General features: G+C 37.3%; 3 protein-coding genes and 2 long non-coding RNA genes across 15 annotated transcripts in view; 2 read left to right on the forward strand and 3 right to left on the reverse strand.

The window, feature by feature from the left end:
- Nucleotides 1-10,200, reverse strand: part of LOC144288957 (uncharacterized) — a 24,924-nt gene extending 14,724 nt beyond the window's left edge. The window contains exon 1 of the long non-coding RNA XR_013357019.1: nucleotides 9,939-10,200. This is a non-coding gene — a long non-coding RNA (uncharacterized LOC144288957). The remainder of the gene's footprint in view (nucleotides 1-9,938) is intronic.
- FAM237B (family with sequence similarity 237 member B) overlaps nucleotides 1-15,247 on the forward strand; it is a 30,832-nt gene extending 15,585 nt beyond the window's left edge. The window contains exons 6-11 of one of the 2 annotated variants that reach the window (XM_077857046.1): nucleotides 4,241-4,396; nucleotides 7,175-7,273; nucleotides 10,567-11,047; nucleotides 11,695-11,923; nucleotides 11,997-12,074; nucleotides 13,614-14,024. In XM_077857046.1, coding sequence (XP_077713172.1) covers nucleotides 13,617-14,024 — 408 coding nt within the window. In that variant the 5' untranslated portion in view covers nucleotides 4,241-4,396; nucleotides 7,175-7,273; nucleotides 10,567-11,047; ... (1 more) ...; nucleotides 11,997-12,074; nucleotides 13,614-13,616. Of the gene's footprint in view, nucleotides 1-4,240; nucleotides 4,397-7,174; nucleotides 7,274-10,566; nucleotides 11,048-11,694; nucleotides 11,924-11,996; nucleotides 12,075-13,613; nucleotides 14,025-14,621 lie in introns of those variants that run through there. The other variant, XM_077857047.1, reaches the window with a different exon arrangement.
- Nucleotides 15,248-20,725: 5,478 nt separating this feature from the next.
- On the forward strand, nucleotides 20,726-69,463 carry LOC144288956 (uncharacterized). The gene is made up of 5 exons (XR_013357018.1): nucleotides 20,726-22,439; nucleotides 32,448-32,497; nucleotides 33,817-36,359; nucleotides 61,567-61,640; nucleotides 68,627-69,463. It is a non-coding gene; the product is annotated as an uncharacterized LOC144288956 (long non-coding RNA).
- Nucleotides 21,265-76,826, reverse strand: CFAP69 (cilia and flagella associated protein 69). 8 transcript variants are annotated; one of them, XR_013357016.1, is made up of 24 exons: nucleotides 76,467-76,825; nucleotides 65,553-65,612; nucleotides 63,918-63,983; nucleotides 61,211-61,320; nucleotides 58,404-58,480; nucleotides 55,938-56,036; nucleotides 50,931-51,080; nucleotides 50,651-50,828; nucleotides 48,774-48,897; nucleotides 46,150-46,198; nucleotides 45,937-46,058; nucleotides 43,966-44,182; nucleotides 40,356-40,520; nucleotides 37,403-37,521; nucleotides 35,649-35,767; nucleotides 32,639-32,720; nucleotides 29,643-29,835; nucleotides 28,199-28,336; nucleotides 27,506-27,582; nucleotides 25,978-26,175; nucleotides 24,157-24,243; nucleotides 22,753-22,857; nucleotides 22,526-22,633; nucleotides 22,200-22,424 (listed from the first exon to the last, which is right to left on the reverse strand). XR_013357016.1 is itself a non-coding variant. In XM_077857037.1 (23 exons), the coding sequence occupies exons 1-23, from the start codon at nucleotides 76,584-76,586 to the stop codon at nucleotides 22,254-22,256; spliced, it is 2,826 nt and encodes a 941-aa protein (XP_077713163.1). In that variant the 5' UTR covers nucleotides 76,587-76,825; the 3' UTR covers nucleotides 21,265-22,253. The 8 variants fall into 8 exon arrangements, 6 of the variants coding, with proteins under 6 accessions (XP_077713163.1, XP_077713165.1, XP_077713166.1 ...); XR_013357017.1 differs by having other exon boundaries at nucleotides 22,216-22,447; XM_077857037.1 differs by lacking the exon at nucleotides 22,526-22,633 and having other exon boundaries at nucleotides 21,265-22,424.
- A 15,385-nt stretch (nucleotides 76,827-92,211) lies between these two features.
- On the reverse strand, nucleotides 92,212-112,799 carry STEAP2 (STEAP2 metalloreductase). 3 transcript variants are annotated; one of them, XM_077857050.1, is made up of 6 exons: nucleotides 111,454-111,689; nucleotides 107,699-107,889; nucleotides 104,497-105,021; nucleotides 100,869-101,396; nucleotides 98,384-98,548; nucleotides 92,212-96,242 (listed from the first exon to the last, which is right to left on the reverse strand). In XM_077857050.1, exons 3-6 carry the CDS (start codon nucleotides 104,986-104,988, stop codon nucleotides 95,955-95,957), a joined length of 1,473 nt encoding a protein of 490 aa, XP_077713176.1. In that variant the 5' UTR covers nucleotides 104,989-105,021; nucleotides 107,699-107,889; nucleotides 111,454-111,689; the 3' UTR covers nucleotides 92,212-95,954. The 3 variants fall into 3 exon arrangements, with proteins under 3 accessions (XP_077713176.1, XP_077713174.1, XP_077713175.1); XM_077857048.1 differs by lacking the exons at nucleotides 107,699-107,889; nucleotides 111,454-111,689 and adding an exon at nucleotides 112,425-112,799; XM_077857049.1 differs by lacking the exon at nucleotides 107,699-107,889.
- Nucleotides 112,800-144,179: the final 31,380 nt, after the last annotated feature.

Below are 144,179 nucleotides of genomic sequence, written 5' to 3' on the forward strand. Positions count from 1 at the left end.
TAATAATATTTTTTAAATTACAATGTTTTAGTATGAATAAAATACCTTTAGAATGCATTCCATTTGAAAATAACTCTTTTTTCTTATTACAAAGCAATATAGCTCAAAATATTTAAACAAAAGAAAAAAAACACCCTAAATTCTATGATCCAGAAAAGTAATAATTGTTTTTGTAGATGTTATTTTTTTTTTAAGATTTTTTTTATTAGGGGCAGCCCTGGTGGCTCAAGTGGTTTAGCGCCGCCTTCGGCCCAGGGCCTGATCCTGGAGACCTGGGATCGAGTCCCATGTCAGGTTCCTTGCATGGCGCCTGCTTCTCCCTCTGCCTGTGTCTCTGCTTCTCTCTCCCTTCTCTGTGTATTCTCAGAAATAAATAAATAAAATCTTTAAAAAAAAAGATTTTTTTTTTATTAGAGAAAGAGAACATGAACAGAGGGAGGAGCTGAGGGAGAGGGAGAAGCAGACTGACTGCTGAGGAGGTAGCCCATTGTGGGGGCTCTATCCCAGGGATCATGACCTGAGCTGAAGGCTTAGTGCTTAACCAACTGAGCCATCCAGGCTCCCCTGTATACATTATTTTAACTTTTGAAATAAACATTCATATTAGATATCTGTTTGCATATAAATGTGAATGCTAATTTCAGTTTTATTTTTAGTTTTTATTTTAAAAGATTTTATTTATCCATTCATGAGAGACACAGACAGAGAGAGAATGAGAGGCAGAGACACAGGCAGAGGGAGAAGCAGGCTCCATGCAGGGAGCCCGACGGCGGGATCCCGTCTCCAGGATCAGGCCCTGGGCTGAAGGCGGCGCTAAACCGCTGAGCCACTCAGGCTGCCCTAATTTCAGTTTTAATATACTTAATAAAACACATCTTTTAGGAACGTCCATGTTTAGCATTTTGCTAGCAAACTCCTTAAAATGTAATGAAAAATTTTAACATTTATTTTATAATATTTTATAGTATAGAATTTTGACTAACATTGGGTATCACTCCAATGAATTCAAACTAGTGATATTTACTATGCTTATGGAAATTGCACTATAACCTCTATCTTGCCACAACCCAACTCTCATAGTGGCAAACCTCAATTCCAATAGACAAGGAAACACCTCTGTTTCTGTTTTCTTAACCTACAAAGTAAGGGCCATAGGGAGTGCTGGCATGAGTTGTTCTTGTCAGACTGATGCTCCTACATGTAACAAAGATAATCTCTAACTGAATGATAAAGAACAACTATCTGAAGACATTGGAGAATGACCAAAAGTAAGTGGAATATGGAGACAATTGATATTTGTAAGAAAAGAGGTACTCAGAATTCTGTTTTTAGTTTCTGGCATGAGGGCAAGCTTTAGTCTGCTCCCTGCAACTTGGCAAAAGTCTGACACAAAACAGGTTTTTTGGTTTGAAGTTTTCCTGGCTTGAAGAGTAAGAGAACAGAGTTTGGGATAAGTACAGTTGCTAGAAATTAAAAGGGAAATCAAAGGAAAGAGGGACCCAGAGAAAGGAATCTTTAAATTCTTTTTATAAATCTCTTGTTACTCTTGAATAGTGCCTAAACGGGACAAACTTTAAGAGGCCAAGCCCTATCTAAAATAACTAACCTGATTCTTGAGCCCAGTTAATTCAGTTGCAAGCTAACCAAACAAAACCAAAAAATCTAACATTCCTTAGCTATTGAAAGTATAAAAATGTAACACATTTTTGAGAGAAAAAACAATCAATAGAGATGAACTCAGAGATACCCCAGATGTTGAAATTAGCAGACAAATATTGAAAGTGATTATTATAAATGTATTCAAGGACATAAAAGAAAATATATGCATCATGAATGAAATATATGAAATTTAGGAGAGAAATAGAAACTAAAAAAAAGAAACAAATGGAAATTCCAGATCTAAAAAAAAAAAAAATGTATTACCTAAAATAAAAATTCACCAGATAAACCTAATAGCAGAACACAGATGACAAAACAGAGTTAGCAATCTTGAAGGTAAATCAATAGAACTTGAATCTAATCTGAAGAACACAAATAATGTTGAAGTGAACATAAGTGAGGCCTCAAGGACCAAAGTCTTAGATATATGTAATTAGAGTTCCAGAAGAAGAATGGGAGAGAGGAATAATGGGTAGAAACTATCTAAGGAAAACATGGCTGAATATTTTCCAAATTTAGTGAAAGATATAAATTTATACATTCAAGAAGCAGAACAAACCCAAAGAGGATAAATACAAAGAAAACCATACTGTTCTGAAGAATGTCTGGCCTTTGTTTCTGGTTCCTAACCTCTAAATCTTTGGAATTTATTGGAATGACAGGAATACTTTTGTTATTTATGATGGGGGCCTAGGACCACATGTGAGTTTAAACTAATGAGATGACTGAGGATAGGGCTGGCCATACTGAATGACTAACCATGTAATTTATAGGGTTGGGGCTTTGAATTAGGTGATGTGAACCCAACATCTGGTGAGGGCAAGGTAGACTGTAGATTGAACTCAATCATGTGGCCAGTGATTTAATTACTCATGCTTATGTAATGAAACTCCAGTAAAACTCTGAGGACTAAGGTGATATTCCCTGATTGGTAATTAGACCTAGTATACCTGGAAGGTGAGATGTTCAGAGGACACAAAAGCTTTGCTTTGGGGACTGTTTGAGATCTTACTTTTTGAGACTCTTTACTTAGTCCTAATTTATATCCTTTATAATAAAACCACAATTATTGACAGTGCTTTCCTGAGTTCTATGAGTCATTCTGGTGAATTATAGGATTTTAGGGGGTAATGGAAACCCTTAAATTTATAGCTAGTTGTTCAGAAGCATGGGTGGCCTGGAACCCTGTAGCTAATTTCTGAAGTGAGGTGAGGATTGTGCCTTTGACTTGTGAAATCTGACTTAAATCTGGGTAATTAGCATCCGAGCTGCATTATATACACCTAGACACATTATCATCAAATTATTTTTTATTTTTAAAGATTTTATTTATTTATTCATGAGAGAGACACAGAGAGAGGCAGAGACATAGGCAGAGGGAGAGGCAGGCTCCACACAGGAAGCTGGGTGTGGGACTCGATCCCGGGACTCTGGGATCATGCCCTGAGCCAAAGGCAGACACTTAACCGTTGAGCCACCCAGGCATCCCTGTTATATTTTAGAAAAGTAAAAATATTTTGAAATCTGTCAGAAAATAATGATGCATTGCATACAAGGAGACTGTGTTTTGAATGATTGGCAACTTCTCATCATAAAAATAATAGAGACTAAAAGAAAGTGGAATATCATCCTTAAAGTGCTGGAGGGAAGAAGGGAACAAAATCATATCATCTCAGAAACTCTACATCTAGTGAAAATGATCTTATAAGAATAAAGGTGAAATCAAATACATCTTCAGATAAAATTAAAAGAATATGTTGACAGTGGGCATGATCTACAAGAAATACTAAGTTCTTCAGGCTAAAGAGAAATAAAAACAAATGGAAATTCAGATCTTCACAGAAGGAGGAGAAATGAAGAGCACTGGAAATTATAACATTATATCATGAGGTTTATAATGTATGTAGATGTAATACATTTGACAACTTTAGCAAAAAAGATGCAAAGATGAGTAAATGAACTCATACTTTGCAAGATTTCTACATTTAATATGAATTGATTTAACATTAACCTTAACTTTGCTGTGAAAAGTTAAGAATATATATTGTGATCCTTAAAGCAACCACTACAAAATAATGCAAAGAGGTAAAATTAAGATCCTGGAATGCATGATATTTATACACTTTCTATGTTTCAGTTAAAATAAAGATAAAGTAAACCTAAGATACACTTTTATTTCGTATTCTTCTTAAACAATTTCAACAAAATATTTTCTACTAATTTTTTGGTAGGGGTAAGGATTAATGATTTTTTTTTCAACTTCTGTCCTGAACTTTTTCTTTTTCTCTTGCCTCTAGAGACAATATTTTGTTCATCTTTGTCTCTGTGTTCCTGAAAAAATTATGCCTTCTTTCCTTTCAATTAGTCACAGTCAAGTAGCGCTTGTTTTCTCTGCAGGGTACTTATTTGTTTCAACTTCATTTCCTGGTCTTTTTCCCCGAGGTCATTGAATCACATTTTGATAAATACGCTGTTATTAAGGTTTACTAGAGGCAATTGCAATTGTAGATGTTTAAAATTAATGTCTTTCATTATAATGAATCAGAAAATCAATGAATTGAAAAATTATTCTCTTTGTAAGTATTCAGCATTAGTCAACATGTCCCTGCTGTGTGTGGAGTGCTCTTCTAAATTCTGTGGGGTGTGATGATGGCAGTATTTCTTGGAGAAGAATGCTTTACAAAGGAGAAATGGGTTAAACACGTGTGTGACAGAACTGCAACTAAGTGACTGGAAGGTAGGAAGCATGGTGGGTTGGGGGGAATGACTAAACCAGGCAATACTAGAGTTCCAAAAGACTTCGGTGTGCCTTGTGGAAAGCTGACAAATCTTCCTACGTGGAGGGAATTATTATAGATAAGAAGGAGAAATCAGCTAAAAATATTTATTGAGTGCTCATTGTATTATATGCCAGTCACTAGAAAAACATGAAATAAAGATAGTACTTTTATAAACTAGTAGAGAAGATTACACATTTTCAGAAAAAAGACAACATAGGTAGTATAAGTGTCAAGGACAAATATGAATAGATGCCAAGCAACATAGTGAAAATGATCACCTAATTGCAGAATTGAATTAAATAGAAGGGACTTTGAAGTAGGTGAGGACCTGAAGTGACAGAAAGGGAGACATGCTTTACGATATCACTCAAAGATGCTCTACGATATCACTCAAAGATCGTCTAGGGACAATGGGGATGTGCTGGCAATAGGATCATCATGATAGGATGGTGATGAATAAACTGCAGGTAGTAATGATGATTTTAATTAAAATAATGCATGGCTTGGAAAACATATCTGCCTAGTTAGAGATTTTGTTTGGGTATGATGATAATTAGATAAATTAGATGGATTAGTTAACTTACAGACACTGTTAAAACTAAACTTCTACATGAATTTATCATAGCTATTTTAAAATGTATTGTGTGTTTTTTAGTTTTACCACTGCACCTTCTTTTTTGCCAGATGAAAAATCATATTTCAAGACCCAATTCTCCTAGCCTTCTCTAAAGTGTTTGACCAACTTCAGTCTTCTGGTTCTTGAATTATATTCTCTGTTTTAGTCTGTTTGGGCTGCCATAGCAAAATAGCAAAGACTGGGTAACTTGTAAACAACAGAAACTTATTTCTCACAGTTCTGAAGACTGGAAGTCCAAGATCAGGGTGCCAGCATAATGTGTGTGTTTTTTTTTTTGTTAATATTTTATTTATTTATTCATGAGAAACACACACACACACACACACACACACACACACACACACACAGAGGCAGACACACAGGCAGAGGGAGAAGCAAGCCCCATGCAGAGAGCCCAACATGGGACTTGATCCCAGGTCTCCAGGATCACGCCCTGGGCTGAAGGCAGGCATCAAACTGCTGAGCCACCCAGGGATCCCCCATAGTGTGGTTCTAATGAAGACTCTCTTCTGGCTTGCGGACTGCCTAATTCTTAACTGTGTCCTCACATGGCCAAAGGCAGTAGGGATCTTTCTAGATCCTGTTTTATAACACTAATCCCTTTCATAAGGATTCTGCCCTCATGACTTAAGCACTTCTTCAAAGCCCGACTACCTAATGCCTTCACCTTTGGGGGTTAGGCCTTCAACATTTGAATTTTGGGAGGGACACAGATGTTCAGACCATGCATCCTCCTTTTGGTTCTGTGACATTTTACTACTCTAGAGCTTGTGTAGACTGCATGTTCTTTGTCTTCCTTCATTGATTCCATTTGCAGTTCACAGACTCCTCCTATATTTGGGCATAGTTCTCCATCTTCATTTCAACTATATTTTATCAATGTGTATTCTCAAAGCAGTAATTAATTTTCTGTCAAAGTAGAGACCTCTAAGCTTATATTTCCAGCTAAATTTTAGATACTTCAGAAAATTCAAAACCAATTCTTATGCAGTAAATATAAATCAAATTTATCCTCCCCACTAATTGTCTTCCTTTCCATCTTTCATATTTGTTATGATCACCCCCACAAAGTAGGCAAGCTAAAAACATAATTCTCTTTTGTTTTCATCTCAAATCATTGTGACCACTCAGCAAGTTTTGTCTTTCTGTATTGAAATATATCACTGTCACTTTTGCAACACTTTTATTATCCATTATTAGATAGTAGAAAAGAATATACCTAACATATATATGTTAGAATCATAAATAACCAGTGAATCATTCACTGAAGCTCTTTATACATTCTTTCTAGATCTCATTCCCTTGTATATCCAAGCCCAACTATTCACCTGAATTTCTTGTTAACCACTTTCTTACTAGTAAAATTACTTTATCATATATATGTATTTGTGAAGAACATATGGTTTCATTTTGCTTGTCTTTAAAATTTATAAAATTGGTGTTCTATGCGCATTTTCTCATCTATAAAGAGTATAGCTGGAGTCTATTCACTTTCACTACTAAATAACATCCCAGTATGAGAACATATCATATGAGTTAGTTTATCCATTCTCCTGTTAATGGTTATTTTGATTGTTTCCATGTTTTCTGCTCTTATGAGCAGTGCTACTAAGAAAATTCCATTCTAGTGTATGTCTCTTGGTACCCACATGTAAGACTTTCTTCAAGATATATTCCTAGATTGAAAACACTTATTCTAGCCTATGTGCTTGTTCAAACTTAGAAGATAGTGCCAACGTGTGTTCTGAAATAATTGAACAAATTTATGCTTCTCTTAGCTGTATAAGAGTCTCTGTTACTTCATGTGATGGTTAACTATATGATTAAACTTGACTGGGACATTGGATACCCAGATATTTCGTTAAATGGAATTTCTGGGTGAGTATATTCTAGAGAGTTCTTAGATTAGCATTTGAATTGGTAAACAGCAAAGAAGGTTGCCTTCTTCAGAGCTGGTGGAGATCTCTTGGGGGCCTAAATAGAACAAAAAAGCCTAGTGAGGGAGAATTTGCTCTCTCTTCCTGACAGATTGAGATGACACATGTTTTTTTTTTTTTTTTCTTTCCCTTGGATTCAGACTAACCCCAACGATTCTCAGGGCTTTGGACTTGGACTGAAACTATACCACCAGATTTCCTGGGTCACCAGCTTGTAGGAGGCCGATCATAAGACTTACCAGCCTCCATAATCACATGAGGTAATTCTTTATAATAAATCTCTTTCAATATATAAAGTTACATGTATATATGTATTTTTTTCCAATGTGTTTCTGGAAGACTCTAATATACTTTATATGTTTACCAGTACTTGATTGATATTGTTAGACTTCTTTATTTTTACATCCTGGTTAGTATTAGTTCATATCTGATTGTGATCTTAATTTGCTCTTCCCTTATAGTGAGGTTATGAATATCTTATGCATTCATTCAATATGCTTTCTCATTTGTGAAATGCCTCTTTAAGGTTTTTGCTCATTTTTCTTTTTTTTTTTTCTAAAGATTTTTTTTATTTATTCATAGAGACACACACACACACAGAGAGAGAGAGAGAGAGAGGCAGAAACACAGGCAGAGACACAAGCAGAGAGAGAAACAGGCTCCATACAGGATGCCTGACGTGGGACTCGATCCCGGGTCTCCAGGATTGCACCCCAGGCTGCAGGCGGCGCTAAACCGCTGCGCCACCAGGGCTGCCCTTTGCTCATTTTTCTATTGTGGTATTTGTACTTGACACTGATGTGTGTTTTTATAAATCCTGCTAAATTTGGTTTGCTAATATTTTGTTTAGGATTTTTTTCTCTTTAAGATTTTAAAATCTGGCAGCCCGCGTGGCTCAGCGGTTTAGTGCCGCCTTCAGCCCAGGGCGTGATCCTGGAAACATGGGATCGAGTCCCATGTCGGGCTCCTTTCATGGAGCCTGCTTCTCCCTCTGCCTGTGTCTCTACCTTGCTCTCTCTCTCTGTGTCTCTTATGAATAAATAAATAAAATCTTAAAAAAAAAAAGATTTTAAAGTCATTTCTATACCCAATGTGGGGTTCAAACTTATAACCCAGGAGATCAAGAGTTCCATGTTCTACCAACTGAGGCAGCCAGGGGCCTCTGGGATGTTTTTTTAAATCTGTACTTATTGGTGAGATGGCTTGTGTCTTTAGTCTTGTTTACATTATCTTTTCACTTTGGTATAATAGAGTGAGTTTAGGGGCTTTATCTTTTTTTTTAATTTTCAGGAAATAGTTGATCCTTGAAAGTTGACTGTAAAATCATATGGGCTTGATTTTTTTTCCAATAGGAAGATTCAAGGTCTTTAAATGTCATTGACTATTCAGGTTTTGCATTCTTATATGAATTTTATAAGTATATTTTTCTACAGTTTATTAATTTCATTTAAGTTTTCAAATTTATTGTATATCATAGTTCTTCATAGCTTCATATCTTTTTAATCCTTTCTATATCTATAAGTAAAATATATGCCATTTCTCCTAATATTATTTGTACCTTCTTTCATTTTCTTTTCTTGATCATTCTTAACAGATGTCTATTTTATTATTCTTTCTAAAAAGAATCAACTTTTTTCCCCTAGCTCACTAATGTGTACTTTTATAACATTTCTTATCCTTTGGGGGCATTTATTCTGTTATTTCTCTTCAAACTATTAAATTTGGTTGCTTGTATCATTAATTCATAGCCTGTTTTCCTTTTTGCCACAAATATTTCAAGATGCTAACTTTCTTCTAATGATGATTTGAATGACTTCTCACAGGTTTTGGTATGCCATGTTTTTAATATCATACAGTTCTAAATATTTCATATTTGCCATTATAATTCATTTATTTTTAAAAAATATTTATTTATTTTAGAGAGAGAGAGAAAGCTTCCTCTTTCTTGTTATCTCTGTCGCTATCTTTGTGTGTGTGTGTCTCAAATAATACGTAGAATATTTAAAAAAAAAAAAAAAATATACAGGCTCTCTCCAGGACAAGGAGCAACCAGATGGAGAGGCCCTTCAAGGGCCTGTTAACAGTTCTGATAACACTGATGCTCTGAGCTGGGCTGCCCAGGAGCTTGATACCTGGCTGGACATGCTTAGGGCAGTGACCCAAGGTAATAGCTGGTGGAAGGAGATCTTATCCACACCCTTCTAGATGGATGATCTGGAACATGCTTGGGGGCTCTGTGCTAGGTAGTTGACCTTTGGTGGTCCAGGAGCTCCCAGGCAATGGGCTTTCCACTAAGCACCCCAGAGATTCTATTAGTCCAATAAAGACAGAGAGCAGAGTCAGCGCCACACCTAAGAAGAGGTACATGGGCAGCCTGGGTGGCTCAGTGGTTTAGTGTCGCCTTCAGCCCAGGGCATGATCCTAGAGGCTCCAGATAGAGTCCGTGCATCAGGTTCCCTGCATGGAGCCTGCTTCTCCCTCTGCCTCTCTCTTTCTGTGTCTCTCATGAATAAATAAAATCTAAAAAAAAAAAAAAAAAACGGTTCAACAATAAGCTTCATGGCTGAAAAGATCCACTCCTTTTTAGAGCAGTAGAGTAGCCTTCTGCTTCTGGAAGTTCTCTGGATCCTCCAGGAGGAAGGGCCTGGAATGGCCTGTTCACTGTAACAGTGGGTCATGTTAGAATCAGGAGAAAAGTCAGCCAACCCCGGATGACTCAGAAGACAAAAATGCAGCTTGCTGCAAAGCACAGAGCAATACCACCTACACTGCTCACATATCAATTTGTTTTTGTTTATTCAGTTTTTATTTTCTACCTGTTCAAAAGTTGTGTTCTTTACTTCTGTCATTTAGAAATTACCCAAGAAATTTTGCCATACATATTTAACAACTTTCCAAAGAGGAAATTCAATATCTGTATCTCACCTTTTACCATATGTATTTATCAATTAACAAATTCGAAATTTACTCTCCATATCTCTTTTTATCCTCCTTCTGTTTTTTCCTCTTCCTCCTTTTCCTTATTTTTTGATTCTTCTCCATTCCCTCTCTTCCCTTCTTCTTTCTTTGGAGGTGTCACTTTCTTGATTACCCAACAATGATATGTTTGTCATCATTTGTCATATGATGTCAAATATGTCACACATATTTATAATGTAGCAATGGACCCTGGAGAGAAATCAGTCACATAGTAGGTATTTTCTGTCATTGACTTGATGGTAGATACCAAGAATTTCTGGATCATTTTAAGATGGAAAAAATTATGTCAGTTTTCTTCCATGGTGATTATGCTTACTGGCTGACATTCTTCTCAAACTCACATGAAAGTGTTCATTTTCTCAAAAATTTGCATTGTATAATATCAAATTGTATAATTTATATTGTATAATTGCATAATTCACATTGTGGAATATCAAATCCTTCAATTTTTGTTAAACTTTAATTAGAAAAAACAATGTATTATTTGAGGATGAGCTTCTTGTCTTATATATACTAGATTTTAGTTATTACTCTCCTATGAATTGCTGATTTACGTCCTTTGCTTACTTTATAGCAGTGGAATGCCCAAGATCGAGTCAAATTGGACAACAGCTTTGGTAGAGGGAGGGGTTCAAGCTTCAGAAGGGATTCTGGACGTTGGATTAGGTCACCTTCAATGTCTCTGCTAACTCTGCTAAGAATCTGTGATTAATAGTGGACTGAAATGCCCAGAAACCTAGAGCTGAAGAAAACCTGGTGTGAGATGGATTTGTGTGCATTCTACTTTAACAGAGCAAAGGAATCACTTCTCAGTTCTGTTTTGTAGAGGAGCTGGTCCTAGAGTTGGAAGGGACATGGAAAGGAATTGTCAGGGCAGGGCTAATGATGATTATGACATATGTGGAGGAGGGCAGAGTGGAGCTTTGAAGAGTGATAGGGCTAGGAGAAGTGGACTTTAGGGAGGACAGCTACTGGGAAATTGGGCTGTTGAGTTTGGCCAGTAGTCTCAACATTCCAGCTCAAAAGACCATGAGGAAAGGGTGATCTGCCTAAGGGTAAGTGGGGATAGGGCAACTAGCTTTGGGTTGATTTTCCCATACAGTTCCATGTGATGATTGCTATTGGGATTTGGGCATAGAAGACAGACTTAAACATAAAGATAGTCCAAATGATGTGTCAAGGCTAAAACTGATGCGTAATATACAGATAGATATTTAAGAGACTTGCCCTGAATCTTCATTCTGCCAAATGCTAAAGAAACCTCTCAGAGTTAAACAGTGTGTATTTAGGTCGAAGGGAAGGTATGTTGCAGGTGTGTATGTGTTGGTATTAATAATTTAAATGGCACTTAGTTAGAGGTTAGAACTCATCAAGGAAGTTCATTTTCATAGGGTCCATAAGCTTTATGGAAGTTTTTCTCTGGATAGTAGAATAGGGCTGGGAGGATGGGGAGGAGATACCTTTGGTATATAGTAGACTGACTGCTTTGATGGATTTTCTGAGAAATAAAGTAAGTAAGGGAGAGAGTGAGGAAGACCTGAGCCGCTGTAATTTCGAGAAATTTAGAGAAGAGCAAGATAGCAGCGAGCCAGTGCAGGGCGTGGCGGGTCCAGTGGGTCTCGGGTCTGGGAAGGTGGGCAAGCAGAGGGCTGGGCCTCGGGAGAACGGCCACCCACTTTCTGCCCCCTCACTCTTTCTCTAGAAAAAGAGCGTGGTTCGGATTGCGGGGCTGACCGCGGCGCCACCCGCGAGGCCACCGCAGAGCCCGAAGCGCCGCCCTTGGCGAGCCGGAACCTCCCAGCCCCGGAGCCTCCCTGCCCCGGAGCGCCGCGCACTCAGCACACTTCAGCACACTTCAGCACAGGACGAGTTCCAAGCGCTCTGGACGCCCGTGGAGGATCGCCGCTCCCCACTTTCGCCTGCCTCCGGAGGTGGGTAGGGGGTGGGAGCCGGGAAGTCCGGGAGTCGTCGGGAGCCCTCGCCGAGACCTCTTGTCCCCCCCAGGTGGGAGCCGCCTGCGACCCCGAGCCAGCGCAGCGCACGCGGGACACCGCGCTGCACGCGCGCCTCGGCGCGGGAGAGGTACTGGGTCCGCGCTCGGGCTCCCTCTTCCCAACCCAGATGACCGCCCCCGGAGGGCGCGGCTCAGGACCGTAGCCCGAAACTCTTGTGGGAGACAATCTCAGGCCCCGCCCAATCCTTTTCTTTTAGGACTCTATCATAAATTGGCACTCGCAGCTCATTTTGGAGGGATCACAGTTTTTGACGATGCGAAACGACCCGAATAACAAGTTTAAATTGGTTTCTTTTGATTTGTCTCTTCATCCTAACTTATGTTAGGGAAGGTGTCAGACAGCCGTAGATTAGTAAGGAGGTGCTAAAGTCTTCTGGATCTGCGCCCTCTCCCCTCCACTCCTCTATCCAGGCTGTCAAGGTTTTGTCAGGGACATTTACAGGGCCATCCTGGAATAAGGTCTGTGGCAATTCAAAGCCAATTTAGTCCTTGACTTCCACTTATGTAGCCAGTGTGCTGAGTGATCAGTTAGTTGGCAGGGAAACTTGTACAAAGAAGCATTAGAGAATGCCAAGATTTTGCCGAATGCCTTTGGCCCTGCACTATGTCTTATTAGTTATATTACCTTTATTGTCTTCGTGCTCCTTCAGGTATGTATGTTAATCTTCTCCAAACAGGTCGGAACAACCTGAGAAAAGCCAGGGACCTACTAGGCATCAGTGCATAACAAATATTTTGCAATGAATAAATGTAAGAAGCATCAGTAACTTTGAAACTTAGTGCTTGAGCATTCAACACCATTTGGGCTAATAGATTGGTAACATCTAAGTTAAAAAAAAATGAGTGAACACCCTTGTCTCATGGTTACACATAGAATGGGCTCCATTCTGATCCTAGTTGGAATGCATTGTGGTAGGAGTCTTGGATAGGGAGAGAGAGGAGACCTGAGAACTTGCAGAGCCATATCATAAGAACTTTTCTAGTTTGTAAAGGGAGAAGGTTGGAGCACATGCTTTTAAAGATTTCTTTCAGCTCTAAAAGTCTGTTATGAAATGAATCCATCACATTGTTATAAATATGTTTTGGATTTCAATGGCTCCAGAAGACTTCATCAGAAGGTTGGTAAACAAGTTGTAACTATTTTTTCAAAGAAAGGTCTGAGAGTTGGCAACTTAGAGGAAAACCAACCAATACGTAGTAGGCAAATTTGGCTTGATCAAAACCAAATATATATGTATTTACAAATTTTTAGGCTTAAGCAGATCATTAAGCGATTGAATAATTTTCTTTTTTACTTAAAAATATATTCTTTTTAAAAGAAACAGATGAACACTGGAAAGGAAAGGAAAACTAAAATAAGATAAAAACAGGGAGGCAAACCATGAGACCCTTAAACATAGAGAACAAACTGAAAGTTGCTGGAAGGAAGGTGAAGTAAATGGGTGATAGACATTAAGGAGGGCACTTGGTGGGATGAGCACTGGTGATAAATCCCTGGTTTCTGCCCCTGAAACCATTGCAGCACTGTATATTAACTAACTTGAATTTAAATTAAAATGTAAAAACTTAAAAAATATATTCCTTGTTTTTTGTTTTTTCCTCTATAGAATATGGGTTTTGCCACAAGAAGATGGTTCTACCTACCACTGGGCTGCATGATGCTGATCAGTCTGATTAATGCTGATTTTGAATTTCAAAAGGGGGTGCTTGCTAGCATCAGCCCCGGCATCACGAAAGATATTGATTTCCGGTGCTGGAATGCTTGCTCTTTGACACTGATAGATCTCAAGGAACTCAAGATACAGCACAGTGTGGATGCTTTCTGGAATTTCATGTTGTTCTTGCAAAAATCCCAGCGGCCTAGACATTATAATGTCTTCTTAAGCATAGCTCAGGATTTCTGGGACATGTATGTAGACTGCTTGCTTTCACGATCTCATGGAATGGGCAGAAGACAGGTGATGCCTCCCAAGTATAATTTTCCACAGAAGATAACAGAAGGTAATTTAAATGTGTAAAGAGAACAGCAGTTTAGTTTTCTTAAAAATTCAATATTTAATCCTTATTTGCCAACAAGTGAGCAAATTTGCCATATTTTTTTCTTATATAATTGATTTTCATTATTATTTACCAACTGGAGGGGCTCTGATATAGAGATCTAAATGATTTTTTTTTTTAAGATTTTATTTATTCATGAGAGACACAGAGAGAGAGAGACAGGGACAGAGACACAGGCAGAGGGAGAAGCAGGCTCCATGCAGGGAGCCTGACCTGGTACTCCCTCCTGGGTCTGTCTCTAGGACCAGGCCCTAGGCTGAAGGTGGCGCTAAACAGCTGAGCCACCCGGGCTGCCCAAGATCTAAATGATCTTGAGATGTTATTACATATACATTTGGTAGATCATTAAAATTGTTACCGTATTTTCCCCATGAATAGTTCATAAGAAAGCTATTTAACACTATAATTATTCCTATTACATTTATTGAAGAAATTTTAAACATAGGACATATAGTTAGGCTTTAAAAAATTTTTTTCAGTAGGGTTATTTAAAAGGAAGAAATATTAAGAGTCACATTAGAGTAAGTATTAACAATTTCTCCTCTCTAATATTATAGGACTGGATTTTACAAAACATGAATATTACGTATAAGAGAGAGAACATGGGAAAATACCTCAAGCAAGGTGACATCAACCTGAAAGTTTCATTCTATCAGTATTTCTGAGGTCAAATATTTTCTGTAGTATTTATCAAAATTGTTATTTCTAATTCTTCAATATTTATGAAAGCTGTATTTTTTTGATGTGTAAAAGCTTTATGGCTATTGAATTAGCATTCCCATCTTTTCAGATAATTTGTCAATAATTTTTTATTTGGAAGGCATCTTTGTAAACCATCTTTAAAAAAGCATTTAAAATGCAAATGCAATATATTTTTAAATACAGTAGTCAATGGAGTAATGCTGTAACTAATTTTATAAGGTATCTTATACATAATGTTGACTTTAAAACAGTGCCAAAATTAATGCCAGTATTGTCCTAAAAAGTAATATTTAATCTTGATGTAGTGTACTGAGTGGCTTCTGAAATGTACATTTCATCACTGAGCCATCCTATGTATTAAAGTGTTTTTCTATACGTTAAGGACTAATTTTTTTTATGTTGTCACCTTTATTGTCTTCATATTTTAAAAAGAATAACAAAGGTAATAAACTTTGTTTTACTAAAGTGCAGTCTGGTAGAATTTTTGTCTTTAGTTTTTTAAATTATTATTTCCTATTTACATCTCACATCTTATTCCAAAGAGGATATGAAGCTTTAAAAATATATGCCAAGCAATAGGATAGCATGAAGTAGATGAGGAAACTAATATGATAGAAAATGAAGACAGGAAACTAATAATATACAGTTGTAGTTTAGATTAATACTTTCAAATGCATGTTGTAAAAACTTGTACCTTTGACAAAATAGTAGCTGTAAATTGGTCTAAATGTCCTACTTCTCAAGGTGAAGAAGGACTCATGAGCAGTTTCAAGATTCACATTGTTGATAAGAAAAACCAAACAATATGTTTAGGAGAAGCCCAGCAATTGCTAGGACTAAGAAACAATAAAAATCCTGGGTTTTCGGGGATCCCTGGGTGGCTCAGCGGTTTGGCGCCTGCCTTTGGCCCGGGGCTCGATCCTGGAGTCCCGGGATTGAGTTCCGCATCAGGCTCCCGGCGTGGAGCCTGCTTCTCCCTCTGCCTGTGTCTCTTCTTCTCTCTCTCTCTCTCTATCATAAATAAATAAATAAATCTTTAAAAAAAAATCATGGGTTTTCATAATGGCAACCATGGAATACAGCACTGTGTTTTCAAGTATCCTGGCAATGTCAGATTCCCTTCAATGAAAGCTGATGCCCGCACGCCCAAACTCAATTAAATATAAATAATTTTAAAAGCCCCAAAATAACACTGAACAAGTGTGCCACTGGTAGTTAGACTTGATTCAAGAATAAACTTTTTTTTTAAAGATTTTATTTATTTATTCATAAGAAACACAAAGGCAGAGACACAAGGCAGAGGGAGAAGCAGGCCCCCTGCAGAGAGCCCAATGCGGGACTCGATCCCAGGACCCCAGGATCATGCCCCGAGCCAAAGGCAGATGCTCAACCACTGAGCCACCCTGGCGTCCCAAGAATAAACTTTTAAGGGTGGAGGGGGTGTGACATCCTTTGAGTTATGGACCACTTTGAAATTCTGATGAAGTTATAGACACTTTAGTAGGAGTTACGTGTACACAGTGTAAATCATTTGTGTATGATTTGGGGGTTTGGGGTCGTGAACCCCAGGTTAAGAATATGTTTTTAGTTTTATATTTTTTTGAATTTTTAAAGAATTTCCAATACTGAAGAATGAATGGATTGCATAGCTTTCAAGTATTATTTTACAAGTATTTCATATACTTGAGTTTACATAATAATTGGTTGCAGATAAATATGAATTTGTAAGTCTAATGAATTCCCACATTGAAAATATTTTATCTTGACAATTAAGGACAGATCCCTAACCTCATCAAATCAATTGGCTGAGAATAGGTCCTGTGTTCTCTTATTCAAATGACTAGAAAGATACACAAGAAGTTGCCTAATTCATTTCCTACAGATGGAGGCAAAGGATTGATTTTCCTTAGAGAATCTCTTTTACAACCTGTGGGCAGATGATCAAAGCTCAAAAGTTCAATGGCATAAGGCAAAACCAGATAATTTTTGCCTACATTTTTTTTTTTTTTTTTTTGCCTAAAAACAAAACCAGTTGTCATCACCATAGTGGTTACAACTTCTATTGCAGCAATGATGAACTTTTTAGCGTTAATAAACTTGTTAGCCTTCCAAAATGGGTTAATTGCAAAATGGATTTCTAGACCTCTTAGTTGAATTTACAGGCTACACTGGATTATTAAAAATAGTAAAAATAAGGACATTTTGTTGTTCTAAAGCCAGAACAGTTGATTTAAGCCTTTTTGCTGGTACTTAGATATCATATTCTGTTTAAAATCCCCTCCCCAGGATCCCTGGGTGGCTCAGCGGTTTAGCTCCTGCCTTTGGCCCAGGGCATGATCCTGGAGTCCCAGGATTGAGTCCCACGTCAGGCCCCCTGCATGGAGCCAGCTTCTCCCTCTGTCTTGTGTCTCTGCCTCTGTGTGTGTGTGTGTATCTCTCATGAATAAATAAATAAAATCTTAAAAAATAAATAAATAAAATCCCCTCCCCACCTCACAATTTTTGGCACAAATCATGCCATTTGCATATGGAAAATTTATTCTTTTTTCATTATTCATTCATTCAACAAAAACTCACTGGGCTTGAAAGTACACTGCTAAATAATCCTTGACTCACAGAGCTGCCATTGCAGCGGAACAAAGGTACAGTAGGAAATAATAATTCAAAAGTAGTTTTATGATATCAAAATATAAGTTAAAAAATGGTGGTCATGATGTGGTTGAGTGGGGAACAATATATATTTCTCTTTTGCCCTATTCAAAATCATCTGACTAGCTGAGGCAAAAGATCATTTTTTAACTTTAAAATAAACTTTTTATTTTAGAATAGTTTTAAGTTTGCAGAAAAGTTGCAAGGATAGTGCAGAGCGATCTTGTATATTCTTCACCTATTTTTTCCTATAGTTAACATTTTACATTAGTATGGTATGTTTGTCATAACTAATGATCTAATAATGATAAATTATTAACCAAATTTCATATTTTATTTGGATTTCACTAGTTTTTCCCTGATGTCCTTTTTCTGTTCAGAATCTCATCCAGGACACTTTACATTGAGTTATCTTGTCTCCTTAGGCTCTAAGAAGATGACCTTGACAGTTTTGAGTACTGGTCAGGTATGTTGCAGAATATCCAATTTGGGTTTGCCTGATTATTTTTCTCATGGTTAGACTGAGTTTATAGGCTTTTTGAGATGAAGACCGCAAATGTAAAGTACTTTTCTCAATACTTCAGATCAAGGGATATGTCATCAACATGAGTTGTCACTGATGATGTTTAACCTTGGCTAAGGTAGTGTATACCAGGTTTCTCCACTGTAATGTTATTTTCTCTTCTCTGTGTTCTTTGGAAGCAAATCAATAAGCATAACCCACAGTTAAGGGTATGAGCAGTTATGTCCCACCTACTGAAGAGGGAATATCTACATAAAGTATCTGGAATTCTTCGTATGGGAGATTTGTCTACACTCCCTCCCTCCCCGTCGTCCACTTCCTTCATTCCTTTTCTTTCATCATTTATTTATATTAGGGACTTACAGACTTTTTAAATTTATACTTTGGATTATAATCCAGTACACTACATTATTTATTTTGTTTCTGAAATTGTTCCAGCTTTGGTCATCAGGAACTCTATAGGATGTTCTAGATTTATCTTGTGTTTTTCCACCCATCCCTGGAACCAGCCATTTCCTCAGGAGCCCTGGTTTCTTTTATTGGAGAATATTATTAGAAATTAAGATCTGAGCTGTACGTGTTTCTGTAGAATTTTGACCTGATAATACCAGGCCAATTCCTGAATGTCAGGGGCTGCCTTTTTCTTTCTCAAAAAGCATCCTTGACTGTAAATTTAATACAAACAATTATGAAACATAATTGCTAATTAAGCTTAAGTCTAAGTAAGCTTAGACTGTGTTGGCAGAAAGCGTACAAAAATAAGGAAAACTAGTTTCATTATGTCCTTCATGAGTCCTCCTACACTTGAAATCTTTGTTTAGTTTGTCTGGTCATAGTGTAGAGGAATATTAACAAGTTGTGGCACTTCAGAAGGGGCTGGCCAGATATAATGTCTGTAATAATTAAATAAGAATGGTTACAGAAAATGGATATTTGACCTGAAAAGACTTAGGCTGAACATGATAGTTTCCTGTGATATGAAACGTACTGTGTGCTCCAGAAGACAGACTGAGGATGAGATGAATGAGTTATTCACTTGATTATTCACTGGTTTTCATCCAATCTAAGCAAAAACTGGCTAACAGTTTAATCATGGAATGAGCTCCCTCATGTGGTAAAAATCTCACTACTGAAGTGTATGGAAAAACATTTCATTCATATTCCTTAAACTCCATTTTTATTCTTTTGAGTTTCTTTTCATTTACTTTATAAGCAGAAGTTTCAGTTTGAGGGCTTGAAATTTTGTCTCAGCTGACTTCTGGAAGGGAAATATATTCTCTGCTTTTCAGTCTGGATAGGCTAAGTGGGCTCAGGAATGGTGTGGGAGCACAGGGTGTGAGGAGAAACCTATTAGTGACATTATCAGCCTATTCACTTGCTCACTGCAAGGGTGGCTGTATTGTAATATACAAACTCCATGCATTGTCTGTCTACTAAGGGCAAGTATCTGGATTAAGCAACACTACCCTCCATCCACTCACATTTCTTCAACTGTTAAGTGGCTGCTAAGTAACAACCTGCCCTATTTTACCTTTTCTTTTCCTGATGGGTAAGATCTGCACAGCACAGGGGAAAGGGCCACAGATATCACTGATTATTTTAATTGTAGTCAGCCCTAATCAGTTTGGAGATATCAAGTTGTCACTGATTATTTTAATTGTAGTCAGCCCTAATCAGTTTGGAGATATCAAGTTGTACTACATATAAAAATTATATTCAGCCAAGTAATATCAATTCTATTTCTACATGTTGGTTATATAAAAGTATTAGTTGGGATCCCTGGATGGCTCAGTGGTTTAGTGCCTGCCTTTGGCTCAGGGTGCAATCCTGGAGTCCCGGGATCGAGTGCCGTGTTGGGTTCCCAGCATGGAGCCTGCTTCTTTCTCTATCATGAATAAATAAATAAATAAAATCTTTAAAAAAATAATAAAAGTATTAGTTAATGTAATAGTATTTATGTCTTGCCATTTTAGAGAGGGTCTATCACTGGATGGAATAAATACATTTCAACTACTTTAATATGTCTGTGTTTGGCATTATGTGTTTAATATTTGGATGAATCTTCCTTTTGAGCTCAGGGCTTTGCAGCATTTGCGGAGCTCAAGGGAAAGGCTGTCAGGAGCTGAGGCTGCCATCACACTTATTTAATAATTTATTTACTGATGTATTATTGGTTTCAATAATGAATGAAATGTGGTTTCTACCTTGTCCTTAGGGAGCTTAACAACTGAAAAAGGAGCTTATAGTCTACAAAATGATGCAAAGATTTATTGTTCTTAGCCATGGACACTTCATCTTGATTCTGTATCTGGTATACTTGAGGTATATCTGGTGCTTTTCCATATGGTCATTTCATCATTGCATGTCTCTATCCATGTCTGTTTTTGTCCCAGTAACTATTCTCTCATGGAATCTTTGTGCGTAGGGCTTCTTGTGAGGAAGAGGAACAAAATATACCTTCCAGTATCTTGGTGGTGGCAATGATAGAGAAAATGACTCAGGAGATGCAAAGTTCCCTGGTAAGCTGATATACATTTTCTACTCCTGTAGGCTGCAAGGACAATGGGCTGCTGGGCCAGGATGTGAAGCTGCTAGCTAATGGTGTACTGTCAACTCATTCTAATTAGAACATTAACAACAGTTGCAGTTTCTCCCCTCATTGCAGATTATGCTACCTTCACAGATGGGGATAATAGAAAATTCCTTGAGGAATGTGAGTTTGGGGAAAGGAAAGAGGAAGAGGAGGATGAAGAAGGAAGTAGGAAAAGGTGGGCTCAGTGGGGGGTGATGGAGCCCTCTTTTATTTGATAAAGTGGATTTTATGCATGTTTTCCCAACTTTGCATTCAGTAGCATCATACTGGTTGCTTGTAATTGGTCACAGTGGGAGTATTTATACCATCTAAATTGGCAAACACTACAAATGAGGGCATTTTCCCCTTGAAGAGCTTATTGTTACACATTTACCAGTACACTGTTGAGTGTGCCTATGTGCCTAGAATCTAGACTCAAATTCCAGTATATTTCCCTACTTAAGAAAACAAGATCTTGTCTCTCACAGTCCTGGACATGAACTCAACTTTGTGGCTTCCTGGGGTGGGGGGGGTTGATGGGAATGGAGACAGACTATGAAAATCTCTTAATGGCATACGGAGACACTCTGCTCTACATCCAGCATTAAGGCATCTATCTCCTATTTTTTGGTAAAATACCTCCAACACCAAAGGGGGGAAGATACTTCCTCACTGTCGCCTCCCCTTCCCCATTAAAGAAGAAAAATAGCATTAGAGTTTGTTTGCATATTTATGTATTAAGAGTAAAACCATCTGCATTTTTAAAAATTTTTATTGTTTAGCTCATGAATAACATTTGCTTTTTTTATTTTTATTTTTTTAAAGATTTATTTATTTATTTATTTATTCATTCATTCATTCATTCATTCAGTCAGTCAGTCAGAGAGAGCGAGAGAGAGGCAGAGACACAAGGCAGAGGGAGAAGCAGGCTCAACGCAGAAAGCCGGATGTGGGACTCCAACCCCGGGTCTCCAGGATCACACCCTGGGCTGCAGGTGGCGCTAAACCGCTGCGCCACCAGGGCTGCCCCAACATTTGCTTTTAATAACAGCGATGTTGTACTTTGACCAGCAAATTTGTTGCAAATGTTTTTGCTGCCCAGTATTTATATTCACATATGATAACAATATCTTGATTTCCCACCCCATCCATATATTTTGGTTGGAGTTAGCCTGCTTCTGGCTCTGGGAGTAGGCAGTACTGATCTGACCAAAGTCATGGTGAATGGCTCAGGAGTGGGCATGTGGCCAGTCAAGGGTCCCAAGACGCAGAGGCAGTTGCAGAGACTGTTGAAAGACAGGCACGTATTCTTCTCTGCTGGGTATCAACTCGGGAGAATACAATTCAGGGACTGTTAGGGAAGGAGAAGATACTCCTCACAGAGTTTCAGTCCCTAGATGCAGCAATGCCTGCAGTCTAAATGACCTCTAGTTTTGATAGCTATAGAGCCTGTAAAAGTTTTTATTGGCTTAAAACAGATGGAGTAGTTCACATGCAACCAAAGGAGTTTTAACTGACACAATATGTTTTACAATTTCAATTAAGAGAATTAGTAATCTTTCCAAAGAAATTGATGACAATTCTTCTGATGCTATATGTAGGTATTTTCAATACAAATAAATTATATGTGCTTACTTTTATTTTTTCATAGTATTTTACTAAAATATTTGCTTTCTGTTTATAAAGATATTTTTAACTAAAAAACTATAAGCAAAATTTATTTCAGAATGCCTGTAGATCATTTTATGTAGGAACACTCTTCTTTGACTCATTCACAGTTTTCACTGCTTTCACCTTTTGTAGGGCTCCTCCACGAATAGGGAGTTTTTTAAGAGCAATATCTGTATCAGCCAGAGGTCCTCCCAGTAATCGGGCAGGGGTGCTTTCCACTGTTACTACCCGACCAGAAGGCACCTGAAAAAGCAAAAGGTATATATCTAAGCATTCACTTACAAAATTTTTCAATGAAAGAAAAATCCATTCATCCTTAAGCTGACTTTGGAAAAGATACAAACTTATAACAGTTTCTTGGGAATCCTGGAGGGCTGATCAGGTCTAAACCAGTACTGGGTGACAGTGAAGGTATTCTTGAGATAAATATGCCTTAACTATGTAAAATTTGACTAAAGAAAAAGAGAATAAAAAAATATGAGAAAAAAACCTCATGGAAATAACATTCTAGGAGTCTAAATTCAGTATTTAGTAAAAAAATTATGAAGCAACAAAACAAAACAAAACTTACCGTTGTATTAAGGCCTTTAATATCTGTCCTGTGAAATACTGCATTTGGTGGGTGCTCACTGTATCTAGAGGATTCTATAGCTTTCTCCTGAAGTCTCTTTGCTTTCTGAAGATTTTTAAATTGGAAAGAAGGTAATATTGCTATTAAGACATTAAGTATCATATTTGCAATGAAGTATGTGAAGTACATTTAATTGTGCCTGACTTCTACTTGGACTGTTTATTAAGTAGCACTGTAACCTGAACTTACTCACTTAGGCTAAGAAGATAGTTATAGTCAGCTACATCTTTTATACATTGCAGAAGACACCAGTCACCTGAAAACATTACTGAGATTTCCAGAGTTATCAGTCATATATGCCCAAAGAATAAAGCAGGTCCTCTGGAAATCACATTCAATTTTTAGTACATAATTTAATAAACTACTAGCTTTACCTCAGGCGATGCAGGTTTTCAAAATATTTTGCATGGATACTAATTCAAGACACTTAACTATTTCACACAGTAATATAAATAGTATAATTTGTTAGACTCAGGTTCAACCTCAGTAGTTGAGGCACTAGAACAGGTGAAATTTGAGGTAACAAATGATCTGTATGGAATGGCTGGTTTTCATTAAGTATTTCTTTAAAGTACAGGCAGTTGTGAGTATATTTTATAAGTAAAGTTGGGAAGAATTTTTAGTGAGAAGGCAGAGACACAGTACCTCAAGTGAAGTTTTATTCTTTGGTTTTGCTACCTTAATGTGGTTTCACTATTTTCATGGACTAGCTTAACATTCAACAATTTCCTATCTAGTCAAAGAATTATAATATTACATGAAAACATATCCAAAGTATTAGTGGGAAAAGTATTGAGGTTTTGGAAATACATGGTGCTTCTCACATATTTCAAGTAAACAATCAACATTATAAACTTTTTAGATTAGTTTCTAGCTCATCCCTGAAGCAGCTTATCACATTTTCCCAAAGGATGTTTATCCTCAATTCTCATTTTAAGTTTTAATTTTCTTTTGGTGGTCATGGAAGAGAAATACCCTTGGGGGAGAGGGTCACACAGACAAGCTTTTTCTGTCCTTCACTCTGCTTCTTACAGAAATGATCAATGAATAGGAAGACTCAAAATGGAAAGTAGAAGCACATTTCTCCTCCTTATTCCTGGCTAACGATCACCTCCTTTATCATCACCCTTGCTTCCCACTGCTAGAGCAAATAAAACTCAAAGTAGCATCTTCTGTAACTATGAAAATGCACAATTATCATCCTACATTGTATGAGGATCTAACAGTGTTGGTATTCTACAGAAAAGTCATCAGAAAAGGTGAATGAATATTTATTCCTGAAAAAGTCTGCCTGTCAAGAATTGGCTCTTTTTTGTGGATATCACAATATTTTAAAAATCCTACCTTTAAAGCTTTAGCATTTGATGTTCTGGCCAAGAAATTTTCCCATGATTTAGTAGCCAATTCTCTTTGCTTATGTGTGGCTTGTATCTGAAATGAGAAAGATAATTAAGAGTTCTAGTTTCTATGAAAGGATACCAAAGGGCTTTTTAAAGCCCTTATTTTCAGGGAAGACCTAGATTTTACCAATGTAAATTTTAGGGCTGACTAGCAAAAGGATTAGAGTACTCATAGAGTTCAACAAGTCTTAAAATGGGGGGAGGGAAATCCTTTCTTCATTATATGGCTAAGATTTGAACTGCTTTCCATGAAATGTAATCTAAAACTGTTGTTATAAAAACAAAACATAAAAATAACAATAATTATTTTCAGCAGGACTGATTGTTTTATGTGACTATCACTTGTGAAGACAGATTATAATTCAGATAAAGGTATATATGACCCAACAGCAAATCCACAGGAGAAAATAAAGAGATTCCTGCTGCCGCTGATAATAGTTTACAGAAGGTTATATTTGTAAAACTACTAATCTATGACTGTAGCAGTTTAAGACAAGCAGTTTTGTGAGAGTGCTGAGTTGGTTGTGGTGATGCAGTCTCCCTAGTTACCTCTAGGGAGGTAACCACCAACAAACTGCAGAGACTATAGTTCTCAACAGGCTATTCACTAAATATATAATCAGAGAATATATGCCCTTGGTTAGTACTAACATGTTATTAAATATGGATTACGAACCTAAGATTATTTAAACAATAGCTTAAAAATAAGTGGAGTCAAACCCATGATAACAAATCAACAATAACTAACAAATCAAGAATAGCTGGTCCACACAGCAGATGTTCAGCCAGAACTGATAAGGCAGCAGAACTTCTAATAAGGCTCTCCCACTTGAGAGCACATAAATTACTTAAATGGCAACATCTATGCAATGAAAACTTTTTTTTTTTTTGCAATAAAAACTCAAGTAAAACTTTCAAGCAAGTTAGTGTCTCAGATGGAGCAGAATTCACAGATGGATGTAGACAGAATTCTTAGTAGGCTGTAGATATAAACATTTAATAGACTATGTGAAAGATCAGGCAAAAGAAAGCACTTTGGAAATCACTTTAAAGAGTTTTAAACATTTAATTGTAATTATAAAGGGTCACCAAGCAGCAGTGGGGAATCTGCAACATCTTTGTTATCTGCAGACAAGCTAGAGCCACTTAAAGACCTATTTGCTCAAAACATCTGTTGGGTTCAGTTTCTGACCAAACAGAAATCTTTAGGAACATGGCTTATATTTTCCTGGCAGGCTTTTCCTGATTAAAGTCTGAGACCAGTTTACCTCTGGATTTTTAGAGCATTCTCTGTAAGTTTTATGGTTCTGAAGTGAGGATGAAACTTCATCAATATGCCGATGGTTGGCATGGCAGTAAGAGCCTATCACAGAGTGAAGGACGAGGACCAGCTTTCACAGTGAGGTTATACATATAGGCACACAGATACACTGTCAGATCGAATTTGCTAAATGTATACACTCACATAGACCACAATTTTTGGAACTCTTGACATTTCAAAAAATGTGTCACAGGTATCTGTTTACTTTTTAAAATATAAGCCTGTAGAAATCAAATTACAATGCCATAATCCTGTACTGAATATAGTAATTGCATTTTAGCCTCTTAACTCCATGGTTTCTTTAAAAATTGCACAAAAACACTGAAAATAAGAGAAATCTACAAAATAACTCTAAGTGCTGAAACATTCAAAGTAAGGCATAAATATCCTATGGTCAGCTAGTTTACTGAAATTATTTCCTTCCTTAATGGTAATGTGACTTACTTTTGTATATACTTTTTGTTCACTTTGCACATCTTGGTGTGCTTGGCTTTCAATCATCTCGCTTTGAAGAGAAGCAACCATCTTGCCAATATTTTCTGATGCTGTTGTAATAGCTTCCAAAATTTTTTTATCTGTAGTGACTGGTCTTAACTTTTCTAATTTTATTTCTTCATATATTTCATTCCATATTTCTCCAATCTGTTACAACAAAGTTTAAAAAGTCACATTAGCCAAAAATAAATGATATAATTTTAGATAATCATTTATTTGGGTGTTTGTTCCAAAGTTAACACTTACTGAACTACCTTTCTCCATCTTCCTATTTAGGAGTAAGTACATTGGGAATGATTTGAGGCACCAGTTACAGTTGAATATTCAAAAGTAATTTCTCAAATGTTTTACAATGATGAGTATTTGTGGATGAGGCTCAACTACCTAGGTCTAATTCACTACCATCATCTCTGCCCTCTGGTTTATAGTTACACTGTTTTTACAGCTGCAGAAACTGCTGCTTTAGTCTCATCCTCTAGAACTACTCTTTTCCTCCCAAAAGCCCTGTATTAAAAGCTAGGTCAAGGGGCACCTGGCTGGCTTAGTCCATAAAGCATGGGACTCTTTATCTTGGGGTTGTGAATTCTAGCCCCACACTGAGAATGAAGCCTACTTTAAAACATTTTTTTTAAAAATAAAGAAAAGATTATGAACTGCTTTTAAAAAATAAATAAATAAAAGCTAGGTTAAGCTGAACTTGTAGGCCAATTAACATGGGGATAACTGGAAATCTAGAGCCCTGTCCCCTGCCCCTTATCTTCTCACTAAGATAGTAACTGAATCTCAAGCTCTTAATTCCATGGTATCATCATACTGACAGCTCCATCTCATATTCTAGGTTGTCTGGAAATTAATGTACTTGAGTATGTTTATATTTATAGAAAAATTTATATATCTAGGATTGGGATGAAGTTGAGCTTTGTTTTCATTTGACGTAAGAGGTGTATTAATTTACAACATTCGAATACATAGTACTAATATTAGTAGAAGAGAATGTACTTAAAAAGACTTTGCTGAAACTTAAAAAGTATTTATTTGTTAATAAAAATATAACCAATGGGGTGAGAAACCCAATATTCTTTAACATATTTGATCATCATATAAATTAGTGATAAAATAATCTTTAATAAATGTTAATAATTTTAAAAAATGTTATTTTAATAAGCAATAATTCATTTAAATATAGTTCCTAATGCTCTCTAAAGAGAAAAAATTATATTTTAAGAATTTTTTTAAGCTTCTGAATAGCTCTGTCAGTAACATACATCTTCTGTTATAAACTAATAGTTGGGTGAAATCATATCTTATGGAAAATACCAATCAGTTGTAGGTTTCTTGAACAGTAGCAGATGCAAAATGGAAAATAAAAACTATACAGTACATGGATGACTGCTTACAACTATGAATAGATCTTTTGTTTCCCAATTGATTTTGTCATATTAGAGTTTAATAACAAGATTATTAAGAAGGTACTCACTTTAAAATCAAGGTATCTATGTATGATACAAAGAGTGACAAAATCTTCAGCAGATAGGCCAGGTAAATTTTCAAAATCTAAAAGTTTATAAAGAAACAGTTACTGTAACAAAGTAAGTGATTCCAAAATGCATGTATCTATCATAAAAACTAAGGCCAACAGTTAGTTTTTATTACATCTTCATTATGAAAAACTTAGTTCTGTGAACTTCTGGCTTCCTCCTGTAAGAAACCTTTGCCAGGTCATCCTAATCAAGTCATTAGAAGAGGAATCTTTTCTGTGCTATGGTGAGACAATGATATTGTACTTTCAGAAGCTGAAGAGTGTTTGACTACTTTTTTCTTTAATAGGAAGCAAGGACAAAAAAAGGGCGGGGGGAGGAAGCAAGGTCTTTAAAAACTCAGGTATCAGAATTCTAGTGTCTAAGCCTAATCATCTAAACTAACCACCTTTAACCCTGGCTGCAACTCCTTGGGGGAGCTTTGAAAGATCTGATGCCTGGACCCCACCCCCAGAAATTCTGATTTTAATTGATCAAGGGCATAGCCTGGACATTGGTTAACTATGGAATGTGCACTTATTTGTATAAAGGGACTTTTGATTAACATGTTTGAAAATAGACTCCAAAGCAAAATCAACTTGCAAAACTCAGCAAAACAGAGGCTCTTGAGAATTTGACCAATACCTTCTTACCCAGTTTGCCTAGCACAGCATAAATTTTTGCTCTGATATTCTCAGCAACATCCATAACTGCAAGAGTTGGGCAGTTTGCAGGCAATGGCATGATTTTTTGCTCTTCTTGGAAACTAGTAAATAGAGGTTTCTTTGTATCTAATCATTGCATACCATGAAAACATAGAAAGGACAGATAAAAACATTAATAAATTAATATTTAATTTTGAAATTTTAGTCCATAGAAAATATAAAAATATTATAACAGAATAAAATAGTGCATTGTATATGATTATTCTTTTGAAAGCATTAGTAATCAGTTATTCCTCATTCTGTGGCAAAACTTAAAGCTTTCACTTTTATGATTTACATAAAATATGAAAATTTCACAAAATAACTTTTTAAAAAGTGAAACTCTTATGTAAATAAATTTTCTAATTTTGAGATCCAGTTTAACAATGATGTAATCTCCTTTGCTTTTGGGTTCCATATATTATGCTATAAATACAAAAACGATCTTACGATTTGCAGATCAAAACTCAAAAATTGGCTGAAATAGAAATCATCAGAAGTTAAAGGGGAAGTATTTTCACTTAAAAATTAACAATATTAGCAGTTGAAAAGAAACTTAAGAGGCTTAGAAAATATACTCTAGCATTGTAGATTGCTGGTAATTAAACTTTAGGAACATTTGATTTATTTTTATTTAGAAAACAGCTTCTTTTATATAAAAAGTAAACTGCATAAATATGAATCAACATAAATATACAAAATACTATAAAAATTGTTTTCAGGCACTTTATTTACATCCCAAACTGTATTGGTAAGTGAAATGTTACTGAATCTATTTATAAAAGCAAGTAGCTCAAGGGAACTTCTTTAGGACATGTTGTTAGGTTTTGTTTTGCTTTTTTTTTTTTTTTTTTTTGAGTTAAACAATAAATTAAACCACTTCCTGAAGATATTCTATAAAAGTATGAACCTGCTACTAATTTATTTTCTTCCATTCACTCAATTTATGATAGCAAGTTCCACAAATTCTTGTGAAAAGAACTTTAAACAAAAGAGTAAAAGTCCTTATATTTCCTTAATATCTTTTTAAACTTCTCTTTTTAAAAATATGGGTAAACGATGAATAAGTCCTGGGGATGTAAAAAAAAAAAAAATAAAAATAAAAGTCCTGGGGATGTTAATGAACAGAGTGGTAACTATAGTTAACAATACTTTATTGCATATTTGAAAGTTACTAAGAGAATAGATCTTAAAAGTTCAATTATGAGAGAAAACTTGTAACTATGTGTGGTAATGGATGCTACTAAACTTATTGTGGTAATCGTTTTGTAATATATACATTTATTAAATATTATGTTGTACACTTAAAACTAATGCAATGTAATATATCAATTATATCTCAATTAAAAATATGCAACTAACTGCTACTACTAACAGTTATAAGTACACTTACCAATGATCATCCCGTGTTTGTCACGTTTTACTCCCAGTTCTTTTTCTTCCTTTCTCCACAATTTAATTAAAAGACTAGCAGCTGTTTGGTCCTTCTTCCCTCGCCAAGCATTGACATGAGCCGTAGTTTTGGGATTATCACAAAATTCAACCATTATTCCAAGTATTAGATTACAGAATTTTTTTTGGTTCAACTTTTGCAAGGAAATAGGAAAAAAAAAAGAGTTGCAATAAATTTTAAGAATTATTATCTTCAAATAAGACCCCAAGAAACACTTGTATTAATCAGTAATTTTCTTCTAAATGGCTGCCTTATAAAATTAACACTCTACTTAAGTATGATTTGGGACAATCTCCTATTAAAAAGTATGTTTCAGACATTAAGAATTAGAATAAAAAGAAAAAGATTCAATATAATTCTGATATAGTCATAAATGTATGTAATGATCAAAAATGTAATTGATTTGTTTCAGTCCAGAAAAAAGAGAAATTGTAGAAATAAGTGAAGATGTTCATTTTAAGTGGAGTTAGTAATCAGTACTATACATAGTTTGCTGTAATTATAGGATCTTTCTAATTTACATGCTTTATTAAGGTTTGTAAAGACTCATAACTACAACCTTGTTGTGACTAAGAAAATAACTGATGGTAACTGCAAGTGGCAGTCACATATGAAAAAAAATCAAAATGAGATGGAACTTTGTATTTTGAAAAGTAAGCATTTAAGAGAAATTATCTAGCATATTTCCTTTGTTTTGCTACTAGTTTTCAGGAAACCAAAATTTAGGTATGGAAAAGTCCATCCAGAGTAGTAGTCTTCACACAGTAATTTGTGTCTGAAATATTTTTTGCTGATTAACTCCTAGTATACCACTAATAGAATACAGCAAAGGAAAAATGTAACCTGTTGTTTAAACTGCAAATATTATCACTTTCCTCTTTTATAAAATGACGGATAATATTACCTGCTTTAGTGAGTTATTTATAATAAATTATATGAGTGCCTGGCATATAGAAAGCTCTCAATAATATTTAACATTATTAGCAATTATTATCATTGCATACTGAATAAATATTTTAGCAGATTGTATTTTTTCCCCAAAGATTTTATTTATTTATTCATGATAGATATAGAAAGAGAGAGAGAGAGAGGCAGAGACAGAGGCAGAGGGAGAGGCAGGTTCCACACCAGGAGACCGATGCGGGACTCGATCCCGGGACTCCAGGATCACACCCTGGGCCAAAGGCAAGCGCCAAACCGCTGAGCCACCCAGGGATTCCCTTTTAGCAGACTGTATTAAGCAGAATCCTCAACTGAGTTTTTTATTCCCATACTTCACTTTCAGGAAAAAGAGACAAATGTCAAGGGTTGGAGTTGATATAAAAACTTCATTAAAGAATATTTGTAATCTGTAACTGGATTGGTTCAATCTTCATTAGGCACAATCTAAAAATTATATTCATAATAATATAAAACATTTACATGGCAAAAATATGTGTCAAGAACTATTCCAAATACTGTATGTGTGTGTGTGTGTGTGTGTATGTATGTGCATATGTGCACACATACACATAGTCACTCATAATTCTCCCAAGAGCGCATGGGATAGATACTGTTATCTCTGTTCTACAGATGAAGAAACATATAACAGAGATGTTAAATACTTGTCCAAGATACGCAGCTAACAAGTATTGGAAGCCTCAGTCAGACTATGCTCATAACCACTGTGTTATATGGCTTCTTCTACCAGTTTTATGTCTTTCCATCAGAGATCCTAGTGTTGAAGGAGAATCAACACAAGTGAGAAATGTCTTTATGTCTTTTATATAACCTTAAATATTCACAAAGAATTTAATTATTTAATATATACATGTTTAATATAAGTCCCACTTCCTAGTCTTTAAGTAAAAACAAGATTCTAGGAATTTGTGCCAAATTAATTCTGTAACTTTGGGAATCCCCTGACACATCACCATGCGCATACTCTCATCAGAGAAACATGGTGAGCTATATATCATTTAGTAAAGCCACACATATATCCTTCTGTATTATGTCCATTTTCCTGAACTTTCCAAGGGTTTCTGGTTATGATTAATTCCTGTTTATCAAAGTGGGCTATTATTATTCTATATTATTTTGTTTGTAATGTTTTCTATCTAATGAGTTTGCTCTCCTATCTGCCAACTAATTTTATTTCAGAGAGATAAAGGGACACAAATAACTTTAGCACCTTTGCTAAATCCATGTAGGTTATTCTGTTAATAAATAAAATCATTCTGTTAATAAAATCATGAATGGTGGCAATTATATGCAGTGACATAGGTAGAACTGTATGTGAGAATCTCTCTCAAAGTTTTATTGAAACCAAATTATACTTTTCCTCCCATAGTATCTTGACATGGATCTATGTAGAATTGAGGCCAGTAGGGAATTACTTTGAGGATAACTGAGGGTCTTTGCCATTCTTTGTTGGTGTTAGATGGCGACTGTCTTTTCTGACTGACTTAATGTATTCATTCCTGCTCATTCTGTAGAATGGTCTTTGACGCACTAGATTCTTAACATTGCCTACAAACTACTCAGTTCTTTAAAAATGCTGATTTTTACTCCTTTGTTTAATGTGGGCCTTAACTTTTAATACAAAGAGAAGAAGTTAGAAGTTATTAATAATGATTATGGGTTTTGATATTGTCTAGCATTTCACAAACTATTTCTTTGAAGATTGGTGGGAGAAATCCTATAAAACAAATTATCTGCTGTTATGTGTTTGGGAGTGCTGACCTAAGTAAACTGGTTTCTTCACAGGGGGAATTTCCAGAGCCTTTACCATACCAATGCAAAATATGAATCTCCAGGTGAGATTTTGTTTAATACAAACACTTTAATGTGATATGGGGGCATATTTAATTACAGAATAGTGTTCTGTGGCACTTAGTTTTGGAAATAGTTAATAAAAACATATTTAATTGTTTACAATTATTAACAATCATACTTACTGCCAGTAAGTCCAAAAGGAGAAAAATGCCTTCCTTTTCAAGAAAGTAATCCTCTGATGGATAACACCCTAAAATACAGCACCTTAAATAAAAAGGAAGTTATTCATTTAACAAGGATTCTGCTGTTTATATACTATTGTCTACGTCTATATTTTTTGACTGTTTTAGATGCCTCATATAGGAGAAATATGTATAAGCAATAGTCTTCTGTGACTGACATTTCACTTAGTATAGCGTCTTCTAGGTCCATCCATGTTGTTATAAATTGTAGGATTTTCTTCTTTTTTCAAGGATGAGTAATATTCTATTGCATGTATATGCCATATTTTCTTTCCTTATCCATTCATCTATTGATGGACATTTGGGTTGCTTCAATATCCTGGCTATTGTGAATAATGCTGCAATGAACATGGGAGTGCAGCTATTTCTTCAAGATCCTGATTTCAATTCTTTTGGATAAATACCCAGAAGTGGGATTGTTGGATCATACGATGGTTCTATTTAAAATTTTTTTCTTTTTGAGGAACTTCCATACTGTTTTCCATAGTGGCTGCACAATTTGCAGTCCCATCAATGTCAACAGATTCTCTTCCCCACATCCTCACCAACGCATATCTTTTTTTTCCTTTTTTTTTTTTTTTTGATAACCATCTCATCAGGTATAAGGTGATAACTCATTGTAGTTTTGGTTTGCATTTGATGACTAGTTGTTCTATATGAATCTTAGGGTTGTATTTTCTATTTATGTAAAAGTATATCTTTAGGCTTTAATAGGGATTGCATTAAGGTATATATCACTCTGGCTAGTTTGACATTTAAACAATATTAAATAGGGCAGCCCGGGTGGCTCAGCAGTTTAGCGCCGCCTTCAGTCCAGGGCACGATCCCGGAGACCCGGGATCGAGTCCCACGTCAGGTTCCTTGCATGGAGCCTGCTTCTCCCTCTGCCTGTGTCTCTGCCTCTCTCTGTCTCTGTCTCTGTCTCTATGAATAAATAAATAAAATCTTAAAAAAAACAATATTAAATATTAATTATTCCTGTTTTAATCTTTATTATTTCCTTTATTCTGCTAACTTTGGGCTTAGTTTGTTCTTCATTTACTAGTTACTTTAGATTTAAAGTTAGGTTGTTTATTTGAGTCATCTTTTTCTTTTTAGATTTATTTATTTATTTGCAGGGGAGGTGCAGAGGAAGAGGATCTTCAAGCAGACTCCCCACTAAACAAGAAGCCCTACACAGGGCTTGATCGGAGGACCTATGAGATCATGATCTGAGCTGAAACCAAGAGTCCAATGCTTAAGTGACTGAGCCACCCACGCACCCCCATTCTTCTTTTTTATGTAGATATTTATACCTATAAATTAACTTCATAGTACTGCTGTTGCTGTACCATATAAGTTTTGGTATTGTTGTGCTTTCACTTTATTTTTAATTTTCCTTTTGCTTTTGTCTGTGACCTAATGGTAGTTAAAGAGTATGTTAGTTCCCCTGTATTTCTGAGTTTTCCTAATTTCTATTTGTTATTGATTTCCAGTTTTCTTCCAGTGTGGTCAGAAAAGATATTTGGAATGATTTAAGTCTTAAATTTGTTAAGACTTATTTGTGACCTTGCATGTTGAACCAGCCCCCCATCCTGTGGTTATCTAGGTGCTCAAAAATTACCTCATTAGGGGCATCTGGGTGGCCCTTCTGGTTAAGCACCTGACTTTGGCTCACATCACGATCTCAGAATTTTGGGATGGAGCCCCACAGCAGGTTCCCTGCCCAGCAGGGAGTCTGCTTGTCCCTCTCCCCATTCATGCTCTGTCTCTTTAATAAATAAATGAAATCTTTTAAAAAATTACATCATTGACATAAACTCAGATGTGATTGAAAGGGGCTTGTTATGAGTAATAAAAAACACTGCCTTCATAGTTATTACTCTGAAGCTATTACAGGAACTGGGAATTAAAGACCAGATACTATAACAAAAGATGTTCCCATTGCTCTTATTGATTAGGAAATGACAAAAATTTTAGGAATTCTGTACTAGGAATGGACCAAATATATATTTCTTAATATAAATCACAATAACCACAGAGCTTAAAAAGAACATGTATTCTACTGCTACTGAGTGGAAATATTCTGCATATGCTTGTTAGGTCCATATAGGTCTATAGTCATTATTTCCCCCTCCAAATATGTTGCAGTGTGGCTCTCATGAATCCCACCCAAATAGGACAAAAGAAATGTGTTAAGTGTTAATGATACATGAAACTCAAGTAATTTTTTCCAAGACGAAATTTTGTAAATTAATGTTAGGAAAAGCGGTATGTGTGTACGTATATATGTATGATTTATTTTTTGCTCTTTAGGAATGCTAAAAAGTTTGGGAAAAAATATTGCTTAGGAAATACCTAATCAATTGGTTTTCAACTCTTTGAAGAGGAGATGAATGAATTTGACAGTTTTCAAGCATAAGAATACTAAATGAGTAAAAGTAGATGCTTGTGTTCTCCTAGACCAGGCCAAAATGGAATGGATTTAAATCATAAAATCAAAGATTTAAGTTTAGATACAAGAATGGTTTTATAAATGAGCTGTGAACAAGATTACTTTCCAAAGGACACTGGTAGGTGTCATTTCTAGACTATTGAAAAAGGTATTGGGAGAATTATCTTTCAGGTATGGTTTTGAGGGAAGAAATTTTTTTTTAATGAATTAAGCAAACTTTTACTGAAGCTTAAATTATGGTACAGAAATACATTCCAACTAATTTAAATCCAACACCATGAAGAAATTATAGCACTCAAATTTTCTCTTCTCTATCATACAGTCTAGGATTAATTTTTATTACTACTCAATCTACAGTTTTAATATTTCTAGGCTTTATTTCATACAAATTTGTGCAGTTTTAAAAAATTAGAAATCTTAAATCTATTAGAAACAAAAATCAGACTTTAAGCCAATAAAGAGCATAGAAGAAATTTCCTTGTTTTGTGGTTCTAACTTGGGGACAATAATACTCACCAAATGCTGTCCAATGTACTAAAAAGAAGTACGTTATAGCCTAATCCACTTTGTAACTTTGTGGGGTCTGTTTTCATTACACGGAGAATTATATCCACTCCTTCAGTTCCGAACATTTCCTAAGGGATTTAAAATTATTTTTGAAATAAATAATCTCACCCTTTCCTGTTTCATCCTGTCCCCTAAAACTTTTTCTACCAGGTAAATAGAACAACATTGCTAGTTTCATACAATTTTTTTTAATTTGCTTTCTTTCAGGAATTTAAGACGAAGTACTATAAAGCTAATCATTTTAAGATACAGCATCAATCAATATGCTAGCTTAATGTCCCTTTATATTTTTTGTTTATTCTCTTAAAAAAAAAATCCATAAGCTTACCCCATGATTTTCTTCTACATTATCAGTAAATGTAGTCCACTATCCTGTCAGGTGAATACTAGCTAGCAAAAGCGAAATGGAGGCTAAAATTCTATTGTGGAAGACTTTTAAAATATTACCAAGAGGAGAAATAAACACATAAATGGTGGTTAAAACCCCTAATAATTACTGGTTAATATTACTGGTTAATATTTGTCACTTACCAATTTCCTTCCTCACTGTTTTTTTCAGCTCTGGTACCCAGTAAAGCAGGACTATGACTATTCTTTCAGAAGAACATAGGCACAGGAGGACAGAATATAAGGAAAAGTTGCATCAAAGTTGAGAGCGAGGTATGCATTTACTGTTCTTGTTGCCTCTCGCTAAAATTCTCTATTGGAAACTTTGATTTAAAATGTTTATCTTTGCAGTTCTGCCTTTTGCTATTTAAATTAACAATCTTGGATGGAGATTCAGAGCTTGTTACAGAGTTTAAAAAGACCAAAGGGAATTAAGCCCTTTTTCTAACTTTTAGTTCTAGGTAGAACTTAGGTTGCCAGTTTCTTAAAAGCATATACCTACTTATTTAACATTAATTGCACTTCCAGGTATTTATCTAGGAGAAATGAAAGCATTATGTCCACAGAAACACTACTATAAATATGTTCACTGAAGGTTTATACATAATAGTCCCAAGTGGAAACAATCTGTGTTTATTAATAGGGAAATGGAGAAAAATTGTGGGTATATTAAATCAATGAAATACTACTTGGCAATAAAAAGGAATGAATTGCTGATTCATTCCTGCAAATATGTGGATATATTTCAGGAATATGATGATGACAGGACCAGATATAAAAGAATAAATCACATTTAGATATGATTCAAATAAAGTAAAAGAATAGGCAATACTAACTTATGGGGATAGAAATCAGGATAGTGGTTACCTGAAAGTAAGTAGGGGGATGGCTGCTAAGGGGCATGAAAGAATTTCATATGGAATAACAATAGTCTGATTGGTTGGTTGATTGATTGGTTTTTAAAGATTTATTTATTCATGAGAGACACAGAGAGAGAGAGGCAGAGACATAGGCAAAGGCAGAAGCAGTCCCATAGGCAGAGGGAGCCTGATGCAGGACTCAATCCCAGGACCCCGGGATCACGATCTGAGTCAAAGGCAGATGCTTAACCACTGAGCCACCCAGTTGCCCCACAATAGACTTTTAATTGAGATATTGGTTAAATGTGTGTATATATTTGTATATATTCATCTGAACCTATCATAATATATACTTAAGATATATATACTTTATATAATTATATTCTTCTTATAACAGTTCATCATGTTAGGTAATTGGGAGATCTGAAAAAAACTTTGATTCACGGGCATACATACCTTCCTAGGAATATGATGTTCACAAAGACTGGATAAAATAAGTAATATATCAGATTGAATTTCCAAAACAATGACTTCTTCTTTGTCATCAGACTGGCTTATTGTATTTTTAAAAACTCCTGGTGTGAAAAAAATTGAAAGAATGTAAACTTAGTGGACATTGTAATTTTTATTTTGATCAGTTACTGTTTTGAAATCCCTTCTTTACAAAAAAAAAAAAAAGAAAGCCCTTCTTATAAAATTTCAGTTAGAGAAACTATTTTAAAAGGGGCTATTTTAATTGCATAGTTATGTAGAGGATGTAGACAGAAGGTGATAAATGGATTCTTTGAGCTCTGAATACAATCAGTAGCCCCATATATTTATATAGCATTTCTAGTACAGAACTAATGGAGTGTTATTACAAGATGCCCTATAACCTGATACTCTGCCCAGCAAACAAAACTATTTATAGAAATATGCAGAGTGTCATGAGGCAGAGATGAGTGCCATTGCAAATATATGACTTAAATACCTGATCACAGCTTTCTCATCTCCTCATGGTTAATGGTCAATTTTAGGCAAAGGTGGAAGACCTCTCTAAGTATGTGTTCTCTTCCTGTTACTTCTTTCTGCATCCTCTCCTTATGTCTACCTGGAGGTGTCTTCAATAACTTTAGGTAGCAGTATTCCCATGTCCTTTGAAATCTCTCCCTAGCTTCTAATAAAAATTAGACTGGAAAAGAGCCAATTACACTGATGGAATGACAGTCACAATAAAATTTTGCTTCAAAAAGGAATTTTTCTTCAAGCTTTAAAACGAGGAACAAAAGTCATCGCTTCTCTGCTAAAGGGGTCATTGGCATTAGCAGGAAGGGGTGGATTTCTGTTCCAAAGTAAGAGAGTCATGGAAATCACAACTTATTTCCATAGCTGGCCCTAAAGGGATGATCCTTGGTCCTGTTAGGATGAATGACAGGGGCAACATCAGTCCCTAGTGGGACTAGTCGAGCACGGTGCAGGCATGTCACTTTCTCTGTTGTCTGTAACACGTTATGTTGATATTGAATTATTTCCTTCATATTTCATTATCCTTTAGCTGCCTTTACTCTACCCTTGTTCTATTCTAAGTCATCTGATAAATTTCTTTTGGATTCCTTTTTCTAAAAAAGCACTGTATACATGACTTCTTTGATCAAAACCGCTACTGGCTCTGCATGTCTAAAGAGCATGCTGTTCAAAACTTTCTAGCTTGGCTCCTGACTAGACATATTATATCTCATATTACTTGTTTTCATAAAACATTTTTCCAATTTCTATTTTTAACTATTTTTAAATTGAAGTATAGATGATACATGTCTTCGTAAACAGACTTCATTTAAGCTAGTTCTGAACACATTATTATACATATTTTAACACGATGTGTCTGCTTATGCTGTTCCCTTGCTTTAAAGACCATCTCCTCTTTTCCTCTCAAAACTAGCTTTACCCTCACATCCAAGCTCAATAAAGGTAATTGTCAAAATTACCTAGCCTTAAAAACTGCTGAAAACTCTTAGTTTCTGTAGTATTTACTCTCTGTATTACTCATTAGAGGCCTTACTAATGGTGTAGGGTAACACATGCTATCTTTCTTTGATATACATCTTTTTTTGTCCTCATCAAAGGCAAGGTCCACAGTGTCCTGTTGTATACATGTTTGTGATCCCAGTGCCCCCATGGCATGAAGGGTATTATAAACATTTGCATTTACAGTGCATTTACTATTTGTTGAGCAAACTATTTGTTAAGTCCTCTGTTAGATTGTGTAAGTGACAGGAGGCCACTGCCTCTAAGAACTCACATGATAAAGAGCAGATTCTTTCCAGTTAAAGGGAAAAAATCCCAAGAAGAAGAGAATCCTTCTGTATTTGTTTTCCCTTTTCTCTACCCCACCTCCTACCTGGACTCTTACCTGGACATATGAAATATTGTATTTTCTGGACTCCATCCAGTTAGGTTGGAACCTTAACACTGAATTCTGTACAATGGAGTGTGCATGGAAGTGATAAAATCTACAGGTTTGGTTATCCTGAGTAAACTCATCAAGAAAATGTTTTTGCTCAGTACCCTTTTCAATATCCTTATTTTAAAGGGAACCATTATTTTAATATTTTTAATTAAAAAAATTAAATATACTTTATTTAAATTCAGTGTCCCAACATATAGTATAACACCCAGTGCTCATCCTATTAAAGGGGAACACTCCACTCCATCAATGATGAAAAAGTACTTTAACATGTAGAAGAGCTTTTGAGTAGGTGTTTATAATTAATTGACATCCAGTAAATTATCTGTTACTCATGAGGCAATCACTGAATTTGATTATGACCAAAATAGATCTTTTCAAAGTCAGGAAGGTTAGGGCCAGAAGACTACTTATTTTTTAGTTAACAAAAACTATAAAGCTTTTGTTTAGGGCTTCTGAATTTTATTCCAAGCTCACATGTATATATTTTGGGGATAAGGTTATTCAATATAGTCAATTCTAAGTTGAAAATCAAGGATATCCTACTATAATATAACAGAAAAGAATCTTCTGTGTACATTTCTGTATATACCAGCACATACCATGTTCTGGTATGTCAGATGCATCAGAAAATGTGATGTTATCCTCTTTTAAATGACTTCAAAAGCCTGGCCAAAAAAGTGGTGATCTTATTATAAGAAAAATGAAGGTGATAGTAGCCCGTTTTAAAAAAAAGGTAATCCCAAATGAACTTGTATGTCAAGTGAGTAAAGAGATGTTTATAGAATGAGCGATCATGATGTTTTAGTAAAGACAAACTGATTTATAGCAATGATATGAAACAAAAATCAAGAGAATATTCAGGTGTTTCTGAGCTAAAAAGACAATAAATTTGTAAAAAACATTTAAAATAAAACCTCTAATTTATAAATATTCTACTTTCATAAGTACACAAACATGTTTTACCTATCAGTTGCTGAATTGTTCCTTTTTCACAAAGATCATTGTTTATAGTCTCATCCTCAAGGTAGACCATGGCTCTCAAGAGTCTTAAACTATAACGCATCTGGGCAAACTTGTTGCCACGGCCACCTGTACCATGAAAACTATTACCATGACTAAAGAAGGGATCTGTGGAGAAATATTAACAATTTAACAATTTACATTATGAAATTTAAAATATAAGGCATTTCAAATAAATCAGATACCTTATGTATCTACCCTTAAGTTTAAACAGATGCTAAAATTTTGTCATATTTGCTTTTTTTTTTTTTGAAGAGTAAATATTATCCTTTCCCCTTCTTCTATTCCCAGAATAGGAATATGCTTTAAAATTTTACTCAAATGTATCATAGTGTATCTTTTGTAACTTGCTACTGTTATTCAAGACTATGTTTTTTAAAGTATTTACATTGTCACAAGCAGATCTAAATCATTTAATTACTTTCAGCATTCATTTTGTTTGTTTTAGAGGGCAGGGAGCAGAGGGAGAGGGAGAGAGAGAGAGAGAATCTTAAGCAGGCTTCATGCCCAGCACAGAGCCTGATGTGAGGCTCAATTTTACAATCCTAAGATCATGACCTGAGCTGAAAGCAAGAGTCAGATGCTTAACAGACTGAGCCGCTAAGGTGCCCCTGAGTAATCGTTTTATAAATAAATCACAGTTTATCCATTCACTAGTACAAACTGCTACAGTGAACATTCTTTTTTTTTTTTTTTTTTTTTTACAGTGAACATTCTGGTACAATGAACATTCTGGTTTATATCTTCTTATTCCCACTGAGAAAGGTTTTGCCCATGTGATACCAGAATCATATAAGGTACACTCACATTGAATTTTTTTTTTTTAAGATTTTATTTATTTAACACCGTGAACAAGCACAAGCAGGGGGAGTGGCAGGAAAAGGGAGAGGGAGAAGCAGGTTCCCCCCTGAGTAGGGAGCCCGGATGCATGTCTTGATCCCAGGACCCCAGGATCATGACCTGAGCTTAAGGCAGACACTCAACTGGCTGAGTCACCCAAGTGCCCCTCTCACACTGAATTTTACTAAAGTTCTTAAATTGCTTCCCAAAATGGTTATATGGATAGAATGTACAAGACTAATAGATTTTTTTCCCAGTCTGTTAAATGGGAAATTACAATTCATTTCCCATTTAATATAGTCAATTCTAAGTTGAAAGTCAAGGATATCCTATTCAGTCTGTTACATGGGAAATGACAGTTGTTATCTTAATTTGCATTTCTCTGATTACCAATAAGGTTGAACATCTTTTAATTTTTTTTTTTAATTTGAGATTTTGTCTGTAACTTGACAGTCCCTATTCTTTGTCTTCTTATTTGTGGGGTTATTTTCTTTTAGAATTCTTTATGAGCCTGGATCCTAATCCTTTAGTCACAGGGACAGAAATGTATTCTCTTGATTTGTAGATTGCTATTTTATTCAGATTTAGTCATACAGGCATTTCTAAATTTTACATTATTAAATGTATTAATCTTCTGTATACCTTAAGCTCTTCTTGTCTTTATTAAAAGTCTTTTCCTGGGAACCCTAGGTGGCTCAGCGGTTGAGCATCTGCCTTAGGCTCAGGGTGTGCTCCAGGGTCCTGGGATTGAGTCCTGCTTTGGGCTCCTCACAGGGAACCTGCTTCTCCCTCTGCCTGTGTCTCTGCCTCTCTTTGTGTGTATCTCATGAATAAATAAATAAAATCTTTGTGTGTATCTCTTAATAAATAAATAAAATCTTAAAATCTTAAACTTAAAAAAAAGTTTTTTTCCCTACCCTGTTATCATAAAGATATTTTCCCATGTTTTCTTCTAAGATTTTTTTTTCTTCTTCTAAGATTTTTACAGCTTAACTTTTCATATTTAGAGATTTAATTCATTTTGCACTTGATTTTTTTTAACAAGGTGAAAGAACCTTATTTTTATTTTCATTGAAAGCAATATAATCAAAATTAGTGAAAGGGAATAAAGGGAAAGGAGAGAGGATGAGTGAAAATATCAGTGAGGGTGACATGAGAGACACCTAACTGGGAAACGAACAAGGGGTAGTGGAAAGGGAGGTGGGTGGAGGGTTGGGGTGACTGGGTGATGGGCACTGAGGGGGGCACTTGGCAGGATGAGCACTGGGTGTTATGCTAAATGTTGGGAAATTGAACTCCAATAAAAAAATTAAAAAAAAAACAGAAAGCAATATTATCTCCGTTAATGCCAACCTCCCACATGTTCTATTTCATTGGTCTATTCCTTGTCTTATACCATACAGTTTAAATTATTATAGCTTATGGTAGGTCTTGATAAACAGCATAGCGAGTTCTCCTTTCTTTACAATAATATGCCTTTTTTAAAAAGGTTCTTTTAAGAAGCCTTATATTTAAAGCTAAAAAAAAAAAAGTTACAAAAAATACTGTTCTGAGTATTGTGTATGAGTTAAAAATGTAGGTTCTGGGGCTAGGCTGCCTGTACTCAATCCTGGATCTGACACTTCCTGTGTGACCAAGAACATGTTATTTAACTTTTTTGATTGAGTTCTACCCATCTGAACAACAGAGACAGTAATAGTACCTTCGACCCCTGGATTTGTTATGAGGACTAAATGAGTTAATAATTTAAGATGTTTAAGGCCTATCATAGTAGGTACTCAATAACTGTTAGCTATCAGACTTCCTCATGTTAGGCAGCATTTTCCTCTTTTACTTTATAGTCTTTTGTAAACATAAATGATATTAAGGATAGATGGAAGAATTGTTTTATTTAATGCACAGCATTTTAATAAGAAAAATTTAGTTAACTCCACATATTAGAAACTAAACAATAAAAGAAATCAGCTATAATTTTTTTTCCTTCCCCATGGATATGATTTTCTTGATCTACTGAAAATGTATCGTACAAAATTATTTCCAAAGCAAAATTACTACCAGAAAAGATTGCAGTGTCTCCCTTATAAACATTAAAAAAAAAAAAACAACAAAAAACACCATCTTATTTCCTAAGAATGATGAGAATTGAAATAAAATATTTGTACAAATTGGTAGTCTGCTAATTTGGTAGACTACATGTGTAATCATTACTTCTGGCTGGGGATTTTAAGCTCCATGAAGGTAGGGATTTTATTTATTTTGAATATAAATGTATTAACACAATATCTAGTACCTACTACACATCAACAAATATCTGCTGAATGCATAGTTAAAAATATTTCCAGGACTTAGTATAATTGTTGGATAAGCCTAATGATACAAAAATTTAAATCAGGTTTTATGAATGAACTTTTTTTACTGAGAGGTATGCCTCAACTATAGTTATATTTACCAATGTATCTGCCTTTAAAGGAAATCTCAGATTTTTTTCCTGAAAAGCAACATGTAAATACTTGAAAATCATAGGAAACCAGATCTATAGTTTTATTATTTTTTGCTTAATTTTATTATTCTATACATATATTGAGAGTTCAGTTGAAATATATAAATTACAATTTTGATGGGCACCTGAGTGGTTCAGTGGTTGAGCCTCTGCCTTTGGGGGGATAGCTCAGTGGTAGAGCATTTGACTAGAATTTTGACAGGTGTGACTCACCTTCACTCTCACACCATTCTAGAAATGCAAGGACTCGAGCATTTCCCTGACACAGCATATATTCTTCTGTTAATAAAGGAGCCACTGATGACAAAGTGGCAATTGCATGCAGTTGTAATTCTTCATACTGTGCTGCAGACCATTCAATTATTTTGTGTTTCTCAGGCTTTTTAACATAGGTAAACAAAGCCAAAATAACTTTGCCATCAATTAATAGCTATGAGAAAGGGCAAAAAGTACTTTGTTAGAAACCCAATTAAAACAATTTTATTTAATCTAAGAATATTTAATGATTTCCAATGTAATGTTTTATTATGTTCATTTAAAAAATATTCCTTCCTAAAGATCTCTACATTAAGTACCAAAACTAAAACAAAACAAAAACAAAAAACAACCAGTTGGCTATGACCCCCTCTCTAGGATATGCACTTTCCAAATGACAATAATATAAATGAGTGTTAATTTTTTTGTCTATGCTGCTTATATATGTAATCTAGCTCCTGCTTATGATCAAACCACAAAAACAGAAAATTTGGAGCAAATAAACTGCTGGCATTTCTCTCTTCCCTTCATTTTTTGAAAAAAAATTCTTCACAGACTCTTGTATACTACAAAAAAAAAATCAATTTTATCCAAAATGACGACTATGGCTAATTTTTAAGCACTTGCAACAGAAATTATACAAATATTCTACAAGTAGTACACATATTATCACTACTATTATTGGGCAACAAACATATGACATAAAAAAAAATCAGTTGATTCTACTGCTTACATAGTGCTTTAAGAAGCTCACCATAGTCTTTATGCCATTTGACTCTGTTGTCAACTAAAATTGGTTTATAGACTGCAGTGTACATTTTGTTTCCATAGCTATCATTTTAATAGTTATATAATGCTCCACTGTTCTAATAAAAACATATTTCAAGGGGTGATATCTGGCATTTCAAGGAGTGATATCTGGCATAAAATACATTTAGGTTCTGTAGGTACATATTTTTAAAAAAATATTTATTCATGAGAAACAGAGAGAGAGAGGCAGAGACACAGGCAGAGGGAAAAGCAGGCTCCAAGCAGAGAGCCTGACGTGGGACTGGATCCCGGGTCTCCAGGATCACGCCCTGGGCTGAAAGTGGCGCTAAACCGCTGAGCCACCCGGGGCTGCCCAAGGTACATATTTTTGATGTAAATAATGTTATCATTGTAAAGACAATTTTTCTTTCTCTGAGAATGTTTTAACATGTATATATGTATGTGTACTCCTCAAAATGATATTTCCAAAAAATTCTGAGCTATTTTAACCCTCATAATTCCATGAGGTAGCTGTTACTCATTCTGAAACTAAGATATCTGCAATTTACAGAAATGAAACAGCAATTCTATTCAGAATCACAGTGCTGGAAAATGACATTTCATTTGGCCTGACTAAAGCCTTAACCACAACCTGGTCAGAGGTAGACTATTAGGCTGGATGGCCCTGTATGGATTTTCTTTCATTTTATATTTTCTTACTCAGGAGATCTAAACACATAAATCTCTAAGGCTCTCCTGCTTTTATTTGGTTTATGTGGTTTAAATTTCGGTAAATTCACTGTTAATTAACCAGATAAGCAAAAAAATTTTAGGGTGACATTCTGGCCAATAAGAGTTATATTCTCTGGTAAACATAGGAGTTGATGAAAGATTTGCAGTCATGACTTTTAAAGTTATATTACAAAGTGAGACACTTGGGCAACCCTGGTGGCTCAGCGGTTTAGCGCCTGCCTTCAGCCAGGGATGTGATCCTGGAGTTCCGGGATCGAGTCCCACATCAGGCTCCCGGCATGGAGCCTGCTTCTCCCTCTGCCTGTGTCTCTGCCTCTCTCTCTCTCTCTGTGTCTCTCATGAATAAATAAATTGAAATCTTAAAAAAAATAAAGTTAAAAACAAAACAAAGTGAGACTTTAGCTTTTATTTTGGTTATTTTTTTACCTGTATAGTAGGTAGATCTTTACATAAGATCACAATTATATTGAAAAGCAATTTCTTCAACTCAAAATCTTCATAGGAATTAGAAAACTTAAGACCTTTTACCAAAGGATTTTGACTTTTAACTGTGAGGGGGGGAAAAAAAGAAAATAAATGCTAAAATAATGTATAAAACTCATCAAGATAATCATAGGTTGAAAGTTTTATGGTTTTTACCTTCATTGAAGGTTGCAAATAGAATCAAATCCCTCGTAAAGCCACATTCCTAATATAAATACACAGAAAGATGATTTAATTAGATAGAAATTACAGATGCCTATATATACCTAATATTTACCTATCTTTTTCAGATTCTCCTTGTTATTCATTTGAATTCATAAAGTACTAATAATAGAAAGGGATGAAAGCAAGAAACATATAGCCAGATAAACTTGTTATTTATTTAATATAAACTTCTGTTGGTTCTAAGAAATATTTTTACATTATCTTATGAATATTTTATAAGATGCTGTTTAAAATTTGGTAAGAACCCAAAATGTATTAAGACTACAGATTACTTATGTAATTCATTATCCGTTCCTTTAAGTGGCAAAATAAGGGAGAAAGATACAGTTATTTTTGACAGCTTTTCTTCTTAAACACTCTTGCTTCTCACTTGACCCCAACCACTCTCATTAATGTGAAAGTTTTAGTCAAGAGGTAACAGTTCCTACTTAACACGAAAAGCCCTGAAGAATAACCAGAATTGCAAACATTTCAACATGAGGGAACTCATTCTTGACAGAAATATCCTATTTGAATTTATAGGGGCAAATGCCTAGGCTTTTGAGCTTACAGTGTTACATTCCTATGCTTTAGAATCCATATGGTTTCTTTAAATGTGAAGATGTTATTTGACTACTAAAATTCACCTGAATGTTTGCAAGGATGCTAATGAAAATTTATTAACTAATCAGGGGCTTCCAGAGAAACATACAGGTCTACCCACACATTGCAGCCTTAACTAGAAAGCTAGATAGGATTGTTGCCCTATTTACACATTATAAATTCTATGATTGTTCTTTGTTGGGATGATTTGATGACCACTGATATGGGGTTGAGGCCTTCATTCACAAATTTCCTTTAAATACAACTTAGAAAGTTTTTTGGCTGATATGTGAATATCATAGCCAAAGATCTCTCCTCGGAGATGTCAATCATTCAGTGATTTTTACATTATAAAATATGGGGAGGCTGAGCTTCTGGGATGACTGAGTAGCTCCTATAAGAAACCTGCCTGCAAGTAACAATTATAAACTCTGAGCAAAATATAAAAACAACTGTTTTTATGACTCAAACAAAGCAGATACTAGAAAGGAGTCAGAACTTTGAAGGAGATGGCACTGACTGAGTTTCCCTTTTTTAAAAATGGCTTTTAGACTGAGGCCAGGTCCTAGTCCGCACTTTGTGTGAATGCTACAACTCAGGGTAAAGCTGTTATCTTAGTGGTTTGAACACTCAGAGGGCAGAGGTAATCTCTGGGCAACTATTGCTACTGGAAAGTGAAGGGAGAAATCCCAGAAAGGAGAGAGCCACAGAAGGGGAACTTCAACTTCTGTGTATAAACTTCCAAGTCTCTGACTAGTGCCTGAATTATGCCAGGGCAGGGGACTCTCCAGCATCCCGGGTAAGGCTAAAAGAAATGAACTGGGATTTGACCTGCCATTCACCACAGGGATGAGTAGCCACACAAAATGCTATTAATACAAAAGAATATGTACTTTTCAGAGTACACCAAAACCCACAGTAAATATGTTCATAATAAACAGAAAGACAGGAACTTTCAGCAGAGAAATAGGAATGTTATAAAAAGGAAACAAAAATTCAAAAACTAAAAATGACAATATCTGAAATAAAAATGCACTGGATGAGATTAAGAACAGAATGAAGATGACGGGGAAAAAAAGTCAATGAATTTGGATACATAAACCAATACAAATGATCAACCTGGAGAATAGAGAGAAAAATGATTGAAAAAAGTGAACGGAGCCTCACGACAAGCATACATGTAATCTGAATTACAGAAGAGGAGAGAGAGAAAGAATGGGGCTGAAAAAATACTTGAAGAATAATGACCAAAAAGTCTCTAAATTTATCAATTTACGTACTCAGGAAGCTCTATGAATGAACCTCAAGCAGGATAAATACAAAGAAAAATCACATCTTGCCACATCATAGTAAACTGCTGAAAATCAAAAGTAGAGTGAGAATCTTGAAAACCAGTCAGAAAGAAAAGTGATACTTTGTCCATGGGGAAACAACTTGAAATAACAAATACTTCTTATCAGAAACACTGTAGGCAAGAAGACATTGGAACGATGCTAAAAGATCAAAATGCTAAAAGATCAACTTTTAATTCAACTCAGAATTCTGCATTCTGTGAACACAGATGTCAATAATTAATCTGCTTTAAAGATATTTTCAGATGAAAGAAACTAAGACAATTTGCTGCCAGTATATCTGCACCATAAGAAATAGTAAAGGAAAGTCTAAAAAAAAAAAAAAAAAAAAAAAGGAAATTCTTTAGGTGAAAGAGAAATGCCAGGTATAAACTCGTATCGTCAGGAAGGAAAGAAATGCATCATAAATGGTAAATATGTAGGTAAATCATAAACAATGATTAGAATCTCAAGTTTCCAAAAGGTTGCAAAGAACTGCCAGAACTACTGGTAACATAGAGACATTACACCATAACTTGGTATCACAATGAAGTTCAGAAATATTACAACATAGTTTAGGGCTCCTTCCCCCATACCAACTATTCCCACAATTAAAATTAATTCAATTTGACTCATACTTACAATCATTGGTGCTCCAGGATTTTGAGCTATGATTGTTGTGATTACTAGTATGTCATTTCTAAGCTGACGATCATAATGACTAAAACCTCTCATAAACAGATTTTTAAATACTTCCTTCAAAGCCCTAGAAAGTAAAATCAGATCTTTAAAATCATATTTCCATGCAAATGCTACTTAAATGTCTATCAACAAAATCTCCCTTTTTTATATTATACTATTCATTTCAAGTATTTCTAATCTTTACTGCATTTCCAAATCTGCCTCTACATAGGATTCAAATCTGCATCAGATAAGAATCCATCAATCCAAATCTATACATGGGGGGCATAGTGACTGCTCTAAAATAAAGTTCATTCATGTCATTTTCCATTTTTAATTACTTAAAAGCTTTTTTTTTTGTTCTTAGGATTAAAAAGTCCTACTTTCTTACCAAGGCTTATCAAGCTTTTCATGTTACGGTCCCTGCTAACATTGTTAGCTTCATCTCTCACTATTCTATTTTCTGCTGTTAATATATCAAATTTCTAACAGTTTTTTTTCTAAGTTCTGTTTTCACTTCTGTTCCCCTGTCTAGAATGCTCTCTGAATGCAAAACTCTTCTGTGTTGCCAGTTCATATTTATCATTCACATACCAAATTAGGGTTCATTAGGACATACATATTAACTCTCCAAGTCTGGGTCAGATTCCCTGTAAAATGGGCATTTGTTGCTTTGCCTCCTAGCACTCACTTGCCCTTCTTCTTTTTAAATATTTTATTTAAGTAATCTCTACATCCAGTGGGGGGAGGGGCTTGAACTCACAACCCCGAGATCAAAAGTCACATACTCTACCAACTGAGCCAGCAAGGTGCCCCTCACTTGCCCTTCTTATGATAACAGTACCCTTATTTTTATTTACGCATTTATTTTTTCCCTGCATTTGGTGTTGTGGAGACGCTTTTAGCTTCCTTTTAGCCAGAGCATTTCTCCGTCACTGGTAATTCATTCTGGAATGGCATATGGCCAACTCAGACCACTCAGGACCAACACGGACTCAATTCGAAGAATTTTCCTTGACCTTTCAGAAGAGCAAGTCTTCTCTTCAGCTTGATTTGGGATTGTGATGATTTGAACCTAAACTTCTGAGGTATTACCATGTGGAGCTTGAGAATAAAGCCAACATAGTAGAAGACTGACAGGGATAATGAAGACCCACATCCTGTTATTTGCTGTACCTTGAATACAACTGCACATGAAACCAGTTTTATCCTTGACTTTGTAGTTATATAAGCCCATAAGTGTCCTATATGGTTTAAATCAGTTGGGTTTTGTATGCTGAATCACTCTTCTAGAGAACATGTAGCACCTGTGATAGTCTTTCACAGCCTGTTTACTTGTCCATCTCCTAACATAATGCAAATTCCATGAAAGCAGAGACCATGTCTGCATTGTTTCATTTGTATTTCTAAGGCCTAGTTCTAAAGTTGGCATGGAGTAGACAATAATTATTTGATGAAAAATGAATAAGTAACCTAAAGGCTTGCTTATATTTTATTGGAATGCTTATTGCAATATCTGGAAGAGATTAAATACTTAAAAATAGGTTTATTGAATGGAAAAATGAAATAGTTCTTTTAAATGTCTAATTTATTTTATACTTATTCAAATACATAATTTAGTTTTGTTAACAAGCTACTTTAAAAGCTTTCCAAGTAGAAAAAAGATGGCTTGCTATTGCACAGATGCATTTATACTGCAGCATAAAAATTATGTCCTGAAATATAGTCATTACATGATTCAAAAGCCTAATTGAACACAAATTCAAACAAAGATGTTAGTTATGTTACTGGCTATCATTTTAAGGTTAAAAGACATTCCCATCTAACCACTTACTTACAGCAAACATTCCAAATTACTAAGCTGTTGTATGATTTCTTCTTTTGAAGATTTTTCCAATAAATTCCAAAGTATCTCTGATGAACGAAACAGAAGCTGTCCAGAGGGATCTGGGTCATTGAGGTGAGCACAGATTCCACTGGCTGCTTGTGCTTTCATCATTAACGTGCAATTAACTTCTGAAAATAAATTTAAAAGTTATTTATGTTGTATAGTCTTGACTGTTGGGTGGAAACAAAAATAGTTGAGAATGAAGTATTTAAATTTAATGATATACAAACCAGAAGTTGAGAGATGTTGCAGAGCTTTAAGTACCCAAAGTTTCTCAACAAGTTGATTTTCAAGTAAGCCCAACGACTGGACCATTGTTTTTGCCAATCCTCCAACCTCAGCCATCTTAATCTTGTATGATGAACTTGCTTGCTGGTAACCTAATAACAATTAGTTAATAAATATGTACAGTTATCTCACATAGTAATCATCTGTGTTCAGACAAAGGAATGAGTAATTTATTATTAAACAGCAATAGCAACTTTTAAAAAAGTGTATGGCATTTTAAAATGGTATAGCACAGGGAAAGGCAAAATTTTTCTATAAAAGGACAGGTAATGACTATATCAGGTTTTGCAGGTTATAAGGCTTCTGTGTCGACTACTCAACTCTCTTACCATAGCACAAAAACAAGCATAAGGAATACAAAAATAAATGGGTGTCGCTGTGTTCTGATATACCTTTATTTACAGTGAGCAATTTTACCCTGAGACCATAGTTTGCTGATCCCTGGTGTAAAATCTGAAATAGGACCACAGATCTGGGGTACATATCTTATATTCCAAAAAGGAACAAAATATTTGTCAGTAGAAATGCTTTCTCATAAAGGAAAATGGCATGATTACAAATACTAAATGTTTTCACTATGTCAATACATTACTTCAGTGATTTCCAGGAACAATGATGATGTAATAGAACAATGAAATAAGTGAAAATATAATGCTATTTTGAATAATGCTAGTATATAATGGTATTTTGGGGAAGTATGATTCTTGGTGACACATATATTTTTTTAAAGATTTTACTTATTTATTCATGAAAAACAGAAAGAGAGAGGCAGAGACACAGGCAGAGGGAGAAGCAGGTTCCATGCAGGGAGCCCGACACGGGACTCAGCCCGGGATTCCAGGATCATGCCCTAGGCTGAAGGTGGCCCTAAACTGCTGAGCCACTGGGGCTGCCCTTGGTGACATCTTAAAAGAATTTCCTTCTGTCTTAGCCCCTATGAGAAACACTGCCTCTTTTGATATAATTACACAGGTGCCTGTCTGATTACATGAAATGAGGAAGATGAAATAAACATCAGAGGGTACTTGTCCACCTGAGATCCAGCTATATTCTCTCTTTGTGATATCAATTATCTAACTTCCAGACTCTTTGACTTTTGAAACCAAATAGATTCTTTAACTTTGCCATGGTTCTGAGAGGTCTGCCTATTTGTGTTCTTTCTGAATCTCATCTCTGGCACTAGAAAAGGCCATGTTCATTCCTGGATGGATGGGTTCTCTATGGTATGCCCTACTTACTCACTTTAGGAATTTAAAGAGTATGGAGAAGAAAACAAAGTATGATGAGGAAATTAAACCATCAATTAAACCATTAAACCTGCAATTAAGCCATCAAGAGATAACAGCATTAACATTTTGGTATATTTCTTGCTAATATTTTTAATGTATGCATATAATTTTAACAATATACTGTATGCAGACTTTTATATTCTATTGCAGTCACTAAACATTTTTTAAGATTTTCCCCATTCTGTATTTTTCCAAATCATGATTTTTATTTCCATACTAGTCTATCATATGGATGCACCAAAATGTACTTTTATAATCCCTACATCTTTTTCTATTAAGTTTATATTTCTATGGAAGCATATAGTAATATTAAGGCTCATGGACTTGATTCCTGTGTTCAGGGCTATGTCTCTTACTGTTGTTCCACAGAGAACTTTTCAGCTGTGGTTCCAGATGTCCAGCCATGCCTATCATTAAAAACCTACTGTGTTACAGAAAGAACATTGCCTATAGTTCCTAATTTTCGGAACCTGGTTAAATGAAGGTCAGCCTCACTTCTCTGCACTTTAACTCCTCTGCCTTATCTCAGACATAATTTGTCTCCCTTCTATCTTAAAGAAGAGTGCCTGTATCTTGCTAAGGTTGACCTGTTCTCCTAATTCCATTCCGTTCATGCTTTAGGACTTTACCCTCCCATTTTTTAATTACTAGCTTCTTGTTCATCTGTCTATAAACTTCACTTTCCCTTATCCTAAAACAAATTAAAAAGAGCAAAACCCAGATGTCTTTCTTTGATCTTCCTACCAGTTGAGCTCTGACTGTCCTCTGATAATCCTGTATCTGCCCTGATCACTTCACGGCAATACATCTGCCAAAGGCTCACTATAACTTTTCAGATACCATATTAATTTGACATTTTCATTCCTCAATGACAGAAGCCTCTACAGTATTTGACACTTAGACCACTTCTTCCTTCAACAAACATTTCATTCAATGGCACAAAAAATATGGCAGTCTTTAGGTTTTCTCTCTCCTCTTTGAAATTCCCTTCACTGCCAATTTCGTGGATCGTTTTTTTCCCCACATGTCAGTATAGGTACTATCCCTGCTGCCATTTTTGGTTCCTTGTTGTTTATATGCTTTATCTTCTGGTAAACCATTCTAATAGCTTCAACTTTAATCTCTAATTGTATGAATTCCAAACCTGTATATGTGGTCTGTTTTTAGTATTCAATGTCTACTATCTACAAATACTTCTACCTGTCTATCTCAACAATAATTCAAATCTGACATTTAATAATCCCCTTACTCTGTACTTCAGATGTCTTTCCATTTTCCCTGAGTCATAAGTAATCCTTCCTTTCTACTACAGTCTTATTTACACCTCTCTTAAGAAACATAATAACTTCAATATATATGTCTTCTCGCTCTTCCAAGATTGATATAAATAACAGAAACCATGAAGGTAGGAACTATGTCCTAAATAACATATCATCCACGCGCAAGTGCCCTTTATTATGATACCATCCATTTTAGTGTGACTCATTTTATCATGATATATTAAGATCCCAAGGAGTAACATGCAAAACTTTCTTGCTAAGCTTTGAGAATATTATTAGCATTAGATATTTAACATCTAATTGGGTGGAACACAGTAGCCAAACGGTGGAAGGAGCCATGATGTCCTTCAACAGATGAATGGATAAAGAAGATGTGGTATATACATACAATGGAATATTACTCAGCCATCAGAAGGGCTGAATACCCACCATTTGCTTCGATATGGATGGAACTGGAGGGTATTATGTTGAGTGAAATAATTCAATCAGAGAAAGATAATCATCATATAGTTTCACTCATATGTGGAATATAAGAAATAGTGAAAGGGACTGTCATGGAAAGGAGAGAAACTGGGGAAAAATTAGAAAGACAAACCATGAGAGACTCATAACTCTGGGAAACAAACAAAGAGTTGTAAAAAGGGAGGTGAGTGGGGGGATGGGGTGATTAGGTGACAGGCACTAAGGAGGGCACTTAATGGGATGAGCACTGGGTGTTATACTACATGTTGGCAAACTAAATAAAAAAAAGTAATTGGATGGGGATCCCTGGGTGGCGCAGCAGTTTGGTGCCTGCCTTTGGCCCAGGGCGCGATCCTGGAGACCCGGGATCGAATCCCACGTCGGGCTCCTGGTGCATGGAGCCTGCTTCTCCCTCTGCCTATGTCTCTGCCTCTCTCTCTCTCTCTCTCTCTCTCTGTGTGACTATCATAAATAAATAAAATTAAAAAAAATAATTGGATGGAAAAGATGTTAGGAATAATCATAAAAAGGTTAGAAAAATAATAATATTAATAGTATTGAATAAAATTAATAATAATAAAAATTAAACTAATTTGGGTATGACTTTTAAAATTGTGTCATAGGGCAGCTCCGGTGACTCAGCGGTTTAGCACCGCCTTCAGCCCGGGGTGTGATCCTGGAGACCCGGGATCGAGTCCCACATCTGGCTCCCTGCATGGAGCCTGCTTCTCCCTCTGCCTCCCTCTCTCTCTCTCTCTCTCTCTCTGTGTGCATCTCATGAATAAATAAAAAATCTTAAAAAAAAAAAGAATTGAAATGCTTTAAAAAAAATTAAAAAAATAAAATTGTGTCATAAATATTTAGTTTAGAATAAAAAATCATGCAAATAACAATATATGTAATATAATATGTATGTCTTCCTTATAAAGGTCAAGCATTTAATTATTTCTTTGGAGCCTTCCAGCAGAATAGACAATATTTATTTTTATTTTATTTTTTAAAAGATTTTATTTATTTATTCATGAGAGACACGGAGAGAGACAGAGAGAGGCAGAGACACAGGCAGAGGGAGAAGCAGGCTTCATGCAGAGAGCCTGACGTGGGAATTGATCCCAGGTCTCCAGGATCACGCCCTGGGCTGAAGGCGGCACTAAACCACTGAGCCACTCGGGCTGCCCAGAATAGAAAATATTTAAAGAGTAAACTGGGTAGGGTCATCATAATGTTTTCCAAGAACACTGACTCATCAAGACCCCTGGAGATACTTACTGTTTCTGGATGCTTGCGAAGACATGTGCATCTGACCACACTCCTCAATAAAAACCACAGGCCCCAAGCAAAGACAAGACTCACTGTTCCTGGATGCCTGAGAAGACATGTGCATCTGACCACAATCCTCAATAAAAACCACAGGCCTCAAGCAAAGACAAGACTTGCTCTTCTTTTCTGAGTTTTCCAGAGGCTCTGTCCATATCTACACTCTCTTTACATCTTCAATAAACTCTGCTCTCACTTCCACTTGGCTCATGTTTGATTCCTATCCTGTATGGAACCAAGGACCCTTTTGGCTGGTCCTGTGGGAATACCTCTGGGTCTTTGGGCCTAGCCAGCCTGCATCAATCCCACAATGCCTTTCCTAGTTCAAAGAGAATGAGAAAAAAATATTGTTTTACAGACATAAGTTATTACTAAAAGACCATTGAAAACTTCACCTGTGGGACGCCTGGGTGGCTCAGTGGTTGAGCACCTGCCTTCAGCCCAGGGTGTGATCCCGGGGTCCTGGGATCAAATCCCACATGGGGCTCCCTGCATGGAGCCTGCTTCTCCCTCTGCCTGTGTCTCTGCCTCTCTCTGTGTGTCTCTCATGAATAAATAAATAAAATCTTTAAAAAAAAAAAAGAAAAAAAGAAAACTTCACCTGTAATATGCTTCTTTGGTGGTTCTGCATGATAAAAGTCAACAATACATTTACAAATTTGTATCCTCAATTCAGAATTCGGTATTTTCATTAATTCACCTGCCAAAAGGAGAAATAATACTATTTAATAACACTATCATAAGTTTATTTGCAAATTTAAATGTGTTGGTAATACAATTAAAAATATCCTCACTAGAAATTCAAACTGGACCCTATAATTTTATACATGCATACACATACACACATGCAAATCTGAAATATCTTGGATCTATCCTTATAATATTTCGCCCCTCATTTAACTCTCTCCTTCCCAGGAAGAAAAGAATGGTGAATAACATAAATGCTGGAACCAGACTGCTTAAGATTAAATACTGGTTCTGTCACTTACTACCTATGTAAACTTGTGTCTTACGTTTGTCATCTATAAAATGTATAACAGTAGTTTCTACTTTAAAGATTGCTGTAGGGATTAAAGGAGTTAATATGAGAAAAAGATGAGAATAGTATCTGGCATATAGTAAGTTACTATTATTATTTTGGCAAGAGGTGGGTTAGCATTTTTCTCCTTAACTAGAGAATCAGTAATTTGTTGCCTCTATTAATGCATCCTTTGCTTAGAGAAGTTCCAAGCGAGCTGTTTTTCAATTTGCTGACAGACTGGAAGACCGAGTTTCTAGGCAGTCTTTGCCCTACATATAATAGGTTTATACTCAAGCTATCTTGGTAGAAATGAAGGATAGGGAAGTTCCTTTTCAGGCATATCTAAATTATTTCTGAGTTGGCTTCAGCCTATACTTCAAACTGAATTGCTTTTGCTCTGATAAACTATAAGTTATAATCCCTAAGAGAATCTGAAAATGATCTGTGAGATTCTGGAAATGATTCATATCCTCTGCATGCAGCTTCAGGGCTGAACTAGATCTGGGTGGATTCTGTGAGGGAAAGAGAGAACAAGGTGTTCCTGACACACTCGTGTTTTGCATTAGGACTTGCATAATTTTCACCTCTGAGAGTGGTCAGTGAGTGAGTACAAAAATGGAGAGAAGGAGTATGCACATAGGAAAACTACACCCTTGTTTTAGGAGAATCTATGTGCAGAAAGCACCACTAAAAAAGAAGGGGAAAACAAAAAGAGAGTTTCAAGATGATTCCCTTAATTTTTTTGAATACTTCCTTTGATGTTGAAAAATCACTGTTCTGGAAAAGTTTAGTCAACAGGAACAACTAAAATTTTCCAACAAAACTAAGGAAACGTTCAAGTTTACGGGAAATTCTATGATTTCTCATCTGCTTCTCTACCCTTTTAGTTCTTGTAAGTTTAGATCATTTTTCACAGTTTTATGTTTTATAACCTCAGGACAGAATACCAACTTTTTCCCTCATACATTTCCAAAATCCTATTCTTGAATCAGAAATAACTATCACTTAAAAGAAAAAGTAATATGATTTACTACTACATAGTAGAAACTGGAAGTTATTAGTAAAAATGAACAGCTTTTGTTCAACCCTTTATACTCTATATAATTATTTTAAACTCATGTTTCCAGTAATTAATAAGGGTCAGAACAGTAGTACATGCAGCCAATAATCAGTGAAAGGAGCTCATTTTAAGCTAAGAGTTCATACTTCCTTCAAGACAAGCAAGCAGTTACTCAGCAAAGAGCAGACTGACTGTAAGAGCCATATATTTATCACACAAATGCCTGCCAACACTCTTAAAGGCAAAATTTTAGAATAGTAAGGGCAACAGAGGCGTTTTTTAGTTATTAACCAAACCTACATCTTTTATCCATTAATATTATCATGTCCTCTTTTGGGTTGGCTTCCCATTGTAAATTTCCACCAATGACATTCACTGAATTAAAGTTTCCGGTTAGTTTCTAGCCTGTTTGCTCCTTGCAGTCATCTCATCAAACACCTCATGTTTATATAATTTTCTTGACATCTTTTCCATCATAGGCCATAATAATTTCTCCCAGAATATCTACCCTCAAAGACTATGAAACTTACTTAGATACAAAAGGATTACTATCTCACCATTTCATGATTTTATTTAAAATTTTAAATTATTTAATGAACAATTTGGATCTCGATGACTAGCAATTAATTAGATTCTAGCAATTATTAGTTTAATGTTGAAAACATTTTTGTGATTTTCGAGAGGTACATATACTTCTGATTTACCAAAAAGTTAAATATTTCAACAAATGAAATAACATCAAGACAAATCAGCATTTGCCAGTCCTTCAATTAAGGAACACAGAATTTTAGTATAATAAAACACGTGAGTGAAAAATGATGCAACAATTATCATAAGCACACTATGATCAATTCCCAACCAGAAACAAGAAAAGAACCTACATTTGGAGTACTCTAAAATTTAGTGACTGAGATATTTCTTTCTTGTCAGTAGGGCCTGTCATATACTATACCCCTCTCCTCTATCTTAAAGAAATCTTAACTCACCCAGAAGCGCAATTGAATTAGCAGCGTCTTCAGCATATGTTATTTCATCTGATACCTTCTTTTTCAAAAATGGCAAGCTTCAATAGGAATGAAGAATACATGAGTTATGTTTAATGAAGTCCTTAAATGAACCATCATTTGCAAACTTGGGGAAAATTTCCTTTCTAAAGAATAAAATGAGGATAATAGCCTATTGTGTAGCTCTGGGAAAATTGGCAACTATCAAAAAATTTTTGTGTTTCTAACTAACTGACCAAAAAGAAGGTAGATTAGGCTTATAAAAATGAAGAGAGATGGACATAAAAGGCAAGGGTTAAGAAAACCATCTTGCAACACCATATAAATAAAAAATGTAATAATAAATATTAATTATATTTGAATTATATTCCACAGCTACTATATTCAAAATTATTTGAAAATAATGTATTTAAAAATCATAAAAGACAGGTTTCAAACCTAGGTTATTAGACTGAATGTCAAAGGGGAGATAAAAGTTATTTCTTAAATACAAAATATGGACTATTTTGGTATTCAATGGGTTCAAAATTTGAACCTCTTGTGCTACATAAAAGTATATCTTCTTTGTAGGACTTTTAATTCATATTTTTCAAGAAAAATGTAAAGATACTTCAAGGGCAAGCTAAGAAAAGGACAATTTTATAAATGCCAGAGAGGTTAAATTTTTTAAAAAGATTTATTTATTCATGAGAATAAATAAAGACACAGACAGAGAGGCAGAGACACAGACAGAGGGAGAAGCAGGATCCCTGCGGGGAGCCCAATGTGGGACTTATCCCCAGACCCCAGGATGACGCCCTCAGCCAAAGGCAGACGCTCAACCACTGAGCCACCCAGGCATCCCCAGAGAGGTTCACTCTTCAGTGTTTGTTAGAATTTTTCATTTGGAACCAATAACTTATTATTTGGTATCCACCTCATTGTTGGATCTCTAAAGTGAAAAACTCCAAAATTATTTCTCATCCTCAAACTTTTTCCTTTTCTATTAAAGGAAACAACCTAAAAGATAAAGCACTAGAAGAGATCCCCCCACAAAAGGTCATGAAAATAATATGAATTATACTTCTGATGTAGTGAGAAAACATACTACATAGAAGACAAAACAGAAAGGCTATGTTTTATTATTTATTTTCAATGTTTTTATCTCCCGAAAATGTCTTAAGAAGGGAATCAAATGAGGTGAGGTATAGAGAAATGCAGGATGAAAGAAGAAATTAGGAAAGGAGAAAAAAATGAAATAAAATGAATAATCATGAAATATGAGGGAAAGTGAAGAGTGCAATTCAAAAGTGAAGAGTGCAATTCAAATGAAGTCTGTCATTTGGGTAGCCCAGGTGGCTCAGCGGTTTAGTGCCGCCTTCAGCCTAGGGCCTGATCCTGGATACCCAGGATCGAGTCCCAGGAGCCTGCTTCTCCCTCTGCCTGTGTCTCTGCCTCTCTCTCTCTCTCTTTCATGAATGAATAAATAAATAAAATCTTTAAAAAAGAAAAAAAAGTCTGTCATTTTATGTGAGGAAACATTCAATCACAGCTTTAACAGAGAATCAGTTCTTGGTGGAGCTCATTACTGGCATTACTGAAAGTAATGCTTATAGGCCTGGTATTCTAGGACTTGAGAAATTTGAAATGATAACAATATAATCTCGCATCAATGTAATAATAATTTCTAATTACTACATAAAAGTTCCTTGAAAGCACCAGAGCTATAATTTATTTTTCATGGTCTGTATTAAAAAGTAAGGCATAGCAAAGGCATTCAATAAATTATTTTTGACTATTTATTCAGATACCTAAAAAATTAAGTGTATATAATTATAAAATCTTTAAATGTTACTACTACTAACTCTAAAAGAATTAAAACTACCATGTATACATAGTTCTACTAATATTATTTGTATACTAAAAGAAACATGCTATTTAAAAAGCTAAATTAGTAGAAAGATTTAGAAGGTTAAATTAATGGAAAAGTTTATTCCTACTTTAAGAAATCTCCTCTCTATATTACATTGAAAACTAAAGATGGATATTTTAATGTATATCTTGATTAGCTACTACTTGGCAACAAACAAGCTGTGAATATATCCCCAGTCCCCCCAAATGGTTGGAGAAACAATAGTATGGAGTATAGGTATATTTATTTTATAATGCTGACCCCTCATTCACATTTAAAAAATATATACCAAAAAATAATTGGTGACATAGATGACTTAGAACTTAATATATCTTGGAGTCAAATTTTCTACAGAGAGAAAAAAACTAGACAAATTATTTAGCAGTATTCATAATTTTTTTTTTTAGATTTATTTATTCATTCAGAGAGAGTGAGAGAGAGGCAGAGACACAGGCAGAGGGAGAAGCAGGCTCCATGCAGAAAGCCTGACGTGGGACTCGATCCCGGGTCTCCAGGATCACATCCCGGGCTGCAGGCGGCGCTAAACTGCTGCGCCACCGGGGCTGCCCTGTTCATAAATTTTAAAAAAAATTCTCTCTAAAAAAAATAAAATAAAATTCTCTCTCTAAAAAAAAATCACAATTTCTTGCTTCATCTCACATTTGTTGTTCACTTGATAGCAACTTATTTTGACAAAACATTTTAACATATTTACAGTTTAATATCTTGTGGTTAGCAATCTTGGAGTACAATAAAATTGACTACCTTTGAAATATCAATTAAAATCAAGTGATCAAGTGACGTTTTCTGAGTATCACTTTACCATACCACATAACAATACAAAATAAAACATAATAAAATACTGTGTGCTAATATAAAATAAAGAAAAGCAACTTACCTACATAATTTTAGGATGTTAAATGCAGATTCTATAAAATGGGGCTGGTTTTCAATTTTTTCTGCACATAGATTCAAAATTTTAAATATTTGGGCTAAATCCCTTAGGGGCTTTAATATTTTTAGTTAAGAAATAAAATTAAAATTACTATTTCATTAGCATATTCTTTATAGCAGTTCTGTCAAGAAAGTCTATAGAATTCCATCTGTTAAATGTGGTTGACACTGCTTTAATTATACTAATTTTGAAGACTAAATAAGAAAACTTAGAATCATATTTTTTAGGAACATTATTTAATTTTTGTCTTAGTAAACTTTTATTCAAAATATTGTTTTCTCTTCTCACCCTGTCTTTAGAATTTGATTACCAACCACTATACCATGGGTTCAGGAGTTCAATACCTTACTACTGACAGTAAGGTAATAACACGGTAAGAAAAGTTAATGGTTCACTTTTATCCTTTGTCTTTCCCCCACTCACACACAAAACATACACTGCTCCAGAATAAACAACCCAAACCTACCTTACTTTATTTTATTAACGTTATTCAGATGGATTTTCTTGCTTTTAAGGTATAACCTGAGATTTATTTTCATTTAAAACTAGTATAAAAGCAAAAATTATCTTCTCTAAATCTTGTAGTAACAGCACTTTTTATCTGTTTAAAAAAAACCCAACTGGTACATAGGCAAATTTCACAGATTTTCTTTTATAGCCAAGGAAACATGATAATTGTGACATACTTCTTTGGTTGAATCCTATCCCTTCTAGTCTCTTTCTAGGAGCTTCTTAGGAAAAGATGGGAAAGCTGATTATATTAGAGTACAAATCTCCAAGATACTTCTCTAACTTATTTGCTTTATGTTTTATCATCAGTAAAGCCAGTCTACTAAAGGCCTTCAGAAATAGATCCATTTGGGGGCACCAAGGTGGCACAGTTGGTTAATCAAGTCTGACTCTTGATCTCAGCTCAGGTATCTATCTCAGGGTTGTGAGTTCGAGCTCCAGTATGGAGCCTAAAAATAGAGCTATTTGCCACCAATTTTCTTTTTTTTTTTTAATTTTTATTTATTTACGATAGTCACACACACACAGAGAGAGAGAGAGAGAGAGAGAGAGAGAGAGAGAGAGGCAGAGACATAGGCAGAGGGAGAAGCAGGCTCCATGCACCAGGAGCCCGACGTGGGATTCCCCGGTCTCCAGGATCGCGCCCTGAGCCAAAGGCAGGCGCTAAACCGCTGCACCACCCAGGGATCCCTGCCACCAACTTTCTAACCTGAAGAAGAATAGATGGAAGTGTTGAGGTATCAGGTTAATATAGGGAAAGAAATCACTTGCTAGTAGACTTTTTTGGCTACCAGGAAATAATGCTTGATATCCACACGCTGTTAGGTAACTGATGGACTCAACAAATCCATATAAAAGAAGGCTAAAATAAGGCTAGAAAAGAATTAAAATAAAATTTTTAGGCCCCTTTCCCTAAATGGGAGCCTCAATATGTTTGAAACACTGAAACAAGCTATTATTAGAGACGAATCTTCCTTAGACAAGGCTGGACAACTTTTGGAAACCATAGAGATCAATACTACTGAAGGGGTGCTCTATGAACCATTGCCAGTTCTCGAATCCAGTGTTACCAGTCTGTGGTAATATGACTACAGAAAGTGAGAGTTTCCTGTGACAACTGTATTGGCTTCTGTAATAGCTAATATATCCAAAGATTATTATAACAACAACAACGACACCCCAACAATAAACTGGTTCTTAAGCACAGATGGTTTTGAATTGCACTGGTTTCCATATATTCTGATCAGGGTGGTATATACAGTGGGGATAACATATTTATATAGTATGTTGTAGGTTATCAAGCACTTACATGTATTATCTCATCTAGTCTTCCTAACAACCACATAAGGTACTGTTATTCCCATTTTATAAGGGTGGAGAAGTTAAGAAGTTTATCAATAGTATAAATAAATCAAGTAAAGTGGTAGAAACAAGACTTTGACTTGGCCTCCCTAACTATATCCACTGTCTAAGTCTACAAAAATTTCCATTATCTGCACAGAGTTAATTGCTGTTTCTTCAATTTTATATTCTCTGAAAAATGAAAAATATAATTCTTTGAAAAACACAAAATATTAGATATTTTCTGTGATAGACAGAACAATGGCCTGCCCAAAGATGTCCACATCCTAACTTCCAGAACTTGTGAATATGTTACTTTACATGGCAAAGGGACTTTTCAGATGTGATTAAATTAACAATCTTGAGATGGGAAAGTTATCCCAGATATCCAGATAGGCCCACAGTAATCACAGGGATCCTTCCTACATAGGAAAGAGAAAGGTAGGAGAGGATCAGAGGTATGACCATAGAAGCAGAGGTGAAATAGATGCTACTTTGAGGAAGGGGCCATGAGCCAAGGAATGCTGGCCACCTTAGAAACTGGGAAAAGCAATTATGGGAATTCACCTCAAGAGCCTTCAGAAGGCACTAGCACAGTCAAAATCTTGACTTTAGCCCTGTGAGGCTGATTTTGGACTTTTGACTTCTTGGATTACAAGACAAAAGCTTTAAGCTGTTTTGTGGCACTAAGTTTGTGGTCATTTATTACAGCAGCAAGAGGGAACTAATACATTTTCTAATAAAAATTCTCCCATTTCAGGGTAAATGAAACATACATACATATATATGTAAAGGATACAAATCCATTCTGATAACACTGCACCAGTTTCTTGACAGATTTAAGTTGTTTTTCTTCTAAATCATCCTAAAACGAGTTATCTATTTTAGTTCTTTTGTGCTATTAAATCCGTTGAGATTTAAAAAAAAATTTTAATGTAGAAAGTAGACATTAAAATTATCAAGTAATTTTTAAATTACTATATTATTTTGTAAGCATTAGAAAATAAACAGTGAAGGTAAGAATAAATGTACCATTTACATTTGATTGGTAAATTGAGAATCAAAACTAAGTTAATATAAAAGCAGCATTTGTTTCCAGAAATAATATTAAAAATACGTGAATTTGCTGAGCATTTTTCTATGCCCTGTACCATATATGCACTATAGATACATGATATTTAATTAATTTTTAAAACAACCTTACTTGGAAGGTACCTTTACTATCTCTCTTTTCCAAAACAAGAAACTCAAGCTGAAACACTACATTGTCCAAAGATACCCAGCTAATAAGGGGCAATGTTAAGAAACAAATTTGGCAATTTGGTTGCAGAAATTGTATTTTTAACTTTTAAATTACACCCAGTAAATGGCACAAACATCTTCAGCCAATTAAAACAAAACAAAATTCAATACAGTGATGTGTTTGTTTTTATAACTGAATTACTCTGTCCTTTTAAAATTCTTAAATCCTTTTTAAGAAGCTGTGGCAATTTTTTTTATACCTTTTTTTTTTTTAAGTCTACCTTTATTTAACAAGTAGTAGGAGTTGAGTTTTCAACTAGTAATTTTCTTTTTCTTTTCTTTTTCTAAAATGCAAATATATTCAAAATTAAACATAATTTGCATGGCAAACACAGCCAGCAAGACATACATTATTTTTATTGTGCTTTTTCTCTATGTTAAAATGTAGAGACTAAAAAATATTAAACCAATGACTAAATGTTTGTGCCTACTAATCACTAGGCATTGTTTTGTTTTGATTGGCTCTAACATGATCAACCCATTTTCCACATATTAAAAGTATGCAATCTTCATCCTGTAGTAATTTTATACTTTGTGCTGATTTTTAGGCACTCAAAGTTGATTCTTGAGTAACATCAGGACAGTGCGGTATGCATGAAATACATTTGTTATCCTTTCCCTCAATGCCTAAACTCTCCAGTTTGAATCTTATTGGAAATAATTTCATCTCTATTCCATTCTGTGTAAGATTCCTCTCAAAATAGATCATTTATCAATAATGTATGAGTGTATATATACATATATACACACACACACAGATTTCATATCAGAGAAATTTAGTACATAATGATATGCTTTTTCTACCCTTACTCCCCACATCCTACTTGGTAACAAGCAGTTTGTAAAGGCTAGAAGAGTCTTCCTTTATTCTTATGATTCCTTCTGTTTATATCCACCATTGATATGTCCATTATACAAAACCAAATCTAATCTCCTCCTCCAGCCTCCCTACCAGGTTAAATACATTCCTACTAACTTATTTAAACAGCCTTTGAATATAAGGCACTTACTATTTGAAATGTTTTCAACAAAAAGAAAGAAACAAGACTTATTTTGGGGGAATACATGTTACCTTTCAGGGAAATCACAGTTTATAAGTGATATAACAGAGAAATTTTCTTTCAAAGCTTACTTTATCAGTCTTTTCAAGGAGGCTGATGACACGATTCAGGTCCATGGTCTTAAAAGCACCCTAAAAAACACATAACTCTTAGAATTCTGTGTCATAAGAATCAAGAAATCACATCAAACATACTATTTTTATATGATATCTCCTGGCAAGTTAAAAATATGACAAAAAGATAGTAAGGGGAAAAGGGTGATGGAGGGATGGCAAAATGGGTGAAGGGGAGTGAGAGATACAGACTTCCAGTTATGGAATGAATAAGAGATGAAAAGTACAGACAGCATAGGAAATATAGTCACTGGTATGTAATAGTGTGTGTTGACAGATGGGACTACACTTGTGGTGAGCACAACATAACCACAGACTTGTGGGATGACTATGTTGTACATCTGAAACTAACATTACATGTCAACTATACTTCAATTATAAAAAAGATAGGGGAGAATGAAAAGCTTATAGCGTAAATAAATTTTGGAGTTAAAAAAAATGCCTCTTGAATTCTAGTATTATCTTATAATCCTACTGTCCTTAAATTTTATTAGTCCTGAAAGGCTCAAGAAAGCATCTGGAATAATAGCACTTCCATGCTTTGAAAAGTGAAATGAACTGGTACATACATGTTACACATCCCAAGCATGCACATTACATTGAGTTTGCCTATGCAGATAGATATACATAAGACTTGCTTCTACACTAAGGAGATCACCTTCCTGGCCTAGATATCCCTGCTCTCAGTTGGTACAAGGATTCTTTTTTGTTGTTGTTGTTGTTAAAGATTTTATTTATTTATTTATAAGGGGGAGAGAGAGAGAGAGAGAGAGAGAGAGAGAGAGGGGCAGAGACACAGGCAGAGGGAGAGGCAGGCTCCATGCAGGGAGCCCGACTTGGGACTCGATCCCAGGTCTCTAGGATCACACCCTGGGCTGAAGGCAGCACTAAACGGCTGAGCCACCCAGGCTGCCCTCAGTTGGTACAAGGATTCTTACAGTCATCCACAGTAGAAAATGGAATGTTGGGGCACCTGGTGGCTCAGTGGTAAAGTGTCTGCTTTCAGCTCAGGTCATGATCCCAAGGTCCTGGGATGGAGCTCTGTGTTGGGCTGTCTGCTCAGCGGGGAATCTGTTTCTCCCTTTCCCTCTGCCCCCCTTGTATTTTCATTCATTCATTCATTCATTCATTCATTCATAAATAAATGAATAAATAAAATCTTAAAAAAAAAGAATATCCAAGGTCTATAGATTATACATCTTAAATATTTCTCGAGCCCATGCCATCTTACTGATTTAATACAGTTCTCATCTCTCACTCAGTTGGGAAGGTTTCCTACTGTTCTCCCTACCTCTACTCTTGCACCCTTCAACACGGTCCTCTATTCTATGGTCTGAATAATAAAACTCAAATCTGAACATAACCCATCCAACTCATTCAATGACTCTCCACTAATGCCTCTCATCTCTCCTCTATTTTCATTGGTTATGATGATCTCATTCCTCTCCTGGTTAACCCCCACAGGTGCTTCAAAACTCAGCTAAAAAGCGGCCTCCCCAGGGGATGAAAAAGGATAGAACAAAATCCTTCCTTTGTGTTCCCACAGCATATGTGCATATCCATTACAATTCTCATCATAGCTCTAAAGTGGTTTGCATGTTTATCCCACACTATCCGGAAACTCACTTTAAGACAAAGACTTGTTTTCTGGCATCCCCCGCACCAACAACTGGGCCTGGCATATTATTTGTAGACAAGTGGAGAAGGAAACAGAAGGTACCCTCATCCCAATTTAAGTACTTACACAAAAATCTCCACATTTTCAATGCAGTTTTGAGGATGAAGGCTTTGTTGCATGACATTTTCTTTTCTTTTTAAAAATTTTTTAATTAAGATTTTATTTATTATTCATGAGAGACACAGAGAGAGAGAGGCAGAGACATAGGCAGAGGGAGAAACAGGCTCCCTGCAGGGAGCCCGATGCTGGACTCTATCCCGGGACCCTGGGATCACACCCTGAGCTGTAGGCAGTCAATCACCAAGCCACCCAGGTGCCCCTATACTATTTTCTATTTTTACTTACTTGTGTAGATACATAATTTTGCTTAGTGTTAACACTATTGTATTTTCTGACTTTTAAATCGATTAACACATACCTTTCCTTTTTTTTTTTTTTTTTTTTTTTTTTTTTTTTTTTTTTTTTTTTTTAATTTTATTTTATTTTTTTATTGGTGTTCAATTTACTAACATACAGAATAACACCCAGTGCCCGTCACCCATTCACTCAACACATACCTTTCCATATTTCTGCATAGATATTATTCCATTGCCTCTTAAGTCCAGGATTTCCTTTCCTTTCACAATTACAAACTTATATTCTGATTTCAGGCAATGTCTTTCAAAAACAATTTTCAGTGAGGTATTCTAATTTTAAGTCTGTAGATAAGTAACTGGGTGAGTTTATTTACTCAAAATGATTTTTACTTAAAAATTAACAATCTAAAAGGATTTACTGAATACTGATCTATGCCTGGTATTATAGTTATCCTTAAAAACTGTTATATTTTACTATGATCTTATTTAAATTATTAAATTTACTGTTATCAAAAAATTTGATAAATAGAATTTTGCCTTTTAAGATATGAGGATTTAACAGTGCCATCTGCCATTGTCTCAGTGGTCTTTTTTTTCTCTTGTGGTCTCTGAGAAATATATACAGTGAGATTTAATTTTCAGATGTTCTACAATATTGGCTTTGAGGGTTGGAAAGCATATTGAAATGAAAAGTCAACGCAAAAAATTTTTAATACCTGTACATATGATAAGAATTGTTTTCCCCAAATGAGCAGGTATAACTTTTATTAAGAAACAGAGTAGTCAGGTTAAAGCACAGATTCCTCTTAGTTTCTGTTGCACTATTACTTCATACTACTCTGTGTTTTGCTTGCTTGGCATATTATATTTTTAATATTTCTCCTTCCCTTCCTCCATTAGCCTTTTCCTCCTTCCACAAATATTTATAAGCAAAAAAATAAAAATAAAAAATAAAAAATAAAATAAAAAAATATTTATAAGCAGCTTCTATGTTTCAGAAATGTGCTAGGTGTGGGAACAACATTGCTCTGACCTCAAGTAGCTATCAGTCTGGCATGGAATACAAGTAATACAGATAACATGCTACAAAATGCTCCGTGGATGCTGAAAAATATGCTCTGGAAGCACACAGACTGGAGGCACAGAAAGGCAGGGGACAGCTTCTGGAAGAAGTAATCTGTGGGCAGAGGTAAGTAGGATTTGTGAGATGAACTGAAGGTTTGAGAGATGGAGATGGGAGAGTAGCATGTGTGAAGGCCTGGAGGCAAGAGATAATAAGACACTGAGAAGATGGGGAGGAGTTCACCAGGTTGGAGAAGACCTTGCAGGGGATAGTGGCTACAGATGATGCTAATTAGATAAAGACAGGTCAAATTGAGGTGGGAAGCAGAGGCAAAAGAAAACTTAAATTTCCTTCCTACTTACAGCTCATTCACAAGTCCTTGAAACAGGCAGAGTGACATTCCTCTAGGGACCCAGCTGCCTTAGTCAACATCAATACTTTCCAAAGGGAAAAGGCAATCTGCCCCAAACTCCCATAATCCTGTAGTCTACTTTAACATATAAAAAATTTTTTTAGGGATCCCTGGGTGGTGCAGCGGTTTGGCGCCTGCCTTTGGCCCAGGGCGCGATCCTGGAGAACCGGGATCAAATCCCATATCGGGCTCCCGGTGCATGGAGCCTGCTTCTCCCTCTGCCTATGTCTCTGCCTCTCTGCCTCTCTCTCTCTCTCTCTCTCTCTCTCTCTCTGTGGCTATCATAAATAAATAAAAATTTTAAAAAAAAATAAATAAACATTAAAAAAAAATTTTTTTAGATACTTCCTTTCTTTCAACACCCACCCCCCACGCCCAAGATACATGCTGGCAATCATCTTCGAAGCATATGACCTACTGAAGTACATCTGAAGAGTCTCATGACTGAGCTTTTACTAAACAATAATAGATGACCTTTTCCTAACAATAACTAGCCCCCTCAGGATCTTTGAAACTTTGTTTCTAAAATACCTGGGAGGGTTACACTATTCCTACCCTCCTCCCAACTTAAAAGTATATAATAGGCCACTCCTCATGACCCCACAGCAGCTTTCTGCCCACAAGTCTTCTCCCCTGCTTTAATAAAACCACCTTTTTGCACCAAGGAAGTCTCAAGAATTCTTTCTTGGTCATCAGCTTTGAACCCTAACATCTTTCCTACATCAAAATTATGAATAACAAGAACGATCATAACATGATGGTGATATCTACTTCCAGGCACAGTTTTAAGCACTTTACATGTATTTATTAATTGTATTCTATGAGGTAGGTACTATCATTAACCCCATTTTACAGAAGGCCTTGTATGCTACGCTAAGGATCTTCAGAAACTATGGAATAGTTTGAGAGACTATATAAACAGGCAATGGCCAGACTATATATGACAACAGAACTCTTGCCTACAATCCTTGCAGCAATCAAACTGGGAAGCAACTGGCTCAGGAAAGTCAGAATTAGCCAATACCTGCCAGATTCCCTATTTCTTGTGCCTCATATGTTACATGGGACCAACAAGAAAAAGCCAAATATGCTTCCCAAATCAATCACATAGAATGCTGTTTGTAGTTAGCCCATCTCCAGCTTCTTCATGGCAAAAACCTCCAACCAGAGCATTCCAAAAGCCTTCACTTTTTTCACTACAAAGGCTTGGAGTCTGCCAAAATTAAGTAACGCTGGCTTACTCTCTTTCTATAGTAAACTCTGGATATTAAATAATCCCTACTTATTTTAATTAGGGTGGTCTTTGTTTATTTCTACTGGCTTTCATCAGAGGAGTATAACAATAAAAAGGCAATTTAGTTTGCTGAGTAGAGACCAAACTGGAAAGGTCTGGGATGAGCTGGAAAAGAGGTAGGAGATATCTATAAAAGGCCTTGACTAAAGTCTTGGCAACTCCATAGACAAAAGGGAATGGCATAAAAATCATCAAGGAGGTAGAATCAGTGGGACCTGAGGAGTGATTTGATTTGGTGGGAGAGAGAAGAAAAGGTGATGATGACTCATGGGCTTGAGGAATTATACAAGTAGTGGCATCTTTTGCTGAGACAGGAAAGGCTGGAGGAAGAGGCTTGTGTTGAGGTTGGAAATAAGTGAAATTCGGGGGCAGAGATTTCCAAATCAGAGGTTTAAAGTAATAGTGAGAAAGGTTTGGGTAAATGAGAGCACACAGAAGGAAGCAAAAGAAGACATACAGATGGAAGTATCAAAATAATTGCTGTTAACATCATAAGATATTTATGGAGAGTTGTAAAAACATTTAACAAAACATTTTAAAATAAAAAGCTTAATAAACTGTTTTGAAGAAAATCAGACCTTCACTTACAGTTATAGAATGAACTTATTTTCCCATTTTTTTTAATTTTTTTATTTATGATAGTCACACACACAGAGAGAGAGAGGCAGAGACACAGGCAGAGGGAGAAGCAGGCTCCATGCACCGGGAGCCCGACGTGGGATTCGATCCCGGGTCTCCAGGATCGCGCCCTGGGCCAAAGGCAGGCGCCAAACCGCTGCGCCACCCAGGGATCCCTTATTTTCCCATTTTACCAAGAGACATGCCAAAGGGGAGAAATCCTGCTCATCTATACATAGTTATAGAGAAAGGAACTAACATTTACTGCAGTTCTTTTATATGTCTGGCACCTTATCTTTTTTTTTTCTTTCTCTTTCTCTCTCTCTTTCCTTCCTCCCTTCCCTCCCTTCTTTTATCTTTTCTTTCTTTTCTTTTTTCTTTCTTTCTTTCTCTCTCTTTCTCCTCCCCCCTTTTTTAAGTAGGTAGGCTGCATGCTCAATGTGGAGCTTGAACTTATTATTTTTTTTTTAATTTTTATTTATTTGTGATAGTCACACAGAGAGCGAGGCAGAGACACAGGCAGAGGGAGAAGCAGGCTCCATGCACCGGGAGCCCGATGTGGGATTCGATCCCGGGTCTCCAGGATCGCGCCCTGGGCCAAAGGCAGGCGCCAAACCGCTGCGCCACCCAGGGATCCCGGAGCTTGAACTTATGATCCTGAGATCAAGAGTTGTATCCTCTATCAATGTTGTCAGCCATGTGTCACCTCCCTTTTAAAAAAAAAAAAAAAACAAAAAAAAACTTTATATCTTAATTAGTCCTCAACTTTACCATATAAAGTTGGTACTATTATCCTGTTGATGAAACTGGGGCATTGAGACCTAACTTGTTATGGTCACAAAATTAGTAACTGGATTAGAAGGCCTGTCAGATGCAGGAGTGTTGGTTCTTTGCACCTTTGTTCTTTGCCTGACTTCTCAAATGACCACAGAGATTATTTCTAGCAGTTACTCCAAAACCAGGGTAGGCAATTTTAATGACACAGTCCATGGCAGTATTACAGACAGTGGCAGGATGGGGCATCAACTAGAAGACTGTGGAGGCTCTCAGAGGAAGAGCAAATTTGGGCAAGGAAGCTCAGTCATGATACCTACGCAAGTCAAGTAATCACAATTTATTTATTCTACATATTTGTTGAGTGCCTACACTGTGTGAGACACTGTTCTAGATGTTAAAGATATGGTACTGAATAAAACACAAAATCTCCTGCCTTCATATGGAATTAATATGTTATGTTTTGTACAGCAAAGAAAACCATCAAAACAAAAAGACAACCTACTGAATGCAAATTATTTGCAAATGATATATCTGATAAGAGGTTAATATCCAAATATATAAAGAACTTATATAACTCAACACCAAAAAAAAAAAAAAACCTCCAATTAAAAAATGTGCAGAGGGGACACATTTTTTAATGTGAATCAGTGATTGGATGGATCCAATCCAGTGATTGGATGGATCAAGGTGGATCAGTGATTGTGCCTTTGGCTCAGGTCGTGATCCCGGGGTCCTCGGATGGAGTCCCACATTGTGCTCCCTGCAGATAATCTGCTTTTCCCTCTGCCTATGTCTCTGCCTCTTTCTCTCTCTGTGCCTCTAATAAATAAAATCTGTAAAAAAAAATGTGCAGAGGACCTAAATCAATATTTTTCCAAAGAAGACATATAGATGGCCAACAGATACACGAAAAGATGCTTGACGTCACCAATCATCAGGGAAATGCAAATCTAAATCACAGTGAGATATCACCTTATAGGATACCTGGGTGGCTCAGCGGTTGAGCACATCTGCCTTCAGCTGATGGCATGGTCCTGGAGTACCAGGATCGACTCCTACATCGGGTTCCCTGCATGGAGCCTGCTTCTCCCTCTGCCTGTGTCTCTGCCTCTCTCTTTCTGTGTCTCTCATGAATAAATAAATAAAATCTTTAACAAAAAAGAGATATCACCTAATACTTGTCAGAATGGCTAAAATAAAAAAAGACAAGAATAACAAAGTGTTGGTGAGGATGTGAAGGAAAAGCAATCCTTGTACAATGTTGGGGGTGGGGGGGAACAAGTGCAGCCACTGTGGAAAATTGTATGGCAGTTCCTCAAAAAGTTAAAAAGTAGAACTATGATATGATCCAATAATTCCACTGCTGGGTATTTACCCAAAGAAAACAGAAACACTAATTCCAAAAGATATATGCACCCCTATGCTTATTGCAGCATTATTTACAATACATAAGGTATGGAAGCAGCCCAAGTGTTCAATGATAGATGAATAGGTAAGGAAAAATGTAATATATACATATAATGGGATATTACACAGCCATGAAAAAAGAGGAGATTGTGCCATTTGTGACAACACTAATGGACCCGGAGGGTACTATGCTAAGCGAAATAAATCAGACAAGACAAATACCAAATGATTTCACTTATCTGTGGAATCTAACAAAAAACAAATGAATAAGCAAAAAAGCAGAATCAGACCTATAAATACAGAGAACCAACTGATGGTTGCTAGAGGAGACAGGGTGGTGGGGATGGGCAAAATGGGTGAAGGGCAGTAGGAGATACAGGCTTCCCCTAATTATCATTTGTGTTATGTTGGCAACTGTTCCATTTGTCTAAATTTTGTCTCTGTCTCTAGAATATGGGTCCTTTTAAACTCCACGTGGTGTCCCCTGTCTTTTATCACATAGGCTGACCCAGGGTTTAAGTGGGGGGAGGTGATGATGGGGTGATGGAGGAATTTTGTTTTACTGCTGTTCTTATTTTGTTTTATACTTTGAATCCATATGAAACTACCTCCTACAGCTTTCCAGGAGCTAATTGTGAAATTCTGTAGCACTGTTCATAGCCTACTGCAGCTAAATATACTAAATATTACTACTTAGAATGGGAAATGGGATTCTCCAACCAGTAGCAATGGCATCACCTGAAACCTGTTAGAAAGGCAGAATCTGGGGCTCCTCCCCAGCCCCACACAAAATCATAATCTGCATCTTAATGAGATCCCCAGGTAATCCAAATGCACATTAAAATTTGAGAAGCACTGCTCTAAAGGGTTTCCAATTCTTTAGAATGAAAGCAACATTAAAATAAGGAGGAAATAGGGCAGCCCGGATGGCTCAGCGCTTTAGTGCAGGCTTCAGCCCTGGGCTTGATCCTGGAGACCCGGGATCAAGTCCCACATCAGGCTCCCTGCATGGAGCCTGCTTCTTCCTCTGCCTGTATCTCTGCCCCTCTCTCTCTCTGTGTCTCTCATAAATAAATATATAAAACCTTAAAACCTTTTAAAAAAATAAGGAGGAAATAAAGGTAAACAATTTGTGATTTCAAGCATAGGATGGAGCTGGCTTACTGAATCGAGGAAGACTCTCCAAAGTCACTGTTAGATACCAGGATGTACTGTCTCTCAAACATTCCAGGAGTTCCAAGAGTCTTTCCTCTACTGGTCTGAGGCAGGGGTCTAAAAGGTTGTCGTGTTATTGTTGGCAAAGACTGCTAGACCCCACTCTAAGTAAAGAAACTGAGTAACTCTTAACTTCTCACAGCCTTAGGGTCCTCATTTGTAAAAATAACCACAAACAAAGCCCCAAAAGGCTGAATGATCATTTCTCCCTTCTCTAAAAGGCTTTTAATTCATTTCACTTCTTTCGAGAGAAACTGCCTTCTTCTCAGTACTTTAAAAAAAAATGTTAATGCTTCTACAAGTAGTTTTTAACAAGCTAGGAACTCTAATTAATGCAAATTGATTTCTTCCTGGAAAAGAATCGAAGGCTCTGTAAGGAGAGGTGATAATGAAAGGAGAAGAAAAAAGAAAGAGAAGAGAGAAAATACACACACATATACACAGGTTTACTTGTTTTGCTTTACTTGATATGTTGTTGCAGGCTACTTTGGCAATGGCCTGTTAAAAAAGTATGTCCCATTTTTTCATTTTAACCCGTGATAGCCTACCTCATATAACCTTGCCACGGCCCCTGCACCTCCCCCCACCCCCGCCACCTTTTTTACACCGCGTGAAGGAACAGGGAGAGCCATCAGACACCAAATTCACCTACTTTTCAGTTGTGCTGTGCCTGGGAGAATGGCGGTAGAGCTGAGACCCGCGGCAGCCTTGGGAGTGGAGAGCTGCTCTTCCTGCAAGTCCTTCTTCTTCCCGCCCGATTGGAATACTTCCGCAAAACTGATTAGGTAAATTCCCCTAGCACCCGCTCCTCCTCATCAGGAGTGCTGTTGCTCTGCAGGTTACTACTGTGTAAATGACAGACTGTCCTCAGAGAGCTCAACTTTATTCCCAAAGAAGAGGTCCCCAGCCGACTGGCCGCTCCCAGGGAACTCTCCAAGGTTCCAGGCTGTGGACGTAGGAGACAGGGTTCCTGACGCAGCCTGAGGCTCGCAAAACCTCAACAGGAATTCCCAGAGTGACCCCAGCCACCAGTGTGAGGAGGCAGGGCAGGATTCCTCCATAGTAAAACCTTCAGGGTTTGATCAGGACCCTCTAGGGACGAGCAATGGACCCCTAGTATGCTAACGACTTGGAGTTTCTCAACACCTTCGCCACCAGTGGAGGTCCAGCCAAGGGTTCCCAAGTGAGATGTCTCAACAGATCAACTTGGAAGAGTTAATTTTGTATTCATGATAAAAGTAAACTCAGAACCAACTACAAGTATAACAAAATATATAAATTGTATTCTCTCTTGATTCACCCCACCTCCATAACCACCTTCCAATTTCATATGAAAACGAGGCTAGGGCGGCCCGGGTGGCTCAGCGGCTTAGCGCCGCCTTCAGCCCAGGGCGCGATCCTGGAGACCCGGGATCGAGTCCCGTGTCGGGCTCCCTGCATGGAGCCTGCTCCTCCCTCTGCCTGTGTCTCTACCTCTCTCTCTGTATGTCTCTCATTAATAAATAAATAAAATCTTAAAAAAAAAAAAGAAAAGAAAACGAGGCTAATTTCTAATTTTCACAGCGTTTTCCTCCTCTCTAGGTGCAGTTTTAAAGTAGCAGCAAATCTAAGCGCGGGAGAGTTTACGCCTATCTCAAGAACATCACTTGAGAACAGGTCACCTACATATAAGCCCGGTGCAAACAAACTGGTCATCCAATAAATCCATGATTTCGCTAAAAATAATTCCCTGCCTCCCCAGGCCCTTCGTGGTCACACTTTTCGAAGAAGAGAGGCAAAACCTCGCTTACTGTTTGGAGGGACGCTTGCGGAGAAGCTCGCGCCCCGAAGCGCCCCAAGTCCCCAGGCAGGCTGGCTGACGACAGCCAACCCCTCCCTCCGGCGGCGCAGTTCCCGGAGGCCTCGGCTCCGCGCAGGGAACCTCAGTCCCGCGGGCCCCGGCGGGTTCCACTTCGGCCCCATTTCGCCTCCTGCGGCCCCCAGTCCCCGTCCCCGCCCCCTGGATCTCAACTTCCCCTCCGCTCTTCCCAAGGCGAAGCCGCCCGCGCATACCTGCGCCTCCTCGTCCTGGGTCACCACCCCGATTACCGGGATCCGGCGAAGGCTGCTGGGCCGGATCTTGCCGCCGGCTTCCTGGGCTTCGGCGGTCGCCGCGGCCTCCGCCACGGACATGCCCGCCGCGTGGAGTGAGGGATGGGTGGGAGGCCCGTCCCCCTGTCCTACCCCGTTCTCCCTAGCCGTAGGACCCAAAGAAGCCCCGCCACCGAGGAGGGAAGGCCTCCTGAGAGCCGCTAGAGTCGCAAAAAGCGCCAGGGGTCCGGCAGTGGCCTCCGCGACCGCGACGCCGTCCGCATCACGCCCGCCGCAGCCCACCTGCGGACTTCAGCTCCCGCCTGGCGGCCGGTTGCTAACACGCCAGCGCGTTGCTAGGGGGCGGGGCGGCGCGGCAGCGCGCGGCGCTCTTACGGAAGCCGGCGGAGCCAAACTTCCCCAAACCCTAGTGCGCACCTCCGCGCTCGCCGGGGCGGGGTCGGCTCCCGCGCGGGGAGGAGGCGGCAGGAGGAGACCCGGGTGCGTAGCCGTGGCTGTTACCTTGGCGTCGTGTGTCTCCGTCTTGCTAGTTTGCTCTGGGGCTTCTTAAAATAATAATGAGTGGGTAGAGGTGAGAGGATGTCGGACACGAGAGTGATGGATGATGGATGCCTAGTGCTGGAAGCGGAGTTTATCTCGCGTCAAAGTGACCAGCGCCACCTACGCTCCTCCCTTTTACCTCGTCTGTACTTTAGTGCCTCTACCAGACGCTTACATCAAGGCATCGTACAGTGCTGCAGGCTGTTGAGCAAATCGGGGAATCGAGAGCAAGTTGACCCCTGGAAGCCTCGCTTTCCCCATCTTTCCTCATCAGGCTTTCACTTTTCTCAGCAATAGGATTTCTAGGAGGATGGAAGGAGATGGTGGTTTTGTAGAGCGGGGCTTGGCACACGAGAAGTACCCAGGCAAATGGTCAAGACTGTCATTCTTTATTATTACTGTGTTTTCTGTCCATTGCATCCTGAGTGATGACACAAGAAAGGTCAAGACTTTAATGAAAAGCTGCTCATGGTCATCGTGGATATAACTTAACCACCCCAAGACCGCGGCTGTGAAAACTTAGCTTAAAATCCTTTAAAATGGGTTGCCTGGGTGGCTTAGTGGTTGAGGGTCCGCCGTTGGCTCAGGGTGTGATCCCAGTCCCAGGATCGAGTCCCACGTCGGGCTCCCTGCATGGAGCCTGCTTCTCCCTCTGCCTGTGTCTCTGCCTCTCTGTCTCTCATGAATAAATAAATAAAATCTTAAAAAAAAAAAAAATCCTTTAACCCGGGACGCCTGGGTGGCTCAGAGGTTGAGCATCTGCCTTCGGCCCAGGGCGCGATCCTGGAGACCCGGGATCGAGTCCCACGTCGGGCTCCCTGCATGGAGCCTGCTTCTCCCTCTGCCTGTGCCTCTGCCTCTCTCTCTCTCCCTCTCTGTTTCTCATGAACAAATAAATGAAATCTTAAAAAAAAAAAATCCTTTAAACCTGAAATTTTTTTTTATTTTAGTCTCCAAAAACTCTCCCAAGAGTTAAACGTGACTTTTTATATTGTCAATAAAGTTTATGGCCTTAAAAATTACATAGAACAAATTCCGTGAAAATAAATTTCACAGCACCTCTCAGCATTTCTCTCATTTGTACAAGGAGCTGGGTGATCAGTGATTTCTAAGGCTCCTTTAACCAGTTCAAACATTTGACATTTGACTGAATGACATTTCTGGCGATACAAATAAAAAGAAACGGGAAAACTAGATTGGGCCTGGCAGCACTTGATGTAAATCATAGCCAAAGAAATCAAACTTTTTTGAAAGAATTGAGCATCTAGTCCCTTTTCCTCACTTATGTTCATTCTCCCACTTTCCTCATCCCAGGTTCCCTGAAACTGTCCTGAGGTCACTAACACTTGTGGTGAAAGTCTGTGGACACTTTCCTGTCCTCATCTTGCTGTACTTATCTCTAATATTTGACCCTATTGAGCACTTTCTCCTTGAAACCCTCTGATCTTCAGCATTCTTTTTGTTTTTCTTTTATCTTTACAGTTACTCATTGGTATTTTTAAAGCTCCTCTCAGGCCTTATAACTAGAGGTGGTGGGTTCAGTAGGTCTAACGTTGCTGTTACTCCAGGAGAGTGTAAAAGGGTGTGTTAAGTGTATTAACACCTGCTAAATTGACATTGCACGTTCTGAGTAGACCACATCAAAAGGAGACTGAAATCACTTGAGTAAACACAATGGAATCCTGTGAGAATGGCACCTAAAAACCAAGATAGTCTGGAGAGCTGACAACTGAGTGATTTGTTTATCCTTTGTGTGTTGAGCCTCACATCAAAGATGAGGAAAGATGAAGGAGGGACTGTGAAGAAGAATTTTCCACTTAAAGCAGAGCTTAGGAGTTATCTACTATTGTGTTTCAGCACAATAGGCTGAACCTGATAAGGGTCCATAAACCTCAGTGATTGGAAAGTCACACTCTCTTCATTGGACTTAATTGTAGACACTTTCCTAACATATGAACACAAGGATTTTAATTTTATTTCAATTGTATACAAACCCCCCAAAATTGTATACAAACCTATATATTCATTCTGTCCTATGTCCAGAGCCCCTGTTTCCAATGCTTAATTAGCATAACTCCTGTGAACTTCCTCTTTCTAGCACTTAAAATCCCCCCCCCCCCCCCTCAGTGAAATTCTTCATTGAAATCGATTCCCTTACCTGGGAAGTTAGTAGATCCAACTTTGTAATTTAAAAAAAAATCTCTAGTGGTATCTTTTACTCTTTGACAGGTGAGAAGCAACCAGGATGGAAGTGCCAACACTCCACATTCAATACTTCTTCCATCCTCTGTTAGATGCCACTTTGTTGTTGTTGTTTTTTTAAAGATCTTATTTATTCATGAGAGAGAGAGAGAGAGAGGCAGAGACACTGGCAGAGGGAGAAGCAGGCTCCCTGTGGGGAGCCCGATACAGGACTCTATTCTAGGACTCTAGGGTCACACCCTGAGCCAAAGGCAGACACTTGACCACTGAGCCACCCAGGTGCCCCCGTAATTTGGTTTTGTACTCACCATATACTTTTTGGTATTTATTGTCTCAGATGCCCAACCCCTTACTACTAGAGGCTTTTGAAAGCAAGGAGAACCTCCCACCCAGATTTGCACCCCAAATCCTCAGTACAGTATCTAGAGTAGTGTTTCTCAAAACTTAGCATCCGTCAGAATCATCTGGAAAGCCAATTGAAACTGACTCCTGAGCCCTACCTTCAGAGTCAGCTTCAGTTAAGTTTGGGTGGGGTCCAAGGGTTTGCATGTATAACACATTGCTAGTTGATGTTATGCTCCTAGTCTGGCAAACGGTACTCAATAAATGTTCATTAAAGATTTCAAGGAATTATAAATTAGTTTTTAAATTTGATTTAAATGCCTTTCATAAAAGCATTTCATAAGTTACCCAGAGTAAGGTAAACAGTACGTCCTTGCTACTTAAAATGGGGTCTTTTAACTACCTACATAGGCTTTACCCAGGGGCGTATTAGGAAGGCAGAAGTTCTGGCCCCAGAAGGGACTCAGTGAATTAGAATCTCCATTTTAACCTGATTGCCTGGTGATTAGTATGCACATTAAAATTGAGAAGCACTGGTCTTGTGTGTGTGTGTGTGTGTGTTTCATTGGTATTATTTTGGAGTAATTTTAACAATCTCCATAAAAACGGCTTTTGGGCAGCCCAGGTGGCTCAGCGGATTAGTCTTCAGCCCAGGGTGTGATCCTGGAGAACTGGGATCGAGTCCCACGTCAGGCTCCCTGCATGGGGCCTGCTTCTCCCTCTGCCTGTGTCTCTGCCTCTCTCAGTTTCTCATGAATAAATAAATAAAATCTTTAAAAAAACAAAAGCAAAGAAAACAACTGGCTTTCACGGAGCATTCCATCTGTATATTTTCCATCTCCTTTGTTTTCCTACTGATGATACTATTGAGCGCATTTGTTTTTCTTTTTGTTAAGTGCACCAATTAAGCTTTTAAAAAGCTTTAAGTGGGGGACGCCTGGGTGGCTCAGTCAGTTAAGTGACTTGGTTTTGGCTCAGGTCATGATCTCATGGTTATGGGATGGAGCTCCACATCAGGCTTTGTGGTCACCGTGGAGTCTGCTTCAGATTCTCTCTCTCTCTTCCTCCCTTTCTGTCTCAAATCAAATCTTAAAAAATAAAAAGCCTTAAGCATTTAAATTAGGTAGTGGATTTAAGTTTAATCATTATTCATTGAACTTTTTTTTTTAAGATTTTATTTATTTCTTCACATGAGACAGAGACAGAGAGAGAGGCAGAGGAGAAGTAGGCTCCTTGCAAGGAGCCCAATGTGGGACTTGATCTCAGACCCTGGGATCATGCCCTGAGCCAAAAGCAGACACTCAACCAGTGAGCAACCCAAGCATCCCTGAATCTTCCTTAATACAGATTTTTGAAGGCTGTAAGTTAAAAGCACAGGACATTTTCCTGACACCAAGACACAAAAGGATGTAAAGGTAAAATAACTATTGAAATGGTAAATTATTTCAGCAAAAAGATAATAGTAAAGAAACATATCAGAAATGAATTAGAGAATAGAAAGGCTTCACTGTAATAACAGTTTTGCAGAATTTAACATCTCTGTTAAGTTACAAGTTGCAATTTCTTAAAAGCAGCTATGGATTGAAGATTAACTAGATGCTTTTAATATGTTGACCTATGTATATTTTTTATTTTTTAAAAAGATTTTATTTATTTATTTATTCATGAGAGACACGGAGAGAGGCAGAGACAGAGGCAGAGGACAAAGCAGACTCCACGAAGGGAGCCTGATGCAGGACTCAATTCCATGACCCCAGGACCACGACATGGACAGAGACAGATGCTCAACCACTGAGCCACTCAGGTGCCCCTTTTTACTTTTTATTTAAGTTGAACGAGCCAACATATAGTACATCATTGTTTCAGATTTTTTACTTTTAATATAAAGTATATTGTGTATTTTTAACATAAATAAATGTAATGTTGAGAAATCACATTGTTCTTCTGATGTTTTTCCTGATACTTGTTTGCACACTGCCTAATTAGCAATGTTTAGTAAAATTGTAATTATTCATTAGTACAACTTAAGAATATTTCTTAATATTAAGTATTTTAGGTTACATATGAATTTGGTAATCTCTAAACTAATGCCACGTTTCAAGCAAATGTTATTCCTTTGTGAGTCAGAGTAATCTATTTTAAACAGAGAATTTTTATAGCACATAAGAAAAAGTAATTAGAGTATAGTCTTAGTAGTTTAGCTTTAGGGGAATTATGTAACAGAAAAAAAACATAAAGCTGGGATTTCATATACTGTAGTGTTTTAAAAAATCTTTCAGTTTGACTGTTACAGAGTCAAAGCCTAAGAGAGAAACAAAAGTAATTACCTCTTTCCAACAGAATCATTAGTTCAAATTTGGGAGTAATAAGTATATGGAACAGAAAAGAAAAGTAAAAGAACAGCCACCTCTGAAGTCAAACATTCTTTTTTTTTTTTTTTTTGAAGTCAAACATTCTAATAAAAAATGTAGTATAGTAATCCAAATTTCAAAGTGATTTGAAACTAGGAATGTGGAGGAGCTATTCATGCTTAATGAAGAAACTAAATAAATTGGTAATATGTAAATTAAATAGATTTTTGAGCAATTCTTACCTGACCAAAGCTTCAGTTCCATGACATAGGAATAGTCCATGAAATGAAAATGTTCTCAAGCTTTTAAAACTAAAAACTATTGTGTTTACATGGTGGGAGGTTATGGGTAGTACCCTCAGGACAGAACTGTCTTTATTGGGAAGCAGGATTATTCAGACAAGTTTATTCCAATAATGTTAATTATTCAAGGTCTTTAACTGACTTGACTTGCTCTGATTCCATAGACTCTCTATTGATTTGCTAGGGTTAGTACTACAGACTGGGTGGCTTCCAAAAGTCCATGATTAAGGTGTCCAAGATTGGTTTCATTCTTGAGGACTCTCCTTGGCTTGTGGATGGCCATTTTCTCTCTTTGTTGTCACATGGTCTTCCTTTTGTGTCTTTACTGTGTCTTCTTTTAAGGATACCAGTCATCCTTGGATTAGGGCCCACCTGTATGACCTCATTTTACTTTAATTACCTCTTTAAAGGCCCTATGAATTAATATGAATTTTAGGGAGATATAACCCAGTCTATAACATATCCCAACATACTTTGGGTTATAATATGAATTTTTAAAAAGAACAAATTATAGAAAAGAATATACTTAGTTAAGGCAATAGTGGTATTTTTACCTATGGGACACTGATTATTTTTCACAAGAGTGATAAACAGCTATTTTGATTTTAAAAATCACTGTACATTTGATCAATGTGAATCTGTCCTTGGGAGATGTATCCACTCTCAGAGCTCTCAACCAGTCTGGATTTTGAGCCTGTAGTGCCTGATTTTGTCAAAAATCATCATTTATATCATGTTTCATTTTCTATTTGAAGAATTCATTACCAAAGTTAATTTGGCAGCCTGTGTTCCCTAGAACTTACCATAAACAAATGACATTTAACTGCTGCCACTTTACTAGGTGGCACTCTCTCTGGGAAGCAGGTCAGAAAAAGAAGAAGTTGAGGCAGGCAAATATAGGTGTTACTGAGCTGGCCACAGCTTTGGAACAAATGCAACTCAATTAATTGCTCAGTCTTTCATGATATTATCATGGAGGCCTTAACAATTATAGTACTAAGAAACAGCTTATCTGGGGGAAAGGAAGTGAGAATTTATCTACCAGCTCCTCCTTATGCTACATGTCTCTGGTCAAAGATCACCCCTCCGGTTGGGTTTCTGGATTTATCAAAAACAGACAAACAAAAAAGTCCCATGCAATATTTGTAATAGAATTACATAAAAATTAGGGATGCCCATGGGTGGCTCAGTGGTTGAGCGTCTGCCTTTGACTCAGGGTGGGATCTCGGAATCTGGGATCGAGTCCTGCGCATCAGGCTCCCTGCGAGGAGCCTGCTTCTCCCCACTGCCTATGTGTCTGCCTCTTTCTCCCTGTCTCTTATGAATAAATAAAACTTAAAAAATAAAGAATGACATAAAAATTATTGTTTGTCTGAATTTCAGGTTAAACTGAGTGTCCTGTATTTTACCTGGCTCCCCTACTCTCGGGGCATTAACATCCATGCATTTCCTGGCAGATGTGGAGGAAGCCAGAGCTTCCACAGATCCCCTGCACAGACACCATTGTCAGTTTCTCCTCAATACAGCCGTGTGCAGATGGCAGTGATGGAGGCCAGGAGGCAAGGCACTAAGTAAAGACAATGACGGGGAGAGGTGTGGGCAGGAAGCTGCAGGCACAGCTTCATGAATGTGGGATTATAACATAATTTTCTCCAAAGATGAGTCAACATTCATTATCTCATTAGTATCTGCAGAACCATACTGCATTAGATACTGGGATATACTAGTGAATAATATACAGTTTCTGCATCAGGGAGCTTACAAAATATAGCTTGACTATTATGTTGAGTCCTAATTTAAAGATAATTGATGAATGCTAGTAAAATGAAATAATTCTTTTAAAGATTTTAAGTTATCTCTGCACCCAACATGGGGCTGAAATTCACAATCCCAAGATCAAGAGTTGCATACTCCACTGACTGAGCCAGCCAGGTGCCCCTGAAATAATTTTTAAAATGCCACCTCATTAGGTAGATATTTTCTAAATAACTACCTTGGCAAAAACCAAAACCTCCCAAATCTTAAAACTATTACATATATATATTGCTTTCTAGATCCTTCTACAAAGAAATAGATGGCCTCCACCAAATAATGGATTATTTAGTAAGAAAAATCCATTTGTATATAACATTTCAAAAAAGAAGTTAAAACACATTAAATAATACTTTTTATTTGGATGTTCATAAGGCATATCTATGAGAATGATATAAAAACATGGCATGTAATTTGATAATGATATTTTAGAGATTACAGAGTTTTAGCAAGTACCTATTACACAGTTATAAAGAAGATGGTATTTTCCAAGCAGATACAAAATATCTAATGAAAGATCAAGGCAAGAACATGAGTATAACTAATTAACAATGGAAAATCAATTCTAATGCGAATTACACATTATCCTTTAAAACTTTTAAAGGTAAGATTTGCTGCAATCTAGTTCTTTCAAACAGTGTTAAACAGCATCATGACAAAAAACTTAAGGCCAGAATAGGTTAGTTTTGAATTCATATAAAGAAACCCAAATATACTGTGGGTCAAATATAGGATAAGGGAATCAAATAATGAAGAAGTCAAGATCTTTTTAGTTTCTAACTGGCATTCCTTTATCCTCCTGGACAGTTGCCAAGCCTCCTGTTGTATCCACAATTCTGGCAGCAAGATAGAGAAATAAGATAAAGAATACTTGCTGCTTTTCTTTTAAGGAACTTCTAGGAAGTCACCCATATGTCACCCTACATCCCACTGGAACACCCAACTGCAAGGGCAGTTGAGTATAAGGTGATGGGCAGCAGCTTTTAGAGAAGTAAACAGGCATTGAGAGACAACTTCCAGTCCCTGGGCCGCCTAGGTATCTGCGAAGCTATGAAAAACCTTCAAGGAAAATCTTAAGAGAATACTTCCTTGAAGTTGGCAATTTGAAAATCATATAACAGCACCTATTTTAATGATTTAGTTTAGCCTGTCCAGCCACTGGGACAATCCTATATGTAGAGTCTGCCCTAATTTTGAATGACAGCATGATGGAAAGCCAATGATTTAGAAAATTAAGAAATCTCTGTATGTATGTGTGTTAGGCTGAACTAAATATTGTTTTGGTATTGACAGAATCTATAAATATTAGCACTTTTTAATTTTCTTGCATTGGAGAGACTGGCAAGATGGCAGAAGACTAGGGGTCCTCAACTCATCTGTCCCACAAACTTACCTAGATAACTTTCATCCTGAACAACTACAAATTTGACCTGAGACATAAAGAGAGAACAGCTGGAATGCTACATAGAGAAAAGTGTTCACTTCTAACAAGGTAGGAAGGTGAAAAAAAAAAAAACAAGTGGGGGAGGGGAACCGCGACTACCTGGTAAAAGTGGAGACATAAAAGCCTCTGGGGCACGGAAACCCAGCCCTGGAGAAGCAAGAACTTTAAAAATCTGTGCTTGAGTTTTCCCTGACAGAAAAGTGCTTAGCAGGGAAATTGGGCAGAATTGCAGAAGGGGCAGTGAAGCCTCAAGATGCCCGGAGTCACTATAGGAGGAGGGATGTCCAGAGGAAAGCTCATTGCAAACTGTGGTCTGATATTGGTAAAGGGCTGGAAGGGAGGCCACAGCCCTCCAGGGCATTTGGGAGAAGACTGCTGGATATGCGGACTGGCTCCAGAACTCCCTTTACCCTAGAGCCTGGCAATGGACGGAGGCGGCTGTCCTCCCTTCCCTTTGGGAGAGGCAGTCCCTGGGAGTACGGGTCCAGTGGCGCAGGGCCTGGGATCCCAGGGTGCCCAAGAGGATAAAATCGGGGATCCTCCGTGCCCCCTGGAACAGGTGGAAGCGGAGAGGGCACAGGAAAGCAAGAATGTGTGCTGCTGGGTGCCCCACAAGCTGTGCAGATCAGTGCAACCCTGCCTGCCCCCAGGAACATCTAGGCCAGTGAGGACTGGGAGACTGGTTAGTTACTCACAGAGAACCTGACTCCAGACCTGGAGATCTGGCTGCTGCCATAGTTGTTTTTCCTCTTTGTTTCACCTTGTGCCTGGGAGAGGCGGGGCCTCTAGGGAACAAAGGCCTCAGAGGATAAACATCTCACACTGAGCCCAGCACCTGGCAAGGGGCAGGGCATCTCTGCTCGGGCACAGACACCTGAGAACCAGTGCAGCAGACCCCTCCCTCAGAAGAACTGCTGAAGAACAAGGGAAGAGCAAGTTTGCTGAAAAACAGCACTGGAAAGCTCCAGGAATGAGGGAAAATAGTATACAGAATTAGAGGGTCTTTTTTTTTTTATTACTTTTTTTTTTTTAAGATTTTATTTATTTACTCATGAGACAGAGAGAGAGAGACAGAGAGAGAGAGAGAGAGAGGCAGAGACACAAGCAGAGGGAGAAGTAGGCTCCATGCAGGGAGCCCGACATGGGACTCGATCAGGGGTCTCCAGGATCACACCCCGGGGCTTAAGGTGGCGCTAAACCGCTGAGCCACCTGGGCTGCCCAATTACAACTAGTTTTTATATCAGACTAAAAATTTGCAATATTTTTTCTCTTTCCCCACCTTAACTATAATATTTTACCAACCCTTCATTTTTAAGTTTTTTCCTTTTTGACTTTCATATTTATACAATTACATGTCTTAGATATATTGTTCACTTCGGGATTCCCCTCAATGTATCCTATTTAATTTTGGTAGCTATACGTACAAGATATGGATTTTTCGTTTTTGTTTTCTCTGTCTTATTTTGTTTTACAATGGTGGAAGTTAGTACCTTCTAACACATGATCAAAATACACCCAGAACCAAGAGGAACACTGTTGGTTCATTCATAGACTATATTCTCTCTTCCTTCCCATTCTACCCTCCTCTTTTATTTATGTTTTTGTGGTCAATGTTGGGGCTTTATGTAAATATTCCTGGTTTATATAAATTTGGGGTTGAGTGTCTTCTAACATACAGAACAAAATACACTCAGAACCAAGAGGATCACTCTCTAGGTCCCCTCAGGAAGACTACATTCTCTGCACCACCACTTCCTCATCACCACCAACAGCCCCCCTTTCTTTTTTCTTCTCTGCTTTTCGTTTTTTACTTTTACTATTTTGTTTTAAGATTTGTTTTTCACTTTAGTGGTCCCTTGTTTTATTTTGTTCTGTTCTTTTTCTTTTCTGGTCTCTGACTTTTTCAGGATCACCTAGGTGTATCTTATTTAGGTCGTGGTTGATATTTTTGACTCAGCTTGCTCATAGAGACCCTCTGCACTGGACAAAATGACTAGCAGGAAGAATTTACCGCAAAAGAACCAGAAGCAATACTCTCTGCCAGAGTTACAGAATGTAGATTTAAATATGATGTCATAAATTCAATTCAGAAGTACAATTATAAAGATACACATGACTCTGGAAAAAAGCATCAAGGACTCTAGAGACTTTATTACTGCAGAATTGAGATCTAATCAGGTCAAAATTAAAAATACTCTGAGATGCAATCTAAACTGGATGTTCTAACTGCTAGGGTTAATGAGGTAGAAAAGAGAGTGAGTGACATAGAAGACAAGTTGTGGAAAGGAAGCTGAGGAAAAAAAGAAAAATTAGAGCCCATGAGGAAAGGCTTAGGGAAATATATGATAGCTTGAGAAAGAGAATATATGTCTAATTGGGATTCCAGAAGAGGCTGAGAGAGAGAGAAGGCCACAGAGTATATTTGAACATATCATAGCTGAGAACTTCCCTAATCTGAGGAAAGAAATAGGCATTCAGATCCAAGAGATACAGAGGACCTCCCAAAAAAATTAAGAAAAAAAACCCCATTCAACACCTTGACACTTAATAGTGAAACTTGCAAACTTCAAAGATAAAAAGAAAATCTTAAAGCAGCTTGAGACAAGAGATTTTTAATTGATATGGGAAGAAATACCAAATTAACAGCAGACCTCTCCACGACCTGGCAGGCCAGAAAAGGCTGGCATGATGTATACAGGGTACTAAATGAGAAGAACATGCAGCCAAGAATACTTTATCCAGTGAGGCTGTCATAGAAGAGAATAGAAGGAGAGATAAAGAGCTTCCAGGATAGATAGAAACTGATAGACTATGTGGCCACCAAACTGGCTCTGCAAGAAATATTAAGGGGGACCTTGAAAAAGAAAGAGGGAGCCCAAAGAAACAATCCACAAAACAGATACTATATAGATAATACGATGACACTAAATTCATAACTTTCAATAGTTACTCTGAACGTGAATGGGCTAAATGATCTCATCAAAAGACGCAGGGTTTTGGACTGGATAAAAAAAGCAAGACCCATTTATCTGCTGTCTACAAGAGACTCATTTTAGACCTAAGGACACATCCAGCCTGAAAATGAAGGAGTGGAGAACCATTTACTATTCAAATGGTCCTCAAAAGAAAGCTGGGGTAGCAATCCTCATTATCAGATAAATTAGAGTTTATCCCAAAGACTGTAGTAAGAGATGAAGAGGGACACTATATAATACTTACAGGGTCTATCCAACAAGAAGACATAATGATTATGAATACTTATGCCCCTAATGTGGAAACCACCAAGTATATCAATTAATAACCAAAGAGATACTTAGATAATAATACACTAATAGTAGGAGACTTCACCATGGCACTCTCAGTAAATGACAGGTTTTCTAAGCAGAACATCACCAAGGAAACAAGGGCCTTGAATGACACACTGGACTAAATAGATTTCACAGATATATACAGAACTTTCCATCAGAACACAACTGAATACAGATTCTTCTCAAGTGCACATGGAACTTTCTCCAGAACAGACCACATACCGGGTCACAAATCAGGTCTCAACCAGTACCAAAAAATTAAGATTGTCCCTTGCATATTTTTAGACCAAAATGCTTTGAAACTAGAACTCAATCACAAGAAGAAATCTGGAAGAAACTCAAACATATGGAGGTTAAAGAGCATCCTACTAAAAGATGAATGGGTCAACCAGGAAATTATAGAAGAATTATAAAGATTCATGGAAACTAATGAAAAGGAAGACACAACTGTTCAAAATCTTTGAGATACAGCAAAAGTGATTCTAAGAGGCAAATACATTGCAATACAAGCATCCCTCAAAAAATTGGAAAAAAATTAAATATACAAGCTAACCTGGTACCTAAAGGAATTGGAGAAAGAACAGCAGGTAAAACCTAAGCCAAGCAGAAAAGAGATAATATAGATTCGAGCAGAACTCAATGAAATAGTGCCCAGAAGAACTGTAGAACAGATCAACAAAACCAGAAGCTGGTTCTTTGAAAGAATTAATAAGATAGATAAACCCCTAGCCAGCCTTATTAAAAAGAAAACAGAAAAGACTCATATTAATAAAATCATGAATGAAAGAGGAGAGATCACAACCAATTCCCAGGGAATACAAACGATTTAAAAAATGTATTATGAGCAGCTATATGCCAATAAATTAGGCCATCTATAAGACATGGATGCATTTCTGGAAAACCACAAATTATCAAAACTGGAACAGGAAGAAATAGAAAACTTGAACAGGCCAATAAACAGCAAGAAAATTGAAGCAGTCATTATAAACCTCCCAAGACACAAAAGTCCAGGGCCAGATGGCTTCCCAGGGGAATTCTACAAAATGTTTAAAGGAGAAATAATACTTATTCTACTAAAGCTGTTTTGAAGGATAGGAAGGGATGGAATACTTCCAAACTCGTTTTATGAGGCCAGCATCACCTTGATTCCAAAATCAGACAAAGACCCCACCAAAAAGGAGAATTATAGATCAATATCCCTGATGAACATGGATGCAAAAATTCTAAGATACTAGCCAATAGGATCTAACAGTACCTTAAGAGGATTATTCACCATGACCAAGTGGGATTTATCTTTGGGATGCAAGGGTGGTTCAACACTCGTAAAATGATCAACATGATAGATCACATCAAGAGAAAAAACAAGAACCATTTGATCCTCTCAATAGATGCAGAGAAAGCATCTGACAAAATACAGCATCCATTCCTGATCAAAACTCTTCAAAGTGTAGGAAGAGAGGGAACATTCCTCAATATCTTTAAAAAAGCCATTTATGAAAAGCCCACAGCAAATATCATTCTCAAAGGGGAAATACTGGGAGCCTTTCCCCTAAGATCAGGAACATGACAGGGATGTCCACTCTCACCACTGCTATGCAACATAGTACTAGAAGTTGTAGCCTCAGCAATTAGACAACAAAAAGAAATAAAAGGCATTCAAACTGGCAAAGAAGAAGTCCAACTCTCCCTCTTCACAGATGACATGATACTGTACATAGAAAACCCAAAAGACTCCACCCCAAGATTACTAGAACTCATACAGCATTTTGACAATGTGGCAGGATACAAAATCAATGCCCAGAAATCAGTGGCATTTCTATACACTGACAAGACTGAATAAAGAGAAATTAAGGAGTCAACCCCATTTACAATTGCACCCAAAGCCTAAGATACCTAGTAATAAACCTAACCAAAGAGATAAGGATATATACCCTAAAAACCACAGAACACCTCCGAAAGCAATTGAGGAAGACAAAAAGAGATGGAAACATATTCCATGCTCATGGATTAGAAGAATAAATACTCAAAAAAAAAAAAAAAAAAGAAGAATAAATATTGTGAAAATGTCTGCTACCCAGGGCAATCTACACGTTCAGTGCAATCCCTATCAAAATGCCATGGACTTTCTTCACATAGCTGGAACAAATCATCTTAAGATTTGTATGGAATCAGAAAAGACCCTGAAGAGCCAGGGGAATATTGAAAAAGAAAACCAATGCTGGGGGCATCACAATGTGGGATTTCAAGCTGTATTACAGATCTGTGATCATCAAGACAGTGTGGTACTGGCACAAAAACAGACATATAGATCAAAGGAACAGAAAAGAGAACCCAGAAGTGGGCACTCAACTCTATGGTCAACTAATATTCGACAAAGCAGGAAAGAATATACACTGGAAAAGGAGAGTTGGGTAAACTGGACAGCCATGTGTAGAAGAATGAAACATTCTCTTATACCATATGCATAGATAAACTCAAAATGGCTGAAAGATCTAAATGTGAGACAAGAATCCATCAAAATCCTAGAGGAGAACATAGGCAACAGCCTTTTCTGAACTTGGCCACAGTAACTTCTTGCAAGATGCATCTATGAAGGCAAAGGAAACAAAAGCAAAAATGAACTACTGAGACTCAATCAGGACAAAAATCTTCTGCACAGTAAAAGAAACTGGTTCATCCACTCTGGAAAACAGGTGGAGGTTCCTCAAGAAGTTAAAAATAGAGCTACCCTATGACCCAGCAATTGCACTATTGGGTATTTACCCCAAAGACACTGATGTAGCGAAATGCTGGGATACCTGCACCCCAATATCCATAGCAGTAATGTCCACAATAGCCAAACTGTGGAATGATCCATGATATCCTTCAACAGATGAATGGATAAAGATGATATGGTCTGTATATACAATGGAATATTACTCAGCCATGTCCCACCGTTTGCTTCATCATGGATGGAACTGGAGGGTATTATGCTGAGTGAAGTAAATCAATCGGAGAAAGACAAACATCATATGGCTTCACTCATACGGGGAATATAAGAAATAGTGAAAGAAATTATAATGGAAAGGAGGGGAACTGAGTGGGAAAAATTAGAGAGGGGACAAACCATGAGAGACTTCTAACTCTGGGAAACAAAGAAAAGGTTGTGGAACGTGATGTGGGCGGGAGTATGGGGTAACTGGGTGATGCGCACTGAGGAGGGCACTTGATGGGATGAGCACTGGGTGTTATAAATATGTTGGCAAATTGAATTAAATTAAAAAATGTAATTAAATTTTTTTCTTGCATTAAAAAAATTGAAGAACCCATTCATTCCTGTAAAATGCATCATTCAAAGTAAGAACAGATTGTATTTCCACCAAAATCAGTACTGGTTCATTTAGAGCAATTACATATACTGAATATTTACCAGAATTTGTTTTATTGACTTATGAGCAACTGAAGATAGAGCATCTCATTTTCATGACAACACATCACAAGTAGAAATCTGAACACTGGACTGAGGCATGTTATACTATGTGTAGTAATACTTTAAGTCAAGAATTCACAAAATAATTTCAACACCAAATTTTAGGCTGTTTGAATACTAATTTCAAAACAGAGAGTCTGTAGATGGACACAGGTTCAGTGTTTATAGTAATCCTAAAGAAATATTTATGAGTTACATGTATGGGTACTTTAAAATATCACATAAGAAACCTTATATTTCACAAACAAATCTCTATTGGGGGCAAAACTCTTTGTACAGAATTTATTATGAAATAGTTTAATGGCAAAATGCAATTAAGAAGAATTAAAATTTTTTCATATTATGTAAGAGATAAACAATACAAAATTGGATATGATATATTCTTGAAGCCCTTTTACACAAATAATTTTCATAATTTGTAGGTATGAATATACCTTAAATTACTATTATCAAATTAATTTTGAAGTAAAATTCCTTAATCAAATTAAGATTAGGCTAATTCATAAGAAATTAATCAGGTAGTTTAATACTGGAGCTCACTAGCCATTCTATATGTAGCACAAAATAATTATCTCCAATAAATACCTATAAATATAATTTCTTCATACTTTAAAATATTTTAAAATTTAAATAAAAATCTCTACATGTAGACAATCTGGGCTAAATTTCCATATATGCCTTGAAAAATATATGTTCACATGAATATATTCTTACTTAAACATGATTTTAAATATTCTTAATAGAGGAGACATGAAATCTTCACACAAAAGCTAAATAAATAGCATGATTCAGCCCATGATTATTTTCCTCTTAGGAAAAAATTACTTAGTTTTTTGCATAGGATTAAGACTGGGCATATTTTCTACATTCTTATAATTTTCTCAGGGGCACTTCTCAAAATACAGATTGGTAAAGAATCCCCACTACTTTAAAGTACCGACCATTTTCTCACATCTAGCAAGAGCAGAATTCAATCCTACTTCTGAGGCCAGAGTAATGATTTTTAAAAAGGTAATTATGAGAAATAATGATTAAGAAAAAAAATCTGGTAGAAAATGGTAAAATAAAGCAATTAAAAGTCAAATAAATAAAAGTCAATATTTTTGTATCTTTAGAAAGGATTTTAAACATTTAGAATTATAATGAATATATTACATTTATTGTGAAACTTCAAAATTATTTCATCTTTGTAGTACTAAAAGGAAGATATTATCATGAGACAAAAGTTACATCCTATATACATTTTCATAAATTTTGTTTTTTTCACATTTTCAAAGGCCCCTTTTATCTGTAGTAGTGATAACATTATTTATATCATTGGCTATTTAATATACACATGCAGCAATATAATTCAATAGTCATCTAACTTTTAAAAATATTTCATTGTATTTTCACATTAAATGGTGAAAGCGTGGTCTTGACAGAGTGAAACTTGAGGAACAAATATTGAAAATATGCTGTTAATTTCAGTAGTGAGCTACAACAGTTTATGGGTGTCTCCCTTTAAAAGTTATCACCCAACTGAATTCCTACCAAGAACTAGCAAGTAAGTGATTATCAAGAGGGAAAGAACAAAATTAAAATAATATGAGAGAATCGAGTGATTTACCAAATTGACAGGTTGCAGTAGTCGGTAAAGAGCCAATGGTGGGAAAGGTAGCTTCCATAAATAAAACTCCTTCTAGGGGTGCCCAGTGGCTCAGCTGGTTAATGTCCGACCCTTGATCTTGGCTCAGGTCATGATCTCAGGATTGTGAGATCAAGCAAGCCCTGCACTGGGCCCCTGGGCATGTAGCTTGCTTAAGATTCTCTCTCTCTCCTCCCTCTGCCCCCAACAAAACTCCTTTTATTTTGGCTGCTGCATTCAGTAATACCTCAGTGGCTAAGTTTAGAAATGTTATAATTGCAGAATATATAATTACATAATGCATATAATTGTATCTTATCTGCAACTATTTTAATAAGGAAAGAACAAATGGGAAAAAATGTAGGGCATTCTAATCAAAGTTTGAACAAAATGCAATTTTAATGTGGAATGTCAGTACTGAAAAATTTTATGAATAATTTGTATGATTATATGTCTCTAGAGTAGATTTATAATTAACCACTCTTCTTAAAATCCTTCATGCTTGCAAACTGCTCGCTAATGAATGGTTGAATAGGCAGAAGGACCTCTCAGGAAGAGAAAAAGAGGTGACCAACACGACAGGGATTTTTAAAGGTTCTACAGGATCTCAGCCATTCATTAAAACTGCTATGGTCCTATCTCTGCTGGTGTCCCAACACTGTCTAGGGAATCACATGGACTGCCATGGGTCTCCAAGGTCATGTCCCAGGGAAGATCCTCTCGCAAGGTTAGGAACTGTATATCATCCCACAAGCAATTATAAATTTGTGACTGTAATATTTTCATAAATTTTTGATACCCACACACACTGTAAAGAATGTCAATGCCTTTATGACAAAAGAGGAAGCATCTAGATTGGCATCATGTTGGTAACGCATGTGGATGAAGCAGGGGCCATCAGCCTAGCGGTTAAAACTATAGCCTCTGAAATAGGATGGCTAGACTTGAATGCCAGCTCTGCCTCTTATTAACTGCATGATCTTGGGCAGATTATTTTTCTATCCTTCTGTTTTCTCATATGTAAAATAAGGATAACAACTACCTCTGTCACGGGGCTGCTGTAAATATTAACATGGGATAAGACAAATAGCTGAGAGCACTGCCTGGCATATTATAATCTCTCAGTGAATGTCAGTCAAATTTTATGCAAGATAGAGGGATGAATGGCTAAGATGCAACGCTGTAGATCAGCTGACCAATTACTGGTGGGTAAACTTCATAGCTTCCCTCTAACTAGAAACAACTTTAATATTCACAGGCGTGGTACAATGTTAGAAAAATCAATTTTGGAATCCAAATATTACAGTCTTCTCCCTAACCAACATAATAACATGCAAATGAAACTGCTCTGTAACAAGATAAGGAATGAAATCTTTCATGAGGTACGTATTATCAGTATGCATTTCATGTCTCCATTGCATTTCAAATATAATTTCAGATTCAAATTGTTTTTTTAAAATTTGTGTTTCTTCACAAATCACACTGGTTCATACAATTAATTACATTATTCAAACCCTATCTTCTGAGAAAAATATAGGAATGTTACCATTCACCCTTACCTAGATGCTAATGTAAGTGACCTTTCTTAAAGTTACTGTATGATTATGCATGTCTATTTCTTGAGCCGGATAACAATTAAAACCTTAGGTAAGCTTCAGAAACAAAGAACATATATCCATTAAATTATATTAAAACTTAAAACTCTGCTGGTTTGCAAGGTTATTTTTTTTTTTTTGGACATTATGCTGTATCTATATTATTAGCCAGAAATATCTTTGCCTGATAATGGAATACAGTTTGTCAAAGTAACAGAAATGTTACGGTTATGCAAAACAAAATGTACAAGTTGACTACAAAAATTCATAGTGCCAAAATAAGACATCTGTGAAAATTAATTTAAAAAAAACTGCCCACTAATTTGGTTGGGATCTTACTGGACAGATTTCAGGCCACATGAATTTGACAGTGCACTTGCAAATGAACATAAAGGAATTCATAACAATAATGGCATGAGTGGAACTCTACATGGCACCGGTGAGCACCATTTATCATCACATGACTGTAACCCTCTCTGGTGAGAGATGAGGAACTGCTCCTCCAACACCTTCTTCTAGAAATTGGCTCTTTTCCCAACCTTTTTTAATTCTCTTGAGCTTTCGGCTTATACATGGAAGGAGTAAAACGATCTTACCCAGAATTACAATTGAGGGCAAAACAAGAGCAAGGACGAAGTTTGGTGGTGTATAAAACCTGTAGTACTCTTCTTCAAAAGCTCGTTTCCATCCATAAATTAAAACATGGAAAGTACTTATGAGCAGAGCAACATATCCAAGTGTAGACTTGGGTAGAGGAGAAAGAAAAAGAAACAAAGAATAAGGAACAAATTATTCAAACTCAAAAATCAATGCATCCAGCTACACCAAGTTTATAGTGTGCTAAAACTATTTTATCTTACATTACTGACCTACTCTTTATTATCTACTAAATTAAAATTTAGTATTTCCACATATTTCATATATATTTAAGTGTTTGTCTTATTTTATACAAAGAAAGCCATATTGTATTTAGTTTCATACTCTGATTATTGGATCTTTTCCTCATGTCATTAAATATGAAACAAACCTTTTCCTCATGTCATTAAATATGAAAACATGACTCTTTATGCTTTATAATATTCTATTGAATGGATGTGTTATTGTTTACTTAATCATTCCTTTTTGTTTTTTTTTGAACGTTTACTCTGTTTTCAACTTTCCTCAATTATAATTCCTTTTTCTATATTTTGGTTTATTTCTTTAGAACTTATTTCTAATAGGGGGGTTACTGGTCAAAACATCTGGGTTTTCCTTAAGGGTACTGATGAAAACTGCAAAACTTCTTTACAAAGGTTAACCACATTTCCAACAGTTATGAGTATTAAAAAATTATATATATCTATATATGTAATATACACACACAATAAAATTAAGTGCTGAAGAGCATTCTCATGGGAATACGCCCCCCACACCCTGCCCCACATATATATACTAGTTGAAGGTAAATATGAAAAACCTGATAGTATTAGTATGTGATAGAATAGCATTTCAAACATGTGGCTTTATTGATCATTAAATCAAATTATTCAGAGTACTTCCATTAAGCAGTTCATAGGTGAAAATCTAAAAGGTCAGCATTCTGGGCTCCCTAAATCATTGTTTGATTAATTACTTTGAGAAATGGTCTATGTAACATTACATCAGTGTAATGATGTAATGTCTAACTTCATGGGGAAAGGATCGACTCTTTAGCAGAACTGTTCTGTTTTGCAGTTACTCATTTCAATTTAATGATCACTTGCATCCACCCAACACCTTTTATCAGAGAGCCTTCCATCTCTTTCAGGTATGATTAAACTGACAGTAGGAAAAGTATTCACATTTTCTTTCCTTCAAAAAGGAAAGACAAATTTAGACAGGGAGATGCCCTTAACTTGAATGAGCTCTTTAGATGACCTGGGGGGTAAAAACCTCAAATAGGCAAAAACAAAACAAAACAAAATTTAGTGTACCACCAAGTGACAGTCATCCACATATTGTACTATAAACCATTTGGATACAACCAATACTGACTGTGATAGTACAGGTGGGGTCTAAGCTTGAGTTACATATTTTAAAAATATGCATATTTGTTAAATAATTATTACTGGAGAAGGTAAATGTTTAATTTATTAAAGAATACAGTGCTGTTTTGAAACACCTTTGTATATACTCATAGGCACATATATACAACTAATATACTAAATACATATAATAACAAGATTCATAAGGTTGGTTGCTTATCATAATCCATCAGTCCAGTCACCTAATTTGCCACACATTTCTTTTACAATATTCAGACTGACCTTCTCCTCACTTGAATTCAAATTAATAAGATTTTTCTAGATTGATCAGGTGACTCAAAATATAAAGGAATTCTTTATTCACTGGTTGAGTAACAAACTGACTTTTGGCACTAAACTTGATCTAAGCTTCCCCATTCTCACTTTCCTTTTTTTTTTTTCTTTTTAAAGAATTTATTTATTTATTCATGAGAGATACAGAGAGAGAGGCAGAGACACAGGCAGAGGGTAGAAGTAGGCTCCCTTCAGAGAGCCTGTTGCAGAACTCAATCTCAGGACCCCGGGATCATGACCTAAGCCAAAGGCAGACGCTCAATCACTGAGTCACTGAGGCATCCCATCATTTTTTTTTCTTTTTAAAATGAGCCTTATCTGTAACGTTAGGCAGTGCTATCAAAGTCTTCTAGTAGAATCCTGTACTGGTCTTTTGCTTACTAAACCAGAATGGCCCTAAGCTGGCTTCCAGCAATTTTCATTCCTTGAGCTAACTGCATAAATGCAGCCCCAAAGGCACTCTTTTATAAAAAGCATATTTAAAATTAAACTGTACTTAACACTTAAATTCTATGCCGCCCAATCCCTCACGCAAAAAAGCCCACGTACCTGAATAAAACTGAATTCCCTCCAGTTTAAAGCATTGCTCACGGAAGGGATAGAGGTGACTGCCAGGAGAGACAGTAAGCCAAGGCTCATTATGCCAAAGGAGATATACATTTCAATTCTCCAAACTTCTTCCTCGTTCCAAGAGTTTTCAACATTGGCATGAACCTAACGAGAGCAAATGTGAATTTTCTTCATTTGGCAGAATATTCACCGATTCAGCGCAGTTCACTCTTGGAATAAGAATACATCATATATGGACAGATTTAAATTGTATTTTTTCAATTTAACAGACCGTGATGGAGAACCTATTACTGGATGGTATTGTTCCAGGTGTGGGGAAAAGAGAAGGGAGAGTTAAATAAAGGAAGACTAAGATTCTCTCTTTCCTGGCATAAATGTGAGGGGATGGGTCAGTCTGTCACCTACACTGTAATACATCACAGTCACAGGGAGTCTGGGGTCCTAAGACCAGGAATGTCAAGTGTTGGTTCCAAGGTGACATGAGAAAAATATTGGCAGTTAGACTTAGTTTTGAGGTACTTTACTAAGTTGATTTAAACTTGGTTGAATATTTTGGGTACATCCTGGCTTTAGATCAACTTAGAATCCAGGAAGAGAATTTCTAAATTATGTGTGCATCTTCCTCTCTCACTTGAAGAATATTTGTATGTCATTTGTTTCTCTTTTTTTTCTTTACCTTCTTTTCCTCAGAAAGCTGAGATCTCCTTATGGATAAAGTCATACTGAATGCAAATATTTACTCTCTTGAACTGCCTCACTGATGCACTTCTCCAACTCTTCAGTTGCCTCATTCCTATATAGTACTTCTTCAAATGTCTTTTCCTTACGTTGATAATACATATATGATCAAGTCAGACTTGATTAACTCTGAATATGTGGTATTCTGCATAGGGATTACTTTGAGAAATGTCAATTTACATGTAAACAATATAACTATAGTATAAATCAAAGGTTGGACTCTTCAGCCTAAAGCTTTGATTTAAATAAATATCTATTCATGGATAACAGATTCTAACTTAACACAGTTTAACTCTGTTCAGTTCCAGTTAACAAAAGAAACTTGAAATTAAAAAAAAGGAAAGCTAGTTCTGAGCATTAGGTCCCCGGAACAATCATACGAATATCCTGAAAAAAGCCACAGAGCTCCTCTGTGGAAAAAGGCTCTTATTATCTTCTTTGATGTCTATACAACAATACAGAACAACCACCAACCTCAGTAAACCCAGAGCTTACAACCTGCACCTACTTGGCCTCCCAGGCCATTCATTCATCCCACAAAACACTTTGTGAATGCCTTACTACGTGCCAGGCACAGTTCTAGGTGTTACACATACATCAGTGAACAAAACACACAAGATCCCTCCTCTCATAAACTTACATTCTGATGAGAGGAGGCAGACAACAGTAAATAAACAAGGAAAACATAAAGTGTATTACTGAAAAGAGTAAAAATTGAAAGTAGAACAGAGTAGGAGGGACTGGGGCGGGGGAGGGGGCAGTGGGAACACAGGGTTTGAGTCAGAAGCAGGTAGCAGAATTTAAAATGATGTCCAGGCTCGGCCTCTGTGAGAGGTGCGAACTGAGCAAACAATTAATGACCAGTGAGGGAGCTGGTGGAGCAAATATCAAACCCTTAGTATTTGGTTAAGTTGAAGAGGTATTTTTAGACAGACAATGGCTTAACGAACATCAATTCATTAATTTATTTCACATTATTTTATGTTGAGACAGGCATAAATACCAATGGCTATGCATTTGGATCATGATGCCATGGATCCTTATGAAATGCAAAAGTTGCCATTCGTTTTGCTACAGAGTCCTCGCTGTCATTGGTAAATACTACATCAAATAGCTTTGAGGAGACCCTTTATGCTCCATTTGCTGAATGGATATCATACTTTGCTCCTTCAAGCCCCTTTCACATGAAGCTTTCTGTGAGATTTTCTTAAAGAGCTAAGTGTTATAAAGGTTCACCTGAGGACCTAAAGCTTCACCTGAGTATTTTTCCTCCTTTTATTTTTGATAACAAAATCCTTGAAGATGTATGTCTCTTGATTCTGGCTTCCTATTCTGTTTTGTATTTTCACTGGTTCTAACTTTATCACAAATGTTTACTGAGAGTACCTTATCATTTCATGGAACACAGCCAATTATAAAACATTAAAATAACTGTTTAATGCTAAAAGCAATCATTGCAATCATAACATAAAAGAGAAAAAACAGCTAACCCTTTATTTCTGTTCTTATTCTTCAAAGAAAGGTACGGTAGCAGCTTTTATCTTAAATGATTTTGAATCAGCCACATAAACATTGTATAAAGAACAATTCTTTCCCCTCCCTTAATATACCAAAATTTCTATTACAAGGTCTGTAAAATTTGACACTATTTCAAATCTCACATTTTACAGATTATACTTATAAGGTATTTCACTAGTATCCAATAAATAACAAGCAAGTTCCATACCTGCTGATAAGCCATGTTGAGAAACAAGTATCTCTCTGACCTTCTCATTGGTAAGCAGAGGCTGTAGGCAACATGGACCGAAGCAAAGAAAAAACTTAGTAATCCAAGTTGTTTCCTGCACTGTAACCAGGTCTCCAACCAAGGCGGAAATTTCCTATACTTGGTGCCGTAATAAAGCTGATAAGCAGCTGCCAGGAGACCTGCTAGGTATACCAGAGACAGCAAAGTAATGGCAACTATGGGCAAGGTTTTATTCACAATCTCAATAGGAATCTTGTAAAAATCACTCTGCTGGTTTCTAGCATATGGATGTATCACATCTCTGACAAAGGAATATAGAAAGAAAAACGTGGCTAGGCTTATGGCTACCACCACTGGCCCTCTCCAGAGAGTAAATAGTCGCAGGGGTAAATTTTCAATCTCCCTGGCCGATGACAATGATCCCAAGTCAACAGGAATGAAATTCAGCTGACGGGCAAGTTCAATAACCTGTTGTCGAGCTTGAATATTGTTGCTGCATATATAGACCTGTGGCAAAAACAAAAGATTCATCGTTACTATTGTTTATGAAAATGGTGATGTTTGCACACTGCACCCACAGAGCATCGCTTATGACGACCTTGGGTGATGCAAAAAGTTAAGGAGATAAAGCATTTACTAACATTATTAATCTATTGATTAATAGGTCAAAACAGTGTCATAGAAACAATAAAGTCCTTGCTACCTGTGAGGACATGAAAATAAAATGCAGAAAATTCCTGCTGGAAGCTGGGATTGGGAAGTCCCCAGGGGAAGGAAGGTTTCTAGAACATGTGGTTCAGTAGCAGTGGCAAGGTAAGGTCTAGGGTGAGTTTGGGCTGCTGGCCATCCACTGGCTACTCTGGCTCTCACTCTGGGGTTGGCTCCCCCAGCCTCTGAGGACAATACCTAGTTCTAGGACTGTAGTGATTCTGTCTAGCAGAGGGATTACAAGCACTGTCCTTTAAAGATATTCAGCAATACAAGATGGGCATGGACTCTGGATGGTTGAATTTGCAATTAAAATCTCTAACTTATGTCACACTGCTGTACAATTATAAAATTTCTTTGAAAGGCCATGAGTAATCTCGGGTTATTATTATATGACTTCATTGATCAGAATATGAAATTCTTTCACCTGTGAATAACGATACTATACCTGCGTAAGGGAAAAATGGTATTATAAGGCTTAGTTAATTTAAATAGTAAAGCCACTGCCATTACCTAATACTAAGGTGTTACATCTATAAAATGAAATGATGGGTGGGGATGAGCGTGGACTTTCAAACTACCCAAACCTCTTATATTTCTGTAGTTAGAATTCAACTAATATTTGTTGAGCACAAATTCATTTCTGAAGTGAGCCACTATTACTTATGGGCAGGTCATCATCTCACTTGGGGCTAGAAAAATATTGCCATAAAGTCTCTGTTAATGTTTGGGGAAAACAAATTCTAAATATATCCCTGAAGTTGTTTACATAAGGTCTCTGGAACAGACCACACTGAAACACTTGCTTGCTAAAATGTGCATTTTGCTGACAATGTAGTGCTCTTTGGATCATTAATTTTACCTAACATGAGCAGATTAATAACAAAGTCAATATTATTTATACAAATGTCCATGAATTTCTAAAATGGAGTGGAGAAGAATACCTATATTCCAAAGAAATAAAGAAAAGCATTCTAAATTAATTTATTATAGCTGTGACAATGCTGACCATTTTTTACTTCTTGTAAAAAAAAACTTGTAATAAAACTTAAATATAAATATAACCTATAAACTATAACTTTTATTTAAATTTAAATAAATTTAAAATTCATTTAATTTATAAACCTAAAAGTATAAATCCAACATTTGTAACAAAAGTAGAATCCCTATGGAATACAAATCAAACTATTTCTGTGCTCACTTTGAATTCAAATCCATATTTTTTATAGATTTTTTTTAAAAGATTTTATTTATTTATTCATGAGAGACACACAGGGAGAGGCAGAGACACAGGCAGAGGGAGAAGCAGGCTCCCTGCAGGGAGTCTGATGCGGGACTTGATCCCAGGACCCCAGGATCATGCCCCAAGCCAAAGGCAGACGCTCAATCACTGAGCCACCCAGGTGCCCCTGTAGTTTGTATTTTTTGTAGTTTCCTATTTTTTGTAGTTGTTAAAGATCAAAATTATCAGAATTATGGGCAAAGGGTTAAATTTAGGTTTATCCCTAGTTTGGTGTATGCATTCCTAAACTTTGGATATATGAAAGAAAAAAGGATTTAGAAATAGCCTCTAGGAAAGCTGGGAAGTATATAATCTTTTACTAGTCTTCCAAAGTAAAGACTTAAAATGAATAGTTATCATGATCTGATATGCCATGTTCAGTGATATAATACCTGACTTCATTTTCTAAGGTATTTAATCTAAGGCATGAACTGTCTTTACGAACAAAAATAATGAAAGTATTTTATCGTCAAGCTTACCTATGATGCATGACTACACCTTTAAAAGACTTGTAAGGTGCACTATTTTATATGTTTACTTATAAAGGCTCTCATTCCATAAAGGCATTGATGGAGCTCCCCATATGCTTTATTCTCAAGTCAAACTGGATAGAACCCATACTCTAAAAAAGAACCCAAGAAATCCAATCTGCTTCCCTACACAGATTAAAATCTAGACTTTAAATAAAACGAACTGCATAAAATAAAAAGGCACTTCTAAAGCATTCTTCTTGAGGCTCATACTAAATAGTGTTGCATACACAGATGGAATACTGTTACCAAACAGCTGCCAGGAAGAAGGGAGGGGAGAGCTAGGGAGGGAGGGAGAGAGTTGGGGAGATAGAGAGAAGAAGAAAAAAGGCATGTTTGTTATTGTTTCTATTTCTGAGGAAGCCAGGAGAGACTCAATGTAATGTGTGCCGTTATTCATCGGCCAACTTTGCCTTTTCCCGAATTAGCTGGTAATAACAGAAAGTCCAAGTAATTTTCTCCACTTTCCACACTATTTGATAGGGGTAGAAATGCACCCTTACAAGGTCAGGACATAAGTTTTCAGGTGCTCAGACACAGTTTTCAAAATGATAATCACTGGAGAGTGTCAGAATTTGATTTTTAAATGTAGGACATTTGTTTCACTACTTAAATACAGAATACCAGACAAATACCAATAAAATTGGGGATTAAGAGGTACCAACTTCCAGTTTTAAATACATCATGGAGATGAAAAGTACAGCACAGGGAACATAGTCGATAGTATTGTAATAATGTTGTGCAGTGGGGCACCTGGATGGTTCGCTTGGTTAAGCCTCTGCCTTTAGTTCGGGTCACGGTCCTTGAGTCGTGGGATGGAGCCCCGTGTTGGGCTTCCTGCTCAGTGGGGAGTCTGCTTCTCCCTCTCCCAATTTGTGCTTTCTCTCTCTTGTCCCTCAAAATAAATAAAATTAAAAAAAAATTATAACGTCGTACAGTGACAGATGGTGACTGCACTTGTCGTGGTGAGCACTGAGCGATGTGCAGATTGTCAAACCATGATATTATATACCCGGAAACTAACATTGTATGTCAACTATACTTCAATAACTAAAGAAAAAATGAAAGAAAAAAAAAAAAAACATACCTGCCGGCTGGCATCCTTGGGTCCTAACTGAAGGGCCCAAGCTGAGACAACATTAAAGCCTTTGACAATCAGAGAATCTGGGAATAATGAAGCCAAATATTCTGCGTTGGATTCTGGGTATTGGTTTATCCTCATGTTATTGCTCACATCAATCAGGATTTTACCCACAAGCAGATGTCTCAGGTCCCAAAGGGAGGTGTAATGTTCTCTATGCAGAGCAACAAATATTATATTTGTTTTTGTTAGAGCATCTTCATGGTGAGTGACGTCTACCACGTGAGGAAAAAATTCAGAAGCAAACTTAGGATTTCTACTTCCTATCACCACATGATAGCCACATCTAATAAGTCGAATCGTCAGTGATTTGGCAAAATCCCCACTTCCAATCACACCTACAGTGACCTTCCTTGCATCTTTGATACCATTTATGCCATTAGGCAAAAAAGTTTCGCTAAGGTTCTTAGGGCTTCCCATCATAGAGATCGATTCCATGATATGGGCTCTTTCAAGATCACCAGAGATGTCCTAAGGGAGAGAAAATAAAATCTTCATCAATTACCTATTACCCAACAGTCATATACTTCCAGACATTATAGTAATACCCCTCATTTACAGAAGTAAAATATTTTAGCAAGCTATAAAACCTGGAACCCAGCAAGACACAATTTGTAGGCTAAAAAAGGATGTCAGAGTAGAAAAATGAACTGTCACAAAGTTGATATGCTAAAGTGGGGCTTCTGAAATTTTAATGGACACATGAATCACCCGAGAATCTTATTAAAATTCAGATTCTGATTCAGTAGGTCTGGAGTGAGGCCCAAGATTCTCCCTTTCGAACAAGGTGATACAAATGATGCTGGTCTACTGACCTCTGAGCAGCGAGTCACTACAGCACAAAAGGCAAGAGACTTTAGTTTCACCTAGAATTTTTTTAAAAGCACAGTTCTACCAAGTCAGATTATCCAGTTTTTGCAGCAGATCAGAGGCAGCCAGTCAGAAATTCCACTAGAGGTGGAGGTGATGTGCTGGCATGTGAAGAGCATATATAACACGAGAAGACAGAAAAAGCCACCAAAAAAACGATTTAAAAATGGCTAGAATCGTTTGAGGTAGAGTCTATAAATTATCCTATATACCAATAGCTAAAGAGAGTAAGATAAATCAGTTAATAAAAAATGACCCCCCCCCGGCATTTAAATAATATTTTAAGAAAAACAGGCTTCAAAATATAACGAAGGATTAATTAAATACCATTTACTTCTATCATTCACTCTTATCCTACAATTTATTAAGACAGCTTCCCGACAAAAAAACAGGATTAGTAATGTGTTTATGGTCTTAAATTACACAATACTTATGAAATCTTTTTCTTCCCCTTTTATTTGTTGGCTTAAATACAGTGAAGTTATTTTGCCTGAAAAACATCTGTCAAATTCACTTCTACTTAGGGGACTAACATCTGAAATGTTGATATTTGTAATAACATGCTCAAGAAGACACATCAAATGGCCATGAATCAGTGTTGCTGTTGGATCTGAACAAAATATACTCTTCCAGATGCCTGGGTGGCTCAGAGGTTGAGCGTCTGCCTTTGGCCCGGGGTGTGATCCTGGGGTTCTGGGATTGATTCCCACATCAGGCTCCTGTGTGGAGCCTTCTTCTCCCTCTGCCTGTGTCTCTGTCTCTCTCCCTCTCTCTGGTCTCTCACGAATTTAAAAAAAAAAGAAAAAGGAATCTTTAAAAAAAATCTTAAAAAAATAAAATGAAATTTGAAATTTATTAGAGCCAGAAAACCCCCACTTTTTACCCTACAAATGGACCACAATGACTCCCCAAACCCTGTCAGTTAATCTTTAGAAAACCAGTATTACCTAATCCTTGTATAGCACACTTCATGTGCCATCTGTAGGCACTTTTTATGTTAACGGATTGAACCCCATGACTGCTTGATGAGACAGCTGTTAATAATGTCATGCTTGTTTTGAACATGAGGAAACTGAGACATGTAGAAGAGCATTAATTTGTCCAAGGTGGTAAGTGAGAAAGTCAGGGAGCCAGGATTAGAATCCAGGCAGCCCAGCTAAGGCACGTGTCACTTTGGTGCAAGTACAGAATTTAGAGAAAGGGCCTTGTTCTTTGGGGGAGAGGGGCTGAGTGGGACAGTGATGGTTGTGCTCAGGTCAGTGTATTCTCCTTCTTGGGCATGGTTCACTCCTCAGCATTACCTAGTGATCTTAATGTCTAACTCAGATCCTGAGAAAGGAGAAGACTCACTATTTTTGCATCTATTACACGTTTCATTTCACTTTTCAAGATAGAAGGGGTGGGAATTATCTGCTTCCCATGCACTCAGAAGGCCAGGCAGAGGTCAGAGGCACCAGAGTAGTACAAAACATCAATATCCTCTTGGAGGTATCATAAGCTATCTTGGGAATCAAGAGCAGTTAAAGGAGACAGAAGTCATACAATCGATGATCATTTCATTCAGGCATCCAAGGTGAACTGGCCAACCTACCCCTAATCATATATGCCACCTAAGGGGGAAGAGTTATTAGACTCACACACAGGAAACCAAGTGTCCTATATCCCAGTCCTGAATTCTGAGTAGAGATTGTGGCATCTCTCAAATCTAAGAATTGCCGCACTGGCTTTCATATACACAATAAAGCATGAAGTTTGCTGACTCTGCCTGGTGCTATGAGAGTCAGAGGATCCCACCACTTGATAAGTGGAGAAGCAGAATTGTAATCTCAGAGCTGCTTCTTCCCACAGGGGAGAATGGCCCCCTAAAGCAGTGGTTCTCAGCTCTATCTGCACACTGAAATGGCCCAAGGAGCTTGCAATCCAGTGACACCTAGTTACCTCCAGCCAGATCTTGTTTAATTGGTCTGGAGTCCAGCTTGGGCATCAGGCTTTTTTTTTTTTTAATTGTTCATTGGGTGTTTTAATTAATATGCAGCTGTATTTGAAAACAACGCTACTAAAAGGTTCAGAATTCAAGCTAATACTTAGCTTGGCATTTGGAAATAACAAATGTGGCTTTTTGATCCTCAAGCTCATTTTTGCACTGTGGTTTGTGATCACGAAAAATAACACTAGCAAGAGAATAACTGTTGCCTGGAATGCAGGAAGCTGAGGAACATGCATGTTGTCCCTCCCCATCTCCTACTCAGGCAGGAGCAGTTTCGGAAGGACCACTCACTATTTTGCAATTTCCCTTTTATCCACTTTCTGGAAAGTCAGTACTACTCCTTAAAATGTGTCATCCCATTGCACGGCATATTTTGTTCCTGTTGTTTCACAACATTCAAAGTTCAGGATGTCCAGTGACGCTATCTTCTCCTTCTGGCTGACAAGCGACTCCAGCTCTCCGGGCATCAGAGGCTCTGCTGACTGGAGTAGATGGGAGTTTCTAAGTGACCTGACTCTCTCTAGAATACTATCAAACTTTAATGTGAATATGATCACCTGGGATCTTGTTAAAATGAACATTCTGATTCTCTACGTCTGGCATGAGGCTCAAGAGTCTGTGTTTCTCCAGAGCTCCCAGATGATGCCCCTTGTCCTAGTGGTTTGTGGGCCACACTTTGACTACCAAGGTCTTGGAGTCTCTCTACCTTTTCATTTGATGTGATTCTCAGGTGACACAGACTAAAGAATTGAGAAGGTTATACATTTATGGAAAGTTTTGTTTATGCGGTACTGAGGAGAAAGGACAGGCTGAGGCTTCTGAAATCTTGTTTTCTGAGTCTCTTTCCTCTGTTATATGGAAAACAAAGAGGTTGTACCTAACTCCTGCAGTCCAATACTAAAATCCTTTTGTTTCCAAGTCTTAAAACTATAAAATCATAGTAATATCACTACTTTATATTTAACACTGTGACACTTCAACTTCATGAGCTTGACTTAAAAGTGTGATTTAGGTAGCACATGGAGGGACACCTGGGTGGCTCAGCTGTTGAGCATCTGCCTTCGGCTAGGGCGTGATCCTAGAGTCTTGGGATGGAGTCCCACATGTGGCTCCCTGTGTGGGGCCTGCTTCTCCCTCTGCATGTGTCTCTGCCTCTCTCTCTGTGTCTCTCATGAATAAATAAATAAAACCTTAAAAAAAAAAGTAGCACATGGATTCCTTGAAATTTCAAGGTCACAGTTTTCCTGAGTGGCCATTCAACTTGCTGTTTGCATTCAATACTTGAAGTATATCATCAGGGTCAAAGAATTGGATTATACTCAGCTACATGGCCTCCTGAGATTCTGTTTAGAAGGGTTTCCTTGACATTCCTCGGCTGAATGGCAGCTGTTATGCTATATAAATAGAACCTAATTTGTTTCACATACAAACATCTAGGGCATTAATTTTTAAATGATAGTAACTCTGAAAGGGGCTGTCCTCAGAGATCTGGGTGACATCCATAACTTGATGATTTAGACATGTTATCAAGTAAATATAATTCCCCCAGGGCCATGAGAGGCTGTGGGTGTATTTTTGCCTCTCCAAGTCCACATCTGAACCTTTCTTCTTCTCCTCTCCTGCAAACACTCAGCTCCTAAGAGGCCGGTGGCACCTTATAAAACCTCCCTGTAAGCATTGCTGTCATCTATTGACTTCCAGCTTACTCTTTATCACTAGTGACTTTGACATACATAGTCTTCCTCTCCGTGCCAACAGTTGTCATCCTTTTCTGGGATGTTCTGGGATGTCTTCACTCAAGTGGATAAACCACTCAACCTCACATCCTCTTGTTTCCATCAGTCGTTAAACCAAAAACAATGAATCTCTGCCTCCATCCGACTCAGCCATTCACTTTCTGATATCTCCAAACACTATCTCCGAACCTTCCAATAATCTTAGTCAGATATTTGCAGTGACTAATTCAAGTCAGCAGAAAAAATCTGATGCATTGACCTGCTATTTTCTCACTATCAACCTCCTCCTGGTTTCTCATTACCTACCTAAATTCTACAGCATACAGTTATGGTCACTTGCTTAAAAAGATCAACTCTTGTTAAAGGCTAAATATTTGTGTCCACCCCCGCCCCTGCCAAATTCTTATGCTGAAATCCTAAATCCCAATGGGAAGGTATTAAAAGGTATGGACTTTGGAAGGTGATTGGGTCATGAGGGTCGAACCCTACTGAATGGAATTTGTGCTCTTATAAAATAGGTCTTGGAGAGCTCTTTCTCTCTTTCTGACAAGTGAAGACAGCAAGAAGATGATAGTCTATGAACCAGGAAGTGGGTCCCCATCAGACCCTGAATCTGCCTTGTAAGAAAGAATGCAACAAATAGGGTTTGTTGTTGAATGTATCAAAAAGATGTGAGGACCAAAAGAAATGTAATGATAGGTCTATAGGTAAGATCCCTTTCTTTGCTGATCAAGACAGGGCAGCCCAAAGTGAGTGAGATGTCAGTGTCATGGTTACTGGCTGAGCTCCGAATAAACGTCTCTCCTGATGTCCTGATTGTGTCCTTTGAAACTGCAGTCCTAGTCTTTCCAGCTTTTTTTTAATGTCTTTTTTTTTTAATTTAATTTATTTATGGTAGTCACACAGAGAGAGAGAGGCAGAGACATAGGCAGAGGGAGAAGCAGGCTCCATGCAGGGAGCCCGACGTGGGATTCGATCCCGGGTCTCCAGGATCGCGCCCTGGACCAAAGGCAGGCGCTAAACCGCTGCACCACCCAGGGATCCCGTCTTTCCAGCTTCTGATGTACCCTCTTCCTCACCTTTCTTACTCACTTATGATCCTTTCCTTAAAATGTGTTTGCCTTTGGGATCCCTGGGTGGCGCAGCGGTTTGGCGCCTGCCTTTGGCCCAGGGCGCGATCCTGGAGACCCGGGATCGAATCCCACGTCGGGCTCCCGGTGCATGGAGCCTGCTTCTCCCTCTGCCTGTGTCTCTGCCTCTCTCTCTCTCTCTCTCTCTCTCTGTGACTATCCTAAATAAATAAATAAAATATTAAAAAAAAAAATGTGTTTGCCTTTATCTGTGCTACCTTTTCAGTACTAAAGTATAATAACGCTCATTCACTACATTTTCCATGTCACCAGTAAAACTTGAATATAGCTTCTCACTTCCTCTTTGTACAATTAGCTCAATTTATCATTGTTTATATTGTCTCAACCACCCCCCCCCCCGTACCCACCGCCCCAACGCACACAAAAAAGAGGGGCTAGCTAGGTGAAAGAAACTGCAAACCATTTCTAAATAGCCTGCAAAATCTCTAGGATGGGTATTGTTCTTCTGTAAATAGCTTTTAAGCTTGGAAACAGCAGAGGGAGAGAGACAAGGTAAAAACGAAAACACAACAGACTCACTTGAAAGAAAAAATAAATAGATCAACACAACCAAGAAATAAAACAGGTGGAATGACTGGGGGGGTTGGGGGGGTGGGGGGGAAGGCACGGACGAGGTGGTTTGGAGAGAATTTTAAGCGTTGCTGGTAGTGGGGCCTTTGCTGGGGCTCAATCTCCAATCTTGAGGGTGGGGGAAGGGGCAGGAGTTCAAATTCTACTTCTCCCAATTTCACCCACAGTGATGAGTGAGAATTAAGCACGGCCCGGAGTAAGTTTTTCCACCTAAAAAATGAACTGCCCGAGGAGTAAAACTTGACACCAATCCCCGTCCAAGGGGTGGGGAAGATAATAAACGGAAATCTGCGGACAACATTTTCTTTATGTCTCTGCTCCATTTTAAGAGCAAGATATTTAGGGCATAATTTTCAACAAGTTTTGGCTGAGGCTGAACACAGGGTTCAAAGAAAATCCAGGACATGAGAGAAGAGGCCAATCACCTCCTAACACACGACGGCCCAAGCACGCCAGGGTCGCATCATCGGCCAATAAACAAGATGAGCCCGGGAACACTTGCCCGCACCGCGGCGCTGCGCGACGGCCTGGGAGGTGCGGGGCGGGGGCGGGGGCGGGGGCGGGGGTCCCTCCCGCGGGGTGCTCCTACCTGGGGCGGCCTCTCCCGGCCTCCTGGCTCCTGGGCCCAGCCTCGGGACTTTCTGGGGAGCCCGCCGAAGAGCACGAGCAGTAGCAGGCGGCCTCGGGGGCACAGACCGCCTTCCCCAGCCAGCCCTGCGGCTCCCCAGCTCCAGGGGCGCGCGCGGGGCCCGGGGCGGACGCCCGCAGAGGGCGCGGCAGCGGGGAGGACCGAGCAGCGCGCGGCCACCACTGCCCCTGGACCCTCGGCTCCGCCGCCGCCGCCGCCGCCGCCGCCGCCACCTGGTCTCGCGCTCCTACGCGCCCCGCTCACCTCTGCGCCCGCCCTGCGCCCCCCCTCCCCGCGCCCGGCCGGGGCGAGCCCGGCAGCTCTGCGGCCGCGGCGCCCACGCCCCAGGGGCCCGGCCCGGCTGCAGGGCCTCGGGGCCGCGCCTCCGACCGGCGGCTGCAGGCGTTTGGCGCGGCGGTGGCGCTCCCGCGGCTTCCCCGCCTCCCCGCGCCGGAGCGCGCACCGCCCGGGAGGAGGCGGGGGAGGGAGGCGCGCGGAGGCCGGCCCCGCAGTGACGCGCAGAGCGCGGCCCTGGGGGGCCCGGGGACGCCGACCCGAGGGCGCTGCGGCGCCGGGAGCTGCCCGGGAGCTCGGCGGGGTCCGGGCGGGCGCGGGCAGAGCGGGGGAGGCCGGAGAGCGCCGGGCGGGAGCCGGGCGGCTGCGCTCCAGCGGGGGCATCCCCCCTGCCCCCGGAGCCGCGGAGCGTCCGCCCTCGCCCGCACCCCCTCCCCCCGCCCGCCGTCCTTCGGAAGCAGCAGCTCCAGGAAAGGCGAGCCCGGCTCGGTGCTGCGCAGTCGCCCTCCCGCTCCGCACTTGGCCTTTCCGCGCCCGTGCACCGCCCCGCGCCCCGTCCCCGTTGCACACTCTCCAGTTCCTGACGCGTCTCCAAGAACCGGCCGCGGCTTTTCCTCTCCGTGTTCCCTTGCCCTCACCTCGACCCGGCCACGCCGTCTGTTGTCAGGATGGCGTCCTTGTACTAGAATGTCCAGAAATGCCCTTTCGTGAGCCGTATTTTAAAGCTCCCTCGCATAGAAGGATCCTCACGGCCCGCCGACTGCAGATTAGTCTGTTGACTTTGACCTTCGCTGTAGCTGGTGCCAAGCCAGCTCTGGAGTTGGGGAACGCAGGGGCGGACCGGGGAGTCGGGACAAGTGTGTTCCTGGGACGAGCCACTGAACGCTCCGGGCCGCAGTGGCCTTGAATGCCCGGGGGGTCTCTGAGCTGCCGGGCTCTGGCTTTGCGATCCTGTAAATTCTCGCCCTGCAGACTACCGAGTAGTCTGACTCCTCTGTCTTCTGCAAGAGATCTTTACTCTCGCAATGAAAATCAATTTGGGAAAATTCTCAAAGTTGGGTCGATTTGTTCATACGTTAGTAAATTATCATTTCAGCAAGCTAAGTTGAAAAATTCTCTCTTCCTGGTGGCTTATTAACCAGGAAAAAAAGAAAAAAAAAAAAAAAACAACGGAGAAGGGGGTCTTGGATCGATCGTTGGGACAACTGCACTTTCCCCTCTGTAGTCCATTCAGATTAACCTTTGCAAATGCAGCTTTGGAAATACATTCTCTGTTTGACTTGACATTTGCGCCCTCCCCCACCGCCAAATATTATTAAGGTTTAAAGTTTAGGCATAGGCTGAGCTTTTAGTGATGTTGAGGTATTGACAACTGGCGAAATTCTTTCCATTTTGGTAACTAGAAAAAAATAGTTAAAATTTATACCAATTTTTATTTTTTTGCTTCAGTACTACTCTCAAATAATGAAATTAGCTTGCTTTCTTTCTTTCTTTCTTTCTTTCTTTCTTTCTTTCTTTCTTAAGCACTTTTGGAGGACTACTAGAAGAAATTCATGATTCTTAGTAGTTTAATGAAAAGTAGGCAGCTTTATCATTTTTTTAAACAATAGCATTACATAACTTTCACAAAGGGTTATTTAAAAATAGAGCACTTTCTAAGTATCCTAAAACTACAAATTATTGTGTAAAGCATATAGGTAAACCATATATTTTATTTTATATTATTATTATTTATTTTTAAAGATTTTATTATTTTATTTCTACAACCTGGGGCTCCAACTCACAACCCAGACATAAAAAGTTGCACGCTTACCAATTAAGCCAGCCAGGTGTCCCTAAACAGTGTATTTTAAATATTTTTAAGAGCTGTCTTAACAGTGGACTATCCCCCTCACCAAAAAAAAACAAGTTATATTCGAAATAATTTAAGAGAGAAACAGTCAATAATTTGCAATTTCCAGAAGGAATATCCACCTTGCTTATTTGAACTATTAAACAAATATCCTTGACGGAAAACCTCATGCTGCCAAATGTGGCCCCCAAAACTGTTGGCACTGATGCAAAGCATGATTTCTTCCAGGGTAATTGAAATTTTTACTACTGTTTTTGAGTTGGAGTTTTAGAGTATAAAAATGATTTTGCAAGATTTTTCCAGGTCATGATGTGCTCTTTGAGAAATCTCTACAGTTCCCTGAAGTAGTAATTGATTCTACTGAAGAGCAGCAGTAATTTCATTAAATGGATCTCTAGTGGCCTAGACGTGTGAACACGATTCTTTTCTTTGACTATTATAACTTTAGAATGGTAGTTCCCAAAGTGTATAACTTCAAGCACTTGTTCCTGAAGATGCTCCTCCAGTAATTCATTCACTACAAAGATATTTATTGAGCTCCTACTATATCCCCCAGCTGAGCCACTAGAAACAATGGTGAAGAACACAGATATATTTACCTGTCCTGTTAGCAGTTATAGTTTGGTGGGAAAGATAAATTAGTAAACAAGTGTAAATAAGATTTATACTAATTTCTTTATGCAAATAAGTATAAATCATGATGAAAACAACAGACTTTGAGATAAATAATAAGAACTTTTTTATTTTAGATTCTTGAGGAATATTAATGGATTAGAGGCTCAGAATTTCTACTGTAAAGACATTTACTTAATCGAGTCCCAGTAAATCCCCAAATTTGTTTTGAGCACTGAAACTTTGTGAGGAATGCATATTCATAAAATAAAACCATTTTTTTGTTACTTTTTTGAAGCCAAGAGATCCAATGAACATACATTTGTCAATGGATATTGATATATTTAATAGATTTATAAATATACATATAATATATTTGAAATAGGTTTTGAAGACAGATGATATAGAAACATTTATAAGTATGTTCATATATTTTAATAGATTTATAAGAATAAATATTTTTATGGATACTGTCTGAAGAAAACATGGCAGAAACATTTACAAATCTTTTAAAGTATATGAATGTGCATCTGTAGTTAACATTGTTTCATGAACATATTTCCATATATCAACATGGTCTAGATACTTAATTCTTAATCCCTATGTAGCCCATAATATTGGTATGCAATCATTTTCTTAACCCTGAGTTTTAGGAAAATACATTTTCTGATGCTTTTACTATTATAATTAATAGTGCTTTAGCTTCTTTGAACGATTTACTTTGGCAGGTAATAAGTGGAGGGAATATTTCTTTATTAAACATTTAAAAAGTGTATTTTGTATTTTTTATTATTTTTAAAAAGATGTTATTTATTTGAGAGAGAGAAAGAGAGCAAGCATTAGCAGGGGGAGCGGCATAAGGAGAGGAAGAAGCAGGCTCCCTGCTCAGCAGGGAGCCAGATATGTAGCTGGATCCCAAGGACCCTGGGATCACGACATGAGCAGAAAGCAGACACACTTGACTGATCCATCCAGGCCCCAAAATGTGTATTTTTTTTTTAAGATTTTATTTTTAAGTAATCTCTACACCCAAAATGGGGCTCAAACTTACAACCCCAAGATCAAGAATCACATGCTCTACTGACTGAGCCAGCCAGGCACCTCTAAAAAATGAATATTTTTTAAAAATGATAAAAATGTCAGTATAAGAAGATTTGATTCTGAATCTCGTGGATGACGACGTTGTAGCTGAGTATAGCCATGCAATTTCAGAGCCTCTGTTTTTTTGCATGTATTATTGCGTTGGTGCCTAGCAAACCTTGTCAAACCTTACTGAGAGAACTCTTATAGCTGAACAACAACAAAAAGAAAAAAAGAAAAAAAATTATAAAATAGATGAAAGATTTTAATACATATTTCTTCAAAGAAGATATGCAAATGGGTAATAAGATCATGGAAAGATGCTCAACATCCTCAATTCTCAGAGAAATGCAAATCAAAACCATATGAGATATCATGTCACATCCACTAGGATGGATATAATCAGAAGTCAGTATCGCAATATCAAGTGTTGGTGAGGAAGTGGAGAATTTAGAACCCTTATGTGTTGCTGGTGGAAATGTAAAATGGTGCAGTTACTTTGGAAAACAGTTGGACAATTCCACTCTTTAGTGTTGAAAATATGTCTATAGAAACATTTGCACATAAATGTTTATTGCAGCATTATTCATAATAGCTCAAAAGTAGAAACAACCCAATGTCTATCAACTCTTTAAATTAAGGAATGTATAAAGGAAAGGTAGTATATCCATATGAGGGATGTGATTCACATGGTATTATAAAAAGGAATGAAGTACTGATACAGACAGACAATATGGATGAATCTTGAAAAAGTATGCTAAATGAACACTGCCGGACACAAAAGCCAGTATAGTCTATGATTCCATTATATAAGATGTCTAGAATAGGGAAATCCTAAAACAGAAAATGAATTAGTAGTTGCTAATCTACTGCCTGGTGGGGAGGGGAGTGGGGAATTATTGCTTAATGGGTAGGGAGTTTCTTTTTGAAAATGAAAATATTGATGAAAATATTGATGGAATTAGATAGTAATGATGGTTGTACAAGTTTGTGAATATACTAAAAACCATTGCATTGTACACTTGAAAAGTGGACTTTATAGTATGTGAATTACATCTCAATTATTTTTTTTTAATTTATTTATTTATGATAGTCACAGAGAGAGAGAGAGAGAGAGAGAGAGAGGCAGAGACACAGGCAGAGGGAGAAGCAGGCTCCATGCACAGGAGCCCGATGTGGGATTCGATCCCGGGTCCCCAGGATCGCGCCCTGGGCCAAAGGCAGGTGCCAAACCGCTACACCACCCAGAGATCCCCGAGAGAGAGAGAGAGAGAGACTCTTAAGCAGACTATGTGCTCAGCATGGAGCCCAATATGGGCTTTAATCTCAAGACCCTGAGATCATGACCTGAACCAAAATGAAGAGTTGATGGTTAACTGATTGAGCCACACTGGCATCCCACATCTTTTACTTTCTAAGTCTTAATGTAATAAGGATCAACCATACCCAAGCCTGGTTGCCTTGTTCATAACTTAGCACTTTGGTTGAAATACTGCTGGGTAAATGAAAATGGCAGCATGTTGCAGCACAAATTTATGGACCAGAAGTTAGAATGTCTTCAATGACTTATGTGAGCCTTGGTAAGTGGCTTAACAACTCTGGGTCTTAGGTGGTGTCTTGAAAATGAAGACCGATCTTCAGATCCCTTCAATGTCTAAAATTCTATGACATTTTCAGTTATACTAACTATTGTTCTGTGATATGTTGTCATGCACACCAAGTACTTAATACAGAGATGTGTCTTTCAAGGTGTCTGACTTTCTTGTGGTATTACTGGGAGTTGATGGGTGGTTGGCCCTTTTCTCATTCTTTGGGATCAGTTTGAAGACACAGGTAAATTCTCCAAAGAGCAGAAGGGAAAATGGTCAAAAGTAGGTACTATATAGATTATTTAAGATTGAAAAATTAACTGGAAAGTTCACACTTGGCTGCATAGTAGTTAAAGAATCATTCCTGATTTTTTTTCTATCTTTTTTTTAACTCATCATATTCTTTTGATGACATTTTGGGCACCATCTTTACCAGCCACCATGTAAAATGGAGAAAACCCTTGTGGTAGCTGATCTCCAAAGATGGCCTTCCAGTGAGTTATACCTTCCAGTCTTCATGCCTTGTATAGTCTTTCCCAACACTGAATCTGGGCTGGCTCCATATAACAAATAGACTACAGTAGTCACAATGCTTTGTGACTTTTTTATTTTTATTTATTTATGATAGTCACACAGAAAGAGAGAGAGAGAGAGGCAGAGACATAGGCAGAGGGAGAAGCAGGCTCCATGCACCGGGAGCCCGATGAGGGATTCGATCCCAGGTCTCCAGGACTGCGCCCTGGGCCAAAGGCAGGTGCTAAACCGCTGCGCCACCCAGGGATCCCTGCTTTGTGATTTCTAAGGATAGAACACAAGAAGCCTTGTAGCTTCCTCCTTGGTCTCTTAGAACCCTTGTCCTGGGGGAAGCGAGTAGTCATTTTTGAAATTTACCATGAGACCACCAGGCTGTGAGGATACCCAACCTAGACTCATAGACAATGTGCAGAGACAGATGCCTGACCAGACCACCCAACTGAGATGTAAATCCTATGAGTGAAGAAGCTATCTTGAATGTCCAACATTAAACCTTCAGATGATCTTAGCCACAGCTACCACCTGATGGCATAAACATGAAAGATTCCAAATGACAATCACTAAGATGAGGTCAGTCAACTCACAGAACTGTGAAGAGTAATTAGTTGTTGTTTTAAGCTGTCAATATTGGGGGCAATGTGTTATGCAGTGCTGGATAAACTTGTTTATAGACCAAAAAATATTCACTCTCATTTTCTATCAGTAATACCTATTTCCCATCTCTCTCATAAGAACTTTAAAAATATAGCCATTAACACTTTTTTTTTTCCAGGACATTATTTCTTTCTTTGTTTCATTATTTAAAAAAATCACAAAAACATTATTTCATGATTTCTTGTCATTTCATCATTTTTTAAATGCCTGGTTTAAGATGTAGTTTCCAGGAATAATTGAGTTATCTCCAACATTACAAATCCTGTTGTTAATACCCATGAAAGAAATCAGCTTTAAGAAACAAAACCCAAGGGGCGCCTAGGTGGCTCAGTCCATTAAGCAGTTAAGCAGTTAAGCATCTGCCTTCTGCTCAGGTCATGATCTCAGGGTCCTGGGATAGAACTCCCTGCTCAGCGGGAATTCTGCTTCTTCCTCTCCCTCTGCCTCTCCCCTCTGTCTCTCTTGCACTTCCTCTCAAATAAGTAAATAAAATCTTTCAAAAAAAAAAAAAAAAAAAAGAAAGAAAGAAAGAAACAAAACCCAAATGCTAGTTCTATAAACATAAATGTTTGACACAATGACTGTAAAGGGATCAGAGAAGATTAGGAAAGGAAGAGACACTGGGAAAGATACCATCTACAGGATCTACAGGCTTTCTATAATCTCTTTATTCTTTTCCTGTTGGTTAATTTTGAGCAATCAGGTATTTAAACAAATCACCAAAGGTTTTACCACTTTAAAGAGCTCTTTAAAATTTGCAGTGAATCTTTGTGAAGGCAAAATTTAAGAAGTAGGCCACTGGCTTAAAAATGCCAGGGACAACACTTCTTTTGTTCTTATCTTTATTATGCAACTATACAATAAAGGCATTCCCAGACTTTCCAAAATTCAATGTATATACCAGGCCATTTTATCTTCCTAAGTTATTTTACTGTGGTGAATATATTATACTAAATTTGCTACAGGAAATATACCCATTTTTGGGTGTCATTACTGTTTTAAGGCTATGTTTTTCAGGATTATGTCATTTAGTTAAGACATAAATTATATAAGTTAATCCTATATTTTCCAGGACTATGTCATTTAGTTAAGAGAGCCCATGTTTTATTTTAAAACAGTAACTAATAACTTTTACTTTATGTGTGTTTTACAAACTTAATTTATTCTACGAATATTTATTGAGTGTTCTGTGTGTGCTACTCTAAGGGGCACAAGCCAAACAGATCACTGCTTTCATGAAGCATGCATTGGTACTCGGGGCTGTTGGTCCTGTGTGTGATAATGTACCGTCTAAAGACACCTGGCTGAGGGGTGCCTGGGTGGCTCAGTTGGTTAAGCATCTGCCTTCAGCTCAGGTCATGATCCTAAAGTCCTGGGATGGAGCCCTGAGCCCTGTGATGGGCTCTCTGCTCAGTGGGGAGTTGGCTTCTCCCTCTGTTCCTCCTCTCCCACTTTGTACTCTATCTCTCTCTAATAAATAAACAAAATCTTAAAAAAAAAAAAAAAAAAGACACCTGGCTGAATGGGATAAGTAAAATTCTCATTTGCACCAGAGTGCTAAAATGAGACCCTAATTCTACTGACTGAAGACAGAAAACAAATAAGCTATATAAAGTATGTCTGATGCTAATAAGTGTTATAGGAAAAACAAAGTAAGAAAGGGAAATATGGATTGTGGTCAAGAAAGCCTCCAGGCAACATTTTAAAAGTGAAAGAGATGAGGAATGAAGCCACGTAGCCTGCAAGAGAAAAGTGTCCTAACAAGGGGGGATCACATGGAAAGACTCTGAAAATTGATGGGAGCCATGTCCAGAGAGTGGGATTGCTTGGCTAGAACAGATTGCAGGAGATCAGTTGTGGGATGTGAGGTCAGAGATCTCCAACAGAGAGTGGGATGTGGGCATGTGGGTGGGTCTAGGTTGTTTAGGTCTTTAAAGGCTAATGTAAGAAATTTAGTTTTTATGAAGAGTGAGATGAGAAACCTTGGAAGATTTTTAACATACTAACTGTGGCTACTGTGTCAAAAATCGACTGAAGGGAGACAGGATGCAAGTTGGGAAACCAGTTAGGGGCTATTATAATAATCCAGGTGAGTGTTGTTGGTGGTATAGACAAGAGTGGTAGGAGAGGGGCTGGGAGAAATGTAGGATTCTTGATATATCCTAAGGGTAAAGCCAAAGAACTTGATTGCAGATTGGATATGGGGACTGAAAGAAGAAAGATATCTAGGGTAATGCCAAGGATTTAGGCCTAACCAACAGGATCAACAGAGTTGCCATCCGGTGAGAAGGGGGAGGGAGACTATCTTGGATCAGATTAGGAAGGGGGAGAGATCAGGAGTTCCATCTGGGAGTGTTACATTACAGATAACAAGTGTGATATTGCCTATGATCTTCAGGAGGACATCTGGCCTAGAGATATCAACTTGGTAGTTATTGGCATACAAAATATTTAAACTGTGAAGTCACCAATGGAGTAAGAGTCGTTAAAAAAGAAAAGAATCCCAAGGATTGAGCTTTGGAACCTTCCAGGGTTTGGTGGTGAGAAAGATAAGGAGTAAAGGACAAAGGAATTAAGATGCCACTAATGAGGCAAGAGAACAAGGAGGACAGCTGAATGTCTTGGAAGCCAAGTAGAGAGGATAGTTCAAAGAAGAGGGAATAATCAGCAGTGTCAAATGCTTTGGTATGATTGAGCAGGATGAGAAATGAGAACAAGATAGAAAGTGTGAAGGTCATTGGTAACTTAGCTCATGTGAATTGGTTCCAAGAATGGGAGAGCAGATACTGGAGGCAATGACTACACAGCTCTTAAAAGTTTTGATGTAGGGGATCCCTGGGTGGCTCAGCGGTTTAGCATCTGCCTTTGGCAGGGCGAGATCCTGGAGTCCCGGGATCGAGTCCCACGTCAGGCTCCTGGCATGGGGCCTGCTTCTCCCTCCTCCTGTGTAGAAAAAAAAAAAAAAAAAAAGTTTTGATGTAAAATGAAGAAGGGAAGTGGAGTGGTAGCCAGAGGAGAAATAAAACGTCCATAGACAGGACTATTTTAAGATGGAAAAAGAAATCCTACACGTGATTATGGGAAAGATCCCAGAAAGTGCAGAAGATGGATGATGAAGAATGGTGAGTGTAGAATTGCTAGAGCCAGGTCACTGAGAAGGTAAGAAGGGAAGGGATTTAGTGCATAAATGGGGGGCTGGTCTTTGCTGGGAGAAATAGCCAATGGAAGAAAAGGGACATAGGTGGATTCAGATGCATGGAAGTGACTAGATGCGATGGCTGAACTATTGGAGGTTCTCCTCTGTCTGGCTTGTTTTTCTCAGTGAAATAGGAAGCGAGACTGCCTGCTGAGAATGAGGATAAGGGAGAAAAGAAAATTTGAGGAAAGAGGAAAAGGCATGAAAAATGGACAAATAGCACATGATAAGAAGGCACAATTAAATCTAAATGTACCAGTAATCACCACTTTGCAGTCAAAAAGCAAAACTGTGACACTGTAATTGAAACAAATTTGTAGGAGTCAGATGTAAAACACAAGGACATAGAAAAATTAAAAATCGAGGGCTCAGAGGGGCATCAGGCAAATATCAAATAAGGAAGATGTGATCTAAGTATATTACTATCAGACAAAATGATTTTAAAGACGGTTATTACAATAATAAAATATTCAGTTCATCAAGAGCATAATTCTAAATTTGCATGCCTCTAATAAGATAGCTTCAAAGCATAATATCACAGAACTACAAGTATATTTTTAAAAACTTACTGCCATAGTAAGAGATTTTAACACATTTTTTTCTGAGAAATTGAATCTAATTGAAATCTTTCCATGAAGTAAAAACACAAGCAACAAACAAACAAAATCAGGCTTTATTGGTCAGTTAGTCAAACATTTAGAGAACAGACCAAACCAGTATAACACAAATTCTTCCAGAAAACAGAATGAGAAAGAGTGTTCCTCAATTCATTTTATGAGGTTAACATAACCTTAGGAACAAAATTAGACAAAAATAGTACAACTTTGTTTTTGAATGTCAATGCAAAAATAAAAATTTAACAAACTGAATCTAACAAACTAAAAATTGTAATACATCATGGTTAAGTTTATTATAAGAATGTTAAACAATTTAATATTAGCAAATATATTAATGTAATTCTCTATAGTAACAATTCAAGGGATAAATTCATATGATCATCTCAACAGATGAAGAAAAAAACATTCTGAGTGTCTCTATTCATGAAAAAACTCTTAGTAAACTGAGAATACACGGGCACTTTCTTGACCTGTTATCGAGCCTGCCCAAAAACCCTACAGCTTCCCAATGTAATGGTGAAAGCATGTCCTTAAATGAGGAACAAGACAGAGATGTTTTCTGTCACCATCACTGTTCAACATTGTTGAACCTGTAGTCTTCGATTCTGTAGTAAGGAAAGAAGAAATAAAAGGTATAATGATTAGAAAGGAGGAAACAAAGTTGTCATTATTCACAGTAGAACTGACTTTATATAGAAAGCCAAGAGTTCACAGATAAATTACAAGATTTGATAAGAGAGTTTAGCAAGATTGTTTGATAAAAACATAGCAATACAAAAGTCAATTGTGTATCTATATAGCGGCAAAGAGCAGGTAAATAATGTAGTTAGGGCAGATGCTATCTACCATAGCAATCCTTATCACTGGGTACCTACGGATAGATCTAACAAAAGTTATGCAAACCCTTAATAGAGAAAAGCATAAGCTACATTGAAAAAGTTTTAAAGAATATCCAAGTGAATGAAAAGTTCTTCCATAATCTCAGGTAGAAAGACTCAGTATCAAGAAAATGTAATTGTCCCCTAATATACCTATAGATTCAGTGTGATTCTAATGGGTGTCCTGTTGGGGTTTTTCATGGAACTAGACACATTAATTTTAAAATTAACATGGAAGAGCAAGAAGTCAAGAATAGTCATGAAATTCCCAGAGAAGAAGAATATAAAATGATTTGCCCTTCCACATACAAGGCTGATACATAGCTGTGAAATTTGTAGAACACGGGATTACACAAGCAGGCCCAGGCACAGAGGAAAAAAACTGATTTATGACAGAGCAGGCCTTGTATATCAGTGTGAAGGAAGCGCTACTGTTTATATTAACTTATAAAAAAATCAGTTCATGAAAAAAATGAACTTGTACTTTACCCCACAAAAATCAGTTCTGGGAAAACAAAAGACTTACTATGAAAGGAAAACTTGAAAACCCAGGAAAATATTTTTACAGAAGAAAACACAGGAAAATATCTTTGTGACTTTGAGTAGGATGGATCTATTAAAAATAAAATACACATACAAGGATATGAACCACAAGAGGAAAAGATCTATCTATTTGTTGCAAAAATTAGACCTCATTATGATCAAAAGAAACCATAAAGGGATGGAAAAGTACTAGTCACATTGTAAAAAAATATGTGCTATGAGTGTAAGCAAATCATTAGTGTCCAAAAATAAAGACTGTACAAATTTATGAGCAACAGCAATCCAAAAGAAAAATGATCAAAAAACATATGCATAGTATTCACCTTAGCAGTACTATTCCTGTTATCTGTCTCAAATACTTTAGTCTCAGAACCTATTTACATTCTTAAAAGTTATTGAAGAACCCCAGAGTTTTTGTTTCTGTGGGCTATACCTTTCAATGTTTATCAAATTAAATTTGATAAATTAAAAAAATGTTTACTATTTCATTTTTTTCTGCATTTTTATTTAAATTCTAGTTAGTTGGGCAGCCTGGGTGGCTCAGCGGTTTAGCACCACCTTTGGTCCAGGGCGTGATCCTGGAGTCCTGGGATTGAGTCCCACATTGGGTTCCCAGCATAGAACCTGTTTTTCCCTCTGCCTGAGTCTCTGCCTCTCTCTCTCTCTCTCTCTCTCTCTCTGTGTGTGTGTCTCTCATAAATAAATAAATAAAATCTGGGATCCCTGGGTGGCGCAGCAGTTTGGCGCCTGCCTTTGGCCCGGGGCGCGATCCTGGAGACCCGGGATCGAATCCCACGTCAGGCTCCCTGCATGGAGCCTGCTTCTCCTTCTGCCTGTGTCTCTGCCTCTCTGTCTCTCTCTCTGTGTGACTATCATGAATAAATAAATAAAATCTTTAAAAAAAATAAATAAATAAATAAATAAATAAATAAAATCTTAAAAAGAATAAAAATAAAAGAATAAATTCTAGTTAGTTAACGTATAGTGTAATATTAGTTTCAGGAGAATTTAGTGATTTCATCACTTACATATAACACTCATTACTCATCACAAGTGCCCTCCTGAATCCCTACCAGCCATTTAGCCCATATACCACCCACCTCTCTCCCTCAGTTTGTTCTCTGTAGTTTAAAGTGTTTTCTGGTTTGCCTCTCTTGTTTTCCTTTTCTATGTTCATCTGTTTTGTTTCTTAAGTTCCACATATGAGTGAGATCATATAGTGTTTGTCTTTCTCTGACTGACTTATTTTGCTTAGCATAACACCCTCTAGCTCCATCCATCTTGTTGCAAAATAACAATACTGGACCAATTGCATGTGAACACAAATAATGGTTTTTGAAAAATCACTATATTTTCCAAAACGAAGAATGAGAAAAGTGACATTGTTTTATATTTTTTTGAGGATTTCTTTAATGCCTAGCTTAATAGACAACCGGACTGTCTTACTTGTTTCTGTATTCAGTCTGTTGCAATATCACAGGTCATGTAGCCTCTAGAAAACTCCACTGTCCAAGTGTGAGAGAATGAAAGTGAAAAAGTCAGATAATATCTTAGTATCATTTTGAAGTAGTTTTGTATAGGAGTATATACGTAGGAGCTAATATTAAAGGAAAGTAAGGGAATGATTAATCGAAAATTCAGGTTGGCGTCTATATTTACCGGTGGGGTTGGGGAGCCAGGTACAATAAGGAAGGGCACTCAGGGGGCTTTTGAGACACTAATATTTTATTTCTTAAGCTGGATGTCTGCCACATAAGTGTTCATTTCATTATTATTTTTTAAAATATATTTTATTTATTTATTTGAAAGAAAAAGGGAGAGTGCGAGCCTGAGGTGGGGGCAGGACAGAGGGAGAGGGAGAAGCAGACTCCTTGCTGAGCAGGGAACCTCATGCAGGGCTTTATCCCAAGACCCCAGGATCATGACCTGAGCTGAAGGTAGACGCTTAATTGACTGAGCCACCCAGGAGTCCCCCTTTTAAATTATTATTTTAACTGTGCATACATATACATATTTCCTACATACATATAAACATATAACTTCAAACATTTTTATAATGTAACAAAAATAAATTCAAAATGACTCAAACAATAAAAAAAAAAATACACTGACCTTTATAATTGAAAAATCCAATAGGAGGGATGCCTGGGTGGCTCAGCGGTTCAGCGTCTGTCTGCCTTTGGCTCAGGGCATGATCCTGGAGTCTCAGGATCCAGTCTCACATTGGGATCCCTGGATGGAACCTGCTTCTCCCTCTGCCTATGTCTCTGCCCCTCTCTGTGTGTGTCTCTCATGAGTAAATAAATAAATAAATCTTAAAAAAAAAAAAAAGAAAGAAAGAAAAATCCAATAGGAGAGAGTTTCAGATATGATTTGATCCAGAGTCCGCCCCTGTAGCTGGGGAAGCAGTCACTTTCCTTCAGATCACATAGACTCCACTGGGAAAGGCTGGCTGCCAGAATGAAGAATTACTGAAAGAGGAAAAGTTTAGGGAGGAAAAATTAGAAATGTGTAGAGACACAAAACATAAAATAAGTGCGATAAATATTTCAGTTAGCATTTCTCATCTTACACCAACTTTTAAAATCCTTGCTTTTCCTGTTGACTTTTGCTAACCTGAACTTCTAACGTTAATGAACCTATTAAGAGGCATAATGATTTTATTAAAACCCTCAATTATTTTGTATCCATAACATTACAACTCATGCTTTAACTTTTTGCTAGAAAGAGATTCAGATTCCATAAGAAGTACTCCTTTTAAGTGTGGTGGCATTCTGACTGAGAAATAGTATTAAAAACGTCTCAAAATAGTGACTTCTGTACCTGTGTCTTTGTATTCCAGATATTTCTACAGATAATTCTTAGAATCATACTGACTTTTAATATAATTGCAAACTTTTATGATTTTATCATTTATTTTAATATTTTATATTTTTCTAATTATTAAAATGTTGTAATAAACTTTTCCAAGCTATTATCACTGCTTATCATTTTGAATAATTATGAAATTATTTGAATAATTGAAAATTTCTCTTTTAAGTCCAAAAGTTTTTTAAAAAAATTATTCTTGATAGTCATCTCTCAAGCCGTAGTAAACATATTAAATGCTATGTAATTTTATGTTTTCTTCATGATGCAAGGTCGTTAGGAATGTAAATTACTTTGTTATAATTACAGTAATTTTAGACGTGAGTAGATGTTTGTTTTATACTTAAAGGGACTATACTAACTAGTGAGTATAAATTTTTTATGTTTTTTGGTCTCTAGTCTCAACATGAGCTTTAATTTTCTGATGTTATTAATATGCCAGCACCTAGCAATAAAACTCCTCTAAGTTGTTTTATCCAAAGTGCTATAAACAGATAAACTAGATAAAAGTTTGATATAACCATGTCAAAAGTATCTGTAAATAGGTTTTGAATGAAGTCTTCCCTAAAAACAATGTATTTGCATTTTGGAGCAAAGATTTTTGATAGTCCCTTTTATATCACAGAGCTTTAAAATTTTTCCTTTAAAATTTCCTTCTTACCAAGTTTCCAGTTATATTTTACACAGTTAAAATTTCTAAGGAATGGGGATCCCTGGGTGGCTCAGCAGTTTAGCGCCTGCCTTTGGCCCAGGGTGTGGTCCTGGAGTCCCGGGATTGAGTCCCACATCAGGCTCCCTAAATGGTGCCTGCTTCTCCCTCTGACTGTGTCTCTGCCTCTCTCTCTCTCTCTCTCTCTCTCTCTCTCTCTCCCCTCTGTGTGTCTCTCGTGAAAAAATAAATAAAATCTTAAAAAAATTTTTTTTAAGGAATTTTTCTAGGCAATGAATATGCATTGTTTAAAATCAGGAAAAAGCACTAAATGCGAATGAAAGTGCTAAATTATTTCAGTTACACGATATTATTACTTTTTTATGTTCCAACTGCTATAATGTTAGATTCTATGCTTCCTACTCATTATGCTGACTCTGACTTTTATTAATTCCTAAGCTATCTTTGATTTTTATGAAAAAAGATTCTGTTTTTAATTGTCTATTTCTTTTTTTTTTTTTAAGATTTTATTTATTTATTCATGAGAGACAGACAGAGAGAGAGAGAGAGAGAGGCAGAGACACAGGCAGAGGGAGAAGCAGGCTCCATGCAGGGAGCCTAAGGTGAGACTGGATCCCGGACTCCAGGATCATGCCCTGGGCTAAAGGTGACGCTAAACCGCTGAGCCACCCGGGCTGCCCGTCTATTTCTTTTTCTTTGAAAATTAGTTTAATGATTTACTTATTTCTCACTTTGATATTAAAACACTACTTTGCAGGTGCTCCAAAACTTTCAATAATCTCCATTGTCTGTAGGATAAAACATTGACTATTAGAATTCTTCTCTAGTGTATTTCTAAATTACCTAGCTTCTTTGACTTACAAACCCTTGTGTAAGCTCTCTTTTTACATCTTATTGGCCTACAGTATGCCATTTGCACTTCTATCCCCTGGTGAGACTACTAAATGGCCCACCTCTACTAATAATCCACTGGTTTGACCCCTTTCCTTTGTGAAACCTCTTTGAGTTTTCCCAACCCACACAAAACTCTCTTCTAATTAAATATGGCACTTATTTATTATCCTATTACTGATATAGAGCATGCTTATTATTTGGTATTGCTTCTCTATCTGGAGTAAACTTTGGATAATTTTGTATGTCTGCAACACCCAGCACAGAGTTTTTCATAATACTTAGAAAAGTGTCTTGTCTTATCAGACACTTGATAAGGATGAAATGAAGGGTGGTTTCACTGCATTTAGAGTACATGCCAATAATCTACTGCGAGAGCCCTTGCCCTTTCATGATAAAGGAGTGTCAGTTTTCTTTTGGCGAGGCATCCTTGCAGCCAGGATGCTGTGAGTACATGTTTCTCCCAGGAAAGCAAAATAGAGACTACAAGCCAAAACTCAAATAATTCTGGCCAAAGACATAAACAGCCAAATTCTTTCAGAAATGATTTCCTGGAAGCAATATGCATTGCCTGTGCTTTGGTCCAAAGAGGATCCTTTAAAAGTGACATAGTAGTATGTAGTAAATCTAATCATCGAAGATAACTAGATTGGCGTAGCAGTATTTAACTGTTGATTAAAATCATCTAGATCACTGCACCAGCAATTCAATTTGTCTTGGAAAGTCAGGATTCATTTTCTGCAGATATGTAGTTGAAAGTGCACATCTTTTTAGAACTTTTTAGAACCTTCCTAATTATTGGACAGCTTTTCCTTGGGTGTGGACTTTGAAACTAATATGTTGAATGGATTAAAAAATATATGAGTATCATTGTATAGTAACTAAAGAGTCAGTGAAAACTTGGCATTTTTTCCTTAATGTGTACATTGATCAGAGGGTCAAATTCCTAAACTGAGTTAAAGGTCTTCATATCTACAAATATGCGGGGCTGCACAATCAAAATCAAATAAACACATGCTTACTAATTTTAAGTTAAACCTTATATTCACTGAAAAGAAATATAAGTCATAATCCTTGCCTTTATGAAGTTTGCACTCTGGATAGGTAGATAGTATGTGTTATTTTTTGAAATACAAATTTATGATAGAATAAAGCAGTATGTTATTGTTAAACAATAATGCAACAAAAATATTATCATGAGAAAGAGGGAGGGAAGAGTTCCTTCGTGCTAAGATGACTAAAGAAAATTATATGGGAGTAAACTTTGAGTTGTACTTTAGAATGAGTGGACTTTGAGTAATGGAAGAAGGGAGAAAAAGATTTTCTTGGTGAATAAAGGATGTGAACAGTGAGTGAGACCATGGATACAAAGCCATTTTTGGAGAAGAGTGAGTAAATTGGTTTCTCAAAGAGGTAAAAAAAATGTAGATTAGATTAAAAAAGGAATTTACTGGGTCAGGGAGGGTGGCACCTGGGTGGCTCAGTTGGTTAAGTGTCTGCCTTTGGCTCAAGTCATGATCTCAGGGTCCTGGGATCAAGCCCTGTTTTGGGCTCTCCGCTCAGCGGGGACCCTGCTTCTCCCTCTCCTCACCCCATTCATGCTCTCTCTATTTCTCTTTCTCTCTCTCTCTCAAATAAATAAATACAATCTTTCTTTCTTTCTTTCTTTCTTTCTTTCTTTCTTTCTTTCTTTCTTTCTTTCTTTCTTTTTCTTTCTTCTTCTTTCTTCTTTCTTCTTTCTTTCTTTTCTTTCTTTCCATTCCTTTTTTAAAGGAGTTTGGGGTGAGATTGTAGAAGAGTGTGAATGCCAGAATAAAGACTAGGATTGATTTTGTAAGCAGTGAGGAGGTATTCGAGGAGGATTTTGATAAAAGAAAAAGCTTGATCCAAGTTGAGTCTTAGAGTAATTTGTCAGCCTTGTGCCATTTGAAAAGGAGGGCAAAGAGACAAAGTAATATAAGGATGTTTAGAAGACCAGTGAAGCAGTTGAAAGGTGAGGTATAATAGAGGATGTAATGATGTTTTTCTGTTTGGCATCCTTCCTTTTGGATTCAATGGTTCAGGTGGAGAGGTACCATTTTCCCTCAAAAGCCTCGAGTAGGCACATGACCCTGATCTACTCAACTGGGAAAGTCTACTCATAGGTCATAATTATTGGATCATATGACCATCTGTAGTCATATGATCTAAGTTGAGCCAATTAATATTATCTCCAGAATTTTTCTTCTAGACCCATCAGGAAAGATATTCTCTTCCCCAGGGATCCTAACATTGTCAGTGGTCATCTTTCCTGTCATATTGTGTGCTAGTCAGACTCCAAGATATCCTCAATGTTCCCTCTTGATATTCATATTCTCGTACAGTCTCCTTCCATATTGTATTAGGGTTGGTCTTATAATATATACTTTATGATAGCAGGCATGGTGGTATTCTATATGTGAAACTGGAGGCTAGATTCCAAAATGGAATCAACAAGACTTGGTAATTGATTGGACTTTTTAGTTGTAAGACAACACAAAGTTTTAAAGTCTGACAAAATGGTTGTTTAATTAACAGGTATAATAATGTCTGGAAGGAGGATTTTTTATTGCTGTGCAAGATGAATAGGAGGAGATAAGGAATTTATCATCACATTGAGACTCCAAATAGTAGTTTTAGGAACAATGGTTGGTATTCAGAAAAACAAAGTAGACTGTCTCACAAAATAGTGAGTGAGTTCTCTGTCACTGTTGATTCCTTATTGAGGATGTTGGAGACTCGACTTCTAATGATACAGTACTTAAAATAACTTTTTTTCTTTTTTCTTTTTTTTTTTTTTTTTAGAAAGAGAGCACTCTGGTGCAGGCACTTGAGTTAGTGGGAGGGACAGAGAAGGAGGGATTGAAGGGCAGATGGGGAGGAAGAGAGAGGGACTATCAAACAGTCTCCCTGGACCTGGGGCTTGATCTTAACCCTGAGATTGATATCTGAGCAGAAATCGAGAGTCAGATGCTTAATCGACTGAGCCACACAGGTGTCCCTAAAATCACTTATAGCAGGTGATTTCATTTTTACTAGTTACACACACAAACTCACATTCAAAAGAAGGAATCCTAAAAGTAAATGGAGGCAATAGCCATAATATCTCCTATCATAGAGCTCCTAACAGTTTTCTCCTTGTTTTTCACTGTTGCTTCAGGTTGGAGCACCTACCCAGGTTAGTAGACAGGCTGGAACCAGGATCAGGGGACTCAGGGTAAAATATTTAGCTCCACTCTTACTTGATTCTATGCTGTATGAAACTGGCCTCTTCACAAAATAGTAAAAAACAAAAACAAAAACAGAGGAAACCAAAAGGTACCCAGCAAACTGACAGACTCATATGTTTTCTTTCCATCAGAAATGATCTTATGCCCCATAAATATCTTTCCCATAGGGCCCAGTACACTTAAATTCCCTTCTCCCTTAATTTTCCTTTCCCTTAAAAATCATCCAGTCCTTGTTTCCAAAATCCTTTCTCCTTTTCTCTAACATAATTCTGAAGCAAACACAATCATGGCTTGGGGAAAATAAAACAGAAATGTAGAACAAGGAAATTAGACTAGACAATTGCTAAGACTCCTCTTAGCTCATAAATTAAAATAGCAAGTCCTAAGTATTTTTTTTTTAAGTCCTAAGTATTTTGTATGCAATATCGCTGAGCTCCTTTATTAATAGTTAAAGTATTTTGTAGTGATACAATTTGTGCAAGTTGTATTTATTCTTGCTTTTCATGAAATTGCTGTAAAATTCTGTGAACACTTAAAAGACAATTTATGGGCTTGAAAGAGCTAACATGGTTCTTTATTAAGTCTTATTCATGAGAAGCCAAATATTGATATTTAATAGTGTTTGTGCAGCACAGAAAACAAGGAAGTGAAACAATGCAAAGAAAGCAGGTCCCTTAGATTCTTGCCTCATTCTCCTGTCTCCTTTCACTCACACCTTGGAGTCACCGAGTGTTTTTTTCTTTCAATTATGGAAAAATCTCTTCTGCTTGCATGGTTTGGTCTATCCTGGCCCTAGAGATTTATTATGCACTTTCCCTGCATTCAGTTGAATGTTTAATGAAAAATAGAGCCTTTATTTAAAAGTATTTATTTTGGCAAGTGTAAAAGGATTAGCAAAAGCATTGATAATATTAATGATTTTCCAAAACCACGCAGGAGGAGAATTGTTCATCATTGGAAACACACTTAACATTTTAAGGTTTTCTTATGCCATCTAGGAATGTTAAAAAGATGAAGCCGATGTGATATTTACTCATCAAATGTTTAATGAAAGCAGGGGGAATTCTCAGCCAGTAATTTCTAACTACAGTGTAACTGGCTAACAGGGCTATTTGACTTTTTAATTCCAGTTGTATAAATGAGTGCAAGCCAGGAGAATATTGCAACTCAGGTTCATAATTTTCCTTTCCCTCTGTCTCCAGCCTCCCTCCTTTTGTTGACAGTTTGTTTTACCCTCAGCTATTGTAACATAAAGATATTATCTTTCAGGATACAGGCAGGATGCCAGAGTGGGAGGCAGAATTTTGGCAGCATTCCGGATGTTCTTAAAGACAATATGCATTCTTCCTTCTTTATCCTCTTAGAAGTGAGAAATAGATCTCATCAGCTTTTATGGAACAAATTTAGTTCAGCCTTCCACAGACAGAATGTTCTTTTTTTTTCTTTCTACAGTTACCTCAGGGAGAAGATTCCTGAGCATTCATTGTATAAGACTGTTTTAAAAATATTTTGCTGCTTTTGGTATGATTTGTGCAGTATCCTAGTGTTATTTAATAATAAAATTCCGGTGTTCACATTGCAAATCTGGTTGCCCTAGTTTTAAATTATATGTTGAATTATGAAAATCAAGCATTTGGTTGCCAGGGAGAAAAGTGATTTCTATCTTGGAATTGTTTAATTCTACAAGTGTGGTATAGTTTCCACTCATGTTTTCCTTCCAGAAAATTGTCTGGAAAGGCATTCGTCTTTTACTGGTGATATTGCCCAAATGTAGTGAAAACTTGAAACAACTTTGGTTTTCACTGACGTCTCTTTATGAATTAGTCACGGTTTCTGTCTTATTCTCTGAAAAGAACAAAATAATAGATTTTTTTCAAAGGACTATCATGAGGAAGGGAATGTGGTTTGGGATTGACAAACAGAGATACAGGAAAAGTGGTAAAATCCTGATCTACATTAGAACAATTGACCTCAAAGAAAACTCAGAAAGACTGAATTTACATTAGAACAATTGACCTCAAAGAAAACTCAGAAAGACTGAATTTACCTTATTTAAAGATAATATTTCTTTTTATAGCCTGTATAATATAGATTTAGGAAACTCTAGTAGGTATTGAAAAGTTAGACATTAACAGGCTATTTTGTATTAGAATTTCAGGTCTTTAAAACAGTATTTAATAAATTTCACATTAGATTTGCTTTTTGGAAGATTAAAGAAACCAAGTTTTTAAAAGGAAGAGATGGTGTTTCTTAATTTAAAAGCATATCTTGCTATCTTGACTAGTCAATGGAATTTTACTGATTATTCTAGGGTTACTTTTGAGGAGGAACGATTCCAAGAGTTATTGTTTAAATTTTACCTACAAATCCCAGGGATCTGAAAAACCAAGATGAGTCAGGAAGTTATGGTGATGATTAATAAGGGTGTCAAACTGATTCTAGCCTTCTGTCACAATAGAAAGAAGAATGTTGCCAAAAAGTATTTATTAGTAGTCATTGAACAATACCTGAATGTGGGTTTAACGATGGCTATTTTCCTGGCACTATTACCACACCTCACTCATCCGGTAACCTGAAGCAAACCCTGATTTCCTGCCTCTAAGTGGTGAGTTTTGCTGAGGATTTTTGCAAAAGACAGGAACATTTGCTTTGTTTTGAGTCTCTGGGCTCTTCACCAACCCTTCCAATGACACAAATGCCCATCCTTTATCACGAAGGAGATCAAACTCAAGAGTACAGAAAATCAGTGCTAAGCTCTCAGCATGACACAGTGCCTACAACATCAGGAGTGCTAGGTCTCAGGCCTTGTTCTATCACCTGCAAGTGTGCCACTCTTTCCAACATCAGTGTCATCTGTAAAATGGGGAACTTCATGGAGGATTTATGATACGAAATTATTCTACTTAGTAGAATTTACAGAAATTATTTTGGATTGTGGATCTGTAGACATTAGGATGCAATCCTATAAACTCTGCTTCTTATGTGAGATAGATGTTAGACTGATTTTATACAAAAAGTTGGGTGATGGGACAGCCCCGGTGGCTCAGCGGTTTAGCGCCGCCTTCAGCCCAGGGCTGATCCTGGAGTCCTGGGATCAAGTCCAACAACGCGCTCCCTGCATGGAGCCTGCTTCTCCCTCTGCCTGTGTCTCTGTCTCTCTCCTTCTCTGTGTCTCTCATGAATAAATAAGTAAATGAAATCTTAAAAAAAAAACAGTTGGGTGATGGTACATTGATATTATGGCACCAGTTCATTTATAGCAGGGATCAGAATTATAATTGCCTTGTTCCTGTCAGAACATGGGGTTTTATGAGGAAAGTAATAATTTTAGTATCCTTAGCTCATTATTAATGACACCCTCCAGTAATACCATCTACTACCCAGCTTTTTTCTAGAGCCAAATTTTAGGAATGCACATAACCACCCACTCTCTGCTCAATTGCTTGGAACTTAAAGAAACTTTTTCCTCTAAAGTAAATAGTCTATTTTTTTTGCTATGGCAGTTTTTGGGATTTCTTTTTTCCTTATCCTCGGTGGCCTGAAATTTCACCAAGATTGTAGAGATGTGGATTCCCGCACTCCCCCACCTCCTAACTCAACTTAAGGAGTCCTTTTATCTGAAGTCTAGTGCCTTTCTCTAGATCCAGAAAATGTTCCTTCATTATTTATTTTCTAATTGTTACTGTTCCATCCTTCTGAAACTTACATGAGAGGTATTTGAAATCACCTAGATTATTTTTCCAAGTCTCTTAACTTGTCTTGAACATTTTCCATTTCATGAATTTTTTCTTCTGTACTGCATTCTGGAGGAATTCTTTGGTTTAGTCTTTTAGTCCTTAAACTAATCTTCAATTATACATATTTTGGAATTCCATTCTTCCGTTAATATTTAATTTTTTTCTTTTTTGAACCCCGAGTGTAAAGAGTTGACTTAATTATAACACCTTAGTTCACAGCACAATGTTATCATTTGTCCATGTGAGAGTCTGATTTCATTTTTTATTTTCTCACAGTGTGGAGAGTAAGCATCCTAAATCAAGGTGATGGCAAGGTCATGCTATCTCCAAATCTCCTATAGGAGAACCCATCTTTACCTCTTTTGTCTTCTGGTGGCCCCAGGAGTGCTTCGACTTATAGCAGCATAACTCCAGCCTCTGCCTCTGTCTTCACATGGTGGTCTTCCCTTTGTGTCTGTCTCTTTGTCTTCACATGGCCTTCTCATCTCTATGTCTCTGTCCTTTTCTTATAAGGACACTAATCATATAGGATTAAGGGCCCCACCATACTCCATTACACCTCATCTTAACTAATTATATCTGCCATGATCTATTTCCAAATAAGGTCACATTCTGAGCTATTACGGCTTAGAACATAAATGTATCTTTTTTGAGGCACACAGTTTAACCTATAACAGTGGGAAAGTAGCTTGTCCATTTAATAAAAGTGGGCTTTCCATCTTTACTTTGTACATAGTCCTGCTTCTCCAATGCCAGAAGCTACTCTGGGAGTCTCTGATCCCATGACTCTCACTTTGGAGACCTGTGCATGACAGTTTATCCTGGTACAAACGTTTGAGTCAGGATGGCCTTTTCTTTCTGTCCTCTGTTGCCATCATGGATGTCTTGCCAGATTCTCCTTGACAGGCCCCAGTACTGAAGCCAGAAGCTTCTCCCAAAGTCTTTTAGCTTTGTTTATAAATGAGGTCTACAGCCAGCTGTTCGGATCTTTGGGTGAAAGGGTCACTGGCCAGATTCTCTGATTGGTCCTTTAATGACTCATCCAATGATTTCTCCAGGACTGATTTGGTTAGCTTAGAGAATAAAACCCACCCAAAGTTCTTTCCTTAAGAACTTTTGCTTCCTTTTGGAATAGCTTTTATTTGAATCTTGTGGTGCAGCTTCTCTTACTTGTTTCTGTTTTAATCTGGTCTCATCTTCTTCCCCTCTTATCTCCCCCAAACACTTTTTGTATATTGGGAATTCCTTAAGTTTTCTAGTTCACTGATACCACATTTTCGTGTTTCCTCCTATGGATCCTTCCTTAATCATAGCTTTTCTTTAATTTCAGTAGCATTTAGGTGGGAAGGAGATAGATACGTGAATTTACATTACCATCATTATACAGCTAAGGTGCTGATCGAAACTGGAGGTCATCAAACTTCTTCTGCAAAGGGCCAGACAGTAAATATTACAGGTGTTTTGGGCTATAAGGTCTCTATAGCAATATTTACTACTGCTGTTTTAGTGCGAAAACAGGCTAGACAATATATAAATGTATGGGAGTGACTATGTTTCAAAAAAGCTTACTGATAAAAACATGCAATGGGCCAAGTTTGACCTATACCCAAAACCAGTGGTTCTCAAACTGATCATGCAACAGAGTCTCTGGAAGGGATTGCTATCTTCATCTCCAGTTTCTGACTCAATGGTCTGGGGTTAGAGGTGGTATCCCAGAACTTGCAGTTTTAATAGCTCCTAAGTGATGCTGATAATATTGGTCTATGGACCATACTTTGAGAACCACTCATCCAAATAATTTTTATTTCCTAAACATTACCATCTCAACCATTTATTGATAATACCACTATGTTCCTAATTCATGCATTCATTTGTTGGTTCATTTAGTAAGTATTTATTGAGCTTCTACTATGTGTCAGGCTCTGTTCTAGGTCATGAGAATCTTGTCATGAACAAGACATAGTCTCTGTTCTTATGAGTGGGAGAACTAGATGACCAAACACAAGTATATCTTTTTTTTTTTTACGATTTTATTTATTCATGAGAGACACAAAGAAAGGCAGAGACATAGGCAGAGGGAGAAACAGGATCCCCGCAGGGAGCCCAACATGAGTATCAATCCCAGAACTCCAGGATCACACCCTGAACTAAAGACAGATGCTCAACCGCTGAGCCACCCAGGCATCCCAAGACAAATATATCTATAAAAGATATAATGTCGGATGGTAAGGAATAGGAGAGAGTGGTATAAGAAGAGAACTTGTAAGACAGGATAGTGAGAGAAAGTTGCTCTGAAGAGATGCATCTCAACATAGATATAATGGTGTAAATGAACTAATTATAGGAAAGGGAGAGCATTCCAGGAAGACGAAATAGCAAGTATAACTATATTGGCTTGGACTGATATAATTTTAGTAATGAGTCTCACAGCTGGATGCAGAATAAATTGTAATGGTTGAGCAAGTAGAATTTGCTGATAAATTGGATGTGGAGTGTGAGGTAAAAAGCCAATATTAAAGATAACTCCTGAGGTTTGTCTTGAGCAACGGGGTGGAGATGGGAAGAAGCTTAAAATTTTACTTTTAGGATTTTGTGTTTGAGATGCTTTTTAGATGTTCAAATAAAATTGTCAAGAAGGTTGTTAAATGTAAAAGGTCAGGTGAAAGGTCAAGGATGGAAATAAAATATAAATTTGGGACACAACAACTTACTTTTCATGTTTTATTGTAAGGCCAGAAGTCTGAAGGAGATCACCCCCGTTGTGGATGTAGATAGATAGAGAATGGAGCCAAGGAGTTAACCTTGCTAATTGAGATCATGGGAAAAAGAAGAGGAGGCAGTAAAGGTAACAGAGAAACTATGTAGCAGAGAGAGTGTGGTTGTTCAGAAGCCAAGCAAAGAAAATGTTTCAAGAAGGAGAGAGTCATCAAACTAGTCAAATGTTACTGGGTGAGCAAATGAGATGAGGACTGAAACTGGATCACTTGGTGATCTTGACAAGAGAGGATGCAGTGGAACGGTGAGGGATAAAGCTGCTCTGAATAAAGCATAGAAAATAGAAGAAGAGAACATAGAAACAGTAAACAATGAACTCTCTCTGGGGACTTCTGCATTGGTAATGCTTGCCTAAATTATATGTACCAATCCTGAGAACCACTAGAAAAATAAGCCTAATTATAAAAACTCTTTGCCTGAAGGTATTGGATAGCTAGCAAAATGATGTAAAAAGAATAAATTTTGGAAGAAGAAAGAAACCCAAAGAGACAAACTCACCAAAGTCTATTTTTTAAATTAGGAGAATAGATAGCTGAGAGGTTGTGAAACTCAAGAGAATTTTTAATAGCCTTAAGATACAATTTGGACAAAATATGTAATCTAGAGTATGCCATTGGAGAGAGCTAGGCAGTCACCCTCCCACCAGGCTTTGTGTTGGAATCCCAAATAACTAACTCTAAGGAAGAAATGTGAATCAGAAGTAGTTCAAGTCTGGCAAAGACTGAAGCCTAGCTTTGAATAAACTCAATTATTAAAATTGAGTTAAGAAAATCTTACGTTGTTAGTACCCAGAACATAAATTTGTTCTGGAGTAAGATAACATCATTTAAGGCCTCACACTATTTCTACAATATCTTAATCATATGGTATCTGGCACTCTGTAAAATAACCAGTCATGATAGGAGATAAAATGACATGAGTGAAAAACAAAGAGGGAAAACCCCTAATAATAGACAAACTCACAGGAGCATCATGAATTTATCTTTAGGATTCTTACTTTACTCAAGGATATTAAAACAAGTTAGGAAATTTGACAAAATTTTAAGCCATGAAAACAAACCAAACTGAAATTCTAAAACTGAATGTACATGGCAACAGGAATTAAAAACTCAATGAATGGGGGGCACCTGGCTGGCTCAGTTGAAAGAGCATGTGACTCTTGATCTTAGGGTTGTGAGTTCAAGCCCCATGTTGGGTGTAGAAATTACTTAAATAAATAAATAAACTTAAAAAATAGCTCAAAACTCAATGGAGGGCTTTTAAATTATTTTTTATTTTTTCAATGGAGAAATTTAGTAATTGATTAGACAGAACTGAAGAGAGAACTAGTCAACTAGGAGATAGGTAAAAGTGATTACCAGAATATAAAGAAAAAACGGAAAGCAAGAAGGTTATAAAACAGGAGTATAGTGAGAACATTGGCATGAGTCACTGGAGCCCTAGAAGAAGCAGAGGAGAGAGAAAATGGGACAGAAACAATATTTGAAAAGGCAATGACAGAATTTTCCAATCTGCTGATGAATATCAAACCACAGTTTCAAGAAACACTATAAACCTCAACTAGGATAACTAAAAGGAAAACCACACTTAGCCTAATTTTAGCAAAAGTACCGAAAACTAAGACAAAAAGAAAAAAAATCATAAAGTAGCAATAGGAACTTCATGAAGCAACCGTTAGAATGAAGTTCCCCTTCTGTCATGAGAACGGTGGAACTTTCTATAAAGTTCTGAAAGAAAATAACTCCCAACCTAGATTTCTAAACATCAAAAATACAACCTTCAATAATGAATATGTAATCAAGATATTTTCAGACCAAAAACTTATGAAAAAAAATTTTTTCCAGCAGGCATGCATTATAAACTGGAAGGAACACTAGATTTTTTTCAGATAGTGGGAAAATGAAACCAGATGGAGCTTAGGAGATGCAGGAAAAAATAAAGAGCAACCAAAAGGATAAATGTATATAAATCTAAATAATTGTATAAAACAATAGTTATCATTCCTGTTGGGCCTAAATATGTATAGAATTAAAATATACAAAAACAATGTCGAGAAGGTTAAATGAAGATAAAAAGTTTTAGGTTTTTTACATTGTACAAGAAGAGGTAAAAAATGCCAATTAATGTTAGACTTTGTTGAGTCCAGTCATGTTGTACTCCAGAGTAACTTCTAAGAATAGTAAAAAAAAAAAAAAAAAAAAAAAGTATAATTTCTATAGAAGGGAAAACTGGCATAATAAATATCTCAATCTGAAGGGAAGTAATAGAATAAATAAAGGAAGTAAGAACATAGAACTGGTAAGGAAATAGGGAGCAAACAGTAAAATGGTAGAGGTTCAAATGTTTCAATAATTGCATTACATATATATGGCCTAAATGCTGTCATTAAAAGCAAATTTACCAGACCAGATAAAAAACAGCAACTTGTGTTGCTCTCAAAGACATACCTAAAAATATGGGAAAACAGAAAAATTGTAAGTTGTAGGATGAAAAAATGTACACCATACAAATATACTAATCAAAAGAAAGCTGAATAGATAAATTAATACCAAAGCAGGCAAATCTTTCGAGTAATTTTAAGTCTGCCAAGGAATGGGTCAAGAAAAAGAGGGGGATGTTGGTTTAAACCATTTTATTTTATATTTTATTTTATTTTATTTATTTATTTTTTTAAATACTCGTGTCCTGATGGTAATACTACAGCAGAGTCCGGCAAATTTGTGATACAGGAAAGATCTGTACAAGCTCTTTCAGCAGAAAAAGGGATGAGATTCGGTTCTTCAACAGAAGACCTGGCTTTAGGGACAGGAACAATGTTTTAACAAGCAGAGGACAAAGGCACCAGGTATGTGTACATTGGTAGGTAGATTTCCTAGAAGATGAGACTATTCTCTTCTGAGTATGTCTATTTCCTAAAAACAAATGTACCAGTTGAGTGTAGAAGGAGAGGTTATTATTGGTTGGAGCAGGATGGTGTGATACAGTTTTAATGAGAGCAAAAACAGACTTACTATGGAAATGTATACAGGTTATAGGTTTAGAGTTGAGAGCAGGATTGAGAGTTCACAAAACATTTGTTATCATCGGTTTAAAGCAGGACTAGTCAGTGTGGTAGTTGTATGTCTTTTCTAGCCAAGTCCATCTCCAGTGAGGTTGTAGATAAAACAGGTGAAGAGTTTAATCTGTGCTCAGGTGAAGCGAGGTAAGACGTGTGCATAGTTTCTCTTTATAAAGAGACCTTTCTCTTTATAAGGACAAAGGAGACCTTCACTCCTCCTTCTGTCCTCTTATAGGTATTGGCGGTAAGGTGTTGAGGGGTTGTAGTGCTGGTTCTGCTGAAAAGCTTCTCTCTGCCAACCCCACCTGATCCATAACTGCTTGTCCTCAGAAATGACAATGAGGACTCCTTGGCACTTTTGGTTCTCAGCTATGGGCCTGGTTGCCAAATTTGAGAAAAAAAGGCAAGAACTCACTTTCAACTTCACATCATTGTTACATCTGTCTGCAGAGATGGAACAAGCAGATGTACTTAGATCCCATTTTGTGGGCTCCCTCCCTGGGCCCAGAAGAGTCAGTCATTCCCTTCACCTGTGAGTTATAACAGCATCCCCTTTATGGTATCATATTTCCCTCCTTTACCTGAGTGACTTTCAGTAGGTTTCTGTGCTTTGCAAATAAGTAATCTTTGACAAAAAGATTCCTCATGTGTAAAAACGAGAAGTGGTTTTCAAACTGTGGGTCATGGAGCGTACATTGTCAGAGGCTCCTCTCCTGTTCACTTACTCTCTCTAAAAAAATGTATTAAAAATATGAAAATAAGAACTTAATCTTCTGACTCTTACACTGTATAAATCCATTAATATTTATCTTTTTTGGTAGCAACTTCAAGTTACAAGACAGGGAAAGTCTGAAATCATTTCCCAGGTTAGGGGTCAAGGCATCCATAATCCCTGAGTTTAGCTTCCTGGGTCTCTCTCAGATATTGTCCAACCAGCCACTCCCCAATCTGGCCGAGGTGCCAGGGAGCATTTGTTCTGGGAAGATCAACAGCTTCTTCACATTACAATACCAGCACCTGTGTTTTCTTTCCCTTCTCTCTCTTTGTATTATTCAGAAATACAAACATTTTGCTGAGGGAGCCTCATTTCAGTAGGGTCATGCCTCTGGGCAAAGGATTAGCAGCTCAGGTGATCTCATTGGTCTCTTCCAGGTCAATAATTTTACAGCTACATGAACTGGCAACTTGTTCTTGGCACAGTTAAAATGTCCATTAATGGTTCTGGGAATGTCACATACTCACTAGCAATAAATGTGAGGACCCCCTGACCAGCTGAAGAAGTAGAATTAGCTGGAAAGAAAGGACTGAACTTTAGCCTCGGGTCATGTGTAATGGTCACAAGTCAGTGATTCATTAATTTATTCAAGCATAGGATTATTTTCCACAAATGGATCAAATAATTTATTACCTCTTCAGAGGGCCTCTTGAAAACACCTGGAAAAATTGGCATGAAGAAAGAGGAATTCTAATTAACCGAGTAAGGCTTAAAGTTAAAATCCAAACTGGAAAATTTCTAATACTTGTACTTTGAAGACTGGTTTTAGAAAAAGGAGCTACTACAACTTGTTCATTTTCTTGGATGAAAATTCCACAGTTAATTGTTACCAGTGAAAATCACATATTTTTGTTATTAATTTATATGTTTAATGTTACAGATCCCATGCTTAATAATTCTTTACAGGCTTCCTCAGACATGAGGTCTATGGTCTGAAAAATCAGATCAGAATCATAAATTTCTTTTTTATTGTCTTCAGAGATGATTAAATGGGCTAATTTTTAAAATAGTAAAAAGACATCGTTTTAAGTTTTTTTTTTTTTTTTTTTTTTTTAAATGAAAGACTGTAAGATTCCTGTAGAGCAAAAGCATAAAGAAAATAAACCCTAGGCAGACCTCATTTTAAGTAGAAAAGGAAGCTCCGGGGAAGGAAGGTTTTGGGCTCCTGGCCAGCAGCTTTTCTACTTGCTATTCTTTGAGCTCCAGTGAGACAATGTGACGGTTTCCACAATCATGTTAATTGTATCAGCAGTTTCACTAAAATAAAATCACCTATCAAAGGAGCTGGGAAATACTTTTCTTTTTTTCTCACTGCCCCAAATTGTATGCCTTTCATAGTTACATTTGTGTATGCTGAAACTAAAAAAACCACACGGCATCCTTGAGCAACCGAGATGACTGTAAACAGCATACAATGTACAGACCACTCTTGTGGTTTTTGTTTTGGTTACAAGATCTGCTTCTTCTGTAGAATTCCCGATTCTGTTTCATACCATCTTCATGCATGCATTTGTTCATTCATTTTTATTTATTTAAAAAATTCCAGTAGAGTTAACAAACAGTGTTATATTAGTTTCAGGTATACAATATAGTGATTCAACAATTCTAGGGGCGTCTGGGTGGCTCAGTCGGTTGAGTGTCTGATTCTTGGTTTTGGCTCAGGTCATGATTTTGGGGTTGTGAGATTGAGCCCTGCTGGGCCTGGAGCCTGTTTGGGATTCTTTTTCCCCCTCTCTCGTTGCCCTCCCGCCCCACTAAAGCAAGCAAGCAAAGCCCCCCGCAAACATCAATTCTATACATTACTCAGCGCTCATCACAATAAGCATATTCTTCATCCCCTTTACCTATTTCATCCCCCCCATCTACCTCTCCCTGGTAATCATCCATTTGTTCCCTGTATTTGAGTCTGTTTTTTGTTTGACTCTCTTTTGCTTGTTTCTTAAATTCCACATGTGAGTGAAATCATATGGTGTCTGTCCTTGATTGACTTATCTCAGTATTATACTGCCTAGATTGCATCCACTGCAAGTTGCTGTAAGTAGCAAAATTTCATTCTTTTTATGGCTGAATAATATTCCTGTGCGAATATGTTTGTGTGTGTGTGTGTGTTCTTTATCCATTCATCTGTGGATGGACACTTGGGTTGCTCCCATTTCTTGGCCACTGTAAATAATGCCATGGCATCATTTTTTAAGTCATCCAATCTAACTGAATCCTAGAATTCTAACTGCCTACTTCCCTCTCACTCCCCATATTTTATTGGTCATGAATTCCTGGAAATTGTGCCTTTCTACCACATTTGATTAGCTCCCTTTTTTATCCATCCCCTCTGTAAGAACCTTCGTTTAAAAAATTAACTATTTCTGTCCTGGGAGATTGCAATTGTTTCCTGAGATAGTCTTCTAGTCTTCCAACTTGCCTTCATCCTTTGACCCCACAATCAAATCTGTCTACTGGATAGTCTACAGATAAATCTTTTTGAAATGCAAAAGTCCAAACTAAGCTTCATGTCATGCAAGGACCTTGTTGATCTATCTGGCCTGTGTCCCTACCCAATCTGGTGTTTCCTTCATATATGCTATTCCAGGACTTTAGTCCTTTAACACATCTTATCCCATCACTTCACACCTCCATGCTGCTCACAGAGCTACCTATCTTCCCATTCTCTTTGAATGACTCTTATACTTTATTTCAGATTTTTCCTTTTTTTTCTTTTCGCTTCAACCTCATACTTTTCTGACTTTGTCTTTCTAGACAGAACTGGTCATTTCCTCCTTAGGGATACCAGTAAGCCTAGAATCCATTGCTGGCCTAAC

This window comes from Canis aureus, chromosome 18, assembly GCF_053574225.1.
Source record: "Canis aureus isolate CA01 chromosome 18, VMU_Caureus_v.1.0, whole genome shotgun sequence".
Taxonomy (NCBI): domain Eukaryota; kingdom Metazoa; phylum Chordata; class Mammalia; order Carnivora; family Canidae; genus Canis; species Canis aureus.

Coding starts and splice junctions, on each gene's coding strand:
- CFAP69 (XM_077857037.1), bottom strand. CDS start 76,586: ATGTCCGTGGCGGAGGCCGCGGCGACCGCCGAAGCCCAGGAAGCCGGC. Junction 35,768..37,402: donor AACATCATATTCCTAGGAAG/GTATGTATGCCC, acceptor TAAATCCCTTAG/GAAATGTTCGGAACTGAAGG. Junction 22,425..22,752: donor TTAAAGGCCTTAATACAACG/GTAAGTTTTGTT, acceptor TTGCTTTTTCAG/GTGCCTTCTGGTCGGGTAGT.
- STEAP2 (XM_077857048.1), bottom strand. CDS start 104,988: ATGGAATCGATCTCTATGATGGGAAGCCCTAAGAACCTTAGCGAAACT. Junction 101,397..104,496: donor CCAAGGATGCCAGCCGGCAG/GTATGTTTTTTT, acceptor TTTTTGCCACAG/GTCTATATATGCAGCAACAA. Junction 98,549..100,868: donor TCAACATGGCTTATCAGCAG/GTATGGAACTTG, acceptor TGCTCTCGTTAG/GTTCATGCCAATGTTGAAAA.